This window comes from Argiope bruennichi, chromosome 8 (genome assembly GCF_947563725.1).
Source record: "Argiope bruennichi chromosome 8, qqArgBrue1.1, whole genome shotgun sequence".
NCBI classification, from domain to species: domain Eukaryota; kingdom Metazoa; phylum Arthropoda; class Arachnida; order Araneae; family Araneidae; genus Argiope; species Argiope bruennichi.
This window is the reverse complement of record NC_079158.1, coordinates 124,927,051-125,050,261: the sequence shown is the minus strand read 5'-3', so window position 1 is coordinate 125,050,261 and position 123,211 is coordinate 124,927,051. Positions and strand designations below refer to the sequence as shown.

The following is a 123,211-nucleotide window of genomic DNA, read 5'->3' as shown; positions in this document are numbered from 1 at the left end:
ACAGAATCGTTTGAAATAATCGATCGAAAAATGTTAAGCCTAAGCCTCATTAGCGTGGGAAAAAAACTGAAGCCTTACTCATTTGACGGTGGGGAAAATGAAAAGATTTTTTGGGCGGGTAAGTTAGTTTTTAATTAATAAGTAAAATTCTAATTAAAATTTCAAAAAAGGGACCCCAGGTGCACATTACCGACCTCCAAGGCATACACGTACCAAATTTGGTAGCTGTAGGTCAAATGGTCATTTCTGTAGAGCGCCAACACACACACACACACACACACACACACATTGAGCTTTATATAAGTACTAGCAGCCTTTGGCGACCAACTGGTTCGCCAATCTTAATGTTCGTTAAAATTTTAATAATTAAATATTTTATGCACTTCCTATTTTAATAACTTCTTCATCAAAATATTTTAAAACTTCAATTTTTGATAGTCATATAATTCACTCATAATATTATAAAGGCCTTCAGTCATAACGTAATATGTATCTCTCTAAGTTTCTGTTAGCTCCCGTAGAATTTATGCTTTAAATTAAAGTGGAAAGGATGAATCTGCAATTAATATAATAATATTTTTTACTGAAACACAGCATTTTTTTTAATAATATGATTACTGAAAACAGAGTCACTGAGCATTTAAACCTTATGGGCACTAAAAAATATACATCTTAATTTATGTAATATCTTAAGAATTTGTCAACAAAATTTTCTCAGATTCATCATGAGCAGATCGATTAATTAATAATGTTTAATTTTAAATGCATCAAACACTAAGAAAATAAACATAATAAAAACTGAATCCTTACTCATTTGGCGGTGGAGAAAATTAAAAGATTTTTTTGTTTTAATTTTAATATTATACTTATTTGATGTTTATTATTTCGCTGCAATTTATGGCTATGATAAAACACTTCCATGAGTATATAAGAAATTAACTAAAAATGATGATTAATTTTTCAAGATTTTTTTTTTACTTAAGTTATTATTTTTTTTTATTAAATGAGTATTATATATATATATATATATATATATATATATATATATATATATATATATATATATATATATATATATATATATATATACATATATATATATATATGTGTGTGTGTGTGTGTGTGTGTGTGTGTGTGTGTCTGTGTGTGGAAAAAGGCAACGACCAGCATTAATATGTGAAATATATTTATTAAGATTAAAGGAGAAAAGATAAAACATTACTACATAGAACATAAAAGATACATGAGCGTGAGCTGCACGTCTTGCAGTCTCACTGCCCAACTCCCGTCTGCCAATAATGGCGGGAAAGCATTACGTAATTAATGACGTGACGCAACATGGCTAACATGGCGCCATACAGGATACGAGATCTGTCAGCGCTTCCCACATCGGCCATCATGACAGGATAGGTGACCTCGCCTTATGGTATACAGTACAATGAAGTAAATATATAAAACAAACAGCAAATACAGGATAATAATAATATGTAAAATTGAAATATTCACAAGATAAAACAAATAAAATAGTCATACCATCTGTGACAGCATAAGTATATAGCAATACAATAGCGTGCACTGGAAATATCCAATAACTAACTAAAAATAAAAATAATATTAGTGTTCAGCATATAGAAATACAATAACACAAAATAAATAGAATAAAAATCAAAGTCTATATCGTCCAAATATACACACACAAAAAGAAGGAAAATAGTTCTCTTTCTCTTTAAGTAGTGTTCAGTGTTTTCTTTTGAAACACAATTCAAGTGATATGTTCTATATTGCTGGACCATGGCTTCATATATTCTGCACAAGTTGAAGTTTTTGATGGTCCATCGAAGAAATCACACTTTTCAACATCGTATGTGTCGTTTGCTTTAATTTTGATCACTTTATATGGTCCGAGAAATTTTTGTTTCAATTTCAGACCAGGGTCAAATTGAGTGCGCTTGATTGCGACGAGATCATTCAATTGAAATTTTTGAGCATGTTTCCTACGCAGATTGTAGGTACGGCGATTTTCTTCTTGGATTTTGAGGATTTGTTGTTTTGCATCTTTGCGGAGTTCATTCTATTGGAAAACGGGTTCAGTTTGAAAGCCTGATAGACACCGGATCATCTCACTTTACGGAGTTCATCACGCTGTTGGAGAAATGCAGACTGGATCTCTTCGTTGACAATTTCGAGGATTTTTATACAATGCTCAGATTCAATTTTAGTTCCAAACAAAATTTCGAATTGAGTAGAATTGATACTTCGTTGAAATGTAAAATTAATAATTTGCTGAACGGAAACAACATGGCTATACCATTTCTAAGGGTTTTCTATGGATAGCTTGGAGAGTACAGATGTGATAGTAGAATTAAGTGTTTCTACTTGACCGTTTGATCTAGGAAGTCCAGCTGTAATAGCAATATGGGTGATATGCTGATGTTCACAATATTCTTTGAATGACGTAGATGCGGTACCTCTGTCCGTAATAATCCTTGAAGGATTACCGAAAACTGACCTTTGGCATTCGAGCTTATTGAGAACTTCAGCGGTGTCTGTGGACTTGGTCGGGTAAAGCCACACAAACTTCGTAAAGGAATCGATGATTGCCAGAATATGCTTATATTTCTTAGAAGTGCTGGGGAGATGACCCAAATGGTCAATATGGTATGTATGAAAGGGAGTGTCGTCCTTGTCAAGTGGATGTAAAGTGCCATCTAACTTGCCACGTTTTCTGTTATTTAGAATGCATGTTACACAGTTGCGTATGAATCGTTCAATTTTCGCTTTCAAGTTCGGAATAAAGAATTCTTTGTTTAACATTTCCTGCGTGCGTTTTACTGCAAAATGGCCTCGTTCATGACAGGATTTAATAATGTTGGCCTCATATCATCAGGTACGACAAATAAATCGATTCCGTCTAAGTTCTTATATAAAATGTTGTTCTTGACTATGTAGTTCTCGTAAGGTGCATTTTGAAGTAATGCCTTTATAGCTGTAATATGCCCATCTGTCTGTTGAGCTTTGAAAATTTGAAGATTGACACAGTCTTGAATGATCATGGAGCATGGGCTTCGGCTAAGAGCGTCGACATGAGTCATCTTTGAACCAGTTCGATGCTCTATTTCGTAGTCAAAATCCTGAAGGTATAATGCCCATCGCGAAATGCGGGAATTCATTTCTTTTTTATTTAACGTTTTGACGAATGCATTACAGTCAGTGATAATTTTAAAGTGTGATTCGAGGATGTAAATTCGGAATTTTTTAAGAGTTTCTACAATGGCGAGTACCTCCAGTTCATAGCTGGTGTATTTTCTTTCGCTGTCAGACGTTTTCTTGGACATATAATACACTGGATGGAATTTGTTATCATCTTTGGATTTTTGTTGTAGGACTGCCCCCAAGCCATCAATTGATGCGTCTGTATGAATTTCAATGGGACTGCCTTGATTAAAAATAGTTAAAACGGGTTTATCAGAAAGTAACTGTTTTAAACGTAAAAACGCAGTTTTTTGCTGAGCTTGAAATAGAAAGGGACTGTCCTTACGAAGAAGGTCACTAAGTGGTTTTGCTATAGTAGAGTATGAGGGGACAAATTTTCTAAAGTATCCCGTAAGACCTAGAAAACGTTGTAAGTCTTTTGCATTTTTTAACTCAGGATAATTAAGAACGGCTTTATTTTTTGAGGGTGAAGGGAGTAATTTGCCGTGTTCTACTACGTGACCCAAAAATTCAATCTGACTATACAAAAATTGACATTTTTTAAAGTTTATATCTAGTCCATAATCGCGAGCTACTTTTAGAACAGTGTTAAGGCGTTCGAGAGCCTCAGATTCATTATTTGCGGGAATGACGATGTCATCCATATACGGGAGGACAATGCGTTTTCCAATAAGATCACGAAAAACGGCATTTATGACTTGCATAAAGACAGGAGGACATGAACTTAAACCGAATGGCATATAACGGAATTGAAATTGACCTGTATTTGTGACGAAACTGGTGTAACAACGACTTTTTTTTTTACCGGCATATGAAAAAATCCGTTACGAAAATCGAGAGTACAGAAAATTTTAGCATTTTGAAGATGATCTAAAATGTCATCAATTAATGGTAGTGAATAATGGTCTTTAACTAATTTACGATTTAATTTTCTATAATCTATACAGACTCTATGTTTTCCATCTTTCTTAAGAACTACGACAACTTGACTAGCATAGGGTGAAGAACATGGTTCTATAATTCCATTTTTTAACCACTCGTTTATCTGCGCATTTAATATATCACGTTCGGCAAAGGGTAAACGTCGAGGAGTGTGGAAAATTGGCTCATCGTCAGTAAGCGTTATATCAAGTGCGATGTTCGCAGTTTTAGTTTTGTTAGGTTTATAGGCTAACAAAATCTGTTCAACCTGATTGCGAGTTTGTTTAGAAATATTCGGACCTATATCAAACGTGGGAGTTTCGGCAGAAATAGCCATTATAAAACTGTCAGTTTCAACAAGATCATCAGATTTAGAAATTTTGGAAAATACAACACTGTCAGGTTTAATTGTCAAATTTGCCTGATTTATTACGTCGTAACCTATTATTATATTATAAGTAGTACAATTATTAGGTACCACAGAAATAAAAACAGGAAAACTTTGTTTGTCAATAATAATTTCAGATTCAAAGGAACCTATTATTTTAGTTTGGGAAAAACCGAATCCAGTTAGTGTTATCTTGTTATTCGTCAACGGCGGCGATCCTAGTTTAATCCATGCAGAATGTTTGAGAATTGTTGAAAAACTACCAGTATCGACTAATCCGGAAAGTGTATTATTAAGAATAACAACCTCTTTATGCATATTCGACGGAGAATGCAATAAATGTAAAGTGTTGACATTATCACGTGGGGTAGAACTGCCATTCCGAGTAGTACGGTGACAATCGGAAGATTTATGTCCGAAAAGATTACAAGAAAGTCATTTAGGACCACGATTACGATTAGGGCAAGACTTTTCGATATGTCCAAAATCGTTACAGTTAAAACAACGCGTCTTACTCTTAGTCGGATTACTAAGATTCGATTTTGATTCTCTTTGTTGGACAGGGATTTTATGTATTGTATCACGTCTTTGGCCATCATTAGCATATCTAGAATACGACATCTTTGAATTATTTGCGTTCATTGCACTTACGATAGTTTCTAAAATTCGTAATTTTTCTTTAAATTCAGAATAACATTTTGCACCGTAAAGAATAATTTTATCAGAAGGGGAACCCTGTATCCCATTTATTGTGTATTGAATAACAGAACATTCATCAATAAGGGTTTCAGACTGATTCGCAATTTCACGCATGGCAATAAAATATTGCATAAAAGTTTCATTCGAGCGCATTTTACGTCTTTCTAGTTGTTTATGTATTTCAATAGAAGTTACTTTATCGGAAAATTCATTAATTAATGCACTTTTAAAAGCATGATAGGAATTTAGATTTCTTTGAGAGAATAAAAAAGATTTAGCTGCGCCGGAAACTAACCTCTTTACAAAGATTAATTTTTGTTGTTCGCTTAAAGAAGGAAAAAGCGAAAAATTCTCTTCAACATCGCAAAAAAAAACTTTTAATCGAATAGGAATAATTTCCTGTGAAGTTTCTACAACTACCACAGAGATCGTGTAATAAAAAACAAAACTGAAGGTTTATTTCATTTATCGTTTGGTTATTGGAGGGATCATTTTCGAGTGATTCCCTTTTGGCGCCAGTAATTAATGCCTGACTGTTATTTATTAATGTTTCGTCTGAAGTTACAGGGATGGGGAAGGAAGAATTATTACCCGTATTAGTCATAGAGCTGTTATTACTAGATGAACTTTCCGTTTGAGAAACCTTTTGAGGAGACAAAGGTTTTGTCTTCTGTTTCCGATAAAAAACTAGTATCTAGCGAGTTCTGAAATTCATTTAAATTTGTTAGGGCTTTAAAAATATTTTCACACAAATCATCTTTGTTACTTTCGTTTACTTCTAAATGTAATAAATCAGAAACGGAGATAAAATCAGATAAAGAAAAATTATTCAACAACTCTTGTTTATGTTTTTCTACATCTAAATTTTCAAATCTTTCAAAATTTCTCATTCTTTTTCGAGAAGAATGGTCAAAATTACTGTAACCTAACACAGAGTTAAGCAATTTTACTAAATTAGTTTTTGCATATTTAAGGGAGTTAGCGATTAATTGAATATTGCCTAGTTTTAAAGACATTGTAATGAATTAAAACAGAACTAATGCACATTCACTCGGGATTAAAATTTAAAGGGAGAATGAAATAAAGTAACGTACTATAAATTACAAACTTGGGAAAAAATTGCGCCTACCTGGTTGGAAGCAGTCGAATTATTCACTCTTAAATGTTCCTATTTTTTAAAGCAGCCAGTATATGTCAGCGCAGTTGCACAACAACACGAAGTAATTGAACCTTTAACGTTTTCACTTGAATCATATCCATCAAAAACGTGCACTAACGTCCATTCACCAGTCCATTAAAATATCCACGGCAAAAATCCACTCTTATCAAAATTTTTAGCATCAATTTAGCGTCCTAAATTGTACTAACGTCCACAGCTTTTACAACAATTTGGCGGGATCTGCTAGGGGTATTCACGAGAAAGGCCGAGCCCCCAAAAATGTGGGAAAAGGCAACGACCAGCATTAATATGTGAAATATATTTATTAAGATTAAAGGAGAAAAGATAAAACATTACTACATAGAACATAAAAGATACATGAGCGTGAGCTGCACGTCTTGCAGTCTCACTGCCCAACTCTCGTCTGCCAATAATGGCGGGAAAGCATTACGTGATTAATGACGTGACGCAATATATATATGTATATATATATATATATATATATATATATATATATATATATATATATATATATGTATGTGTGTGTGTGTGTGTGTGTGTGTGTGTGTGTGTGTGTGTGTGTGTGTGTGTGTGTGTGTGTGTGTGTGTGTGTGTGTGTGTAATGATATTTTAATTCTAGTTTCAATTTAATTAATTTCTAAGATTTTATCTTAATTCAACCCATAGTAATTTCATTCTAAAATATTCTCTTATTTCGTGATCCAATTCCACTTTCGGTTTAATTAATCCCTTTGTAAAAATAATGTGCCATCAGTACTACGTATTAAATGAAAGTGATACTTTTACACTTCAAAAGGTGTCAAAAGTCATACGTGTATTGAATTGGTGCCTGGCCAGAAATCCAATGTTATATAAGGCTAGTGATCATCTGTTTAGCCTTTTTTCCCCCCTTTTCTTTCTTCTGTGTGTGCCGCGCTGCGTTTTCTTGTATATAATCATGCCTGCCACTCGGAATACAATAAAACGAAATTAAAAATACCAGGTCTCTTCACTGTTTCGAACCTGCATTCTACTTCTATCAAAATATGTTACATATATATATATATATTCCCTAAGTTACGAAAATAAAAAATGAACTAAAATAAGTCATTGGCATATTGATTAAACTAAGCATTTGCTTAAATGTTATATTAAATTAACTAATTATTAAAAGGATCTAATAATATATACAGTATGGGAGTGAAAAAAGTCGAAATCCATCTCTGCGTTCCTGGAAACTGCTTCTCCGTTTTGTGGCTCGTCAGCTATCCTTGCTTGATTGGTTAACTGCCTGGTTTTTTGGTTAAAATATCTTTATCGGAATATTTAACAAAGAAAGGCCAAAAACCTATGCTCTAAGTGGGGGAAAATAAAAAAAAATAAAAAATGAAATTCAGGGCAGTAGTTTCAATACAACTCATAACTTTATAAAAATTGTTCTTCAACTTTGATCTGAAAATACCGTTTTCACCATAACTAATTTATAATAACTCCCAATTTAGAAATATTTCAGTAACAATAATTCTTACTACTTTCGATAAAACAGCTAATTTTATGTTCTTTCCTATTGGGAAACAGAATTTATTTTAAGTCTAATAAGGAGGGAGGTAGGGTTTGCAAAATTGAGTTCGAAATGAGATTTAGTATAATGGCAGTATGTATTTAGGATGTTTATTCATTAAAATATTTTAGCGCAATAATCAATGAATTTCGAGAAAATGGCTCTCAAACTTTCAGCACAGTTTGTATACTAATAATATAGTGCTGTCACCAAACACCCAAACATTATAGTCGATGAGGCGGTGGCATAACATTTTCTAGACTCGTGTTCGGTCCGTGACAAGCATTTTATTTTTTATTTATTTTCTTTCTGAATTATTTCAAATTAATTTGACAGTTTATAAACAGTTTCAATCAATGCGTTTTCCATTGTTTTATGCAAAAATAAACATTTTTTCTCTTAATTCTTGGACTAAAATTTAATTTTTAGAAGAAAAATTATTAAAATATAAATAGTATTTTAAATATTCAAAATTAATAATTCAAAGATGGCTTCAATTAATATAATACTCCTTTTTATATGGAAAAATGCATTTTCTCTTAATACATGGATTATAATTCAATTCCCAAAGATTTTTATGATTATGTTGCGTTGTATCCCTGTAGTTAAAATGTTTCTATTTCACCCTGAACCACTAGAAAGTTTTGATTAGAAATGCATTGACAGTGTTCGGGCATGCCATGTTGCTTTGAAGAATAGTTCATCGTCAAAAATAATTATTTTACTTTTGTTGTAATTAAGTATTAACGACGATTGTATAAATAAATACGTATAATCCAATGAAAGTGAAAGAAATTTACTGCTCTATACTTATATAAAGCTCAATGTGTGTGTGTGTGTTTGTGTGTGCGTGTTGACGCTCTACAGGCCAGGCCATTTGACCTACAGATACCAAATTTGGTACAAGTATACCTTAGAGGTCAGGAATGTGCCCCTGGGGTCCCTTTTTTGAATTTTTAATTAGAATTTTAATTATTAATTAAAAACTAACTTTCCCGCCAAAAAATCTTCCATTTTCCCCACCGCCAAATGAGTAAGACTTCAGTTTTGTTTGTTTTTTCCCAACAGTAATGAGGTTAAGGTCAACATTTTTCGACCGATTCTTTCAAACGATTCTGTTTATTTTCTTAATGTTTTATGCATTTAAAATTAAACATTGTTAATTAATCGATCTTTCAGATTCATTCTGAAGTACTTTTGAATTATAATAACACAGACTAAAGGAAATTAAAAATGTCTAATCTGCATAGCGTTACCCCAACTAGCGTAGAAAAATTCAATCATTTGCGTTACCGTAATTGGCGAAGAAAATTCGCGCATGCTCATTGTGTTCCGATTGTTGCCATGACAACCATTATCAACGGACGATTTAAATTATTTTTATGTTAGTTGCATGCTTTTGTAAATAAATTGTATTTATGTTAGTTATATATATTTTTTGTATATGCTTATAGTTTTAAGTACATCGTTTTTTAAGTAGTTTTTTAAAACCTGTTTTTGACCGATCATTTTAAACGATTCATTTTATTTTCTTAGTGTTTGATGCATTTAAAATTAAACATTGTTAATTAAAAGATCTGTTCATGATGAATCTGAGAAAATTTTGTTGACAAATTCTTGAGATATTACATAAATTAAGAAAGATATTCTTTAGTGCCCATAAAGTTTGAACGCTCAGTGATTCTGTTATCAATAATCATATTACAAAAAAATGCTTTGTTTCAGTAAAATATATTGTTATATTAATTGCAGATTAATTCTTTCCACTTTAATTTAAAGCATAATTTCTACGGGAGCTAACAGAAAATTAGAGCGATACATATTACGTTATGACTGAAAGCCTTTATAATATTATGAGTGAATTATATGACTATCAAAATTTGAAGTTTTAAAATAGTTGGATGAAGAGTCTATTAAAGTAGGAATTGCGTAAAATATTTAATTATTAAAATTTAAACGAACATTAAGATTGGCGAACCGGTTGGTCGCCAAAGGCGGCTAGTATCCAATAAAGAAGACGGGAAAAAATTGGAGGCGGGGGGATGAAACTTTTTATTTACCTGTTAGCCTCATGAATATTTCGTTTTACGATTAATCGTTTCTATTGTTATCGCTTTTTATGCTTTTATTTACTTTTTGGGTAGAGTTAACCGGAGGACGTATTGGAGGATCAAGCTAGGTTCCAATTAGTGCCTGTAGACGGCGCCAGCTGTCTACAGCCATCTGTAGGCGCTAACAACTATCCCAATTGCAGGATTAGCTATAATAGGGGTTATAAGATTTGGCAAATAAGCACATTTGTGGCGAATTGGACCAATCTTTTTCATTTCCTCATTACGCGATTTTGTTTTTTATTTTATTCCGCCAAAACTTGGAATCGTCAAACTGTTTCGTTTCTTTTACTCTTTCTGAAACTTTACTCGTTTCTTTTACACTCTTTCAGAAATTCATCTGATAATTTTTTTTATTTTAAATTGATTTTGATGTAAATAAATTCTTTATTATTATTAAAATGTATTTATTTATCAAGAATTTTTTTAAGTCATTTGTTAAAAATTATTATTTATTAAATAATTTATTGCAAATATAAATGCTTTTATTTATTATTTTTATTATTTATTATTTATTTTATTATTGTATAATTATTTTTCATTTGAAAGAAAACGTCTCCAACAGTCGAAAATAATAGAAATATTTTCATGCGAAATTTGAATAAATAAATGCTTTTATGTTATTGCGATTCGAAATAACATTTGACTGCAAGGACTCTCTATATAATATATATATAAATTTTTTACTATATGCAAATTTTTTTTCTAATAAAAGAAAACGTGCGCGTGTGTATGAAGAGAAGAATAAATATGTTTTGGAGGGTAGGAAAGTGTAATGTTTGGTAGAGCAATTTTTTTATTTTTTATTATTTAAAAACAGCGAAAAAGTTTGAAGTTTTTCTGCAATAACTTTCGAAAATGTTTCCAAATTAAAAAATGATTTTAATTCATCTTTAAAATAAAAGTATAATTATAAAATCTTATAATATTCTTTATTTTAACAAATTTTTAAATTTTGATTTTCAGCAATATCGTAAATGAAAGACAAATCATTTTCATTTTTCAATCAAATCTGAATGATTTTTCTTTGTTAAAAAATATGAGATAAAATTATTCATACTTTTAATATTACAAAATTTATAGGCTGCATGCTATCAATAAATTGCATCTTTCGAGGCAGGTTGTTGGACTTAGGGCTTCCAAATTTGGCTGGCAATTAGCTATTTCTTAGATAGCAATATTAAGAAATCTTGTTTCAAAAATTAAATTAAAATTTTAATAAAAAAATTAACAAAATTCCAGCATTTTCTTTATAAATTCGAAATATATCGCTGACCAAAAACATTTTAAATTTTAAAAAAATTAGTTTTTCAGTTATCTTTTTTTTTCATCTTCTTTTTTTTTTTTAACTCCATTCAATATTTTTCTTCTTTGATCTTACTTATTCAAATACTTTTATAATACTTAATTATTTTTCAAATACTTTTAAACATATTTTTCAAAAATATTTTTCATTGGTTTAGTAAACTATACTTCTATATGAGCACATTGCAGTGATATTCAATACAATTTTATGCGCATATTATTGTCATTTTAATTTTTTAAAGATAATATAAAACTAAACAATTAAAATCTATAATCTTGGCTTTCTATAATATTTTGGATGAAGATTCAAATCTACTTTATTATTTTCATTTCTATTATTTATTTTTTATTTATTTTATTTCAGGTTAACATAAAATTAAAAATTAGGTATAACTGGAGCATCATCTTTTTTTTTTTTTTTTCCGTAATAAAATACAGTTGATTTTTTTATTTGACCAGCTTTATATGGCTTTTTTCTATCATTTAATAAACGGCAATTTTAAAAATTAACTTTCTATTAGTTTTAATATATTTACTTCTTAGCTCAATCATTAAATAAGTCTTCTATCAACTGCAAGATAATTCTTTTCGAAGGTTATGTTAATTATTTATATATTATAGTTTGCTTAAACAGTTATTGTCATAAAAAACTAAGAATTAAAGAAGAATTAAACTAAAATTAAGTATTAAAAAATAATTCTCAAAAAAATTCTCATAAACAGTATTTTTTATAATAATTTACAACTATATATAACTTGTTATTTTTTTTTGCAATTCATGCATTAATTTAACAAAAATTAAATTTATTGCAAATACTTTAATTGGCATAATTTAAGTAATACTAAATGTATGATGGACAAACCAGCTGGTGCATCCCTAATTATTTCGATTTCGTTTCCAATGTATACGTCTAACAATAATCATCCTTATAATGTAAATGCGTTTTCAATGTGAAACAAAACAGTCTATATCATTGGGGAACGCGGTGTTTATATATTAAATAGTTATCTAACATTAGAGCTCATGTTTCTTCTTCGGCTCTAGCCATGTCATACATGGAATACCTGCTTAGTTATGCACCGACTCCTCTTAAAATACAAAATTAATATTTATTGACTGATTCTCTATTTAGCATTTATGTTCAGCTGCCGGGTATGCGCCTATATTGTTATATTAATGTTGAATGTGTAGCATGGACCTTTAATTGTTCTATAAATTTCTACATGTCTTTTCTAATCAACTACTATTCTTTGAATAATCTACATTTATTCTCTGAAAATGTAATGAATTTGTTTGTAGATTATTTGATGAAAATAAGCTGGAATGTATAAACCCCTTCAAACCCATAATGGGATTTATGATATTGGATTTTATTAAGTAAATTCTTCCAATCAGACTTCAAATCTTAAGAAATAAAAAATTCAATGAAATTTGCATCAAAAACTATTGTTATGACTTTTTCAAACGCTATCAATGGAAGGATATAGGAAAACCTATCAGGAAAAATGATAGAAAAAAAAACCATGAAGGAGCCCGAAGTGGAGCAGTTCTCTTAGTTTACTGAAAGGGGATATCCTACAATGGCAAATTTTCAGGCACTGTGTTTTAATTTTGTTCAATTAAATCCTATTACTTCTTCCAATGATTAATACATTAATCTTATCCGGTATCAATGACATCATGTAATTGATCTTGACCACTTGTTATCTGCTAGGAGAGAACAGATTAAGGAAAAAAATGTCTTTGACGGCAGATCAAAAAGATCCTTATATTTTCTATAGACTCTACTTATATTCTCTTTTCAAATTTATCACAGAAATTATATAAAAAATTAATATTAAGGTGATTCGAACCTTTAATTCGAAATATCGTAGTATAATAATATTTTAGGTTTCATTTTAATCTATCTTTATATTATTCTTTTCCCTTAATTACAACAGCAATAAATAAAAATGGTGTTTAATATCGACAATATCAAACACATTCTTGAATATAAGACCAACAATTAAGCAGGGTCGGTCTTTAGTCGATTGCTTCCAATTGGGCGACGTTCATAAGGTCTCTTTCTTATTTCCTGCATACAGGGTTAATTTTTCTTTCGCCTTGCCATGGACCTTAACAAACATAAAAGAATCCTAGTAGTCTTTTTACAAAGGGTATTGTATGTTCGTAACATAAAATTTACAGCTACTTTGTCTATTTTGTAGGGAAAAAAAGGGGGAGGGGGCACGAGAAGGGCATTTTGACCAGACATTTCCGTACGAGTCAAACGTCCAATAAATCATTCTTAGCTCATTAAAAAAAGGGGCTAGGGAGTGATTAGTCTTTGCTAAAAACACATAAGCCTGCTGACAAGAATGTTTAGTGAGAAAATATATTGGTATTTTAACTAAATTTTGATACTTAAACATAAGGAAAAAGCTTCTGACTGTTTGTACATGTGCTGACTTTACAAACCAGCCTTTTTGACATGTATCAATCAAATTTGGCAAATATTTAGTTTGGTGGGTAAAAATGTGCTTTTCAGAGTGATTAAAAAATTTTTTTAGTTAATTAAAAATTAAGCGAAATATTGGTCTTTATTCGGAATAACTTTTTAAAAGTTTACAGTAGAAAAATAGTTTTTATAGCATTATAAAATTTATATATATATATATATATATATATATATATATATATATATATATATATATATATATATATATATATATATATATATATATATACAGTGCGAGTCAAAAAAAAGTAAACACTAATTTTTCATGTGTGAAACAATATATAGCAAATATATTATTGACTTGTAACATAAATTAATATTGCATAGTTAAATAATTAATATTAAAATATTTAAATCGTTATAAATATTAAACAAATTGTAATTACAAGAAGAAATAAGCCGCTTAATCAAAAAATACACCCATTTTTGAGCGTCAAAAAAAAGTAAACACTGACAAGTCTTTCACTATAACGTTATCAATTTTGTAAGTGCCACCACTTTTTTTTCACAGAATCTTAAACAAAAGTGAATTCTTGATGTACATTTCGCTCTTCTGTTAATTTCTGAAATTTTCTGGAACATTTTTAGAAAACTGGATATGGGGAAACAAACATCACTAGAAACGAGAAAAATAATAATAAATTTGAAGAAAAACGGAAAATCATTACGTGAAATAGGACAAATTGTCCAAAGGAATCATTGCACGGTCAAAAAAATCATTGTCAAATATACGAAGTATAAGCAGATTAAGGATTTTGAAAGAACAGGAAGACCAAGAAGACTTACTGATGCAGAAGTTAGAACTGTAGTACGAGAGATAAAACAAAATCCAGCTGAAAGTGCTGTAAAGATAGCGCAAAATGTATCTCAGACATCAGGAAAATCAGTAAGCGCAAGTACTATAAGAAGAACTCTTAATGATCATGGGTTACATGGTAGGATACCGCGTAAAAAGCCATTCATATCGAAAACAAATCAAAATAAGCGCCTGAATTTTGCTAGGAAGTACGAAAAAAATGATTTAAATTTTTGGAATAATATTTTATTTAGTGATGAAAAAAAATTTGAAATTTTGGCCCCTAAAAAGCAGTCGAAAATATGGCGATCGAAGAACGAAGAATTTGATGATAAATGTACAGTTAAAACAATTAAACATGGGGGTGGCTCTATTATGGTCTGGGGATGTATGGCGGCAGCAGGGGTCGGAAATTTGGTATTTATCGAATCTACGATGGATAAAATAGGCTACTTAAATATTTTAAAAGAAAATGTTGGCCCCAGTGTTGAGAAATTAGGACTGTCACGAACTTGGATCTTCCAGCATGACAACGATCCAAAACACACATCTAAAATTGTAAAAGAATGGTTACTATATCGGACACCCAAGACTTTAGACCATCCTCCGCAGTCTCCAGACCTCAACCACATTGAACATTTATGGGCATATTTAGATAAAAAAGTACGCCAAAGAACGGTTTCAAATAAAGAAGAATTGAAAAAAACTATCTTGGAAGAATGGCAGAAAATCCCGATCGAACTGACGAAAAAATTGGTAGCATCTATGCCTAGAAGGTTAAAAGCTGTAATAAAATCTAAAGGAAAGCAAACAAAGTATTAATTGCTAATTTTTTTCATTCTATTTTGCTATCAGAGTTATCTGTTTACTTTTTTTTGACTCAGAAAGTTGGCTAGACATTTGTTTAAATTGAGCTATTTCTTTTTGTATTTTGTTTTAGCTTAACATTTATAAGCTGTTAAATTCTAATTAAATGAACATTTAATTTTAAGTATTTGTTTTACATTATAAGTCAATAATGCATTTGAAATAAAGCATTTTATACATGAAAAGTTGGTGTTTACTTTCTTTTGACTTTCACTGTATATATCCTTTTAATGATACCAAATTTGTTTATCATACAATTTTTCTTACAATATTTAATAAATTTTTTCAAATATATTTTAAACATATTTTGCAACAATATATATTTCACTGTTGAAAATAAAAGCTCAAAGCCGTTTTCAATGTTACTACTAATTTTGTATCAGCTTTTTTTTTTTTCCTCTCTGTTTCCATCATTGTTACCAGTTTTTTTGTCTATCATTGTTTCTATCTTTTTTTAGAATTTACAATTTAGAAGAATTCGGAAAGTTAAAACTCTTCAGCAACGGAAATTATTAACTTCTTGTCCACTTAACATGCAATTTACTAATGGATCCGTGGCGAAGCTTTTGATGAGCAGAAAATAAAAATTTCAAGGCATTTCTTCTTTAAAAAATAATTAGCATTTTATGCATTGGATTCTGGTTCATTATAAAAGTGTTTTTTTCTATAAAATTTGAATAAAGAATTTTTTAAATAAAAGCTATTTAATTAGGAAATGTGAATTTATGAAATTATTATTCTGCACTGAATGTATTCAAAAACAAGATATTTGTTCTTAATTCGAATTCTCTTGTAATCCTGAAGGGTTATTTTTAAGAATTTTATTTTAACTTTCGCGAGCTCAAATGCTCACAAAAATAAGTATTTTTTTAAAATTTTTAAAACTTTTTTCCATTATGGTAGATATGGATATTCTATCAACATTTTTCTTTATTAATCACCATTTTAACAAGACGCATTTATCCATATGTCATTAATGGGAACATTTGGAATAATATAGTTTTTTTCGTGAAATAATTTGCAGAAGGGGAAAAAAATCCCATTCCGATTTCTTTTTTGAATGAAAATATGATAGTTGAATGCTTTGTGAGGAAATTGAAGAATGTCTTTGGAAATAAAATAAAATTAAAAATAAAAAAAAAACATGAAAATTTTGAATTTCTGGCTTGTGATAACAGATAAGACGCATTTCAAATTTATATATTCATCTACGGATTCTCTTGACAGTTTCAGTTTCTTTAGCATTTGTAGAAAGAAAGTTTTCCAACTTGAAATTAATTACGATCATTAAATCACTAATTATAAAACAAACTTACGATCATTAATTCAGCAAGGACGCTTAAATTGTTGGGCAGTTATATCGATTGGATCTGAAATCAGCTGGATTTCGGATTTATATAAAAAGTTCGCAAAAGGAAATAAAAACAAGAAAAATTGCTCCCTAATAATAAACGACAATAATGATCTATGAATTTTCAATTATTTTTTATGTAAGTCCTAAAAATTATTTATTTCTGACAATGTTCTTGCATTTCAATTTTTTTTTGTACCAAATAAAGAATTTTCATAAATTTTTGTTAAGTCACTGAAATAAATAGTATAGTGACCTATTTACTTATTACAAATAGTATACAGATTTTTGTTTAGCTTAGCATTGTTTAGCATTTGTTGGCTAGCTTATGTGCATTCATAAATTAAAAATTAAAGCATATGTTTTAAAGTATATATAAATTTACGAGTATGTTTGGTTTATTAATCAGTGTGAAAAACACGTTTTAATCTTTTTCTATTTAGCGTTAATTTCTATTTGCGATTTCCATTCTATTGCTGAGTTATATCTATAGCAACATTTTATTTAATACTAGTCACCGACCAACTGGCTAGCCAAAGTTAATGGCCGCTAAAATTTTCAATTAAATACTTTACGTAACTGGGTCTTAATAGCTTCTTAAGCAAATTATTTATAAGCTTCAAATTTTGATAGATAGTCTATAATAAATATAATATTAGAAGACATCTATGATTCTATTCATTTTACTATGCATTTCCCTTATTTTCTGCCAACGCCACTAACCATCGTGGATGCACTTTGATATTTAGTCTTTTAACAATACAGTCTAATTTCTAACCTAGAGCAAAACAAAAATTGGCATTTTTCTTCATATTAAAAATATTTTAAATGCAAATTTTTCAATTTTTTTTTTTTTTTTTTTTTTTTTTTTTTTTGCAGAATTAGATAATTATATTGCTTACTTTCCTGAAATCAGCTTTGCCAGTCATAATTTTTGTAAAGGACAGAATAATAATTCGCACAGTAAAACGAAAACTGAACATTTTTTTGCAAATTTAATAACTTTGGTGTTCATCAAGAATTCTTATGCTTTTGTATAATTAATCATGATACGCTTAATATTTGCTCAGAATTCTTAAGATTTTTGCTGGAAAATGTGCCTAAAATATTTTTAGAAAATTGATTAAATATGAAAAAAATATTTATACAGCAAAAAATTACAATCATTGAAAAAAAAATTTCTGAATATATAAAAATAACATTTATGCTGTAATATTTTAGAAAGTTATCGAGGGAAAAAGAACATCAAGAATTTGCTTAATTTTTAATTAATTAAAATTCTAAAGGAAATTTTTAAAACATTGTTCCGAAGTGCACATTTTATCCGTCCAACATAGTTGCGTACTAAGTTTGGTAGCTATAGATCTTGCGGTTTGTTTAATAGAGCGTCAACACCCAGATATACAGACGCACAAACACATACTCATCTTTATTATTAGTAAATATCGCTCCCGGTGATCAGCTGGTAAGACAAAAATATTGATTATATTTAATTCCAAATAAGTTATTTAGATATAACTATATACCCGTGATACCGCGAAATTTCCAGACATCAAAGATGTGTTACTTTTATTGTCTTACGCAAATACTCACATACGCACGAAGACACATACATTCATCTTTATAATTAGCATAGATAATGCATTTCCTGTTTTTAAAAATGAAGTTTTGTAATGGAATTTTTATTCACTCTCTCAGGAGACAGAGTTTCAAAATTGCACGGCACGTTTGTATTCTCTATGACTATACATAATTTTACTGAAAATTAACTTGTCAATTTACTTAATTTTTAGTAGTGCCATCCGGTACTGAATATGAGTAAAAAACAATTTATTTTTAAATTACATAATGCATATAATCTACACTAATTATAAAGATAAATTTGTGTGTGTTTGTATTGGTACTGTACAGGGCAAATCGTTTGATCTATAACAACCAGATTTTGTACATATATGCAGTGCGGAAATTTGAAATTTCGGTGCGATTTTTTGAATTTTCGGTTAATTAAAGTTTGTAAAATTTTGGCGTTTTTGCAATAATTTCTGAAAATATAGCAGAAAAACAATTTGTACAGCATCTTAAAATTCAAAACATTATCTATTTAATGATGCCAAAATTTTTGCCATATAATTTTTTATTTTTAAAAAGTTTTTAAGTTTATTTTACAACACTGTATTTAATTATTGAAAAGAAACTGAAACCATTTACATTATTGCTCCTAATACCTCATCTTGGCCTTCTCCCACTGATATGACCAATATATGAAGATTCGGTTTATTTTCCCATGTTGAGTTGGCTTAAATATGAAGCATGCCTTTAATAATTTTTCTACATATATTTTGTTGCTTTAAATAAAAAAAAAAAAAGTTCGCCCTTTTGTGACCAAAACTGAGTCAGTTATGAAATTTGAATGTCACTGTTTTATAAAAACGCGGAATTCCATTGACCATCTCGAAGATATTCAATCTTTGCCCTGAGTTTCTCCAAGATTGATCGACCTAAAATAATTACAGTTTTGATTGTCCTAAAATAAGGATATTCAAGGATTTATAATGCAAAAGATTTAAACGTTAGATGATCAAGATTATTTGATTGAATAGGATTCGTAGGCCTGAAGGACAAAATAAAATGTAGACTTCATAATCGTTTACAGAAGTATTTTTTTTATTGAAATAAAATAAAATATTACGACATTTAAATCCTTCAGAAAGCAAAATTGAAAATAAAATTTTATGATGAGGCCAAAGAAAATATTATTGAATAATGTTTTTATATAATTCATAAATTATTAAAATATTCTGTAATACAAATTAGATTTCAATTCTGAACTCATATTTTTTTTAAAGAAACGTTTGGTTTTAAAAAAATGTATTTATTGAAGTTTTATCAATTCCAGCTTAAATTTCAAGCTCACATTTTACGGGAACTGATAGAAAATTAGAGGAAGGCATCGAAGAACGAACAGAATAAGGTAAGGCTTTTATAATAGTATCGGTGATACGTTTATAAAAATTTGAAGCTTAAAAACATTTTGCTTGAGAATCTATTAAGGAGCAAGTTACATAAAAAATTTAATTGAAAAGCAAATGTTTATACTGGCAAACCAGCTAGTTGCCAAAGGGAAATAGGAACAATAATTTAAAAAAAATCAATTAAAATTTTTAAAAATCTACTTTTAATTCCCTAATTAAACTATCTTTTAAAAAGTTTTTTTTTTTTTTTTTTTTTTTTTTTTTTTTTTTTACAAAAGTTATTTTATATTACTAGTAAAAATTGTCTAGAAATAAGTATTATAGAAAATAGTTTCAAATTGGGCCTCGCGTCTTCTAAGACGGCCCCTGTAAAAAAGGCACTAGAAAGTATTATTATAAAATATTCTTTAAAATATTTTTAAATATTTAATTAAAATATGAAAAGAAATTGCACAGAAATAAAATTAATATCACTGAATAATTAATATTTTGAATTTTAAAATGGCGTAAGAATGCCTTCTATGCAACAATACTCTCGGAAGTTATTGAGACAAAGGGTTAAAACATCAATAAATTTTTAAAGAAAAAACTTATTTACAATTTTAAAATCCTTTCTTATTGAACATCTACTATTCAAATCAAGAACTAACTTTCGGTCGAACGGTCTAGCTTTCAGAAATCTCGAATATGTTTTTGCATTATAAATGTTCTTCTAACTTAATTCGAAGACAACATCCATTCCATAAATTTAATCATGTTAAAATTTTTGTAAATAATGTGACATTCTTTTCAGAAAAATGAGACATATCAACCGAATGAAAAATTGAGCCCAATATAAAAAAATATAATAATAAAAAATAAATGAATCAACAACAATCGTTTATTTAAACTTGAATTTATTTTTGCAAACAGCTGCCTTTATTTGAGAAGTTAAGCGATTTCTTTTTTTCATGAATACAATATCAAACAAGAAAGGGGAAAATATAAAACTCATGTTATTAAAATTTTTTGGTTAAAAATCTTCAACACTAAGCAGATGAATAAAAATAATAAAATTTTTGCTATATGCTGCATTCCAAATAGCGAATATCGGTCTTTTTTAAGGAATATTAAATCAAAAGAATAACGTTAGAGTAAAATGCTGAATTTACTCTAACTAAAGTGATTTCAGTCTTACTGAAAAATAATATAATTGTTAATGTGTTTATCTATACGTTAACATGAGTTTCAAGAGAAAGCCCCCAAATTTAGCAAACGTGATTTAGAGGTTAAAAATGTGTACTTTTAGGCAATTTATCAAAATTTACAACTATAATTTTAATTAATCTCTCTCTCTCTCTGTATATATATATACTATATATTAAAATAAAACTCATTCGAAAAGGTTGTATAAAAAATGGTTTTGTCGATTCTTGCTATCAAAACATTAACTATATTAAAATGCAACTCAAAACTGACTAATAATCGATAAAAAAAAGTATTAAATAAGAAATAAACCGTAATAATAATTCCAATATTCTTTTTCAAGTATTTGTAATATTTATATGCTACAAGGGAAAAATAGATTCAGTTTAATCAACTTTACTTAAAAAACATCCGTTCAAAATGGATATTCACAGACCAATGCGAATGTCAAATACTTTTTTATATAATTTGTGTAAACAAATAACTGTCTCTTTAATTTTTCATTAATTTGTCTTTTTTTAAAAATTTTATAGAAAATTATTCATTTGCCTTTATAAAATGAAGGCATTTATTTGAAGGAAATTAGACCATGAGTTTATTGAATTTTCCCATCCCCAGGCATGGGTTAAAGTGTAATTATCAAGTTTCGCATGGGAAAAATGTTGATTATCCCATAAAAAAGAATCATTATCCCTCAATCACTCTCATTACAAGAATGAGAAATATGCATTCCCTACAGCATCTCTAACTGTTTACCAAGTTTTCTCTAAAAGGTAATTAAATTCCATTTATCCTACAACTTTAGCACATATGATACTAGTTAAGAGCGCATCTGCCATACAACCGCCCGCTGGTTTTGTTGCCGTAGGCAAATTGGGGTAGCTTTTCAAAAGCAGCAGATAGTAAGCAGTAAATGGAAGTGGAGGAATCAATTACAGAACTGTCATACGTATCAATTTTTCTTTCTTGATGCTCATAAAAACATCAGTTACTGCCATATCTAAGAAATACTTCTCTCCAAATAAGCTTTCTTTGAGAAACTACATTTAAGCAATTTTATTTTGATGATTAAAATGCTAAAGAAAAAAAATATCAAAATAATGTTTATTAAAATTAATTGATAAAAAAAACCCTTCACTTTTAAATAGAATAGTAGATGAATAAAAATTTTACAAGATCCTGCATTCCGGTGGATATCAAATCAAAGAATAACATTAGGTCAATATTCAGATATGCAATTGTAATTTCAATCTTACTGAAGAAATATATAGTTGTTCATATATTTATCTATACTTTAACATGAGTTATAAGACAGACTGCCGATTCCAGAAACTGAAAATCTATCAAACATGCTTTAAAAGCATGGCTTAGCACATGTTTTCATAAAAAAGCGTGTGCTTTGATGCAATGCATCAAAATTTCCAGTTATAATTTTAACTAAACAAAATGTTGATGTTTTACTCTTATAATTCCCAAATATACTATTGTACAAAAATGATACTAACACCATTTTCCAAACTTAATATTAAAATCCTTTTATTGATATCAATTTCATTATCATACAATTGTCTTTTTAATATAAATAAACTAAAAAAATATTTTAGAATGTATTTCTACAATAATTTTTATTATTGTAATAAAATTCATTTCATTCCCAAGACTATCAAAATTTAACTAATCAATTAAAGATGAATTTATTCTTTTGTCATTAATTTAAACTTGTTTTTTCTGTCTCTCAACATTACATGCTTGTTTGTATGCAATATAGTGATTACAAAAAAAAAGAAGAAAAAAAAAGTATGACAGCAATAATATTATTTGATAACAATAATCTTTGAAAAAAAATGGAATATTATGTTTGCAGTAGTAGCTGAAAAATCTACAAACGAGGAAAACAATTCCTTACGACATCTTGAAACAACACAATTTCTCGTACCCTTCAAGATATTTTATTTGTTCAATAAAAATGCTTAGGTAAATTAACACAGCCATATTCGAAATTTTGTTAAAATACCATTTTATCATTCAGATTTAGTATTTAAAACTTCAAAAAATACATTTGGAAATTATGAAATTTTATTCTGAAGCATTAACCAAGATTTCTTTTATTCGCAAAATAATTATTTTTCTTCAAAAGTAAAATTTTCTTTTAAAAAAATGCTGTAAAGAAATTTAAGTGCGAGTTGATTAGTGATGGCATTCAGGTATCTAATTTTAAGGATAAATATCCACAATGGTTATTTATTTTTCAATTAATTGTATTCATATAAAAAAAACTGTATGATCTTATATGCTAATGTTATAAAGAGGCAGAAAAAGTATAAAGATAAAAGAGAGAAAGGGAGGGAAGCATATAATTTTTTTTATTTCATAAATTTTTTTAAAAAATTAATAAAAAAAACAAAGAATAACACATCATACATTTAACATACTTGATTTAAATACTTTTAAGTACAATGAACAATAATGAGGTAGACGATTTTTTAAAAAGTACATTTTAATCAAATAAAAAAAGAAAGATTTTTTGTTTTCTTTTACTTAAAATGATATTGAAAACAAAAGTGAAAGATACTGTTTACAGTTTTTTTCCTTTCAATTTTCAGACTGTGGTTTAAGCATTAATAAGAATCATGTTTTAGAGGTAGAATTTGAATTTTGAGAGGAGTTGCATAGATTATCAGCTTTGATACATCTTGAGAATATATTATATCATATATTCCACTTGTAAATAATTGTGCTTTCTCTTTGTTCATTAAGTTTATTTTTTTTTCTCTGTCAAGTTCTCTTTATCTCTTTAGAAGTTCCCAATTATATGATACATATCCAAGTTCAACTGCTCTTTCATATGCTAAAAGATTTCTTTTTTCCTCTTTTGTGACTACAATGGCCCAGTAAGTTCTTTCAGTTGCATTTAAAATGTGCAAAACTACTTTGATTTTTAAAATACTGGTTTCATACAAACTCCTTCATCAAAACAATGATCAGAACATATTTTGTGATCCTTCTGATATTATTCATTCTCTGTCCATCCTTTTTTCTGTAATGAATAAAATCTGTCTTCAGTTGATTGCCATCTATTTTCTTTTATTGATCCAATTGATATATGTAAGTTAAACCACTCAGACAGTTTTAACCTACTTGTGTCAGTAGTTTAAAATTTTTACTGAAGGTGAATTGAATCAATATTAAATTATTTTTGGAAATTAGCCTTTCTTCACGTTTTTGTAATGGGGACAATGGAAGTTGATTTAAAGTCTCCAAGTGACTAAAGTCATATTCTCCAAGTTATTAAATTCCTATTGAACAAATGAATTTGCAGATAATTTGATTCAGAGATTATGATTATTTTTATTATTGATTCTAAATTGTAAATAATTTTTTTCAATTTAACATAAACAGTGTTAAAATTCATTATTCCATTGTAATTATCATTACTTTAAAACAATAAAAATTATTTTCCCATTTTATTTTTCTAAAACATTTTTTTTTCTATATCCTCATTGAAATTGTCTTTTTTAATAATTTAGTCAAAACCTTAATTCTAAAAGATAAAGTAGGTATATAAACTATATAAGTTTTATAGGTTTTAAGCATTTTCATCATATTTTATAATTTTTTTACACAATATCTCAGAACTATTCATCACTCGGTATTTATCCACTCATTTGAATCAGTTAAAACAATATCAGTATAGCATTTTTTAAGGTGGAGTAAATGCTTCTTATTTTGTTAATGGTTTGGTTAACTAATATATATTTGTATATTATAATAATGAATGCTTGTGAAGCAAATCATTTTTATTTCATGAATTATTATTGAAAATCAAAATGAGAAGAAATTAAGCTTAAAAAAACTAAGAAAAAGAAAAATTTCTTGAGAAAATGTAAGTGTTGAATAAAATATGACTTAAATATTATGCAAAAATTAACAAATGATATTTTACAATTTAATTGAAAATTCTACTGACTAATTTAGAATATACTAATATTTTAAAATTAAATTAAAAAATAATTTTTATTTTTTGAAATTAAAAATTACATTCCAAATTTTCTTTAAAAGTTTTAACTTCTGTGCATTATTATAAAAGTAGAAAATTCAACATTTAGAACAAATTTATCCAAGATATTAGAATTTTTAATACAATTTTTCTTTTAAAATATTATTACACCAATCGTATAATTAGAAATAATTGATTCTATTACCTTTTCAAATTTAGTTTGGCTACTTTCAGTCAAAATTCTGATTTTTAGCATTAAAAGAAGAATTAAATTGCTGTATGCATAAATAAATGTATTAAGCATTTATGAAAAAAAATTAATAAATTAGAATAAGAAATATATGTATTGAAAAAGTACTTTTTAAAATAATGCAATATTAATCAGCTTATGCATATAATTCAATATAAATCTAATTTTAACAAAACAAAATTTAGTTTTTATTAAATAGAAAATATTGAATATTTTGATGATTCCTTTGAAGATTTTTGGTTATTATACTTTCTTAATAGAGAATAAGCCCTATTTTATCAAAAACTTAGCTAAAATTATATATATTTTTACAAGTATGAATTATTCAATTTGAAAACAAATTTTAAAGAGTTCATCATGCACATTATCAACATTAAAAAAAAAAGAATGGACAAAACTACAAGAAAGAGATTACAGATTTTTATTATTGCAATTTTTAGATAACAAAATATAAATGCTTTATTGCTACTATAAATACTAGCCAATAACAAAATCAAATACATGCCTGCAGTTATAAAAAATGTTTTAAATGTTCTATAACACTAATTTATTACTTAATTAGGTAAAAATATATATATAATTTTTTAAAAGCATCATTTAAAATTTTTTTTAGCTAATTTTAAAAAAAACATTTAGCTTTGTACAACAATTAACAACCAAAATATGAGCATTAAAATTAATAGTATAAAAAAACTAAAATACTTTCCGATGAATACAGCCAAATTGCAAGAAATAAAATTAAAACTACATCGAATTTGTATTCCAAATAAAGCATCATTTTTAGCTTCCATTAAGAATTTAAATGAAACTTGTAAATTCATTCCATCACTTTGTGAAAACTTTAAATTTTCTTTAACAAACCAATAGAAGTTAGAATTTAATTATGAGTTAACATATTAGTTTCTTGCCATTTAATTAATTATAAATAGAAGGCGCCTGTAGAAAATTCAGCTTTCCCACTGTTCTCAGCCACAGTCAACATTAATTTCTAGTCAAAAATTAGATTCATAAAACGTAATTATGAGCAAAAATAAATATATTATAACACGGTATTATTCTTTTATTAAAAAAGATCGTGCATAAATAAGGTCTGCCTTCATCATAGAACCAACCGACATTCGTCCACACTCCACCCTATATATTCAAAAATGCGCTTCATTCTTGGCGTGTAAATAAATTTTCACCTTTTGACGAAAAAAGCTTTTCCGTAAGCAACCATACATCGATTCCCCCATTTCCATCACTACCGGAATGAAATCCGTCCTCCAGTGCTGCTTCCCCCCACTGCTCCCCCCTTTCAACTTCAAATGGGGGGTTCAAGCTTCCTCCGGTTAACGAGTCTCTTACTGGGTCTGTTTATGCTGTTTATGTCATTGACGCTAGTCAATGTCACGAAAACATTTACATCATATTCAACTCGTCCGGATTGCTAGTGTATAGATATACTAATTATGAGTATAATACTGCAACTTTAGGTATCGTGTAATCGAAAGTCTCTTCAAAACTGCTTTCAGCTTTCAAGAATTATAAGCTTACATTATATACATTCTTTTGCCGATTTATCATATCACATTCTTGGTTTTATGCTTGTTTAAGTGCTTAAAATTATACTAATATTAGATTTTTTAACTTTCTCTTTGGCAATATTAAAAAAGATTTAACTTTATTTGTAAGACATTTCATTATTAAAAATTTACTGTGAATATAATAAAATTGAGAAAAACAATAAATTCGTTCATATTTTAGATCTAAATTATGATCAGAAAGTTGGGCTATTTTAAAAAAAAACTAGTTAAATTTCAAATGCAATAAAATTTTGTGGAATTTTTTAAACATATAATGTATATTAATTCAAAATAAATGCTTGTAATTAAGTACAAAAATTACTTATTCATTGATGATAATAACATAATCAATTGAAAGTTGAAGGAAGATTATTCAAAGTTACTCTGCAAAAGAATTTCAACTCGATATACATATTTTTCCCTCTAGTCAGAAATGAAAAGGCTGTTTCATTTATCTTGATATGCAGCGATAGATTTTACTTATGTGTATTTTGCAAATCTTTCTGTGCTCTTTTCTTATACTCCATTTAAGTGAGGTCTCTCCCCCCCCCCCATCTGTCTTTGACCTACTGAATACAATTTCAGAATAGTTATATTTACTTAGTGTGAAATAAAATCTCAAATAAACCTCTTTAGTCAGAATTTTATTTATGTCTAAAAGGAAATATTCAGTGTGACAAAAAGATTAGCAAAATAATTACTTAATTGTTTTATCATAATGTCAATTTATCGTTTCAATTTAAGGAAATAAAAAGAAAAGTATTTATATCTTATCATCAAGTTTTCTACTAAATTTAAAAAATTTAAATTTTTCCTAATTATTTATTGTTTACACCAGGTACCACATTGGAATTGGCTTTTGCCATCAAATTATTTGATTTTTTTTTGTTTCTTTCTGTTTTTATCCAAATTTTATAACAATAAATATTTATATCATAATTTTTAAGACAAAAAATGTGATTCCTCTTGCTATACCTTTCATGAATGCTGAACTCATCTTTCTTAGGAGCACAAGGTATCATTTATAACCTTTGAAAACTATGCCCATGCATTTTTCCATTTAGAATCAAAGAACAATTTTATTTTCAAAAGTATTTAGCTTGAGTAGATTTTCTTATCATAAAAATTGCCATCTTTTATATGATTAAGGGTAGATTAAAACCTTTTTTCTTGTGTGTGTTGTTGTTGTTAGCATTATGGGCGGGAGGGATTACTTTCTCTTGCACATGATTAACTTTTTCCAAAGTTTCTTAATAGTTGTACTCAGGGCATGAGCCTTGTTTGCCCTAAACTAGTTACCTTATTGCTTTCAAACTAAATGCCGTCCTGCTATATTAGTGAAGAAGTTTGTTGATGACTGTCAATTTTTCATTTAGCCATGTCTTAAAATTATGAGGATTTATTACTATTCCTAAATTATTTCCATATAGTTGTAAAGGAGAGCAATATACTTGTTAAAGTACCATATTTTATGGTATAATAGTGTATAAAATATAAAAATTTAGTTGCAGAATATCATATAATACATTTTTGAATTAAAATGTCTCGGTAACTTGGAGAACTAAATTTTACTTTTGTATGTGAGAAAATTCATCCATTTTTTTCTTTTATTATTTATCACTGTTTAACTATATTTTAAAAATAATTTTTATGTTTCATTTTAGATGTAAATAGCAAAACATGTCTAATAAAATACTCAACATTTACGGAAAATCAAAACTTCTAAAAGTTAAAGGTCCATCACGTCCTCCTTATTCGTCTCCAGTGCCTTTCATCTGCCATCAAAAACACAATTTAATATCAGAAACTTATTTATATCATCATCATCTTGCCTGTACAACTTTACCTTTAAACATATATAACTCCTTTTATTTGAAAATAAATATCCGTCATTTTCACTCATCTTATAACAATAAATCTAAAGAACCTTCTAAAGTTGAAGAAACTGTCAAAGTCCTAAAAGAAGAAAAAAAAGTGAAAGAAGGAGTTGAGAGTGAAGGAACTGTGTTCAAATCTGAATCAGCAGCTGCAGTAAGCATACCTGAAAAGCGTTCTCTTGGCAAAAAAATTTGGGATGAGATTTTGCACTACTACCATGGTTTTCGGTTGCTTTTTGTTGGCATAAAAATTTCTACAAGGCTAGTCTTCAAAGTTGCAAGAGGTGAAGAATTAACCAGAAGAGAGCACAGGCAGCTTGTTCGGACAGTGTCTGATCTGTTTCGACTTGTGCCCTTCTCTATATTCATCATTGTCCCTTTTATGGAGTTTTTATTACCAGTATTCGTGAAGTTTTTCCCGGCTATGTTGCCATCTACATTTGCAACAAAATCAGAAAGGGTAAGTTTTTGTATTTATGTGTATTTAGTATATTATTACTAGCAGTAAAGCAGACATTGTGTTGTTCAATAACTTGTGATAACTGTAATTAGGGGCAATTCTAATTGAATGTTCATAGAAGTCAATAAACATTTAGTTATCACTTATGAATGAAATAATCTATATGTCTAAGCAGCTGTTTATTATAGAAAAGGCTGTATGAAATTTAATATATTTTAAATCTAGAACTCCACTACAAGGACTTGATGCTGAAAACTCATTTGTGTTGAAAATATACTTATTATTATTAAATTATTCTTCGGTACAACCGGAGTTTAACCCCCTGCTTGGCACAATTTTCAAAAACCACCACAGTCTTGCTCCGTGTTTTGAGAAATGTTCAAAAGTGAGGGAGCCGATGTCCAATCATAGTGCATAATAAAGGCGAAAGATAATAGGTTTGCCAGTCTGGAGATTGCCAGCTTTGGCGTGTTACCGCAACTTGGCGAAGAAGGGGGTTAAACTCCAGTTCAACCTATTCTTCTTTATGTAATTTTAAAAATTTTCAAAATGGCCTTCTTTTCTCCTTTAATCATGAAATAGTAGGCTAGCATGCAATTCTAAAGGAAGAATAGTGCATGCTATATTTAAAACATTTGAAATGGACCCAATGCACTTTTTTAACTACAAAAAATATTTTCCATTAATCAGAACCTAATATCTTTCTTCGTACATTAGAAGTAAGAAATTTTTGCAGTAGTAGTTGGAAAGAAAAAAGCACCTTGTAATTATGTAAATTATCAAATTCAATGTTTGCATTAATAATACATTCAGGGTTTTTTTTCTTCTTTGTATTACTATATTATTGCAGAATGCATATGTATCTCACAGAAAAATTTCACCTTCAAAATATGTATTAAACTTCATTCCATTCACAATTTTGTAAAGATGTGTCTGTTGTTATTAAATACTTGACTTGAATTGACACCAACTATAATCAAATCTTTACCTAAAATTGAAAATGCATGATAAATCAACAAACTAAAAAGATATTGAATGGAATCTAAATAAAGCTGCTAGCAAAACTTATAGAACTTTTATCTTTTAAAGTTTTATTTAAAAACTTCTATGCTACCTCAATTTCCTAAAAAAAATGCTAGATATTTTGATAGCTTTCTTAAATAATAAAACTTATGTTTCTTAGATTTTCAAAATTTTATTAAAATGAAAAAACATATACAAGGAAAATAGTGCTTAACATTTAACTACACTGCTTAACATAATTACACTGCTTCAAAATCTTTGAAGCAATAATCTTGATTATTGTTATATCGCATAAATATATGTAGATTTTTTTTTTCTGTTTTTGCATTGTTTACATACAAATGTCCACACTAATTTCATGGTGAATAAACTTTAAATCTACTTACTAGCATCCTGCACTATCTGTTTTTGAGATAGTGTACTGAAATTGCATAGAAAAATGTCTATTCATGCTGTAACATTTATTTGAAATGGTTTTATTTTTGGGGTAGGGGTGAATAATTAATATGTCTGAAATGATTTAAAACAAAACTATCGAGCCGACTGTACATGATGTTGCAAATACATTCTAGCATTGGATGTCTGTAGCAAAATTTTAACTTATATGTTTCCACTGTAAAGTATTGAATGTTTGAATTGGAAAATGTTCTGTAGTTGTCAGTCTTTTGCACTCGAGCATCTCAAATATTAATACTGAGCCATTTATTTGTATGGATATATGACTATATAGCACTAGCTAGCCATTGTGCTTCCATAACCAGATAAGTAATCAGTTTTTGCATCTTTTTTTTAGAATTTACAAATTAGAATAAATCAATAGCAATATTCTAGCAGACAGCAACTACATTTTCTTTGCCATTAACCATCCCACTTATACCATTAAACATTCACTATACTGTATAGCAGAAACACTAGTCACATATTGTATAACTTAGTTTTTGCCTTGCTATACAAGTTTAAACATTGCATTGTAATTATTTCTGTAAAACTTTGTTTATCATACATACTCAATAATTCTATTTCAACAAAAACAGTTGTGAATTTTTAACTAGATAATTGACTAGGGCCACTGTGCCGAGATTGGGCCACAAACAAGTTGATTAATAAATTTTATTTTCTAATTAACAACTAAATAATGTAAAAAATTACTTATTCAATGAATGATAAAATGTTAGGATAATATTGGCTATTTTTTTAGATATTGTTACGAATCTGTAATGCTACTTCCCAGCATAGTTGGTTCCACCCTCGGAAAGAATGTTGTAGTCATCTGTACTGGACGGAGTCCGGGGTCGCGTCGGAGGTTCCAGAGCTTGGCGACCATTTGGTGACTTGACAACGAATTTGGCGACTTTGGCGCCAAAATAGATTATACCCGAAACATCGAGAATTTTCCCGAACCGTCCAGTAGGAACCGAGATACGCCTCGAACGTTCCTGATTGGTTGAGACGCTTCTAGCCCCGCCTCCTGGGACCTATAAAAGGAGGCGGCTGCAGCTGCTAGGCAGAGTAGTCGGAACCGACGATAAAGAACTGGCCTTCCAGAGATAAGCGGAGCAGCGACGGAGTGAAGCTAGTGCTGAACTAAGATGTGTGCTACTGTCTGTAGTAGAGTTTTGTATGCTGCTGTGTATGCTGTTGTATGTTGCACGTCTCGGCTGAAGATAATCGTCTTCTGTGCTGTATATAGTTGTCGTCTTTGTGCTGTCCTGACTGTCTTCGTGTAAATAAACGTCATTGTTTTATTTTTCTACTGCCGCCTGGTGATTGAGCGTTCTTCACACCATATAACCCCCACTATCCAAACGAACCCCGGAAATCGCGTAACATTTGGTGTCAGAAGTGGGGTAGTGGTCAACAGTGCATGGTGAAAACGAGATCCCAAGTAAAAATGGCTGATAACGGTAATGGTCAGTTACTGGCTCTTTTGGCTGAGATGAAGAAATCTATGGATGAGATGAAGCAAGGACAAGATGAGATGAAGAAAGAGATGCGTTCCAGTCAAGAAAGAATAGAGGAGATGAAAGCCGGATTAGAGAAAGAGATGCGTTTCGGTCAAGAAAGAATGGAGGAGATGAAAGCCAGATTGGAGAAAGAGATACGTTCCGATCAAGAAAGAATGGAGGAGATGAAAGCCGGATTGGAGAAAGAGATACGTTCCGGTCAAGAAAGAATGAAGGAGATGAAAGCCGGATTAGAGAAAGAGATGCGTTTCGGTCAAGAAAGAATGGAGGAGATGAAAGCCAGATTGGAGAAAGAGATACGTTCCGGTCTAGAAAGAATGGAACAGGAGCTTAAGAAGGACATCGCGTTAAAGAGGAATTCTCCAATATCATTCAAGAGAAGATGAATGCAGTTGAAGATAAGGTGGCTTCATTTGAGAATAAGGTAGTTTCAGTGGAAACTAAAGTTTTGAAGATGGAAGAAAGTATTGACAAGGTTCGAGAAGACATCGGAAAAGAATTTGAACAGAAATTTGGAAAGGAGATTGAAAGCCTGAAGTAGCAGATTTCCCATGAACATGAGGAATCCAAAGTGATATTTACACCTTCCTTAGCGACGATTAAACTCTCGACATTCGATGGAAAAACATCCTGGCAAGTATACAAAACACAGTTTATTATGGTAGCGGAAGCTAATAGATGGAATCCTCAAGCCAAAGCGTTTCACTTAGCAGCTTCGTTAAGAGGAGACGCTGCCGACATCCTTGAGACTTACGGAGGAGCAAAAACATGATTTCCAAGCTCTATCGAGTCCACTTGAGCTGCGGTTTGGAGAGAAGTGCACAAAAGAATACAGCCGATTGCGGTTAAAGTCCCGCTATCAAAAAGCGGGTGAATGTCTGCAGGAATTAGCTGCTGATATTCAGCGACTTTCCCATTTCATTTTCCGATTGCCCAGTTGAGACACGGCAGGATCTGGCTCTCCAGCACTTCATCGATAGTGTGCGGGACCCGGAAACACAGAAGGCTCTTAGACTAGCAGATGTCAAAGATATAGCATTTGCTTTAGTCTTTGCACACAAAATAGAGGCTGCCCAGCAGGCCACACGCAAGGACCGACACCCAATCAGAGCTGTCTCTGCTGCGGATTCGGACTCTGATTTCGTGAAACAGATCGACGATCTGCGAAGAGAAATTCGGAGGTTAAAAGATCGCAAAGTTGGCGGAGGTACGGAAATTCGGTGTTGGGCTTGTGGTACAGCCGGACGCGTCCGTAGGAACTGCCGTGTTTCTAGAAGTGGTGGAAATAATTCTCCACCACATCAGGGAAACTAATATGTGGCCATCTCGCGGGGCGGAGGTGTCCAGATAGTCAACAGCCCCATTTCAAAGTATTTCATATTTCGTCCATAAGTTGCGGTGACAATGGACTTTACGTGATAGGACAAATTGGTGACATCTCATGCAATATGGTTGTCGGCACTGGAGCCAATGTGACCATAATAAGAGAAGATCTGGCACGGAAATTAAAATTTAACATAATCTGGACGTCGCCCTGCATTACTTTACAGACAGTGAAGGGAGATAAGATTTATGTTCATGGGAAAGTCAACCTCGCTATACGCTTTGGAAATATAAACTACCACCATACGGCATTTGTAGCAGAAATTACCGACCCTTGCATTCTCGGACTAGATTTTCTGCGGAAATATAACTTTAAACTGGACTTCGGAAATAGTAGAATGAATTCAAAATTTGAAGACATCACTCTTTTTGGACTACACGCTGAACTGGAATCCAGCCAGAAAATAATAGCTAAAACTGACATCTCCTTATCGCCTAGGACTTAATGTGTAATACCCGGTTTGGTAGCAGATAACCGAAAATTCCGATTTGGTGTAATGGATTATCTTGACACAGACCGTGCCAGAGCAGTAGTGTTGGTAGCTTCGTCGGTAGTGGATCTCTCAAAGTCAGTCATCCCAGTGAGAGTGGCTAACATCAGTGATAAGACAAAGATTATACAGAAGGGAGAGGTGCTAGCAACTTGCACTCCTGTCACTTGTAGAGACCGGAAGTGTAATAGTCAGGACGTTTCTTCAGACGATCTAGTCCAAAATTTGCTGCAGGATACAGATTTAGATGAAAAACAGAGGTGAGCTGCTAGAGAATTGATAAAAGAATTCCAAGACTTATTTTCTCGAACATCTGAGGACTTTGGAAGGACTCAACTAGTAAAACATCGAATTGATACATGAGAGCATCCTCCTATTAGGCAGCACCCCAGACGACTACCATTCGCTAAACAAGAAGTCCAAACACTAATTAAAGAAATGCAAGATAATGACGTAATTGAGCCGTCATCAAGTTCTTGGGCAACCCCCATCGTCTTAGTAAGGAAGAAAGACGGCTCTACTAGATTTTGTGTGGATTATCGCCGTTTGAATGATGTCACCAAGAAGGACAGCTACCCTTTGCCAAGGATAGATGACACGCTTGATACACTTGGCGGCAATACCTGGTTTTCCACCCTGGACCTCAAGAGTGGGTATTGGCAAGTGGAAATCCATCCTGAAGATAAAGAGAAGACGGCTTTCACCACAGGACAGGGGCTATGGCAGTTTAAAATTATGCCTTTCGGCTTGTGTAAAGCGCCAGCAACATTTGAATGCCTTATGGAAACAGTTCTCGGAGGGCTTTCTTATGAAGCCTGTCTGGTTTACCTCGATGACATCATCATCATGGGTCGTTCCTTTGAAGAACATCTTCAAAATGTTAGACGTGTACTGCAAAAGCTGAAGGAAGCTAACCTGAAATTAAACCCGTCCAAGTGCCACCTATTCAGGCGTGAAGTCACCTATCTTGGGCATATCATTTCAGCAGAAGGTGTTCGAACAGACCCGGATAAGATATCGGCTGTAAGACACTGGACCTGCCCGACGGATGTTCACCAGCTCCGGAGTTTCTTAGGCTTATGTACGTATTACCGGAAATTCGTTAAAAACTTCTCAACAATCGCCAGACCACTCCATAAGCTGACCGAAGCGAAACAGAAATTCATCTGGACGGACGAATTTGACAACACCTTCAACAAGCTCAAAGACGCCCTAACATCTGCTCCCGTCCTGGCCTATCCTGAAATTGGAAAGCAATTTATTCTGGATATGGATGCAAGCCATGAATGCATCGGAGCTGTGTTGTCCCAAGAAATAGATGGACAGGAGCGTGTCATCGCCTATTTCAGTAAGTGTCTGTCCAGGAAAGGAATTATTGTGTGACCAGGAAGGAACTTCTGGCTATCGTATAGGCCGTAGAGAACTTCCACCCTTACCTCTACGGTCGAAGGTTTCTGCTTCGTACGGATCATGCTTCATTAACCTGGCTATTGAATTTTAAAAAGCCAGAAGGTCAAATAGCCAGATGGATACAGAGACTACAGGAATATGACATGGAAATTCGCCCCCCCCCCGAAAAGGATCAGCGCATGGAAACGCGGATGCTCTTTCGAGAAGACCATGTTCGGAGAACTGCAATTACTGCTCTAGAGTTGAAAAGAAATTTGGCATGGTAAATCCTGTAGTTCGCCAAGTTACAACACCATCATCATCAGAATCAGATCCATGGAGTGACGAGAGCTTCCGGAAAGACCAACTAGCTGATCCTGAAATAAAACCAATAATTGAACTTAAAGAATCAACAGGTGGAAAGCCCAGCTGCCAGGACATCGCCCCTTTCCATCCTACAACGAAGCGTTACTGGGCTCTTTGGGATTCTCTCCATCTAAGAAATGGTGTGCTGTATCGCAAATGGGAGTCTGACGATGGAAAAGCATTCAGATGGCAATTAATACTCCCAAAGACAAGAGTATCAACAGTCCTTAAGGAACTCCATGGCAGTCCGACTGGAGGTCATTTTGGTTTTACGAAGACTTTACAAAAAGTTCGAGAACGGTTCTACTGGAAAAATTTGCGAGACAACATGGAGAAGTGGTGTCGCACATGTGATCCCTGTGCTGTTGCAGAAATTCTAGTTCAAAACTGGATTTCAAGATACGGAGTTCCTCTACAACTGCACTCTGATCAAGGAAGAAACTTCGATTCGGCTGTTTGCAGGAGACTGTGTGAGATACTCGGCATCGACAAAACTCGAACTACGGCTTTACATCCTCAGTCAGATGGTAGAGAGATTCAATCGGACCATTCTGAACAGTCTCTCTCTCCTGGTGCCAAGCAATCAACAGGACTGGGACAAGAAACTGCCCCTTTTCCTACTTGCCTATAGAAGTTCCGTTCACGAGACTACTGGCTATTCCCCATCCCAAATGCTCTTCGGACGTGACCTTCGTCTGCCTGCAGATCTACTGTTCAGCCGGCCACCAGATGCTCCCTTGGTGCCTGAGGAATATGTCGAGAACCTCCGAACACGGATGGAGGAGGTATATCATCTGGCCAGAGATAGGATCGGCATGGCTTCAGAGAAGATGAAGACCCGATACGGTGCTAGAACAACGGGACACAATTTCCACGAAGGAGACCAAGTGTGGTTATGGAATCCGAAACGTCGCAAAGGACTTTCTCCGAAGTTGCAGACCAACTGGGAGGGTCCTTATACAGTCCTTAAAAGACTGAATGACGTTGTGGTACGGATACAGAAATCACCACACTCAAAACCGAAGGTGATACATTGTAACAGGCTAGCCCCTTACCTTGGCCAAAACGATTAAGATCTTTTCAGTTCAGACCATGGTCGACCATTATATGATAAATAATGTAAATCATTTACTTCTTAATTTTGTTATTTTAGTATTGTAATTTATTTTTGTATTGCTCATGCATTTTGTAAATATTTACGCTGTATGTCATTTTGAGTATTTGTTATTTTATACTTGCTTATTGTGTGAATATGGTAATCCTGTAAGTAGATGCCTCTTACTCAGATATTGTACTGCCCGGGACGTGCAGTCCTTAAGAGAGGGGAATGTACGAATCTGTAATGCTGCTTCCCAGCATAGTTGGCTGGAAAGAATGTTTTACAGTCATCTGTACTGGACGGAGTCCGGGGTCGCGTCGGAGGTTCCAGAGCTTGGCGACCATTTGGTGACTTGAAAACGAATTTGGCAACTTCGGCGCTAAAATAGATTATACCCGAAACATCGAGAATTTTCCCGAACCGTCCAGTAGGAACCGAGATACGCCTCGAACGTTCCTGATTGGTTGAGAGGCTTCTAGCCCCGCCTCCTGGTACCTATAAAAGGAGGCGGCTGTAGCTGCTAGGCAGAGTAGTCGGAACCGACGGTAGAGAACTGGCCTTCCAGAAATAAGCGGAACAGCGACGGAGTGAAGCTAGTGCTGAACTAAGCTGTGTGCTACTGTCTGTAGTAGAATTTTGTATGCCTCTGTGTATGCTGTTGTATGTTGCACGTCTCGGCTGAAGATAATCGTCTTCTGTGCTGTATATAGTTGTCGTCTTTGTGCTGTCCTGACTGTCTTCGTGTAAATAAACGTCATTGTTTTATTTTTCTACTGCCGCCTGGTGATTGAGCGTTCTTCACACCATATAACCCCCACTATCCAAACGAACCCCGGAAATTTCGTAACAATATAATTGGTCAGATTCCTAAATATTTCATTGTGTTCCCTTAATTATTAAAATAATTATTTAAAAAAAACATCTGTTTTAATAATATTGTATACAAACTGAATGTCAGGCAGTCTGGATTCATAATGGATAAATAAAACAAATATCTATTTACAAAATAAAAATTGACCTAAAATAAAACATTAATATGTTAAAAATATGTGAAAATGTTTTTAAAAGAGGGACTTCGTATTTTGCACTGCCTATGATTAAAAAATATCTAATTTTCCACTGATCAAAAAGGCAATAATTTGGGTCTATATTGTATTTAAAGTGTTGAAAATTGAATTGAAACAATCATGGAGTGTTATCATTATGTTTAATTTAAATAGTTTTTCCTTGTGCTTCACTGCCTAAATGGATTAAAAGGTAGAAACTTAAAGGTACAGCTATATTTTAATGTAAAATATTTCATTTTTGTTCATTAAATTCATTTTTATTTTACTTTCTTGTGAGAAAGTCTGATATAAAGTTTGGCATTATTGATTTACGAGATTTAATAATGCAAAAATCCTTATCTATTAATTCTTTATCGGTCGTAATTAATATTTTTATCTTCTATTTTTCTAAAATAATTCATACAAAATTTATATAACATGAATCAATTATTAGATAGAATTGTTAAAACCAAATAAAATTGTTTGGAAAGGATTTTAGAATGAGAACATAAATTTTCTTTATTAAGGTGGTATTGTCAGAATATATTCCACCAATTCTATTACCCAGGAGCTGAAATTTCAGAAAAATTTTCAGCATTTTGGAAAGTTTGTATTAATTATTGTAACTGTCTTCCTATAATTTAAAAACTAAATCTATTAAAATCTGAAATTTATAATCATACTGGAATTTTTTTTTCTACAATCATTTAAAGGGTTATTTATCATTAAAGGGTTATTTGGAGTTACAATCATTTAAAGGGTACCACTCAAGGCTTACTTCATAATAAAAAATAAAATAAAAGTTACAAATTCTGTTATAATTTCACCTGTTAATCTTTTTTTGAATCTTACTATATAATCGTTCACTCCTGAATATTATTTTGTTAAATTTTCTGAGAAATTATTAATTAATCTTTTGTTATTAGGTTGTGTTTTTTAGACATCAGATGTCAAAACTTTAAAATATTTCTAAGTATTTTCACTCAACTTTTGTACCTATTTGCTTGTCTGTATTGATGCTTAAAAAAATTAAAACTCTGTCAATGTTCAGTTATTTGAATTAAACAATTTGCTTCTATCTTATAGCAATTATAAGACTCTCTTGATTTTTCAATAATTAATTAAAAATCATGTTTTGGACTCTTTACATTCAATCGTTTTCTTAATAGAAATTACTATTCTAATGTTATGTTAATTAATAGTATTTACAATGTTGAGCAAAATAATGTTATGAGATATCTTAATAGTTAGTCATGCTTTTATTGCAGGAGCTAAAGTTCCGGAAAGGGTTAAGAATGCAAATTAAAATGGCAAAATTTCTCCAAGATACTCTGAATGAAATGGCAGTTAAGACAAAAGGGGAAACTCATTCTCTTACAGCTAAAGAATTTGCACAGTTTTTTGAAAAAGTGGGTGTTTTCTTGTTTCTTATATTATTGAAATAAATGCTTTAAAATTATATTTTTATTTACTTATAATAAAGTTTATTAACTTCATTTCATTTCTAAAATATTTCCTGAAAGTGTATGTAATTTGTAATCTTTGGTTCTCAAATCTATCAATTGGTTCACTGAGTACTGCAGACTCCTTTAAAATATCCTATTTATACATTTGTATTCCATCAAATGCAGAATCTCCTTTCCTAGTTGATAAGAACTAACTATCAATGTTTTTTTACTTTTGGCATTACTAAATTGTTAATGCATCTGGCATTCCTAGTTCGTAAAATTAGTTATGAAGTAAAAATTGGAACTAATATTTTTATATTGAAATTTTGTTTTTTCAAAATAATTCTTTGTTTGTAAATCTGAAGCGGTATGAGATGCGCGAAGGATAGAACCTGGGACCTTTAGGTTAGCAGTCCAGTAACTAAACCATTTTACCAAAACAGCTGTTCGGGTAGAAGCGCTGTTACTGGCTTATATGCTATTCACTACAAATCCAAGAATGGAACTCTACATAACATTGTCTACTTTCTGAAAAAGAAATTATATTGATTATTTCGTGATCCAATTCCACTTTCGGTTTAATTAATTCCTCTGTAAAAATAATGCGTCATCAGTACTGTGTATCAAATGAAAGTGATACTTTTGCCCTTAAAAAGGTGTCAAAGGTCACCACGTGTATTGGCGCGTGGCTAAAAATCCTATCTTATATAAGATGAGTGATCATTTGTTTGGCCCTTTTTGCTTCTTTCTTACTTCTGCTTTTTGTGCCGCACTGCGACTTCTTGTTAAAATCATGTTTTCCTCTCGAAAGAGAATAAAACGAAGTTGAAAATACCAAGTCTCTTCACTGCTTCGAACCTGCTTTCTAATTAAACCAATAATATGTTACATATATACATTATCTGGCATTTTATTATATACTTCTCTACTGATTGTTCTCTTTTAACTGAAATAAAATGTATTACGTGAAAGTAAATAGGTACTTTTGTATTAACCAGAGGTGGCGGTAGCAGGGGGGCAATTGGCCCCCTGTTGGCAGGCTCCCCCCCCCCATCGGCGAGTTTTGTCGGGAAAAGTCTTCACCACTTCAGGATGATTGTAGAGTTGCGCATCATCGAACATGATTATTTAAAAACCACCTTAAAGTTAATATATTGTAAACTTTCCAAATATCCAAGTAATGGTTAAAGCGATTTGATTATATTTGGCAAAATAATCGATAGGGTGCCAGGTCAATAAAAGGACGTATTTTGCAAACAATTTTTGATAAACCGACTAAGAACTGCATGCAATTGAGACCTCAAGTTCGCAGATTTTCTGGCATCTGATTCAAATATCGTTCATTCAGCTTATAATTTGCACTACTTTTGGAAATACAACAAGGCAGCAAGTGAATAGCGCATTTTGCGGACAATTTTTGGTCGGTCGACTATGAACTCAATGCGGTGATTGTTGATGTAAGTCTGCAGACTATCGAATATTTGATTAAAATGTCTTTCAACGAGCTTATAATTTGTCCGACAAAGTAAAAAAGATATTTGCATTCCGTTGACAATTTTCGGGCGACCGACTATGAATGGAATGCAATGAATGTTGAGCATTATATCCACAGATTTTCAAACACCTGATTCAAATGTGGTTCATCAAACTTTTAATTTTCACTACTTTAGGCAATATAACCGACAAGGCGACATGTGAACACTATATAACATTTTACAAAACATTTTTAATGGGTCGACTAAGAATTCCAGGGGAGGGATGTCGACGTTGTTAAGTTCTTAAATTTTCAGTCAACTGATTTAAATGTCGTTCATTCAATTTATAATTTATATTATATTTAGTAGAATAATCAATGAACTGGTAAGTGAATAAGTTATCGCATTTTTTTCTTCTAATTTTTATCTTTCGGCTAAGATGTTATCATAGGTTATGGTGAAAAAAATTGTGTTCATCGAGTAGTCCGATTTCCTGCCAGTAGAATTATAAGGGAAATTGAAGCTTTTATATTACACATGAATACGGCGATAGAGTTGGTTTTCCTGACTCATCATTCTTCTGAAATAAATCGTCATCTTTTTCATCTAATTGTTACTTCCTCGGTAACGGACTAGTGATTTTTTATAATCTATTTAACTATGAGATTTGTCTGATAAAAATCTAGTTAATGGTTAAATTAAATTTCATAAAGTACTCTTTTCTTTCGACACTCTTGTGCATATGCATGTTAAGAAAAGTTACTTGAACTGTAGCCAAATTATGTGAATTCAATATAAATTCATGGAATAAGTAAATAGCTTAGGTGTAAATTAAGTTAATTTAACAGTAAAATATCTGTTTAATGCAATCTAATTTATCAGGCTGCAATTATTACACTGAAGAAATAAAACCGACTGCAATTGACGGCAAAAATAAATATATGTGGTATGATAGCTTTTTAGCTACACTGAAAAAAAATTATTCAATTGTACATTAAATTTGTTAAATAAATTACTACCTAAATTCTTCAGATTTTGCATTCAGTATTATAACTACGTATGTAATTGGGGAGCATATCGTAATTTTTTCCCCAATTTTTTGTCTTCGTGGCAAAGACTATATAATTACAGGTTCTTCTAAATTTGTAATAGACTTTGGATAAGGATGCCTTGATAAAATGATGGTTAAAATAGTCGTTCATGGAATATTTATATTTAACATATTAACCCTTTGATATACGAATTTACTTAACTTCTTAATTAAATGGCACGCCGTTTTTGGGACAATTATTATTATTTTAATCCCTAGAATAATATAAAGGTATTTGAGGTAATGTTGGATTTTCAAGTGATTTGTGTATTTTAAATTACTTAATACTTTCATTTAATTGCTGATTTAAAATTAAAAATTTAGCAATTCTATGCGCGAGTCAGACTTGTCATTGTATATGAAGGGATTAAGAAAAATCAACACAAGTAACTGAGGGGATAAAACTAACTTTTTGAGAGGCTTATGGGCACACTTGCAAAACTTCGCGGGAAAAAAGTACTTAACCATAACAACGCATGACTAAAAATGAAGATAGGGGAGTTCTATTCAAGATATAATTGTTTCCTAACAAAATGCATTGGTTTGTTAAGCCTAAATATACACTGAAAAATAAATAGTTGAAGAATCTAATGTTTAAGCAATCAATTTTTCACAAGAACCTTTTTCATTTCTTATATCAAATATTTCGTTCATATATTTGCAAAACATTTTTTCCAACCTTCATAAGAAACAACATGATTGTATCTTTTCCGCATTCCAAATTGTTCATGTCCGAATTAAAGTAAATTTTTGTTGAGCCTATGCACTAATTCGAAATGTATCTGAATTCCTTGTCGTTGTTCCATTCCTTATTTAAAAATTATTTTAGGTAGAGAACTACGTTAATTTTTTTTTTTTTTTTTTTTTTTTTGCGAAAACATCGAATATATATTTTTTTAATTATTATTCTGGATTTCTAAAAAAGTTTCTTTTATAATACTTTTTGAATTTATTTTCAATAATCATTTCATATTGCTTCTGATATAAAATGATAAAAGCATGCATTTGTTCATTAATCGTGACATGTCATTCTGGCACAATTTGTATTTCTATCTATATACAAAATCTAGAATGAAATAAATTAAATCTTAAGAGTCTCATAAAAAAATAGACTCAAATATTGACAATTTTTTGACTTTTGATGGTCAGGGGAAAAAAATTGAGAATATATTTTTTGCAAATATCTTTATAAATTTTTAGAGTGAAAGCAAGGATCAGCCTCTGAATAAAAAAAATATAATAATTAAATTAAAATAATAATATTTAATAAATAATACTTAATTTTTGTTAATTAAATGTAAAATTAATAAAATCAATGTAATTAATGTAAAATTAATTATTATATGTTATTTTGAAGCCAAATAAGAGAAATTACGCCCCCCTCCCGTTGGAGTTGCCTTGCCTCCTCATTGGCAAATCTCTGCCGCCGCCTCTGGTATTAACCACTTGCCAGCAATTAATCCCTAATAGCGTATGGTTAATACTCTAGTACCAGTAAATATTCTGTAGCTCGGTAATGTATTACTGTAATATAGTATTATTGTAAAATTCTGCAACTTTCTTTGAGAAACTATTTATCTTTAATTTAGAATTTTATTTATTTTTTAAATTTAATTTATGTAAAATTTTGTTTAAAGATTCTTTATTTTCTGTAATTTAAAGTGCTGTTGTTTTTGTAAAGTTTTATAATTAGAATACAATTAAAAATTGTTAATTAAATTTATGAAATTCATGATGTTTGGTAGACAACTCAATCTGTAACTATAATTGAATATGTATGTCAGTGATTACAATTTGATATGAATATGATAAAAATTTTGTTTACAGTATTTATAATTTTTATCTAGAGGTAATTCAAATTTCTTCACTGCAATTATTTTTATATCTCTATTTGTGTTAAATTAACATTGTTATTATTTATATTTTTTATATATTTTGTTTAGATCCGAATGACTGGAGAGGAAGCTAGTAATGAGGCTATACTGAAATTTTCAAAGCTTTTTGAAGATGAAATTACTCTTGACAGTTTAGCCAGGGCTCAACTCATAGCACTATGCAGGCTATTGGAATTGCAGCCCATTGGAACAAACAATTTCCTAAGATTTCAATTACGTAACAGAATAAGAAATTTAAGAGCAGATGATCGGGTAACTTGCATCTCTTATTAATCTCTTTATATTTAGCATTCTCTTTTTGAGTGTTTTTATAATGTATTGCATTACCGCTCTAAACATCCACATTACCTTTTTTTTTCATGTTCATCTTTGACATTACTTCATGTTCATTAAAATCCGGTGGAAGAAATATCAAATTTTTGTAATCTTAAGAATTTATGTCAGAATGTAATGATTTATTCACATTTAAATCTTGTTTATCAAGGCTGAAAATCATTTGATCAATTACTTGAACTCAAATACACATGTATTAAGGAAGGAAATGCTTATTGTTCAGCTGAATTTTCTATGGGCAAGTCATTTGAATTAAATCAAAAGAAATGAATATCCTTTTTAGCTGTAACTTTCAAAATAGATTTTTCCATTAAGGATTAGAGTGTCTAGCATCTGTGTTGGAATAACCAATATAATATAATGTTGATATTAGTTTAATATTGTGGGAACTGTTAACAGATCTCATCTCCTGTATGGTGCCATGTTGGCCATCTTGCGTCATTAATCACATGATGCTTTCCCGCCATTATTGGCAGACGAGAGTTGGGTAGTGAGACTGCAAGACGCGCAGCTCACGCTCATGTATCTTTATGTGTTCTATGTTAGTAATCTTTTGTTCTTTGTCCATTAATCTTCATAAATATATTTCACATATTAATGCTGGTCGTTTCCTTTCCCCGCATTTTTGGAGGCTCGGACTTTCTCGTGAATACCCCTAGCAAATCTCGCCAAATTGTTGAAAAAGCTGTGGACGTTAGTACAATTTAAGACGCTAAATTGATGCTAAAAATTTTGATAAGAGTGGAGTTTTGCTGTGGATGATTCACTGAACTGGTGAATGGACGTTAGTGCATGTTTTTCATGGATATGATTCAAGTGAAAAAGTGAAAACTTTCAAGATTCGTTATTGTGCAATAATGATTGTTATTGTGCAGTTATTATTGTGCAACTGTGCTGACATATACTAGCCACTTTAAAAAAGGAACATCATCCTGTTCGACACTTCTAAATTACAGAAGAAATTGAATTATTTCGAAATGTGTGAATCATTTAGGAGTGAATAGTTCGACTGCTCCCAACCAGGTAAGCGCAATTTTTCCCCCACGTTTTTCCTCTCTAAATAAATGCGATTCTTGATAAGTTTGTAATTTATAGTGCATTACTTTATTTCATTCTCCCTTTAAATTTTAATCCCGATTGAATGTGCATTAGTTCTGTTTTAATTAATTAAAATGTCTAAAACTAGGCGATATTCAATTAATCGCTAACTCCCTTAAATATGCTAAAAGTAATTCAATCAAATTGCTTAACTCTGCGTTAGGTTACAGTAATTTTGATCATACTTCCCAAAAAAGAATGAGAAATTTTGAAAGATTTGAAAATTTAGATGTAGAAACAAGAATTGGTGAAGAATTTTTCTTTATCGGATTTTATCTCCGTTTCCAATTTATTTCACTTAGAAGTAACTGAGACCGACAAAGATGCTTTGTGTGAAAATATTTTTAAAGCTATAACAAATTTAAATGCATTTCAGAACTCGCTAGATACTAGTTTTTTTATCGGAAACAGAAGAAAAACCTTTATCTCCTCACCAGATTTCTCAAACCGAAAGTTCATCTAGTAATGCCGGTAATAATTCTTCCTTCTCCATCCCCGTAACTTCAGACGAAACATACATAAATAACAGTGAGACATTTACTGGCGCCATTTTCATTCTGTCCTCAGCCATGGAAGAGGACAGAAGCAGCGAGAGTGGACGCTCAAGTAGAAACCCACCAGTTTCCCAAGTATACATTAAAAACCCAGAGCATAAACGAATCCTTAACTCAGTTTTTCCCCGCATTTCATCAGATTGGCACCTAAGATCAGTAGAAAGAATGCTAGATGTTAAAAGAAATGATTAACAGCCCGAAAAGATGATAATTCCAACTAACCCTGAAAACCATGATGAGATGGATACGGAACAGCCCTTTCAGCCAGCAGATAAGAAGCACACAGCAAAAAGAAGAAGCTCAATAGAAAACACAACAATAGATACAGCCAACAAATTCCAAATTCTTGAAGACGAGGCCCAACAACCAAGGAAAGAATCTCCCCCTATACACTTAAAATTAACGGAAGACAACCTAATCCTACAAGAAATATGCAGGAAATTTCCAGACGCAGACAATAAGCTCTCCAATGGATTCATCAAAATAATAACAGCCTCTGAGTCGGACAGAATAGGTATAATAGAAATTCTAAATAAAAAGAATACATTATTTCATTAGATCCCACCGAGAGACCCATTAAAGTAATTATCAAAGGATTGCCAGGAAGTCACGACAAAGATGAACTCAAAAGAGAAATAGAAGAGCTAAATATCACTACAGGACGTATCTTGTAATTAAAGAATTTCAGAACCCAGACCTTTCACCCCATTTTCCTGATTGAAATCAAGAAAGCAGGAAACTACAATAACATCTATAACATTAACCACCTGTCCTACACGAGAGTTAGGATCGAAACGTACCGGAAACCAGCTAAAGGCACGATGTGTTTTAGGTGTTCAAGCTTCCATCACATCGCGCGGAATTGCAGGTGCAATCCGAGCTGCATCAAATGTAATGGAAAACACATGACGTCGGACTGCAACATCAAGGAGAAAATCCCAGAGCCGGTCTGCATAAACTGCAAAGGGCTAGGACATTTGGCTTCGTGGAAGGGGTGTCCTGCTTATCCATCTACAACACCAGCTACAGGACCCAGAAGATCATATGCTGAGACCCTCAGAAAAAGAATAGAAGAAAATAATTCCACCTTAACTCAAATCCCACCTACATCACAACAGAGGCCTCGAAACCAACCGAGTAAAACCCACCTACAGCAGCCCATACCTCTATCCCCGACATCTCATAAATCCATGAAATCATTGAAGCTTTTAAAGAAATCAAGAAACTAATAATAGAATTTCCAGGACTCCTGACAATAGCAACCAAATTAAAAGAATCCAAGTCAAAAGAAGAACGGAAACTTATCCTCCTTAATGCTCTACTCGAATAGGTAACAGCTCTCCCGCCCACCTGCACTAAGCAAGCTTCTGATTCGCCGCACTCGAACAATAGTTAAACCACCGCCAGACCCCTGGAATCCAGAAAATCCAGATAACCTCACCCTCTCCTACTCCATAGACAGTCAGCCTCCGCATTGGTCAAGAGAACTCTCCCCTTCTCCCACTCCCAGTCTCTGCATCCCGATTACTGATGAAGTTTCATTTCGCCTCCATGTAGTCAATAGTCAAAGGCATACTCAGACACCAGGTCAAATCTTTTGTAAGGAAGGAGATAGCCTCGCTAAGCGAGGCAGGTGCTCCATAACTACCAAATCTCGTAACTACTGGCGCCAAAAGGGAATCACTCGAAAATGATCCCTCCAATAACCAAATGATGAATGAAATAAACCTTCAGTTTTGTTTTTTATTACGCGATCTCTGTGGTAGTTGTAGAAACTTCACAGGCAATGATTCCTATTCTATTAAAAAAAATTGTGATGTTGAAGAGAATTTTTCGCTTTTTCTTTCTTTAAGCGAACAAAAAAATTAATCTTTGCAAAGAGGTTAGTTTCCGGTGCAGCTAAATCTTTTTTATATTCTCAAAGAAATCTAAATTCCTATCATGCTTTTAAAACTGCATTAATTAATAAATTTTCCTATAAAGTAACTTTTATTGAAATACATAAACAACTAGAAAGACGTAAAATGCGCTCGAATGAAACTTTTATGCAATATTTTATTGCCATGCGTGAAATTGCGAATCAATCTGAAACCCTTATTGATGAATGTTCTGTTATTCAATTCCCAATAAATGGGATACAGGGTTCCCCTTCTGATAAAATTATTCTTTACGGTGCTAAATGTTATTCTGAGTTTAAAGAAAAATTAGGAACTTTCGAAACTATCGTAAGTGCAATGAACGCAAATAATACAAAGATGTATTCTAGTTATGGTAATGACGGCCAAAGACGTGGTACAACACATACAATTTTTATGCAACAAAAAGCATCAAAATCGAATCTTAGTAATAAAACTAACAGTAAGAGGCGTTGTTTTAACTGTAACGATTTTGGACATATCTCAAAGTCTTGCCCTAATCATTCTCGTAGTCCTAAATGTCTTTTTTGTAATCTTTTCGGACATAAATCTTCCGATTGTCACCGTACTACTCGGAATGACAGTTCTACCCCACATGATAATGTCAACAGTGTACATTTATTGCATTATCCGTCGAATATGCATAAAGAGGTTGTTATTTTTAATAGTACACTTTCCGGATTAGTTGATACTGGTAGTTTTTCGACACTTCTCAAACATTCTGCATGGATTAAACTAGGATCGCTCTCGTTGACGAATTACAAGACAATACTAACCGGATTCGGTTTTTCCCGAACTAAAATAATAGGTTCATTTGAAACTGAAATTATTATTGATAAACAAAGTTTTCCTGTTTTTATTTCTGTGGTACCTAATAATTGTACTACTTATGATCTAATAATAGGTTGCGACGTAATAAATTCGGCAAATTTGACAATTAAACATGACGGTGTTGTATTTTCCAAAATTTCTAAATCTGATGATCCTGTTGAAACTGACAGTTTTATAATGGCTGTTTCTGCCGATACTCCCACGTTTGATATAAGTCCTAATATTTCTAAACAAACTCGCAGTGACGTTGAGCAGCTTATATTAGCCTATAAACCTAGCAAAACTAAAACCGCGAACATCGAACTTGATATTACGCTTACTGACGATGAGCCAGTTTTCCACACTCCTCGACGTTTACCCTTTGCCGAACGTGATATAGTAAATGAGCAGATAGACGAATGGTTAAAAAATGGAATTTTAGAACCATGTTCTTCACTTTATGCTAGTCAAGTTGTCGTAGTTCGTATGAAAGATGGAAAACATAGAGTCTGTATAGATTATAGAAAATTAAATCGTAAATTAGTTAAAGATCATTATCCACTACCAGTAATTGATGACATTTTAGATAGTCTTCAAAATAAAAAAAATTTCAGTACTCTCGATTTGCGTAGCGAATTTTTTCATCTGCCGGTAACAGAAAAAAGTCGTTGTTACACCAGTTTCTTCACAAATACAGGTCAATTTCAATTCCGTTATATCCCATTCAGTTTAAGTTCATGTCCTCCTGCCTTTATGCGATACATAAATGCCCTTTTGTTGTGATCTTATTGCAAAAGGCATTGTCCTCCCGTATATGGGAGGACAATGTCTTTCGTCATTCCCGGAAATAGTGAATCTGAGGCTCTCGAACACTGTTCTAAAAGTAGCTCGCGATTATAGACTAGATATAAACTTTAAAAAATGTCAATTTTTGTATAGTGAGATTGAATTTTTGGGTCACGTAGTAGAACACGGCAAATTGCTCCCTTCACCCTCCAAAACTAAAGCCGTTCTTAATTATCCTGAGTTAAAAAATGCAAAAGACGTACAACGTTTTCTAGGTCTTACGGGATACTTTAGAAAATTTGTTCCCTCATACTCTACTATAGCAAAACCACTTAGTGATCTTCTTCGTAAGGACAGTCCCTTTCTATTTCAAGCTCAGGAAAAAACTGCGTTTTTACGTTTAAAACAGTTACTTTCTGATAAACCCGTTTTAACTATTTTTAATCAAGGCAGTCCCATTGAAATTCATACAGACGCGTCAATTGATGGCTTGGGGGCAGTCCTACTACAAAAATCCAAAGATGATAACAAATTCCATTAAGTGTATTATATGTCCAAGAAAACGTCTGACAGCGAAAGAAAATACACTAGCTATGAACTGGAAGTACTCGCCATTGTAGAAGCTCTTAAAAAATTCCGAATTTACATCCTCGGATCACATTTTAAAATTATCACTGACTCTAATGCATTCGTCAAAACGTTAAACAAAAAAGAAATGAATTCCCGCATTTCGCGATGGGCATTATACCTTCAGGATTTTGACTACGAAATAGAGCATCGAACCGGTTCAAAGATGACTCATGTCGACGCTCTTAGCCGAAGCCCATGCTCCATGATCATTCAAGACTGTGTCAATCTTCAAATTTTCAAAGCTCAACAGACAGATGGGCATATTACAGCTATAAAGGCATTACTTCAAAATGCACCTTACGAGAACTACATAGTCAAGAACAACATTTTATATAAGAACTTAGACGGAATCGATTTATTTGTCGTACCTGATGATATGCAGGCCAACATTATTAAATCGTGTCATGAACGAGGCCATTTTGCAGTAAAACGCACGCAGGAAATGTTAAACAAAGAATTCTTTATTCCGAACTTGAAAGAGAAAATTGAACGATTCATACGCAACTGTGTAACATGCATTCTAAATAACAGAAAACGTGGCAAGTTAGATGGCACTTTGCATCCACTTGACAAGGACGACACTCCCTTTGATACATACCATATTGACCATTTGGGTCATCTCCCCAGCACTTCTAAGAAATATAAGCATATTCTGGCAATCATCGATTCCTTTACGAAGTTTGTGTGGCTTTACCCGACCAAGTCCACCGACACCGCTGAAGTTCTCAATAAGCTCGAATGCCAAAGATCAGTTTTCTGTAATCCTTCAAGGATTATTACGGACAGAGGTACCGCTTTCACATCTACGTCATTCAAAGAATATTGTGAACATCAACATATCACCTATATTGCTATTACAGCTGGACTTCCTAGATCAAACGGTCAGGTAGAAAGACTTAATTCTACTATCATATCTGTACTCTCCAAGCTATCCATAGAAAACCCTGAGAAATGGTATAGCCATGTTGCTTCCGTTCAGCAAATTATTAATTTTACATTTCAACGAAGTATCAATTCTACTCCATTCGAAATTTTGTTTGGAACTAAAATGAAATCTGAGCATGATATAAAAATCCTCGAAATTGTCTGCATTTCTCCAACAGCGTGATGAACTCCGTAAAGTGAGATGGTCTCACTTTACGGAGAGGCTTTCAAACTGAACCGGTCTATCAGGCTTTCAAACTGAACCCGTTTTCCAATAGAACGAACTCCGTAAAGATGCAAAACAACAAATCCTCAAAATCCAAGAAGAAAATCGCCGTACCTACAATCTGCGTAGGAAACATGCTCAAAAATTTCAATTGAATGATCTCGTCGCAATCAAGCGCACTCAATTTGGCCCTGGTCTGAAATTGAAACAAAAATTTCTCGGACCATATAAAGTGATCAAAATTAAAGCAAACGACACATACGATGTTGAAAAGTGTGATTTCTTCGATGGACCATCAAAAACTTCAACTTGTGCAGAATATATGAAACCATGGTCCAGCAATATAGAACATATCACTTGAATTGTGTTTCAAAAGAAAACACTGAACACTACTTAAAGAGAAAGAGAACTATTTTCCTTCTTTGTGTATGTGTGTGTGTGTGTGTGTGTGTGTGTGTGTGTGTATTTGGACGATAGAAGACTGATTTTTATTCTACTTATTTTGTGTTATTATATTTTTATATGTTTAACACTAATATTATTTTTATTTTTAGTTAATTATTCGATATTTCCAGTGCATGCTATTGTATTGCTATATATTTATGCTGTCACGGATGGTATGACTGTTTTTTTTTTTATCTTGTAAATATTTCAATTTGCATCTTATTATTACTTTTTGTTTTGTATTTACTGTTGTTTTATAATATGTTTACATCAATATACTGTATACCATAAGGCGAGGTTGCCTATCCTGTCATGATGGCCGATGTGGGAACTGTTAACAGATCTCATCTCATGTATGGTGCCACGTTGGCCATCTTGCGTCATTAATCACATGATGCTTTCCCGCCATTATTGGCAGTCGAGAGTAGAAGCGGATAGCGAAAGAACGATCATATAATGTTAACAGATTTATAAATTTTCTGAACAGGAATGAGTGTCTCTGCGCATGCTCAGATTTTACTGGAGAAAATAAGTAATATTCACTATGGTTCATGATCGTTCTCTCGCTATCCGCTTACGTCAGGAGCATCATCAGGATGAAGAATTTTTTCGTGTTTAGAAAATCAAAAATGTTAACAATATTTTATCATTTACAACTATTAAAGAAATGGGAACGTTTTTTTTTTTTCAAAGTATTTTGAAAGTTAATTAAAAATGTATTTTATAAATAAAAATGTTTTATAATTCAAACTTTAAAAATAGTGTTGATTTTTCGTTTCTTAAATATTTAATGAAACTTCTTGAAAAATGACAGTAAAATTAATGTGTCTTCAGTTCTATATTGAGGATGTAAGTTAGAAAAGTATGGTTATGTTTTTTTTTTTCCTTATTATATTTAAAGTGAAATAAAGGTTAACCTTATTTTTTTTCAAATTTTAAATGCTTTATTTAAAAATGTTAGTAATCAAATACCCATATCTATGAATTTAATATAATAATTTACAAAAATTAAAGAAATTTATCTTCATTTGAGGAATTTCTGAGAATAACGTTTGAAATCATTTTAAAAAGGGCTTTTGAGCAACAAGGAAGTATCAACCAACATATTAATTGAAGGCTGCTGTTTTTCTTCATATCTTCTTTTGTTAAATATTGTAGTTTAAAAAAATTTCTTCTTCTTTTTTTTTTTAATTGAAAGCTGATAAAAAATTGCAAATTCTAGATCTTATTTTTGTAATAATTTGAAGTGAGAATAAAAAATACAATAATTATATATAATAGTAAAGATTGCAGCTATCATCGTAATCCTAGTTCGTAAAAAACAGGACATGAAACATCATTTACATCATGTTTCCTAATTTTTAAAAGAATTGAATAAATATTCCACTTAAAGATTCCATGTAATCAATCCAAATTTCCTTTAATCAATGTATTTTTTAATGAAATAATCACTTTAACTATTTTTGCAATAAAAGTACTTTGTGTACATAATAATTTTAAATATAATAAGTATCTACATCCTATCAATGGAATGGCACAGTATGGCCAAATTTGGCTTTTGCGCCAAAAAAACCTCAACTACCTACCTATCAATGGAACAAAAATTTGATCTAAAACCTTTTTTTGAGCAAAGAATTTAAGGGGATATACTTCTACTGATTTCAATCATTTCTTAAATTTTATTTCAGTCTAATAAATAATTGAAAAAAATAATAATAATGAATTATAGTTTCGAAATTCAGTTCTGGCAAAGAAAAAAATGCCATTTGTCAAATTAACTGTGATAAATGTAAACTATTCTGCAGCTGCATTTTTTTTTTTTTTTTCCCTTCAGTGGCAAGGACTTTCTTTTAAAACATATACACTTTTTGTTACTGAATATACTTTAAGTTTGATGAATACTTAAGTTTTTATTATGGTAGTATCAGAGAAAATAACTGGAAAAAAATCATCAGTTTAAATTAATAATAAAATGTTTATCAAAAGAGACAAAAATAAAACTTAATAAGATCCCCTCCCCAAATTCTTTGGATTCTTAAAAATAAACAATATTTAGATAAAATTTAACATGACTATATATTTAAAAGGGAGTGAATCATGGAATAACTATCTTAGTCATGTCTTGCTGAAATAGTTTTCTGTAGTTAGGCAAGTAAGATAAAATAGAAAATCTACATGTCTTCACCACCGTGATTGAAATTCAGAGAATTTAATTTACTATATCATTCTTTCAGATATATTTAAATAATACAAATATGTTTTTAAAAATTTGATTTCTGAACATTTTAATTTAAATAAAAGTTTAAATTTTTGTTGGAAATTATAAATTATAAATATTAATAATTTTATATTTTTATAAACATCTGATAAGATATATTATGTTGCCATACCAAAATGTTAGTGTTTTTATAGAAAAATTATAAGAGATTTCTTATATTATCATATTAATTTTATTTATTTTAAGCAATAAATAAATGGATATTTTTACTTGACATTTTTCTAAGCTAAATGAAAGAAAAAGTGTACTGAAATGTAAAACTGAATGAGAATAATAAATTAGAAGAATTATAAACAATTTTGAAATTTTTACTACAGACATCAGAACTACAAAATGCATGTGATTACTCTTTACAAAATATAAGATGAATACTGCACTAAGTAATAAATATAAACATTTTTCAAATATCAAAATCACAACACAAATTTTGAAATTATAAAGTAAATTTTTATGAGTATAATTTAATGTAGAATTTACAAAAGTTTTACAATGTATAGGTAGAAAAGATAAAACTCAAGATAAGAAAAAAAGAAAAAAAAAAAGATTAATTATCTAAAATAGCTGAAAATCAGACAACATAAATATAATTGCCATTGTATACAAATTAAAAAGCAAAACAAATTCTGAATCTTCTGGATAAATTAATAATACAAAAACTCCAACAATATAATTGAAGAGATTTTGAGGAAAAAAATTGCAGAATAGTAATAGAACTCTAGATTGACAAGATAGAAAGTTCAAAATAAAGTTTACAACCAAATATACATAAAATATAACATACATTGAACCATTATTGAAAATCAATACTATTTTTCATGAAGTAATCAGTAATACAAAAATTCAAACAATATGAAAATTTAAAATTATATACGTTTAAAAAAATTGCAAAATATAGAGGGTTAAAGCAATACATGAGTGACTTGACAGAGAATCTAAAATAATGTAGAATTTATAAATGAATTTAAAATCAGATATGTAAGATTATTATATTCCTTATGAAACCTTATCAGCATATTCCTTGTGTTATAATTGAAAAAAAAAAAATATTGTTTTTGGATATGCACTAATCAGAAATATACAAAAATTAAATAACAATGAAAGTGATATATGTAATTGTGAAAGTATATGATTAATAAAGCATATACTGAAAAATAGTATAGAACCATAAAGAATTTTATATGGCTGAAGCAACATAAACAGTTTTAATATAAAGCTTTATATATATATATACACACACACACACACATAAACCCACATACATATATAAATATATAGTAAGATAATAAATATGATTAAATAGGAGAAAATGATAATAAAACGAAACAATTCTTTACAAAGCTGATATTTATAACAGTGTACATTTTTATTTTTAATAATTGCAGTTTCAAAAATTTGATAAAATTAATCACTCAAATGATTAAAATTCTAATTTAAATCATTGCATAGAATAATTCAATTAAAACTATTTATATGCCTATCTATACATATATATACAAAAATCTAAATCAAAGCAAAATAATTACGGAATAAATAAAACAAATATTCTAAAAGTATTTGCATACAATAATAAACTTAAAATAATATTATATCTGATCCAGGGTGCGTAGTGTGAAATGGATGCAAAAATTAAGCACCTTAGCGAAATGTTATCGATTAGAACTGCCTGGTGGATATTTCTACCGAAAAATTTTTCTAAGTGCATTAACATTACATGATCATTCTCTCGCTATCCGCTTCTGTCGAGAGTTGGGCAGTGAGACTGGAAGACGCACAACTCACGCTCGTGTATCTTTTTATGTTCTATGTTAGTAATGTTTTGTTCTTTGTCCATTAATCTTAATAAATATATTTTGCATATTAATGCTCGTCGTTGGCTTTCCCCACAATATTTTTAATTCATGATCACTGTAATTGTTTTTTTAATTCAGAGTAATAAAATATGAAAGGAAATTAATTTAATCAGGAAATTATTTTTCAGTTATATCAATGTGTGATTAGCCATAACTTTTGTAATTCAAAAAAGAAAATACAAACTACATCTATTAATGCAATTTTTTCTATAATTATTCTTCTAGTTTACTTTTATTTTTAATTTGTTTAAAATAAGCTATTCCTTTAAAATAAGTGTGCCCTATTTGAAAGAAATTTTAATGCTTGATCATTTTTAAAACCCTTGCATAAGTTGTTAAAAAAATGCAAACCATTATCAACTTGACATTGTTATTTTAGAGTAATCAGGAAGTCGCCAAAACCCATTATCTTATCATATTCTGGAAATCCTCAAGTATATGCATGGATCATAAAAAATAAACAAATAAGGAATTATCTTTCATTTAAGAGTCCTTTTAGGTACATATGCAAATCATTTATTCTATCTTCCATCTTTTACTATCTCATCATAAATATAAAGAAGCAAAGCTATTTGTTGAGTAATTAAAGCTTCCAAAATGTTTATTTCATATTTATTTATTCAAGTTAAATTTTAATGCTTTTGATATGTAAGCAAAAAAAGGGGGGCTGATGTTTAAGAAACATTATATGTAATTAAAAACTTAAAATGTCAGTAAATATAAAAGAAACTTTTTACTGTTTATTTAAAAAGAAGAATTAAATATTAATTTCTTTCGGTTTCCTTGCTTCAGATCATTATGAAGGAAGGGATTGACTCCATGAACATCCAAGAGCTTCAAGCTGCTTGCAGAGCCAGAGGAATGCGTGCCCTTGGTGTCACCGAAGAGCGACTGAAATCACAGCTCAAAAAGTGGTTGGAGCTAAGCTTACTGGAGAACATTCCATCTTCTCTTCTCTTGTTATCCAGAGCCCTCTGTCTTCCTGAAAATTTACCAGTTGCAGATCTACTGAAAATTACTCTTTCTTCTTTGTCAGAAACAGCTGTAAGTTTTATTTTTGTTGCATAGTAATAGATGTAGATTTACAAGCAAGCATAAATTCCTCTGATTTTAGTGTTTTATATTACTTGAGAGATGTGGTCTTAGATGTTAAAAAGTGGATAATTTTTTCATCTCATTAATCACATTAAAAATTATAAAATAAATAACTTCAAAGTATCTTATATAGAAAAGTTTAAATTCTGAACCAACTTTATTTTACAGCTGCAAAAAATTCTATCCATAAGTCCAAAAAGTCCATAATACTTAGAATGTATTAGATTATATCTTGTTCTTTTAATAAAGTAATGAACTGTGAAACTTCTAATAGTGATTTAATCTTTATTACCAAACAGTATGGTTTACTTCTAACTCTTAACAATTAACAACTTATTAACAATTTAAAAAATTGAAATAACTTAATATTTTTATTAATTAGTATGCATTTTTCAAAAAAAATTCTCTTTTGAACTGAAAGAATTAAAATATATAACTTTTTCTTGATTTAGATATTAGATAATTTAGTTATACATTTCATTCTCGGCAAATAATGACTAAATGCAGATTTTATTGTCTGTGATAATATTTTTCAGTTAAATTGATAGCTGTAGTATTGTAGGTGGAGTTTTATATCATCAATGCTGATATAAAACTCCACCTTTCTTTTGTATGCTATAAATGCAAATATAAAAAAATGTAGGTGTTCAGTTAGTACAAAATTACATTTTTCATATCATACTTTTACTATCCTTATCACATTTGGCATGACTTTTACTGTTGTTGATGGAAATGCTTTTTCAAGTTATTAATTTTATTATTTGAACTTTAGAGCAATTATTTATTCTCCATTATGTCTTTTAATTATAATAATTTCCTTGACTGAACCCCATGTATATTTTTTTTATATCATGGTTTTTAAATATTTAATGTCTATTTTTTATTTATTTTTATTTTAAGGCTACTGAAACTAAACTGAAGATTGGTGAAATGGAAGGCAAAGTTGACAATAAAACTAAACTGGAACTCCTTAAGAAACAGGAAGAGGAAATTAAGAAAGAAGCTGAGGAGTTGAAGCAGTTGAAACTGGAAGTAAGCTGAATTTTATGATGAGGAAATTTAGAATATTTATCAACTGAAATTCTCTTCTAGTGCATTTCACTTAAAACATGAAGTTTTAATGACCTAAACATCTGAATTCATTATAATTAAAAACTTTCTAGGATAGATCATTTTACCTTTCCGTACTTTTTTAAAAAATCAGATTCTTGAAATGTTATATTTGTCTTAAGATTTCTTTTCTATTTCAATGATGAAAATTATTTGATTATTAACTCAGCTGACTTTAAACTATAGATATTTTCTTGCATAATAAATTTTTAATATCATTATATTTTTATAATTATTTTATGCAATGTCTTTTTTCTTTTTTTTACAGTACTGTTCATTTTCATTTGTGAGATAGTGCAAAAGGGAAACATTTACATAATTTGTCTGAATCAAGGGAATATAATGCACATTTTTGTCTATATGCATGTGTGTTTTATTTAATTTATATGCTGATATTTTATTTTAATAGGCACTTGTTCTTCTAAATACTGTAATATTTAAGGGGTATAATAAGATAGATAGTAGTGTGAATTATATTTGAAAGAGTATTTTCATTCTAATATCTTGACAAAGTGCTCATTTTATCCTATATATATATATATATATATATATATATATATATATCCGTCTCAGTTCAGTAGCACTAGATAGTTGCCCAGTTAGAAATTCACCAATTGATGCCTTTAAAGTGATCTGCCAAAGTATTTGTTTCAAGATTTGAATGGAAAATGAAAAAGTCTTATATTAGCCCCTAAATGAGGTTCCAGGTTTCCAAAGAAATTTTCAAAATTAATTAAAGGTATAATTTGCTTAGAGTGCAAAAGTTAAAAGTTGCTAGTGATTCATGAAAAATTAAAAAAATATTGGAAATATTTGTAATCATAAAACTTAGTTATTTGGAATCAAATAGGTATTTTTTATTGTGTAGGATTAAATAATTTCTGTCCTTTTTCTAAATTTGTTTGTTGGAGAAAATCAGAACATTCATTGTGACATCATAAATTAACTCTACACATGTCATTACTTGCATAAATTTTAGAATTAATATCCCCTATTTTCTTTTCATACTTTTTAGAATACAAAATCAATGTTATTTGCCAATATTAAATTTCAATTTGTTTGGGTGCGTGCACGCTAATAATTTTGTTTTAATCAAGTTCCTTTATTCAAATTTGAACTTTATATGATTGGAACATTAAATCCACTGTTGGTTTAAAAATTATTACTATTTCAAAGATATTTCATTTTAATATAGTTATTGCAGGAATACTGTATTATTGCATCTTACATTGGATATCTTAATAGTTTTGTTGTACTTTTGCTACATTTTTTATATGATATTTTTGGTATTTTTATCCTATTTTCTTTTATTTACAGACCGAGCAAAAGAAAGAAGAATTGAGTAAGAAAGAAAAGGCAGCAGAATTGGATGAATGTGACAAGGAATTTCTTTTGGATAAAGCTAAAATTATTGAAGATTGTGCTGAGTTATGTAAATATAATCTCTATACATTACTCTCCCCCTCCCTTTATTCGAACTCTAAATAGTGAGCTGCAAAAAATGAATCAGCATTATTTTTAACTAAGCAAAGCTTTTGTTCAATGGATAATTAGTCTCTTAGCAGTTTTGTGAAAGATTTATGTATTTTAGACAAAGATAAGAAAAATGGTTTTACATGTGAAATTTGGAGTTCTGCATTATGTTATCACCTGTTATTGTTATCATAAAAGTGATAAATATGGTATATCAAAAATCTGCCAAAATCAGCAGTGAATGTGAAAAATAAATAAAAATTGCAATAAAACCCAATATGGGAAGCTCGATGTTTTATATGGCTACAAATGACAATTACAATTTTTAATGCCATTTTTTTTCACGTATTTGTTTCCTGAATTTTAGTAATTTCTGTGTTTTTCTGAGAATTTATTCAAATTCAATGCTAACAGTGTTATGAAAACTAAGATGGTTGAGATGTTTATAATTTGCTCACCATAGAAACTTGGCTTGAAATATATTTTATTGTTACTACATGTGCGTAAACATATTTATATATACATTTGATTTATACATTCCAGAGATTATACATACAAACGAATATGAGGTACTTGTTTGTGTAAGGAAAATATTTTTTTTTAAATCTCTTTTGCCTAAAGGATTAAACATTTCATTGGGATGACAGCCTTTGTAGCTAAAAATCCCTAAATCCCCCTCATTCAAACATTTCATTTGTAGATAAATTTATGTGTATTTCTGAACATTCTATTGAACTTATTTTAAACCTTTTATTATTATTGTACTTGTGTATTTATCACATACTAGTGACTTATCACCAAAATGGCATGTAGCTAATACTCAGATTTAAGTTGATAGAGTTTAACTGTTCATTATATTAAATAACTGTAAAGATGTTGTCATCTCTTATAAAAATTTCATTTCAGAGGTACAAAAATATGTATAAAATTAAAACAAAAACATGGTTTCATGTCTAATAATAAAAAAAATTAAGTATGCATTACATATTATTTCAATATCTTTCAAAAACTTTTTATGTGTGTATTTAAATTGTTATATGAATAGTTATTGTAATTATTTTCTATAAATATAATTTTTTTTATTGTGTGAATTATGAAAAAGTTTCAAATTTTTCAGAGTTATAGTTAGTTTAAAGCTTTCATATCAGATATTTATATATTTAAAATATTTCTAATAATCATAATATTTTCTGTTAAGTGATAAAGTCGTAAGAAATATTTATATAAATTGCTTTTTAAAAATTGATCAGTTTAAACAAACATCATTTTTTATTATCTGATACTGATAGTGCTCAATGAAATTAATTTCTTTCAATATTTATTGTTTCAAAAATATTATTTTTATTTGCATACTGAATTTGTAATAAAACATCACTATTATTTAATCTATTTGATTCTGAATTTCAAATAGTTAGGAATAATTAGATAATTCTTTATAATATAGTGGAAAAATCTCCATCTGAAGCCAAGGAAAATGAATTCTCCCAAGAAGACTTCAAGGAAATTGAAAGTGCTCTAGAAAACATTGCTGCTGAAAAGAATAAATTGATCATTGAAAAGGAAGAAATTGAAGATTTGAAAGAAGAAATGGCTGAGTACAAACAAGTTAGTTTAATTTGAATCTCTTCAATTTTTAGTACTTCATTAATGCAAAATATTATTTTAAATTATTTATATAAAAAAAGCAGATTTTTCAGGTTTCTAATTAAAAATTTGATAACCCTTCAATTTTAAATTTAAATTTCCAAGTTTAAACCTTTAAATAATATTCAAAAATAGAAAAAAAAAAAGTTGAAACTTATTGCAATTTTGTAGCAATTGAAATCTTTAAGTATTAATGCATTAGTGATATATGTATGTCCATATTCAATTTTTTTTCTTCAGTTCACTGCCATTCAAGACTGTTTCTGTTTAAGCATAAATTAAATTTCCTAAAAATTAAATAGTTATTTTTATGACTTTTTTTATTATATCCAGCATTTTCATAGGAATTGATGCTTTCTCCGTTTACCATTGTCATTAGCCCTTTCATTCCTGATATTTTTTCAGATACCTCAAAATGCTGGAATACCTGAGTTTCTCTGTCAAAGAAAAAATATGCCCCACCCCCCTTCCCTTAAGAATATAAGTTGCCATTGCATCTCAAAAAACTGTAATAACAACCCGTATTCTTAAGGGGTCAGTGCATTGTGTGTGTCCAAAGTGTATTGTGGCATTTCCAAATTTATAAAAATATAATTACTCTTTTGCCTCAGTTTTTAATTCTACTTCCATTATGTTTGTTACATCTAATCTTACTAAATGGAATTAATATCAATCTTCCAGGATCAGTTTTAGCTCCTATTCGACAACCACAACTTATAAACTTCAGCATCAACATGGTTTATTTATTTCTTCAAAACTTTCTCAAAAGACAAATTCCTAAGTCGGTAGTTTATCAAGAATTATTATGATCAATTTTTCTCTTGTCCATAGGATATTAAAGAGCTTCAAGATGTAGTCCTTGAAACAGGACATAAAGAAATACATGAGTCAAAAGCAGCCTTAAGGTTATCCAAAAGAGTGGATAAAATGATATCCGCTATGGACCATCTTCTTGATGGTCTCAACAGAGAGACACTTTGCAACAACAGATTCATAGCAAAGTGAAAGAAGGTGTCAGCATCGGGAAAGAGAGGTAAATACAAAGAATGTGGCATTCTATTTTTTACTTTCTCTTCTACATAGTATAAAGAAAGTATAGTAATCATGAAAAAATTCAAACTTGAGATTTTGACAAATTTCCATGTTTTAGACCTTCCTGAGTTTGAAAAACATATTTTTGGAAAATGTTCACCCATCTGTCTGTGACAAAAATAACTCAAAAATACTTTGAGCTAGATTATTGAAATTTGGTATATAATCTTTGCATTAAATTTGTAGATTTCTATCAAATTTTAAGCAAAATCTGTTCAGAGGAAGTCTGGTTGTTTGATTCTAAGTTAACACAATAATTACAGAATGAAGAGAACTAGATAGATGATGTTCAGTAAACAGATTTAAAATCTATAGTGTAAATACCTATAAAAATGTTGAGCTAAATCTAACTCTGAGTTGACTTCGTATCAATCTGTATTCTCAAAAATATGTAAGCATGATAATTCAAAAACTGAATATATCAAATTTGGTATGGATTTTTTTTTTTTTTTGACTACAAGTTTTGACTTTTTTTGACTGCAGTTTTGTGCTTCATTCCGTTGGGAAAAATGTGTCTAAAACACAAATTCAATTCAACAAAAAATAAGTCATCACAATACTGTGGTGCTGTTCAAAAGTTTCAGTCTGTAAAATTTTTAAAAGCTATCAAAGTTTTCTGGTCAAGACCATGCAATAAATTGATGTTTCAATGAGAACGAATGTATTGAAAAAAAAAAATTCCCTCCAACAAATGTTAAGTTGAATTAATTATCAGGTTAATTTGAAACCTGGCATGCAACATCATTCAACAGATTTTACAATACATAAGTAGACTATTAAGGAACTATTCTCAATTAGTAAAAACTAATAAATTTTTAAAATTTTTATTTTTGAAACAGATTATGAATAACCCTGAGATAAATGGGTTTTTTTTCTCTTGATGTTATTAAAATATAATTAATTTTATCCAATTTGGTTATTTTTATCAATCAATTAACGTTATCAAAAAAATTTTAAACTCCAAAATGATTACATTAAGAGTTATCATAGAATGAAACAATCTCCACTTTTTAGCTTAGATATACAAAATTCTTATTTTTTAATTATTGAAATATTAGGTTGATTATTGATTTGGCCCACACACCAAAATTAAATTTCTTGTATGAAATCAAATCTTTGATTTTCTTTTAGAGAATCCTTGCAAAATTTCTTTGTTCTTCCATTATGACATTATCTTCAAATTTTTTAAATATTTGTCGAAATCTGTACTGAAAAAATTTCAATTTCCATTATCTCTTGAGTCGAAATTTATCAGTAACATCCAAATGGTAACATTTTGGGTCATACAAATATGCAATTGTCTTACCCGATATGGATATACCAATGACAAATCTTGACCCTGCATGCAGAACACTATATTTTTTCCTCCATTGACATTATACTCAATTCTTAACTTATCCTCAAAAGTTGACCTCAGAATCACTTCCATCATCAGCTGATGAAAATCATTGAGGGTGCTAAAGCTGTCTGAACTAATTTAATTGTATTAATGTATATAGACAAAAATAGACTTATTTTGCATTTACTTTACTGCATTTAACTTACAGACTTTAACTGCATTTTATTGAGAATCTTTCATGGATATTAATTATTGTTTTATATAATTTTGTAATGTAAGGATGTAATTAAATTTAAGTCGGTTCATTAAAACTGATTTTTATAATTCTTTCTTACTCCTCCTCTCTTCAATTATGAAGTAAAAGTTCAATAATGTTACTTGCTTGTGAATTCTATCTTTTGGATTTCCCATCTTAAAGAATTAAAATTTATGATGTATCAGTTAATTTTTTTAATAAAATTAATGTATTTTTTGTTTATATTTTGTATCATTAGTCATAAATGGTCTTCATTTTCATGTTTTTATAACATGCATTACTTTATTTATTTAAAAAATAAAATGATACTTTACAGAACTTGTTGAAGAATTATTGCAAAGTTTATTGAAGAATTTTAGACATTTGAATCTGGATGTATTTTAAGTGCATATTTTATTTTCTTATATGGAACTGCAATTAGTATTGTTAATTTAAAAGATCTTGCATGAGATTCTTGATTTTCATTTTTTTTAAGTTTATTTTTTGAAATTATTATTTAGTCATTAACATGTTTGTAGCTTTAATTATTATCGTATAGTTTTGAAGAAAGAGTATTTTAGTAATTGTTCCGAGCATTTAAAAAATGATAGAAATTTAAGCTATTTACAAAAGTTTTTTTTTCCCATACTACTAATTAATATCCTGTAATACTTCAGCTAGTATTCTGCATATAAAATCACTCTGAAAAATATGGTGCTCAAGACAGATGAATCAGTGAAGTTAACTTTATGCAGCTATATTGTGATAGTGTAAATATCTAGTAATAATATTCTGTTACACATTTGTAAACTGATTATTATTATCATCTGCAGTCTTTTTGTATTTGAACTAGACTGACTTATATTTGTAAAATATTCCTTTGTTTTTAATGAAAAAATTTTTTTAAATGGATATAATTAAGTTATTTTGCTGAATTCAGTATAAAGTTTGATTCAAGAGTTTTTTTGCAAATCCAAGATTTTGTTAAAATAGCAAAATCTTTGCTTTTAAAAATGTTTATTTTGAATTAAAGCTACATTTAATGTAAATTGTAGCTGACAGATTACCTCTGTGTGCTTATTGTATGTCTCAAATGTTTTTTAACTGCTATAGATCTTTAGCTGAGATGACTGATTTGGATCACAGTGGTAGAAGTTTTAATAAAGACAGGAGATTAATAAGTTGTGAAAGGGAAGAAAAAAAAAATGAAAATTGATAGTGAATACTAACAGCTATTTTTCAACTAATATAAAAGAACTGCTATTTTTTGTGAGTAACTATTCGTTTTAGCACCCTTCTGCATGCTTTGAAGTAGCTAATTTTTTTGTAAAATAATATTTTGTTGTTATTTTGAAGTTTCATTTATATTTGCCAAATCTACAGCTGTAGAAATTTTACCTCTTAGTAAGATTCCTTCAAAATATAAGTTACTTTTGACTTGAGCTTTGCTTTAAGCTGAAAGTAAAATTTATTCTTCCGAATAGTTTGAAATCATTGATATATGTATACTTTGGTGCTCAAAGAATTGATTCTTCCACTTTTATTTAATGAGACTCCTATTTAGAATGTTGACAGTCGGTGAGTTAAATGTAATTAATCCTACCGTTTTGTTTCACCTTGCCTCTTTCAATTTAACATCTGGGGTTAATTGCACAATTTGTAATTATTGAAACTGGATTTTTTTTTTTTTTTTTTTTTTAATGTGCTCGAAAAATTTACTTGGTTGGTCAATGCAAATAATGTTATTAAGTTTACTTGAATTGCAATTAATTATGATTATGAGATTTAACTGTTAGACTGCTGGCTAAAGGAAAAACTAAACACTGTTACTAAGGGCATTTGACAAACAAAAAAAGGGGAAAGTTTTGTGTTTTTAGATAATAAGGTCTTTTGTTTTTCGTTATTGCCAATGGTGATCTTAATTTCCCTCATTAGCAATCTGTCTTCTTACTGGTGCATTGCCATATTTTGGAAAGCAGGTGCTATCTAAGATATTATTATTGTCATATGATCGAAGTTTGAAATTGCAAGATTCCAAATTGTTCCAAAATAATCCAATATAATAATAAAACAATATTGATTACAAGTTGCTATTTTGATGCAGTGTAAATGCTTTGTAATATTACTGGACCTTTAGTTTGTAAACATTTATATTAGTTACAACAGTTTAATGATCAGTTGTATATTTTCATTCATGATAATATTGGTGTTTGTTGACATCCATTGATATGGCAGTTTCTCTACTTCTCTGATTTCATGCAATTTTTAGCAAAATGCATTTTAATCAATCCACTGACAGTACTCTTAAAAGCTTACATAATGCATCTTTAAAAAAAAAAAAAAACAGATCAGCAGACATAAGATAATTTTTCAATCTGACACAATCCTATATATATATATATATATAGTATCACAATAAAGATTATAACATTTTATTGATTTGTTTTTTATGGACAGAAGGGCCAGTACTGGCCAAGCTGTACCAAACTCATGCATGTTATAAATTACAAATATTAAAACTATATTGATATAAAAGAACAGTATAGAAAATCCAAAGGTTAAAAAGAAAAAAGATAATGAGGAATTAAATACTGTGCATGAAACCAATGTCACGAAAAAATGAGAAAATGTTGGTATGGTAAAGAGTGCCTAGCCTCTCTCCCAGATTAGGATAATTCTTAACAATTGATATTTTATATATTCAAATAAATTGTATGGAACAAAAAGGATTATATTGCATCTTGATCATGCTAGAATTGAATCCGAATGAATTAGATGCTCGTGGGTGAAATAAAAGTGACCAAGGTGAAATCTTCTTAGCGTGACTTTCAGTCAACGGTTTAGACAGTCAGCTTTAAATCCAGTAACAGATGGTTGATTGAGATGTTTTATTATTTAATTGTGAATCCAATGAGCATTTCCATGTAAAAATGTAAATTTAAAATAATGTCTATATCTTGAAAAGGAACAATTTTTTCATTGTTTTGCTGCAGCATCGGATTGGTCATTTCTGGAATACCAGTGTGCCCTGGTAAACAACAGAATAAAATGTCGAAATTATGATTTAGTAGGTTAAAATACATGTATAGGAATAATATTTATTATTTAATTATTTTAACAGTTATTATTTAATAACATTTTTTAGAAAGATTCTTTTAGCACTAATGTATATATAAAACAAATTAAAATTTAAACTTCTCTTCATTCTTCCTTTCTTTCAAAAATTTAAATATATGAAAACAAAGAAAATTGCATGCAAATAATATTTTTCTGTTTTCTTGTATCAGAGATGACATCATAGGTATCAATGAGTTGGTTCTTGCCATCAAACGGATTCAGAAGGTGTCGGATGACACCAGGCTCCAGAGGATAGCCGATGTTCTGGAGAAAATGGATGTAGACCATGATGGAGCTGTAGAGATTGATCATGTGTTGAAGGTAAATTATATGCTTTCAGAATATGCTTGAAATTTGCATGTTTGGAAATGCTTGAGTTTTGCTAAGAATTTAATTTTGACATTTTCAACCTTACAAATGCATTATTTTGCCAAATAGCAATAATTTTTTATTATTATTCTTTTGTCAACCAACTGGTTTACCAGAGATATTGGTTATATGTAATTTCAGTTTAATCATTTAGATATAATTTCAAATTCATCAAATTGTTAAACATTAAAGTTTTATAATTTTAACCCTCTTACCTATGTTCTGTTTATTATGTTCGCTTCTAATGTAGACTAGTCCTATGATATCATAGCACTGTTAAAAATGTAGAACTCTGGTTCATCTAACTTTTAAATTTCACAGTATTGTAACTCCACATTTTTTATTCCTCTCCTAAATTACTCAAATATTTAACAGGATCTTTCTTCCCTAGTAATAGTGATTTTCTTCTAACAATAGAAGAAAATCATGTGATTAAATATTTGGTGGAACATCTTAAACAATTTGAATTTCAGTTCAACAATGTAATCTGATATTGGAAGTGGCGAAAAAAAAATGAGAAAAAATTTGTGTGATTTTTTAATTAGTTTTGATAAAAAGATAATTTTTTTAAATTTTGGAATGATTTAAAAAATTTTTACAATTATATTTTTGGACATTATTTTTTTAAAATTCTAAAATTCAACTCATTAATTGATTAAAATTTCAAAAAACTCTTTATGGTGCACATCAGTTTCATTTAGAAATTTTGATTGACTCTCTAATATTGATGCAATAATATTATATATATATATATTTGCTGTTGCTTTTACAATGACTTCTAAAAAGTACTGTCTTTGCAAATGATTGAATGGAATGAAATCTACAGAATGCTTTTTGTTGTAGAAATAAAATAATTTATGCAAAAAATATGTAAAGTGACTGATGTAAACTTTTCCAATATAATATGCCCCAGCAAGTATATGATTTGAGGGAATATACTTAGATTTTGAGCATTTATATTATACAGTATGCATTCAAAAATGGCAATAAAATGAATGTTCCAACACTCTTAGTTATTGTTATAGTGGCAACAGTAACTTTACTTCACAGAAATGTGAAGTCTTAAAACGAAGTTTGATATTTTTAATGTAAAAAATGGAAATATAGATATAGAAAAAGACAAAAACAAATATAATTTTTTTATTTGTCTAGCCTTATACATAGTGAAACTTCGCATACAGCAGATTGTCCAATGTACTGCAGTACATGCCAAGTGATGATGAATCTGTTAAATCTCACAGTGGATGAGATCTTTCAAATTAGCACACTATTTAGAGATTTTAGGCATACACTTTGGATTTCAGATGTTTGCACTGCCAAGAATCTATTGGTATGAGAACGGATAGACTTGGCAACTACAGGAAGACGAGACAAATAGTTAAAAATAATTCTGTCATCAAAGTTGTCTTAAACATCTGGCAGAAGGCTCTACATGTGTCTTTCATCTATGAAGTTTCTGCCATCTTGCATCAACATTATGTCAAAATGACTATATCATTGTTTCAAATGATGTTGCTGATCCACAAAAAATAAGCACATATGATTATCATCCTTAACAATGGCATAGAATTTTGCAAACTGTAAAATACTAACAGATGTAAAATTAAAGACTAATGAAATTTTGTAAGATAAAGGTATGCATTTTCAAAAAATTTAATCTATGGTGAGATCAAACGCATGTGCAATCAATTTTTTCCAATTTGCACATCAAATTCCATATAGTTTGCATCGAGCATAGGTGTTGTCATAGTCAATAGTTTCTATGATAGACACACAATGCTTTTGTGGCATTTTGTCTGTTCAAATAAATAGGCTTTACCAGTTTTCAATAGGCTTTTTACTGTAAAAATAATGCTATTCATATTGAAGGGCAAGATGCAGCACTGAAATTAAGTGGCTTTTTCTTTGAATTGATGTCAACCTTGACAATATACCAATCAGAGCTGTGAATCTGCTAACTTTTTTTTTTTTTTTATCTATTTATAGTTTCAACAGATATTCAGTTGATTATATTCTAATCAGAAGGCATATTATGGATTCTGATTCTGATGGAAAATAAATTCATATTTTGGTAAATGCCATTGTTGTAAAACGTCATTGATTATAATAAATTTTTATGCCTTTTTTAAAAAATAATTTTACAAAAAATTAAGTTAAAAGTCATACTTGATTTAAGGTTTTGAATATTAAGTAGAAAATTCTAAATTAAATATTTCAAATATTGGCGTAACTATATATGTATTCTGAATATTATTCAGCTCTAATAATTGGTAAATATTCTATTTAACAGTGATTCTATGGTAATCAACCAATTATACCTTTTTAATAATATTAGATAAAAAATAGTGAGGGATTTTAATATTAAGTGAAAATTATATTGAACAGTTGAATCTCTCTTAACCAACTGCACAATAAAACTTCAATAATGTCAGAAAAACATTTTTTCAGATAATTGAATAGATATTTCTATGTATAATTTATTTATTCATATTTTATGATTCCATATATGAAACTGCTGTAGGTGAAACCTGTTGCTCATGCTTTTCAATTTGTCAAAAATTTCAAACATTGTTTTAAATTATTGTATTTATCTTTTCGTGAAAACTTTTCTTTTCTCAGTAAGACGTCATATATCTTCAATAGTCTGTTGGCTTCCAGACTATTGCATCACATCAAACTATATGTTATCTCTAGAATTTTAAAAATTCAATCTGTACACCATAAAGCCTCTTTATATCACATGCTAGGCTAAATTACTGCTTCAAAAAATTGTATATAAACGTTTGCAATTCATGTAATTTTCTTGATTGCTTGGCATCTTCATCCTATACCTTCTCATCATCATCTTTCTCTTTTACTAAAGCGTGTTTAATTTTCTTTGTCTTTTACACCCTTCAGGAAAAGTGAATATATTTTAATAACACAGGATTGCACTGAAATTATTTTTTAATACATCTATTTATTTATTGCCAACAACATGATTTACAACCACATTTATTGTCAACCATTTATTGACAACACTGAATTGCTTTGAATGTTTACCTTGATATTTATAACATTACTATACCATTTCTATTTTCTGTGACTTTTCTTAAACAATTTTTTGGGCTCAATATCTTTTACCCTCTGTATCCTCATTCTATCATCTATTAAATTCAGTGGCTTTCCAGTTGATTATACATGGCATATAATATCATAAAAAAATAGAAACTTTTTTTCCTTAAAATTGGATTGTTTATTATATTCATGTTTTACTTCATACCTTTGTTGACAATGAAGTTTTTACTTTTGATACTTAAAACTTCCCTTTCTGTTCATATAGTTGATCGAGATTCTCAGAGAGGACAATGTGAAGGTCACACCAGAGCAAATGAAGGGCATCATTGACCTCCTGGTGAAAGAGAAAGCCCTTGAACTGGAGGAGAAACTCATGAAGGAGAATGTTGCTGATGGGAAGAAGATGGAAGAACAGTCAAATAAATAATGCTGTGATATCCAGTGATTTTATTATTTATTAGAGATTGCACAGTGGCCATTTGCTGTATCATTCAAAACATTTTATATTAGAGCTCAATGTGTAATAATCTATAACGTCATGTGAGTGGTGGCTCCTAGTTCTTTTAACCAAATAATTGATTTTTTTTTTAATTGTGTAAAATCTTTTTTGTACATTGTCTGTAAAGTATAACAAATCTCAGGTTTGAACTTGTACCCATCATTTAAAAGCTATGAAATCAGTGTAAACCACTTGATAGAATTGGGTTACATTCACTAGTTTGTTAAACACACAATGAATCTTGCGGGGGTACTTACGAAGATCTGGATGGTCGCCAAAGGTTATCGCCAAGTAGTAAAGAAAGTGAGGGATAGCTCACCGACGTCGGTTACCCATTCGTTTCTCCCTGCGAATGATATGAACCACCGATCGTTTAGGTGTGAAGCAGTTCTTGTGCATCCGCTTTAGCAAATAGTTCTTAATCTTTTTTTTGGCCTTCTCTGTAATGCGGTTATTCGTTCTTGTACATCCGTTCTTGTTTATTTTTATTTTTTTGCCCTCGCTGTCGCATAAAGTTCCATTGAATAATGATATTATTAAGGAAAATGAATAATTAAAGTTCCGTTATATGCTAATTAGTAAATTAATTACTTATATAATTAAACTGCTTTTTTTTAAAAAAATAAATTACTCCCTATATCAATAATAATAATTTATTATTTTTTTGGCTGTATTTTAAATATTTAGTATCGCTTGTTTAGTTGCTTTCTATTCTTGAAGTTGTATTGAATAATTATTTCCTGCATTATTTTCAAACTTATATTTTATAACAATTTATATTTTCTCTTCCTTTTCAATTCAAGTTTCGGTTTGTGCTTACATTATCCCTGTTCCAGTTACATCTATGTAATCTTTAAGCTTCTTTTGTTCATTATAATGATATTTTTGTGTGTTTCTTTTTAGAAATTAGGCTGAAAAACTCAGATACATAGGGGAAAAGTGCCTAAAATTTTCATAGAATCGGCGAAAACAAATTGCATTTTTTTAATTTTTTGATTATGTATTTTTATGATAATAAAAAAAAACAATCAGTATCATTAACATTTTTTTTGCATATTGCTAAAGTTGTTATACCAATAAAAAGTACTAAATATAGCCTTTTTACAGGATTGTCTACAAATAATAGTTTGATTAAACTTGTTGATATAATTTTTTGGATCAGAAATTGGTGCCAAGAGTATTTACATACACACACACACACATATATACTTAAAATATAAAAAGATTTTCATCTTTTTTTAAAAATTAATAATTAGATATTATATTATATCATTTAATGGGGTCAATTCATGTGAGGTAAAAGTCCCATGTCATGTACTTCGTGCGCATGGCATTTAAGTTTCACCGCTTTCGTTCTCCGCCAAGTATGAAGCGGATTTTTTGTTTACATTTGAAGTTATAATTTTTGAGTCATTTTCTTTCCTCTTATTATGTGTTAACAGAGGAAGTACTGGTGTGCTGATGGATGCATGCTTTAATGCGAAACACAAGAGTGACTGTCATGATAAAATGTTTTCTTATTTTAATTTTAACAATCCTGACTTGGGTTGATAGCTTTGGTATAGATTTTTTCAAGCCTTCAAAGTCGGTGATATGCTCCGATCATTTTGAAGAATTTATTCAGTGTGTGTCCATTTATTAAATGTAGCTGTTCCAGTAATTTGTTAGAAAAACTCTTCGAAGAAAAAGAAATCGGTAAAGGATTTGCCTTTAAAAACCATCAACAAAATCGTGAGTGCATTTCTAATTTACTTTATTCATATTTGATGAAATTTCTGATAATTTTGAATATGCTTACATGAATATTACATTGCATTTTTTTACAAAATCTTATCTAAATTTAATTAATGTAAGTAAACAAACTCCTGTTGCAAAAACCTATAATGTTAAACTTAGGTGGAAGTGAATATTACTAGTTTTCTAATTACATTTGCAGATTTGTGATGGATTCAAAGTGAATTTATATCAAACAACTTTTCTATTGTTAAAAACGAAATGTGAATAGTTTATTGTATTTAAACTGAAATTGACTGTTATCATAATATCATGTTATGCCATTGTGCACCTCGGTGAATTCTGTTTTAATAAATACAGGTCTTTTCATTGAAAATCAATTTCCATATCAGCATTTATTATATAATATTTATTCCCAACTTCATGCATGTTTCACTTTTTTTTTCTTCTATTTCTCTGACATATCAATTTTGAATTATAAAATTCTGTGAAAGCATAAGTGTTTCTTTCAACTCCTCTTTATATCCTATTTAACTTCTCTCTCTTTCTCTCTGTATATATATATATATATATATATATATATATATATATATATCATGACCTTCTTCTTTATTAAATTTACTGTATTGTATGTTTTTGTTTTATTTTATGATATTCATTCAATGTAATTTTTATCAATGTAACTTTAGCAGGTAAAAAAATTTCATAAATGTTCTGCTTTAAAAGTATATTGTTCAACATTATGTTTTTATTAGCGATGAAAAAAACTTTTCTCTAGTATCTAGGATGTTTCTGTTGAATAAAATTGATTTCATCATTTGCATTGACATTCTTGTTGTACTGTGTTTATATTATTTCTAAGTGTCTAGAAAAAGAAATGTTGATAAATAGAAAATAGTTTGTTTGTTTTTTGAATTAGTGAGTACTTTGAAACATACATTTGATCATATTTTATTTCTCTCTCTCTTTCTATATATATACATGTAATGTGTAAATAAAAATTATGAAAGCGTGATTTTGTTTGTTTTCCTTTAATGATTTCTACAAATTAAAATAAACTTTTTATTCATAAGTTGCATAGATTTAAAAAAAGGTACCCATACCTTTTATATTTCATGATGGGGTCAATTCACGGTCACGTGTCATTTACCAAACAAACGGTTTCTGTTCAATTTTCAACCGTTCTGCGCATTTCGGGATGTCTGCCGATAACGTTGATGAAACCATTGTTTAGTAAATGTTACGCTAACTGATCAATTATTAAAAACTTCTGATTTTTTTTAAAGATATTATTTTGAATTATTTTCTCCAAATTTTTGTAGTTATATAATTTTATTTCTTATATTAAAATTTTAATTAGTATTTTCAATGGAATTATTGTTTTTGCATAATTAATTAACGTCACTTTTTAATTCGTTTGGTGCTGCTTTATTCTTTCCTTTCCCAAATCCTTTTTTATTTAAAGGATACATTTTGACAAATGACTATGGCAGTATTTTTGAAAAATTACACATGTTCTTTTTTTTACATATTATTGAATGTTGACTCTTATAAATATAGTTCTTTTTAAAAATAAATTATTACTCTTAGATAAATTAATATTTTAAAGCTTACTAATAAAATCATTACATTTTTTTTTTCTTCTGTAATGATTTTTATTAATATTGAGACTTTGATGTTTTCAGTTTGCTCAGAGGAAAGAACATGAAATTCAAATTAGTACATATTGAATAAATTATGTTTACAATTTCAAATTATGAAATATAAAAGGTATAGATACATTTTTGTTAAAATGTATGCAACTATGAATCAGTTATTTCATTTTAATTTGTAGAGATCATTAAAAGAAAACAAACAAAATTACACTTTCATATTTTTTATTTACACATTACAAATATATATATATATATAGATGAAATATATATGATAATTATTTGAAAAAATATGATCAAATGGATGTTACAATGTACTCACTAATTCAAAAAACTAAAAAACTATTTATCAACATTTATTTTTCTAGACACTTAGAAAAAATATAAACACAGTATGACAAGAATGTCAATGTAAATGTTGAAATCAATTTTATTCAACAGAAACATTCCAAATACTAAACAACATTTTTTTTTTTAGCACGAATAAATACATTATGTTGAACAATATACTTTTAAAGCAGAACATTTATGAAATTCTTTTTAAATGTTAAAGTTACATTGATAAAAATCATATTGAATGAATATCATAAAATAAAACATACAATACAGTAAATTTAATAAACAAGAATAAGGTCATGATATATATATATAGAGAGAGAGAAAGTTAAATAGGATATAAAGATGAGTTGGAAGAAACATTTTTATACTTTTACAGAATTTTATAATTCAAAATTGATAGGTTAAAAAAATAGGGAAAAAAAAAAGAGTGAAACATGCATGTACCAATGAAGTTGGGAATAAATATTATATAATAAATGCTGATATGGAAATTGATTTTCAATGAAAAGACCTGTATTTATTAAAACAGAAATCACCGAGGTGCACAATGGCATAACATGATATTATGATAACAGTCAATTTCAGTTTAAATACAATAAACTATTGACATTTCATTTTTAACAATAGAAAAGTTGTTTGATATAAATTCACTTTGAATCCATCACAAATCTGCAAATGTAATTAGAAAACTAGTAATAATGCTTTCTGGAGCCATCCATTTTGCTCTTATGTTATTAGACAAGATTACCCAGCAATAACTGAATAACACTAATTACTAAAAGATAAAGAAAACTTTAAGGTTCATAATAAAAAATTAAAACCTCATAATGTATTTTATTACAATGCCAAAAACTAAAAATCAAATGCAAAAATTATTTGATGTTAATTAATGGTTTTTATACATAACTAATTTATATACTTAGTTAAATGACATGTATTTTCAAAACTTAAATATATATACATATTTCTTATATATAGCATTCAATTTATCAATTTAAGAGCACTTTTAATAAAATACACCAATTATATATGTATTATAACAGTCAATAAGAAAATTCAATTTTCAGTGGTTAGTAAAGATTTCACTTATTAAATAAATCTTGAAGAAATTTATTCATTTCCACCTAAGTTTAGCATTACAGCAATTGTTATTTTTGCAGCAGGAGTTTGTTTACTTACATTAATTAAATTTAGATAAGATTTTTTAGAAAATGCAATGTAATATTCATGTAAACATTTTAAAACCTTCTAAGCATATTCAAAATTTTCAGAAATTTCATCAAATGAGAATAAAGTAAATTAGAAATGCTCTCACGATTTTGTTTGATTGTTTTTGTTGACAAATCGCTTACCAAATTCTTTTTTTCGAAGAATTTTTCTCAAAATTTACTGGAACATTTTCGATTACTGGAATTCCATTTACGATTTCATAAATGGACACACACTGAATGAATTCTTCAAAATGATCGGAGCATATCACCGACTTCGAAGGCTTGAAAAAATCTATACCAAAGGTACCAACCCTAGTCAGAATTATTGAAAGGAAAATAAGAAAACATTTTATCATGACAGTCACTATTGTGTTTCGCATTGAAGCATCCATCAGCACACCAGTATTTCCTTTTTTAGCACATAATAAGAATTAAAAAAATGACTCAGAAATTATATCTTCAAATGTAAACAAAAAAAGTCCGCTTCATACTTGGCGGAGAACGTTAATGGCAGACTAATCGACGAAAGCGGTGCGAATGAAACTTAAATCCCATGCGCGGATAGCTAATGACATGTGACTTTTACGACACATGAATTGACCCCATTCGATATTGTAAACATAATTTATTCAATACTAGCCGCCTTTGGCGACCAGCCGGTTCGCCAATCTTAATGTTCGTTAAAATTTTAATAATTAAATATTTTATACAATTTCCACTTTAATAGCTTCTTCATCAAAATATTTTAAAACTTCAAATTTTGATTGTCATATAATTCATTCATAATATTATAAAGGCCTTCAGTCATACCGTAATATGTATCTCTCATTTTCTGTTAGCACCCGTAGAATTTATGCTTTAAATTAAAGTCGAAAGAATTAATCTTCAATTAATATAATAATATTTTTTACTGAAACAAAGCATTTTTTTTTTAATAATATGATTACTGATAATAGAGTCACTCAGCGTTCAAACTTTATGGGGACTAAAGAATATCTTTTTTAGTTTATGTAATATCTCAAGAATTTGTCAGCAAAATTTTCTTAGATTCATCATGAACAGATCGATTAATTAACAATGTTTAATTTTAAATGCATCAAACACTAAGAAAATAAAACGAATCGTTTAAAATAAACGGTTGAAAACAGGTTTTAAAAAAACTACTTAAAAAACGATGTACTTAAAACTATAAGCATATATAAAAAATATATAACTAACATAAATACACTTTACTTACAAAAGCATGCGACTAACTGAAAAATAATTTAAATCATCCATTGATAACGGTTGTCATGGCAACAATCAGAACAGAATGCGCATGCGTGAATTTTCTTCCCCAGTTACGTAACGCAAATACGTGATTTTTTCTACGCCAGTTGGGGTAACGCTATGCGGATTAGAAATTTTTAATTTCCTTTATTCTGTTTTATTTTAATTCAAAAGTACTTCAGAATGAATCTGAAAGATCGATTAATTAACAATGTTTAATTTTAAATGCATCAAATATTAAGAAAATAAACAGAATCGATTGAAATAATCCGCCGAAAAATTTTAACCCTAGCCTCATTACTTTTGGGAGAAAAAAAAATTAAAGCTTTTCTCATTTGGCGGTGGGGAAAATGGAAGATTTTTTTGGCGGAAAAGTCAGTTTTTAATTAATAATTGTTATTAAAAATTCGAAAAAAGGAACCCCAGGTGCACATTCCCAACCTCCAAGGTATACATGTACCAAATTTGGTAGCTGTAGGTCAAACGGTCTGGCCTGTAGAGCGCCAACACACACACACACACATTGAGCTTTATTATAAGTATAGATATAGACATACTAATTTGAGTTTCATGTTCTCACCTCTAAGCAAACTGAAAACATCAAAGTCTCAATATTTATAAAAGTAATTACATAAGAAAAAAAATTGTAATTTTATTAGTAAGCTTTAAAATATTAACTTATCTTAAAATAATAATTATTTTTAAAAAGAACTAAATGGGGGAACTATATTCATAAGATTCAACATTCAATACTATTTAAATAATATGTAAAAAAGAACATATGTAATTTTTCAAAAATACTGCTATATCATTTGTCAAAATGTATCCTTCGGATAAAAAGGGGGGGGGGGTGAGGATATGGGAAAAGAAAGATTAAAGCGGCACCAAACGAATTAAAAAGCGATGTTAAGTAATTATGCAAAAACAATAATTCCATTGAAAATACTAATTAAAATTTTAATATAAGAAATAAAATTATATAACTAAGAAAATTTGGAGAAAATAATTCAAAAATATATCTTTAAAAAAAAATCAGAAGTTTTTAATAATTGATCGGTTAGCGTAATATTTACTAAAGATCGGCAGACATCACGACATGCGCAGAACGGTTGAAAATTGAACAGAAGCGGTTTGTTTGGTACTTGACACGTGACCGTGAATTGACCCCATATTTAACGATATTAGACACTATTGCGAACATTGTTTAATATCATACAATGTTGTAAAATATATGTGTGCTATTAGGGACAATATAGATATTAAATATATGTACCTAATTTTATCCACCTACTTCTCTTCGGTTTGGTGTTATCATATTAACTTAGATTCAAACAGCTGGACAGAGAGACCTCCTCTGAATAGATTTTGCTCAAGATTTGATAGAAATCTAATATTTTTGTGTAGAGGTTATATAATAAATTTCATTCGTCTTGCTCAAAGCATTTCTGAGTTATCTTTGTCACAGACACAGAGTAGGACAAACATTATCCAAAAATGGGGAAAACGTGAACTCAGGGAGGTCAAAAGTGGAGATTCGTCAAAATCTCGAGTTCGAGTTTGCAACATTCTCTCTATATTTGGTATATAAGAAAGTAAAAATTGTCGAAATTCTGTGAAAGAAAATATCTATGCAGCTTTGAAATTGATATTATTAAAAAAATGCATTTGTTAAAATTTTGAAATGGTGTGAAATTTACTTTTATGCAATAATATTTTCGGAAGTCATCAGGAAAATTTCAGCTCATTTTTAATGAAATAAAATTTTTAAAAAATCGCTCTGGGGTGCACATTCTTACCCTCTTTAGCATATATGTATATTTGTATCTGTAAGTCAAATTGTCTGTCCTGTGAAGCACCAGCTACATAGCATTCAACTTTAGAGATGTTACTAGATAGGGAATGAGATATAGAAAAGTATGATTTAACCCTTTCTAGGGCTGTGGGAAGTATGCTTCCCATCAAATTTATCAATCTTTGTATGAAATTATGTAGGTTGGCATACGTACTGACAAACTGTTTTAGAAAGACAGAAACTTAGATGCTTCAGTTCTTTATCTCAAACAAAATGATGTATCTTGATTTGTTACTTAATTATTAATTAACCAAATTAATTAATTAATCAAATTAAATTTATCTAATAAGATAAATGAATCCCTTTTCTTATTCTAATTCCAAGTCTAAAAATATTTTAATATAATATGACTAGAAAAAATAGCCCTTTAAAGGATTAACACACTTTATTTGATTTCTTAAGATATACAATTTATGAAAGCAAGATTACATTTACTGAATGTTTTTATTCTAAATATTTTGGACTAACAATCTTTCTCCGAAGGCGGTTCGTTTTATAATAAAGCTATGGATAAAATTTAGACCACATAAATAAAATTATTTTGATTACTTGAATAAAATGTCAATATTAAGACACTTTTTTGAAGATACTTTTTTGTGGAATAGAATTAGGTACTTCTTAAGAAATTTTAAGACACTTTTTTTTAGGAATTCAACTATGACCGCATGTTCTATTTTAAATATCTATCTTCTTAAGGCCTTATCACACGGGCAAATACCGTCTACACTTTCGTGGGCAATTTTCCGTTTTTACCCGCAGGCAACCGGTCAAGCAAGTTTTCCGTCATCGTGAGCTTTTTCAAACCTGCTTGAAAATGTAGACGATAGCGACGGAAAGATTGTTTGCAAACGAAATTCAATCAATCGTGCATGGCTTTGGTACTGACGTAGTTGCCAAGAATGGCGCGATTGGCGCCAATATGAAACTAATTTGTAAACACATTTCCAAAATGTTCTATGGTCGTGTGATAAAAAATGGGTTTTGATCGACTTTATTCATCAAAAACCGGCTATTTGGAATTCACTGAATATTCATTATTAAAGACAAATGCTACACGAAGAAATTCGTACAATAATTATCAGAAGACGAAGAGATATTGACACCCGTAGATAGTCATTGAAACTAAGAAAATTTATTTTCAGAAATAAAAAAATTATTAATGTTTATGTGAACTGTCTTCTTTTTGTGAACTGTATTTGATCAGATTAAATCTTTAATTTTTTTTTAAATAATGGTATAATTTTTGAATTTCTAAAATATGTAATTAACATCTTCCATACAGTTGAAAAATTATTTAATTCTTTGCTGTTGTGAAAGCTAATAAGGATCAATTAATTTTCTTACCTCTGAAATATTGTTCAGCACATTATATAGTACATTTAAGGGAACTGAAGAATATGAATAATTCTGTTATTGTTTAATGCTTTGATTAATAAATAATAGTGAAGTTTTTATTTTTAAAATTAATTGCACATCCAACTCACAAAATCGCTTTTTTAGCATATTTCTGTGTTCAATTTGATTTTCACAATTTAATCTATGAAATACCAATACAGATACATTATGCAATTATTAGATTTTTTTTGTACGTAAACCTGTCATTATTACTGAAAAATTAACAAAATTGATGAAACAGCAATATATCCCAGGATATAATGTATGGAATGTATGAACAGGAATCCAACTAACGAAATGTGTAAACTACAGATATTCACCAAACAGAAAAAGCGAATAAAGAGCGATAAATTAGCCATAAACTACACCTGTGTTTTAGGTTTACCATACAGCAAATCCCCACATGACGTCACTACACACATTTTTCCGTGCGCGTTTGCCCACGAAAGTGCAGACGGTATTTGGCCGTGTGATAAGGCCTTTATATAGCAAGTATATAAAGAGGAAGTCCTGCAAATAGCAAAATATTCAATTCTGGTATTCCAATTTCAACATTTTTGGCGTCTGCGAATCTGAAAGAAAAAAAAAAAAGGTTTTAGAGTAGTATATATATATATCTGTTAACAGTTAATAAAAGATACGAGATAGATAAATGAAATTCGGTGTATGGGTTTCGCACTCAAATAACATCTTTACAACAAATTTGTAGACTTATCTTAAATTTTGAATAAATCCATTAACAGAAAGTTTTCCATTCCGTAAACAAGTGAGCGCCATAACTGTAAAATGGACAAAATGGATAAAATTAGGTCTTGTTTAAGCATGTAAACTGCAGATTCATGTCAAATTTTGAAGCAGATCCTTGAATTGATTGATCGCCTATCTATCTGTATATTCATATGTATTTAAATCTGATTATTTAAAACCTAACGATTTAAATAAATGAGGTTTGACGTGCTCTTTGACGACTAGCTAGTTTGCCGGGATTAATATCCATTAAAATTTTTAAATAATATTTTATGTAACCTTTTCTCTTAATAGCTTCTCCAGCAAAATATTTTTAAGCTTCAAATTTTGATTGTCATATGAATCATACTATTACAAAAGCCTTAAACCATTTCGTTCCTTTTCCGATGAATCTGTAAAATTTCCTGTCAGTTCTCGTAAATTTTGAGCTTTAAATTAAATACAAAATCATTTTTTTGATGAAGCTAGTCATGTTTCTTTTAAATATAAATTCATAAAATAGAATCGTTCGGCACTGAAATCTTATGCGCTCTACAGAATAATCTTCATAATTTATTCAACATCTCAAAGAATAATTAAATATAAATTTATCTGATTTATTATAACGTTCAATTTTTGGTTTCATTTTTGAAAGAATTTCAATGATATAAAAAGTAATATTCATTATTTATTTTGTTTCGGTCAAATAATATTTATTTTGTTTATTTATTTTTATTTATTTTGTTTCGGTGTATAAATAATCTTCAAAAAATGATGAAGTATAAATTTTTAAATCTATTTTTAAATTAACATTTCCTAAGGACTGTAAAATAAGGAGAAAAGGAGTCCTTCCGCAATCATATTCTGTGAAATATGATTGCGGAGCGTGTAAGATTCTAACTTTTAAATACAAAAAAACAAAAACAAAAAAAACAACTTTAAATCTGACTGGATTTTGAAGTTTCGAATATTATAACTTTAAAGCAATCAACCTTGTGGAAACTGGATTGGTGTATCTTCTTTGAGACGTCCGATAAAGCGGTCTGAAATCGCGAGTTTTTATATGATAGTAATGTGTAAATTTTCACAACTCATTCAGTTTTAGTTGCAATAGAGTGGAAGTTTCTTTTTATTTAAAAATACTCGCCTTGGAGATCAGCTGGCTCATTTGGAATATTATACATTATATTTAATTTTCCTCAAATCGTGTGTATATAACTTCATGTCCATGATTCTGCAAAATGTTAGACATTAAAAAAGTGTTAATTCAATTTTCTCTTACATATACACATTCTGTTTATTATGTACATGCAACTTTCAATTCCATGACATAATGGCGCCATTAAAAATGTAACTGACCAGTTCTCCTGTCTTCTAAATTTCACGATATAGTTCCTTCTCTTTTAAATCCTTTCATAAACTATACAGATATTAAGCAGAAATCTGGCTTTTAGCTTTCAACTATGGAAACAAAGTCACGCTATTACATAGTTGATGAAGCAATGAAAAAAGTTCGAACTTTAAGTCAACATTGTAATTAATCTATTATTGGAAATCAGGCGTTAAAAAAAGACAAAAAAAACTAAAATTTGGCAAAAATTTGCTCAGTTATTAAGTTACTATAAAGAAAGACAATTTTTTTATATTTTAAAATGATGTTAAATTTATTTTTGTGTAATAATATTTTTGGAAGTTATTACGGAAAAACGTCAAAATGCAGTTTAATTTTTAATTAATTAAATTCTCATTATAATTTAAATAATAATAACTCCGGAGTGCACATTCTTATCCTCCAAGTTATACATGTGCCGAATTCGGCAACTGTTTCCCTGTACAGCGCCAACGTACACACGCACGTTCATCTCCATCATTCTTTAACATGAAGGAGGAGATCTATTGCAAGAACAAGGTATTGGTTGCATGAAGCTAGCTGGGTGTTATGCATTAATTTTAAATATTAATTATGTAATATTTATGAGTCGTGAACGCTTAAGATATTGAATGTAATCATTTGAAACTTTGCGATAAAAATACCTTTTAAAGTTTTTTTTTTCCCTTGAAATTTTTTGTTATAAGACATTTTAGATTATCTAATATTTTTTATGGAAGCTAAAAGGATATTAATAATATTTTAGAGTAATTAAGTTTAAATACAATGCCAATGTATATCATCTCAAAGATATCCATTCAATTCTAATTTTTAAAATTTCGAAACATTTTTTTATCGTCTGTATGACTAATTTAAAATATATTACCATTTTTTGAATTTGTTATTAAATGCATTTTACAGGGAATTTCTTGCTTGTGTAACTTTATAAAATCTACTAAATCTGAATACAAAATATTGAAATTTCATATAATTTTTATTAGCATTCTTGTGTTTAACTTAAAATTATATAAAATAAAAAGGAATCATTACGCCTCGGTTCTTCTTAAGTGATTTTCTCAATAAAATGTCCGATTAGCTCGATCAGCCAGCCAGTCGGATATTTCCTTAATGTTTTTAAAATCATCATTCGGCCTGATCAAAATGATGATCAATATATAGGGTCAGCAAGAAATAAGTTACCGACTTCAGAGGGCTCTAATATACGTTCTATTGGTCCAAATAAGATAAAATTTGAACTGTAGTTTATTCAGATGATGTCCTTTACATTTATTAATTAAAAAAATAGTACAAAAATTCACCAATAGATGGCATTGTAACTCAAATGGCATTTATTTGTATATACTGAAAATGTGGAACATAATTTGCGTTACAGCGCATGTCTATTACCAGTTTTCTTTGGATAAAAAGAAGACGGATTCTGCACGAACATTAGTTGCTTGTCTGTTCGTCATGCCCAGGTTGCAAGAAAAAGCACTACTGGTGAAATTGCACTACCAGAACCAACAAAACTCCGTTGCAGCTCTAAAGGAATTTCATCGTATGAAGTAAATACGAAGAGGTTGAATGTCTCCACGAGCCCTATGCAAGATGATGCAGAAATTTGAAAAAAGTGGGCAACTTGCATTCGTCCAGGTAGAGGACGGTAAAAAAAAAAAAAAAAAAAAAAAAACATTCTCGTCTTCCAGCATTGAAAATGTTGCGCCTGTGCTCTCTGAACCAGCAGTCAGTCGCCGTATAATAGTGTGAGTTTTCCAGTTGTTTTCCGTGTTCTGGATATGCCGTATTCAACTGCACGAAAAATCGTACGGCAGATTTTGCATTTTTATCCATACAAAATCAAGTTTGTGCACCTGTTGCAGGACGGGGACTTAGAGATCCATAAAACTTGTGCACTTCAGTTCCTTGCTTGAATGGTAGTTGACACAACTTGGTCATGGAACATTCTGTGGAGTGATGAGGCCCACTTTTGCTACAATGGGCAAGTTAACACTCGCAACTGTCGAATTTGGAACAACCCTTGCATCCTGAAAAAGTTACAGTATGATGGGGTTTTACAGCTATCTTTTATCATTGGACCGTATTTCTTTGAAGAGAACTTCAAATGGAATCCAAACCTGTTCCGTCACAGGACAACGGTACCATGATATGCTGAGGGATTTTGTAATCCCAAATCTTCTATAGCGTGGATGCCTTCAAGACATCATTGTCATGCAGGATGGTGCACCGCATCATACTGATCATCGTGTAAAGCGAGTGTTAAAACAGCATTTCACAGAAGCACGAGTTATCAGCCGTCATTTCCCTATAGCATGGCCTCCTCCCTCGCCGGACATCACCCCTTGCGTCTTTTGGTTGTGGGGTGATTTGAAGGACAATATCTACTGTCAAAGGCCATCATCTCTACCAGATCTGAAGGGCAACATTCGGCGCCGTATTCTTAATATCCTGGTAAACGCACTCCAGTCATCTATAGAAAATATGGTTCTTCGATAAGAGCATATTGTTGAAAATGAAGGAGGACATATTGACTGCACTTTTAATTTCCCTTTATTTAACAATTATAAACCATATTAAATGGTTTTATGTGTATTACAAAACCACCTAACGGTAAAGTTTCGTACTATTTTTTTTATTTATTTAATAAATGCAAAGCGCATCATCTCAATAATCTGTAGATCAAATTTTATCCCATTTAGATCATTAGAACGCATTTTAGAGCCCTCTGAAGTGCGTAACTTATTTCTTGCTAACCCTGTACTTAGAAAATAAATAAATAATTAAAAAAACGTGATGTGTCACAGAATTGACACTAATAAATATTAAAATGTTTATGAATAGCTTTCGGTGAATAAAGTATTGTTACAATTCTAGAAAAGACTTTGAACGCGAAGAATAGCATTGGTGCAGACGAGTATTACTTAAACAATGTGTTCCGTCTTAGAGACGCCTTTCCCCTATTCCAGTTGTAGTGATCAGGAAAGCGGCGCATGCGCAGTTTCTGTTGAACTTGGATACGCTTCTTTTTTATTACTTTGTGATTCAGAATTTGTAATGCCTTATTAGAGATGTAACGTGAAACGATGTTGCTTTGTGTTCGTGTTCGTCAATAAATGTTATTCTGTGTTTTATGATATCTTCGATTCATTGAAAGCTAGAAATAGATTTTAGATGTAGATTATTAAATAACTGAACCACATAATAGAGTTAGAATGGCGCGATTACATTTAGATTTATTTGATGGAAGTTCTGGCGCCATATACATCAGTCATTTTTTTTGGTGCATCGGCCGGGAAACAGGAAGTCGGATGTGATAGTATCATGATTTAGAATATCGCTTTCGCTTTCGGATACTGGCTGCGTTGAAAGAGAAAGAAAGGTAAGAAATACCTTTTATATAGAATTTCGATAGAAATAATTAGAACTCATCTGAAAATATTATTTTGATTTTTAGATATAGATATAGAAATTGATATTATTGATGTGATAAAACCTTTGATATTGATTGAATTGATTTGATTATAGAATTTCTAGAGAATTTTGATTACTATTTTTTGATGAATATTTCTTTGATTTGAAATACTGCTTTTGTTTTTGAAATTACTTTTGATATTGTACTGTTATATTTAGTTACTTATATATTATAAGAATGGATGAAAAAAAGAAATTGAAAAAGTCTAGAGCTGTCATTCGTACAGCAGTAACTAAACTTATAAATAAATTAGAAAGCGAATTTGATGAGCAATCTGTTGATAGCTTAAGAGGGCATTTAGAATATTTGAATGAGATGTTAAAACAATTAAGAGAATTAGATAGTAAGATTCAAGAAATTATTTCAGAAGAAAACGAATTTGATACGGAAATAGAAGCTGCTTTTCAATACAATGAAAAGATTACTTTATTATGTTCTAGAATTTCAATACAAATTAATAAACTCTCTAAAGTTGATTCTAGTATTTCATCACAGTTTAACCCAAATTTGGCATTGAGTACACAGAATGGTTCGTTAAATAATTCGGTTATTGAATCTGCTGTTAATTCTAATAGAACTGTCAATTCTGTTCGTCTACCTAAATTAAGTATCGATAAATATTTTGGGGACCCATGTTTATGGTTAGAATTTTGGAATAAATTCTAAAACTCCATTGATCAAAACGAAAGCTTAACAAAAATAGATAAATTTACGTATCTAAAATCCTTACTAGGAGGATCTGCCGGTAATGTGGTGAATGGCTTCGCATTATCCGACGAAAATTATGATAAAGCTTTAATGTTATTAAAAGAAAGATTTGGAAGAGATGAGCTCGTTGTTAATGCTCATATGTCAAAACTGTTGAATCTTTATCCTGTAAAGGATTCAAGTAATATAGTTGGACTGAGAAAATTATATGACATTTGTAAAATACAGATCAGAAGCTTAGAGTCACTTAACGTTACATCTGGAATGTATGGTCATTTACTTCAGCCAATTCTCCTTAAATTAATACCCGAGGATCTAGTTTTAGATTTTAATAGAAAACACTTAGCAAAAACGGAAGAAAATAAATTCAATGTTATGGAATTGTTACAATTTTTGAAAATTGAAATAGAATGTCGAGAATCATCTATTTTGCTAAGTGGCTGGAAACAAGGCCGTGCGCGAAAAAGACAAGAGCGCTACCTAGAGGAGGCCATTAACATGAGAAATTTAGCTGCTGTGACGTCACAGCGTAAAGCCTTCGTTTGAGTGCTTGCGATTGGAATGCGCGCGTGATTTAAAGAAATACATATCAAAATTCCGGTGTATTCTTGGATTAACTCATTCTAAAGTAAGTTTTTTAAATTTATGTTAGTTCCATACAAAAATAGGCCTAAGTGAAGATTAGTGTGCACCAGCCGATTATCGCCAATATTGCAACCCATCGGATCCCTCTTATAGCAACCGTACTGCTGTTTTGTTTACTATTTTTTGCAATGGTTGAGTTGTACTTAAACAACAATTAAATTATGAAAATTGTTAAATTAAAAATATTAAAAAAAATATCGATTAAAGATTTTACTTTTGTTCTTTATTATAAAGAAATTTAAGCTTATAATTAAAAGTTATTTTCTTCTTTCTTTTTTTAATGTGAATACGAACAGAAAATATTTATTCTTTTGCAATTTTTAATTGTCAGTATTTGCTTTGAAAAAATCGTCTGCATTCTCACTTTCAAAGACAGCTACAAATGGAATTCTTCGCAGTTCTCATAATTCTTTTGGTGTTATAACGGTTGGTTCCCTTCATAATTTGTTATGTCGGGATTATATCGAACATGTAGAATGGATGAAGAGAGAGTTAAATATGCATACATATATATTTTACGAGTTAATGAAATTAGGAATAGATGCTTGTTTGAAATTTTGTATTGAGAATGGTTTGATATCGAACCGGCAGAATGGATGGAAGGTGAGTGGAATATATTCTTTTACAAGTTGATGAAGGTGGGGAAAGTATGTTTGTTTCAAATTTTGTATGGAGAATGTTCCGATTGCTTATTTCTCCGTTTTTTCTTTTCTCTTGGTTATGTACTGTTTCTGTTTTCCACACAGTCTTTATGTTCAATGTGCTAGCGAAGCTACTAGGTTCCCGCTCCAGCTGCTAGCGAAGCCGTAGGATGTTTTTTTAAGTTAAAATATCCTGCCCGGTGCCTTCTACAGATGCCGAAGGCATCTGTAGAAGGCACCGGGCAGTATGAAAAAAAAAAAAAAATACTTATCAGTAAAAAGTTCTAATTAGATGGCGGGAAATAGTAACCGTAACTGTTCGGCGGAAGTATTTGTTTATTTTGTCCGCCATCTTTATTGGCGACTTGGCATTGTTGGCGCAGCTGGGTGCACACTAAAATTCACTTTTACCCAAAAATATAATCTAGTTATATTTTAGAGTTAACTTTGATTGCAATATTTTTAGATATAAAGTTGTTCTTGTATTTACTCACGTGGTAACAAGTCTAATTTGATGCTTTAATTGTTGATTATATTACGTCTACATTATCATTTATTTAATTACGTAATTTAAGGTTCTCCTCTAGGTTAATTCTTAGGTTCTTCTAAAGCTTAGAAATTTCAATAGCTTCTTTTAAATGTAAGTATTTCATAATGGTTAGAAATTAATGTTACTCTTCGAGATCGGCTAAGCCTAAAGTACGGAAAAAATCAACTCGCTTGTGCGGGCCGAGCAAAACGAAATTGTTCGGCTGAAAATTAACGGACTTTTTCTCTTTATGTAAAGCATACATAATTTTTTAAATTCAATTGTGGACAAAAGAAAATAATAGGTTTTTGGAGGAAATCGCTAGAAAATTATTCAGAAACGCAGTTATTTTTTAAACATACAGAATGACGAATTTTAATTTGAAATAGTTTAATTAAATATTTCCTATATTATTTTTATTAAAGGTAATAATTTAAATTTGTCGAGATCCTTGAACTTAATGCTAATTTAGCTTTTTTAATTTTAGTTAGCTTTAATCTTACATTTTTTGTAGAACCTGTGCCCCATTATTAAGAATGACCAGCTTAGAGCTAAAAATTTGAAAAGAAAACTGTCAACTTTTTCTTAGTAGGATAAACTTTAGGATATTAATCTTTTAGCAAACGAAGGAAATAGACCTACTGGGAAACCCACCTTCGCTTAATATTTCTGAAAAGGGGTAGTGCATCTAGAAACAGTACCCCCAGGGTGATGTGGAAAGCTGTTTCTAACAATTTAATTAGAAATTTATGTAAATAAAATTAAATAATTTATCGTTTTTGTATATTTTTTCTCAAAACACTGGATTATCCAACATCAGAATTTCCTGCTTTGAATTAATCTTTTTAAAATTGATTTTTTAATGAAATATCAGTTTTTTGCATATGCTATTTTATGAATATGAAAAAAAAAATGTTTTTTGGTTTCTGGTACTTTTTCTCTAAACAATGGGTGATCTTCTATCAAAATTCATTTCTTGCAATTGAAATTTGTGTCAAAGCCTCTTTAAAAGTTTTTTATTTTACTTGTACTATTTTTTTTTCAAATATTTTAATTAATCGTCGATGTTAAAAATTCATTCAGTAATAAGTAAATGCTAAAAACTTTGTACTTCTGTTGTGTTTCTGTAAATGCGATTTGATTTGAAAGGAAACTTATGGATTTAAAGATACAAATCTCCTATTTATTTCAAAGGTCTTCTTAATCCGCAAGAAAATAAATGTTTAATTAAAGAGGTTTTATGAATTCTTAGTTTTTATTGGCTATTCATTCCGAGGTTAGTTTGAATCCGTAAAAAAAGATAAAAAAATTTCTATCGAAAGACGAAATAGTTAGTTTCTGCATAGGAATAGCGTTTCCTACATCACCAACAAAGCTAAGCAGAGGCTTTCGACTGTGACGTCACGAATTCAACCTTTCGGCCTCCTGCATAGCTACTTCTGTTTATCTTTTTCGCGCACGGCCTCGCTGGAAAGGTGAAAGAAAAAAACCCGTCACTCATAACGTAGATTTTAAAAATCCTAAATGCAATCAAAATAATTCATGCGATAGAAAAAACTTTACAAATGACAGGCAATATAATAGAAGTTGCATTCCGTGGAATAATAATTCGCCAAAAACTCATGAATATTTAGCACCAGTTGTTGAGAAAAAATGTGTATATTGCAATGATAAACATATTTCAGAACTTTGTGAGGGTTTAACAGTTGATGAAAAAAAGGATATTTTAAGAAAACAAGGTCGTTGTTTCTTATGTCTAGAACAAAATCATCGAATTAAAAGGGATATGTGCGAAAATTGTAACAAGAAACATAACCGATCGCTCTGTTATCAACTGGAAAACAAAACTATTAATGCAGAGAATAAAATTGTATCCGCAGTTTCCCATTGCAATTATAATATAAAAAATAAAGAACCGGAAGTTCGAGTAAACACTCAGTGTTCCGTATTATTGCAAACATGTACTGCCTGTATTCGCTCTCCATTTGATGATGATAGACTTGAAACAGTTCGCATTTTGCTAGACAATGGTAGCATGAGAAGTTTCGTTTCACGAGAAATTTCTCAACAACTTAAACTTCCTGTTATTAGAAAGGAAACTCTATCGGTATATGGTTTCGGTGCTAAAGAAACAACTGAACGAACATATAATGTTGTTAAAATTAAATTAGTGAATCGCGACGAACCGACTTTAAATATTGAAATTGAAGCATTAGAAACTGAACAAATAACTGCAACTAATTTACCTGCTCCTAATGAAAATATTCCGAACTTAAATAAACAATTAAAAGGATTACAGCTTGCTGATTGCTATGAATTTAGAAATAACAAAATTGTGCTTTTAGTGGGTGCTGATTACTATTATGATATAGTTACTAGTAGAATAAAAAGGTTAAATGATAAGCTTGTAGCCACTGAAACTTTATTTGGTTGGTGCCTCCAAGGAAAAATCGATATGACAAATCAAATATTGGAAATGAAAATTATAGTAGAAGAAAAAACGATATCGGATGAATTAAAAAAATTTTGGGAATTAGAAAACTTAGGCGTTGAGGTTGATACCGATGAAAACATTTTTGACGATAGGATTATGAAGGAATTTGAATCGGGAATTACTTTCTCTAATAACAGATACAACGTAAAGCTCCCGTGGAAACCTGGTATGAAGGAACAGTTGCACGATAATCGTGAAGTTGCTCAAAAACGTTTTTTAGGTTTAAAAACAAAATTCCTTAATGACCCCTTGCTTTTCACTGAATACAAAACTATTCTGGATGAGTATCTAAAGGAGAACATTATTGAACAAGTTACGTGTGGGTTGAATAAAAAGACGAACGAACCAACATTTTATTTGCCTCATAGAGCAGTGATCCGTAAGGATAAGACGACAAGTAGATTACGCATTGTTTTTGATGCGTCTTCCCATAGTAAAGGAGAACTATCCTTGAACGATTGTTTACATATTGGATTAAATTTAAACCCTGATATTTTTCTTCTTCTGATTAGATTTAGAGAAAATCCTATAGCATTTACAGCTGACATAAAGCAGGCATTCCTCCAGATAGAAATTAATGAAGAGGATCGGGATGCGACCAGATTTTTTTGGCAGCAGGAACCAGATAGCTCTAAAGGAGACAATTTGATGATATATAGAATGACCCGTGTTTTATTCGGGGTAAGTTCAAGTCCATTCCTTCTCGCTGCAACAATCAAGCATCACTTGAAAAGGTATGTTGATAATTTTCCTGATACTTGTGCAATTTTAAATAATTCTTTATATGTCGATGATTTAATTAGTGGTCAACAAAATGTAGAGGATGCTTTAAAAACGTGCTTAGAAAGTTTTAAGATTTTTAAGGATGCAAGTATGATTTTAAGAAAGTGGCAGACTAATTCATTCGAGTTGCGTGATCGATGGAAAGATATTGGAATGGACATTGGTCCATCCATTGAGCCTAAAAACGAAACTTTCATGCCTTCTAAGGTACTAGGAGTTGTATGGAACCCCGACCGTGATTTATTTCATTTCGATGCTAAAAGTTTAATACAATTTCTCTCGAAACGAATGAACACTAAAAGATTTCTCTTGCAAGCTGCAGGTCGTATTTTTGACCCTGTAGGGTTTCTTGGACCATTTATAATTAGATTAAAGATTTTAATACAAGAACTGTGGTGTTTGGGTTTGGACTGGGACGAGCGTTTCCCAATGAAATTAGACACTGATTGGAATGAATGGTGTGAGGAAGTTCTAGAACTGAATACTTTCAATATACCCCGTTATTATTTTGGAGATGCTCATTCCACTGAAATAGATAACATTCAAATGCACTGTTTTTCAGATGCCTCTAAGAAAGCTTATGGAGCGGTTGTGTATTTTCGAGTAGCATTAAAGGACGGAAAGAGTTTTACTAGTTTTGTAGTATCAAAGTGCAGAGTGGCTCCATTAAAAACAATTTCAATACCTAGACTTGAGTTAATGAGTGCTCTCTTGGCAGCTAGATTGAGTAATAAAATCTCCAAAGCTATAAAGTATCCATTAACTCATTACTTCTGGACCGATTCATCTATCACTTATTTTTGGATTAAAGGCGCTCCTAGTAGATTTAAACCATTTGTGAAAAATAGAATTCAAGAGATCCAAAGATTTACTGATCCAAAAGATTGGCGTCATTGTCCTGGAAAGGATAATCCTGCCGATTTAATATCAAGAGGTGTGTCGGCAGCCGAACTTCGTGATAGTGATTTTTGGTGGCATGGTCCTGATTGGTTAGCACAGAATGAACACTCTTGGCCTAAATCTTTGGAACTGTCAAAACAGTTAAATATTGAAAACATAGAAAATTACGAGCTTTGCAAAGGAGCTATTTTAACTTCAACAGTTGTAGAGTGACCTTCAGAGAACGATTTAATTATAAAATATTCTTCATTTGACAAATTAGTTAGAATCACTGCATGGTGTTTAAGATTTATTAATAATTGTAAAATTAATATTTCTAATAGAAAGGAAGATTATTTAAGTGCTATCGAAATACAAAATGCTACAAAGATGTTAGTAAAGTATGTACAACGATCTGAATTTAAGTCTGAAATAAAGTGTTTACAATTAAAGCATCCAATTCCGAAGAATAGTAAAATTTTATCTCTAAATCCATTTCTTGACAAAGATGAGCTGCTTCGAGTTGGGGGAAGATTAAAATTTTCAAATCTGTCAGATAACCAGAAGCATCAATTGCTTTTACCCAAATTGCACCATTTCACAGATTTGATTATAGAACATTTTCACAAAATATCTCTACATTCAGGCACGCAGACGACACTTTTTCTTATTCGCCAATCATACTGGATACCTTCGGGACAAGATCGAGTCAGACGTGTGATAAATAGATGCTTGACTTGTTTTAAAGCTAGAAGTCAAACTATTAACCAAATGATGGGCGACCTGCCCAGGGATCGAGTTATCCCATCTCGACCATTTGAAAAGGTGGGACTCGATTTTGCTGGTCCCATAATTACTAAACCTAATCTTAAAAGATCTAGAGTGACTTTAAAATCATACATTGCTATTTTCATATGTTTCAGTACCAGAGCAACCCATTTTGAAGTAGTGTCTGATTTGACTATTGAGAGTTTTTTAGCTTGTCTTAGGAGATTCATTGCTAGACGGTCAAAACCCTCAATCATATGGAGTGATAATGCCACTAATTTTAAGGGCGCATAAAATATTTTGGATTCCCTGCTAAAAGCATGCAAATCGGATGCCGTGAAAAGATTTTGTGCCAAGGAAGGTATAGTGTGGAACTTCATACCTCCAGCATCTCCTCACTTCGGTGGATTATGGGAGGCCAATATTGGAGCTATGAAACGGATCTTGTTGAAGGTGACTAAATCAACAGTGTTGACTTTTGAAGAGCTTACTACGCTGGTGACACAGATTGAAGCAGTTTTGAATTCAAGACCACTGTGTCCTCTTTCTGCCGATCCAGCTGATCTTCAACCTTTGACACCTGGCCATTTTTTGGTGGGAGCACCACTGTTGTCAATACCAGAACCCAGTGATTCCTTGACTAACATTTCTTTATCTTCTAGATGGTCTCTCATCCAGTCTCTTAGATCCAAATTTTGGAAAAGATGGAGCCAAGAATATCTCAACTCCTTGAGGTCTCGAGCTAAATGGAAACTACCTCAACTGAACATCAAACTCGGACAGCTGGTACTCCTGAAGGATAATAGCAAGAGCCCCATGGAATGGAACTTGGCCCGAATTGAAAAGACATATCCTGGAACAGATGGACTAGTCCGTGTCGCAGACATCAGAACTCCTAAAGGAATTTTTCGGCGAAGTATCAATAGACTCTGTCCACTCCCTTTCGAAGAAGGTTTTGGACAACTGTCCAACGGGGGCCGGGATGTTCCGTCTTAGAGACGCCTTTCCCCTATTCCAGTTGTAGTGATCAGGAAACCGGCGCATGCGCAGTTTCTGTTGAACTTTGATACGCTTCTTTTTTATTACTTTGTGATTCAGAATTTGTAATGCCTTATTAGAGATGTAACGTGAAACGATGTTGCTTTGTGTTCGTGTTCGTCAATAAATGTTATTCTGTGTTTTATGATATCTTCGATTCATTGAAAGCTAGAAATAGATTTTAGATGTAGATTATTAAATAACTGAACCACATAATAGAGTTAGAATGGCGCGATTACATTTAGATTTATTTGATGGAAGTTCTGGCGCCACAATGTTTGGCCTAAAGCTACCAAACATGGAAGATATATACTTTGGAAAGATAGAATGAGTACCTCTGAAATATTTCTTTTAAAATTTAGATAGAACTTTAATTAATTAAAACTTTAGAGAAATTCTGGCGTTCCTGTGCGATAACTTCCCAAATTGTTATTGCACAAAAATAAATTTATCTTATCTCAAAGTTCGTTAAAAAATTCTTTTTAATTTTACCAATTTAATAGACTTGCGCATTTCCGTGAATTCGGACAATTTTTCTAAATATATTTTCCCCTTGATTTCCAACAATGGAATTCATTGTTACCGTGAAATTCAAGCTGTTTTCATTGTTTCATAAAACATTTCATCGCGTGATTTCCTTTTATTGCTGAAAAGTAAGGAAGAAGCATTTTGTTTAAAATTTGCGCAATTTACAAAATGAATTTTTAAAAAAAGTAAGTTACAATATTGCAAAATTTATAAGATAGATAAACCCGATATTTACGTTTTTAGTATCTCTATGATGTTATGGGACAGTCTGCATTAAAAATGTTCAGGTGCACAGTAAAAAACCTACATAACACCATTAAAAGAGCATGGCGTTAAAATCAGATAATTTGGGGGGGGGGGGGGGTCATGAAAAGAAGTTACATGTAATGAAACAAATAAAATAATAAAAGGACAGCCCTCTAGCGGCGATAAAGAGAAACAGGTAATCAACCTCTAGCTGTCGGAAATGTAGCGTCGTTAGGATTTGTCTAAATTGCTTTATGTGTTAATTGTGTTGTATCTAATTGTTTGTGACCATAACTCATTAGATCTTAAATATAATTTTATGTGAGCTAAAAAGACGCGCAAAAATTTGTGTCTGTGTGATTTAAGAATGAGAGACGCCAGCTAGTTCACGCAGTGACATTAGCCATGTTCAGAAGTTATGATTAATTAGTCACTCAAGTAGTGTTAATTGTAGTAAAATATCTTTTAATATAATTAATGCTAATTTTATGAATACTGAGCTCACTTTATTTTCATTTCTTATTGTTTCAGCAAATCTCTTAAACAAAGCACATTTTTTTTAAATAATGAGTATCTCTTTTGTTTCAAAAACTATGTTATTTAACTCCTTATCCAGTATTGTTAATAATTTGCCCCTATTTTCAAAGACTGTTTTCTAGCATAGTTAAATACCAGAATGAAAGTAGCAATAAAAGATAAACCAAACAAATGGATGTAACTTCTTGCACAGAAAAATGTAGTTTTTACAATCGACTCACAGAAAGACAATTTCAGGCCAGCTTTCAAAAATTGCAGTTTTTAAAGGGTAAGTTATAAATTTATTATCTTTTTGAAAGAGAAAACTTATGGTGATTTTTGATATACTTTTTTAAGTCAACAAGAAAGACAAATTAAAAAGAAATACAAAATATTGTTATTGGCAAAGTTCGTTTAAATTGACATTTACTATGCACCTACCCAGATAACTCATTCTACAGAGTCTGCCTTTGCATGGAATTTCTTTTTTTGAAGCTCATATAAAATGTAGCCAAAAATTTAACTTTTACCAATCGAATTGATATCAAAATAAGATTTTCTCAGTAACACTTGTACTCGAAATACTGCGTTATACTTTTCAATAAACTTTATGGTTTGGTGGTCTAGAAAAAGTCAATGATCCCTGGTGCTGGTTTTTTTTTCCGTATCTAATCATCGTATTTTATTTTAAAAATTAAAATGAATGCCCAAATGCTTTTCTATCTTGGAGTCACCTCAGAGCAGTTTAGAACATCTGTACCTGATTTATTCCACTATTGCTACACAACTGTGACAGCTACATAATATATTGTTACAGTTATATTAAAATGTCGTAAATCAAATTTACCAAACATATTAGTTACATTTTACTGATTCAGAACACATATTAGTTACATCAAAAAACTTTCACAGGTTGATTACATTTATTCTTAAATCGTTGTTTGTGACATTTGATTGTTGTGATAACATGTCATATGTCACTAGTGTTGCTGTTACATCAAACTCTTATAATTTTACAGTATATGGTTTTCGACATGTGACATTTTGATTAGTAGATTTGACTAAATATAATTACTAACGGTGATGTGACAAGTTGATAGCCTTCTGTCTATCTATTCATATATAAAATGATGTAGAACGCAGAATTAATAAATCTGCATGTAAATAAATAGAATAAGAAATTAAATTTATAAACCCATGCTAAGATTATAAATAAAATGTATGTGCTCATGCAAAAAGTAAGTTTACAAAAAAACAAACTTATAAAAAAAATTATATATACTATCTACAAAATAAAAATTATCATAATTATTTCTGTTATTTACAAAACGAAATTTGCGAGACAATTAAGAGAAAGAAAAATAAATGCCTGTAACACAATTTAGGAGAGAAATAAAAAGTTTTTATATAAACAGAATTCAGAAAAAGGAAAAAGATAAGGAGGAAAGCTGTGTATTTCCAATGAAAGTTAGGTGCGTAGATCGTTAAGATAGTTTGTAGTAATTGGAATCACTGACTTTGAACATTACTACATTTCAAATAGCAAATTTTATTAAAAACTAAATTTTTTGTATCACTCTCTCTTAAAATTATCTGAAGGTTTATTATTAGATGGAATTTTTTTCGATTGGAATATAATTATCTATATCTCTTATTTTCTGCTCATGCGTCAGTGTGAATCAATGATTTTAAAACTTTTTAGATAATATGGGAGAGCACCATTTCTAGTTAAGAAGTATATTACAAATTTATTCTGAAATTTTACATTCAAATGCTCATTGAATCTTTTACTCCACTTACACTATTTTGATTCGTCATTTAATCAAAAATTTTCCAAGTCTTCTATGATATTCCTTTGAATTTACCTCCATTTTTTCATTCGTAACCATCGCTGTTTTGGCACAATGATCGTCGAATTGATATTATTCACCTGTTCCTTCACCAATGTAATTTCAACCAGTCGCTGTCAAATTTCATTTTAAATCTTATTTATAAACGGACCTTGGTTTAGCATACCTCAGATTTTAAATAGATAATTGACCGTCAATAAAAATATTAATTTTAGAATGAGGCTTTGAGAGCCAGCTTGCCGCAAAGTTAATTGCTGCAAACTCAGCTTGTAAAACTGAATTGAAATTATTTAACTGTAAAAATTAATTTTTAAAAGGGACAAAACTTTTAAAAATGCACATTGTGAACCATATACTGTTATCTATACTGGTTCCGTCTACGTATGCATAATAAAAGCGACTCAATTATTTAAATGTTAAAATACTAGACTCTGTTAATCAAATGAAAATACAAGAATAAAATATCGAGGCTTTCTAAAGTTGTGTCACTTCTAGGTAGCTATAAACTTTTGCCCATATTATTATCTGGCCCCGCATAGAAGATCTCTATCTTTTCTTCTATTCATGTCCTTTTCTTCCTTTCTTCTTCTTCTGCTTTTTTTTTTTTTTTTAAAGCAATTTTGAGTTCGAATTTGAGAAATAGAGAGAAGCAGTTCGTAGTTTCTTTAGATTTGAGATATTACAAAATAAAAGTTTTCATATCTATAGTGGAATTATAGGAGCATAGTTGCAAGATGCAGCCTTATCATCTAATTTACTCACAAGGGTTCCCGTCAACTTGAACCTAAGGCTGGTCACGTAAGAGTTATTGATACGGTATTTGTTTATTTCTACTTTTTCTTTAAAAATATAATGAATAAGTCACTTGTTTTTACTATTTTCAATTTCAGCTCGCCATCCATGCCAAATCCTTTGCTTCTATTTTTTTATTCGAGAAAAACTGCATTCATTGGAATTTTAATGATCATTATGAAACAGTGTGTAAATACAGAGAACTCTTTAAATAATGATTTCGATTATAAATCTTCATCTATAACTAATGAAGGATCCTCGAATAATTATCCAATTGAATTTCTTTCGAGTGAGGAAAACAAAAATCCGGGGAATCGCGATGAGTATTATTCGATTACAAATCCTGAAATTTCTGAATCAAACAGCTATTCAACTTTTAAAAGCGAATTTTCAGAAGATGAATCTTCGTCTCAAAAAATACGAAAACGTGACGATGATGAAGCCTCCGCAGATAACGAAGAAGAATCCGATCTTGAATCAGATGAAAATGGAGAAGAACTTATGCCAGAATCAGATGGAAATGATGAACTCAAGACTGAATCAAGTAAAAATGATGAACTCAAGACTGAATCAAGTAAAAATGTTGAACTCAAGCCTGAATTAGGTGAAAATCGAAAATTTAATCCTAAATCAAGCGAAAACGAAGAAGCACTTAACCCTGAATCAAGCGAAAACGAAGAAGCACTTGCACCTGAATCAAGCGATAACGAAGAAGCATTAAAGTCAGAATCAGACGAAAATGAAAAAGAATCAAAACCAGAGCCAAGCAAAGGCGGTACATTTTTAGGATTCGGAAAACCTCCTATTTCTTCCCCAAATGACAATGAAGAAGTTTTACCGCCTCCACTAAGCCAAAACTCTTCATTTCCTGAATCTGATGAAGAAAAGAATGGGAAAGCAGAAGAATCTGTATCTATATCAACAAGTAATCTGGAAGAATCCCTCATACTTCCAACCATTGGTGAAGGAGGTATAGATTATTCAGATGAGACATATGCATTCCACAGTAAACCAGTACCATCTGATTTTTCATGGCAAACAGGAAAATCTAGAACCAGCGGCAAGCGAAGAGGAAAGGGCCCAGCTGCTGCTGCTGCAAGAGCTAAAGAGTTTCGGCCGGAAGACAACTGGGATGAAGATTCATTCTACCCACGTTCTTTCCCAAGAGCCTGGAAACTTCAAAAAGCTAAAACAGTCAAACCTCCCCAACCAATGGTATCTTGGAACGAGTTTTTAGTTATGCAGGACAAATTTCAAAAAAACAAGCTAAATCCAAAATTAGCACCGAATAATCAATTAAGTTTGTTTCACAAATCTAAAGATAATCTGTATAATTTTGTAAAAGATGCAATCAAGCGAAACAAACAAATTGAAAAAGAATTAATGAAATTAAAGAAGATGCTGGAGAAGTAAGTACATAATATATATATATATAATATGTATGTATGTATAATTCATAAGTGAGAAAGTATAAATTTATAAATGAGTGAGCGTATAATTTTTTTAAATAATGAATACTATTTCCAAAACTCAAATACAGTACATTTCTGAGTATCCGGCCTAATGTGGCGAAAGGACGGATCCATAACAAAAAAGCCGAATAGGCCGGAGTTCTATGAATTCATTTCTTCGCACACCAGTCCAAAAGACAAAGTTTTTATCCAAAACTCACTGTTATAATACTTATTTTCTTACTTCTTATTGAGTACTCTCTCCATTTATCTCATTGTGAATGTAGCCACGCTCGGTGAATCATAGAAGCAGTCGTGTCGAGGATTAATAGGATTCTGTACTGGTAGTTTATATATATTTATATACTGTACGGCACGATTCAATGATTTATTACAGAAAAAGTAAGTTAAAGGATATAAACTGTTCACATTTTAACATTCTCTAAACAATCTTAAATACAGGAAACATAAACAAAGCATTAATTTAAGTCGTAGGCCTAGTTCTTAAGAAAACAGGCTCAAACTGATTTTATTTTTCTCTGATAAATGATTGCACACATATGAAAAGGTAACCCTAAGATAAGAGTCAAAACTTACAGTTTTTAGGTTTTGAAAAAGTCTAATAGATGATTCAATGGACGCCTTGAATTCTTCATTTAATTACAATGAAAGAAAACTCGGCCGGATAGTCGCGAATCGGATACTCGGGAGTATATTGTAATTTGTCATAGTTAGCTTCCTAAATTAAAAATATGAAACTAATTAAAATTTAGAAATATTTTCAATGGTGCACATTTCCACCTTTTAAAGTATATCTGTGCTAAATTCGTAATTCTAGATCTAATGTTCTGTCCTGTAGAGCGCCAATACAAATACACACTTTTAGCTTTATTATTAGTAGACACTAGTCACTTTGGCGACATCTTATTTCGCCGACATTAATGGTTGTTAAAAATTTCAATTATAGATTTTGCGTAAATATGTCTTAATGGCTTCCTAAGACATATTTACATCTAAAGCAAAATACATATAAAAACTTCAAATGTTGATAGACATTTCACTTATACAAATTTAGTTGGTTACGTCGTTCGATTCAATGTTTCATGCACTTTTTGAACTCTACATGGTATATGAGATCTATGCACTGAGATACTATATAGAGTGGAATTTATAAAGGGGTGTACTTTAAAAAAGTTTGCACCATTGCTTGATTTTGAAATCAAAGCTTAATTTATGAAAAGCAAAATTTTAAAAATTGCAGTAAATGCTCACCTTATACTGAAACTTATTCAATACTAGCCGCCTTTGGCGACCAGTCGGTTCGCCAATCTTAATGTTCGTTTCAATTTTAATAATTAAATATTTGACGCAATTCCTACTTTAATAGATTCTTCATCAAAATATTTTAAAACTTCAAATTTTGATAATCATATAATTTACTCATAATATTATAAAGGTCATAACGTAAGTCAGTCAAAACGTCATATGTATTTCTATAATTTTCTGTTAGCTCTCGTAGAATTTATGCTTTAAATTAAAGTGGAAAGAATTAATCTGCAATTAATAAAATATTTTTTATTGAAACAAAGCATTTTTTTTATAATATGATTACTGATAACAGAGTCACTGAGCGTTTAAACTTTATGGGCACTAAAGAATATCTTTCTTTCTCAAGAATTTGTCAACAAAATTTTCTCAGATTCATCATGAACAGATCGATTAAATCGATCTGTTCATGATGAATCTGAGAAAATTAATGAATTATTATTAATTGTTATTAATTAATCGATTAATTAACAATGTTATGTTTAAATGCATCAAACACTAAGAAAATAAAACGAATCGTTTAAAATAATCGGTCGAAAACAGGTTTTAAAAAACTACTTAAAAAATGATGCACCTAAAACTATAAGCATATACAAAAAATATATAAGTAACATAAATTCAATTTAATTACAAAAGTATGCAACTAACCTAAAAATAATTTAAATCAAGAACCATCCGTTGATAATACTGTCAACAATCAGAACACAATGCGCATGCATGAATTTTCAACGCCAGTTACGGTAACGCAAATGCGTGAATTTTTCTACGCCAGTTGGGGTAACGCTATGTAGATTAGAAATTTTTAATTTCCTTTATTCGGTGTTATTTTAATTCAAAAGTACTTCAGAATGAATCTGAAAGATCGATTTATTAACAATGTTTAATTTTAAATGCATAAAACATTAAAAAAAATAAACAGAATCGTTTGAAATAATCTGCCGAAAAATGTTAACCCTAGCCTCATTACTGTTGGGAAAAAAAACTGAAGCCTTACTCATTTGGCGTTGGGGAAAAATGAAAAGACTTTTTGGCGGGAAAGTTAGTTTTTAATTAATAATTAAAATTCTAATTAAAAATTCAAAAAAAGGGACCCCAGATTCACATTCCCGACCTCTAAGGTATACATGTACCAAATTTGGTAGCTGTAGGTCAAATGCTCTTTTCTGTTGAGCGTCAACACACACACACACACACACACGCACGCACACACATTGAGCTTTATATATAAGTATAGATGGAAAAAATATGCAGAATCTTCATATTTTGATCATCAACAATGGAAAAAAGCCGGTATGAAATAATAGTAGTAAGATAGATTTGAAAATGATTTGAGTTTCATTTCAACAATGAAATATAGTGTTATAAATATGCTAATATAATTTTAAAAGTTGATAAATATAGAAAAAAAATATAAGTCAAAAATGAATTAATTTAAATGATAATAGCTTTTTTGCATTTTAAGATGACATAAAAATTATTATCGTTCTATTATATTTTCTAAAATTATGGAAAAACACTAAAAATTTGCTAAATTTTTCATTAATTCAAAGTTTAAGAAAAATCCCTCCGAGGTGCATATTTCGACCTCCTGAAATACATGTCTACGAAATTTAGTAGTTCTAAGTCAAATTGTATAGCACACACACAATTGTACCAACACACACACATTCGCCTTTATTATTAGTAGAGATAAATGGTTGTTTTTGTTTCTCGGAATTCCAATCAGTCTATAACGATGGTCATTATTAAAGATCGTTCTCTTATTTACACTTATGTCACTTAAAAACAATTAAACGATCAATCACAAAGTGACAAAATTTAATTTAAAATTCACCATTACATAAATACGCAGATTTATCAGAGATCGAAAATTCATCTCATTTCTTAATTATTCTTGTCTCAGTGTCTCATAATAATTCAACATCCGGTGAATTAAAGTCTTTTTTTTAATAATTCCAATCACATTCATATAAGAAATATTTAAAATATATCATTCGAGGTAGAAAAGCTGAGAAAAAAAATTTCTATAAAAACAAACAAAAACATTAAACAGAACGAAATACGGGGCACTTTTTATTTACATTGTTTGTCTAACACCAATGAACACGATTTTATATTACAATCGTTGCGCTGCCATTCCATTCCTTAAAGCTGTTTCTTTTTAATTTTGAAATAATTTTAAAATGTTACTTCATAATAAAATGTTTATATAAATTTTTTAAAGTCCAATTCAACTAGGTTCTTGTTTATTTACACTGCACTTTTTTCGCTGAATGTTTGCTAAAAAAATATTCAAAATAATTATGTAAGTATTATTATGATTTTAGGGCTTATGAGAAATTTAGAAGTCAATTAAAAGCAACGGTCTCTTAAGTTCACACCTATTATAATTAATCAATTAATTATTTCACTCATTCCTTCTTTAGAAATACAGCAGAACCGAAAAAATCATCCCAATTCGACAGCTCACCCCGAATAATTAACAACACCCTGCAGTTGAGCATCCCACTTCAACAGAAAGGAAGACTATTTCCACAAGAATTTAAAATAAAAATTGAAGCAGAAGCGCCGCTAAAAATCAAAACTCAGGTTGGTGACAGAAAAGATGATGAAAGCCGAGTCAATAACAAACCAATTCGTTTGGAAGAGAGGTAAATTTTTATACTAAACAATTTTAAGCAAGGTAATTCCTTTATAATGGTTATCGGATTTCTGAAATACGAGACGTTATATGAAACAAAGGATACTATAAAGGAAAAAAAGCATTATGGGGTTCCTAAAATTGAAAAAAAATAAGTACAATATATCATATAAATGCACTTTTACTTTCTAAAAAATACAATGGAAAAATATTATAATAGTTAAAATATTTAACTACGGTGTTTCGATGAAGCACCATGCTTTAAGCCCCGTTCCGATGGTCCGTGCGCATCTTGAGACAGGCACATTTTCTCTTCTCTTGTGGTTTACCGAGGTTCTTTGAAGTCTGTTCATTTAACAGACAGTTTGCGGGAAGCTTCCGATCGCCGTCCACAAGCCGGAGTGCTCCTACAATCGGCCAGATAGCAAATTTGCGATCATATCCGTAAAGACAAGAGGCCGTCGGAACGGGGCTTTAGATAATCCAAGCCCGAAGAAACCATTTTTAGAATTATGTCAATCTGTCACTTAAAAAAGAATTATATAAATGAAATTTTACATTGTAATAACTAGAAACTCGGATAAATAATAAATATATGCAGTGAAACCTAGCTTAAAGAGGATCATTCATTCCTGATTCTTACCTATAAAGCGAAATATTCGTTAAACGAAATATTTTTTTCCCATAAGAATCCATGTAAAATACAACAATACATTCCAGTTCAAAAGGAAAAAAAAAAGTACTGGGACAAATTTGTAATAATGAAATTAATTATTTATAATGCATGCTTATTATTTACAAAAAAATTGTCTAAACACATTTGTATTTCACTAATTTGGCGAAATTCAAATTTCAAAATTTGGCAAAAACGAGACACAGCATTATCGTTGAAGGAATTTGTAACGCGCATAGGTACAGTATTATCAGGGTGATACTTTTCAATGCACGATGCAAAAATTTCAATTGCTTTCAACATCTCCCTCATTTCTTGATGGTTGTCATTCTCCAGAGTTCTGATCAAATCTCCTCTGCAGCCTTTTGCAGTGGCATAGATTGCAATTCCATAAGCTCTTTGGTAGTTCTGGCTATTTTTTTAAAACTAGATCATCTACGTCACTGATACCCATCCAAATCTAGCCGCAAAATTTTGGCCATGAACCGTTAAAGCTACACAAATATTTGCTTAAATGGTTCGAAGTTGCGTTCGACAACGCTATCTTGTCAAAACTTCTTCCATGTAAATAGATATAAAGCACACGCTTCAAACAAGCACTTAGCACAAACTGATGTAGGTTTGAATGTGACGTCACGATGTCTTTTCGACACTCGTTCTGCAAAGCATCGCTCGTTAAGCAAGGCACTTTTTTATATTTTGTTTTGCTTGTTTTATGAATCATTCATTATTATCAGAGGTGTTCATTACGCAAGGGTTGACTGTATATCCGATTCTCTTTTTCATACTTTGAATAAAAAACGCGCCATGTTGTATAAGCATGCTACCAAGCTGAGGCAAAAACATGCCAGGAAGCTGAAATTAAAAAGGACATTTTTTACTAAAACAACCTTCACTTTGTAAAGATAGTTATTAATATTTGTTAATAGTTTCTTGGCCGCCCCTACAAAGCCCCATTATCAAGGCTTTTTTTTTTTGACATCTTCTACTAAACTTTTTGCAGCATTATCCCAGCTTCTGTTCTATACTTTCTATGCCCACATACAAAATGCTATTTCAGATAAGAGATTTTTATAAATAACTTTACATCGAAAATTCTGGAGCTATATTTCACATTTCTTTCAGTGGCGAGATATTCATTTTTCCGACTGTATTTAGACTTTTCCTTCATCTTTTAACCTCAATTTTCACCAGTTATTCCAAGAATTAGATTTTTTGGCATAAATGTTCACTTTTTGTAATTTCCAGATGTTTTCAAATATCTATTTTCGAATAAACCTTTTCACATTTACAGACAGCATATTCAACTATTTGATAAAATGTTGCCCGGTATTTTAGAATATCATGTCATTCGAAGTTTTCTTCAATTCTCGTCCCTAGTTATAAAACTTTACCTATAGTAAATGAATTTTAAAAAATTTTTCATGCAATGAAAGTTCAAAATTCCTAAAGATTTTCTTCCACCCTATATTTAGGTAAAAAAAGATAAGAATTTACAATCCTCATGGCTATGTATTATCACAAAAATGTTAAATTTAAAGTTCAAATTAATATTGAAATTTGTACCAAAGAATTTATAAAAAATTGAGTGCTTAAATTTTTTAAATCTTTAATCATTCATCAAGTTTTAAGGCACTATGGGAGATGGAAAGGAGGTATGTTAAGCCAATAAAATGATTTTGAAACTAATTTCAGATATTTTAAACCATTAGAAAGTTAAGTTTATCAATAAATATGAAATTATTACCAGATATTATGCAAATGAGATTTAATTCCATTCAGTCTGAAATAGCTTTAAAAAATGAATACGATCACATTTTGCAAATATTTGCTAAATAAATTTACAAAATTTTACACTAGTGAAAGGAAACATTTTTGATCGATCCATAATTATTAATGTTTGTCTTTGCTAAAATTTTGAAATGAAAAAGCTAATTGGCATATAAAATTCCAGGGGGGGGGTAGCCCTAGGATCTAAGACAAGGATTCTTATTTCCTAAGGTAAATGTTAAGTATGTAGGAAGAGAGGTGGGAGTTTCTTCTCGTTGGCTCTACGAAGAAGATACACCTTTTGAAATATTAAAAATAAAATTTTAGAAGGCACTACAAATACTGGGGAAATAACTGTCACTTCTTTCCAACATCTGCATTTTTTTCAACCCACCTACATGCTATACGAGATGAAATTGATGTTTTGATTAAAAGTGAATCTAATTTTAATTTGTTTATGAACCTTTCATTTGAACCATGCTCTTAGAGTTTCATGTGTAAACTGACGAGTCAATTAACACTGCAACGTTTTAATTTAAATCGACCCATTTCGATATTTTTTAACTTTCAGATAATACTCACTACATTGTTACTTTTTACATCGGAATTTTACACGGAAGTAAAAAAAATCTTTCAACTTTTTCTTTAAGTAATGTGAAAATAATGTTTGCAATCTTCTACAATTGTCTATTCAGCCTCTGTTCTTTTCCCTCATTGGCAAGTAATTTAAATATCACACATGGTACGACTGAAGAGGACAAATAGATGATACGAAAAGAGATTAATTAATTCCGTAAGTGTAGTGAAATCTTACTGGTAACAATTACTGGTTCAGCAGTTACTATTTCACTTCAACAAAGATAAAAATTCTGCCAGTACAACTTCTTTTCTGCCCATTAGGAAAAGTTTAACAAGTCATTTGAGTATACTCATTTCTTTATATTTATTTATTATACCTTATATATACTCATTATATATATATATATACTCATTATATATATATATATATATATATATATATATATATATATACACACAGTGGTGGCCAAAATTGTGGACACTTCTGAAAATTTTTATATTTTCTAACTATGTATACTTATAGAAAATAATGTAACGTTTTACAAAATGCAAACTTTTATATGTCGTTTTCAAGAGAATTTAATGCCGATTTAAATACAAAAAGCAAATTTCAAATATTTACAATACAAAAAAAGTTGAAAGGCAATAATTATCGAGATACATTAGATGCTGATGACTACAGTGAGTTATCAGTACTTAGTAGAGTAGCACTTATTTTTTTACTACAGCTTCACATTGATGTTTCATTGTGCTGACGAGATTTTTAAGCTCTTCCTTCATTACTGCATGATGCCCAGAAACCGTTATAGCCTCAATTAATCCTCTTTTATTTGATGAACGCTTCATATGTACAAGAGTTTTGAAACAGTGCCATAAGTTCTCAATAATTTTGTGGTTGTGTTTCCTGGCCATGGTAACAGTTCAATGGTCTTTGTACTAAACCACACTTTCGATATTTTTGCTGTGTGGCAAGGAGCTGAATCCTGCTGAAAAATAAATATGTTGTAGGGAAAAAGATCACTGATGGATGGTACAAGTTTTTGCTCAAGAATAGTATCAATGTATTTTCTTGTATTTAATGTCCTATCGATAACACGAAGGAGACCAATACCATCTGCCAAGATGCATGAACAAATCATAACACTAACTGAATTCTTCATAGTTGCCTGAATGCAGTCAGGATGTAGTTCTTCGCCTATTCTATGTCTTATATATTTTCGCCATCACTACCGAATAATATCTCTCCCGCCATATAACTAAATTTCATCACTCCATATAACTTGTGACCACTGATCATCTGTCCAATCATTGTGTTCCTTTGAAAACTGTAGTCTTTATATACGCTGTTGTAAATTGAAGTAAGGATTTTTTTCGTTGAATTCTACTTCTTAGTCCAACATCTAATAATCTTCTCTCGATTGTTCTTGGAAATGACAGAAACTCCAACATCTTTTCATTGACCTCTGATGGTCGCTGATGGCATTCTTCTATCTTGGAGACATAGTCTTTATTCTTCTGTCATCAACAGGTATGTGCACTTTTTTCAGCCATTTCCTGCTTTGTTTTTTATTGAATTTGCCTCCTGATATTGTAAACAAACCTTTCGGACTCCAAATGTAGTCATTGAACAATTGAGCAAAAGAAAGATCATACTCATGTAACACAATAATCTTAATTCTCTTTCTAGGTGTTCAATCTATTCTTTTATTTGATGCCACTGCTTCTTGACTAAATATTAGAAATATTTACAAAATTACAGATGAAGGGAAAGAGAAATTGCTTTTACTCTGCAATATAGCTGTTTTTCTCTCCCTTTACAAAAAATAATAAAACCCTTTTTTACAGATCTTCTGAAGATTCAAATACAACCTCAATCATTAAGATTCAAGTACGTGAAATCTCAATCAGTACAAAACTGCCAGACATGTTAATAATTTCAAGTATACCTGTTTCTTCCTCAACATTTATGACTACAACCACAAGAAGTACAGAAACTGAAGACTATGATCCTCTAAAAGCAGAAAGAATAGCTTTCATTAGAAAAGGTGCAGAATTTCTTCGTCGTGCTTGGTATAAATACAAACAAAAAAGACATCCATTTCTTCAATAACAAATAAAATATATTTTAATTTCTAGTTAAATGAATATTGACAAAAATAAATGTTAAATAGTACACCTGCCTGAAGTGAAATCGAAAATGAAACAATATCTTATTCACCAAAGAAACTGCTGGAATGATGTTTCATGTTTATCTATTAAATGTTTACTCGCATGCTTATGTTTGTACTTTCCAGAGTCAAATGTCAGTTTTCAATGCCCATTAAAAATAATTCTCACCAAAGAAAAGAATCTGCAATACTAATGAAAAATAAATGAAAATAGATAAATCATACTGATTATTTTAATACCACAATTATCTCAATGAGAAATAAAAAGATGGATCAAAAAGGTATGCATAAATTAATGCAATTCATAGTCAGAAAACAATACAATAATAAAAATTTAGAGATAGAAACAATGGTGGTTTTTGAAAATGTAATTTAACATATGATTCATTTGTTTCAAAGCATTACTACAGCCTTTATTTCATTAAGAAATTACAAATTCACAAACCCTTTAAAATAGTAGTTATAACTACAATCCCCTCCATCTTTTTCTTTTTACACAGACAATGAGCTTGTTGGCATCTTGAAATTTTTTTCATGCAGATAAATTCTTAGTCGATCAAAAAGATCAAAGTCAAATTAACAAGGTGTCGAATTAAATGGAACATAGAATAAAACTAGTGGCATCAATGTCCATCCTAATTGGCCAATGCTCTCAACTGCCATGGACAACTTGATGTCAATTACCTGTAAATCTGTCTTCTTTACAATATATTTGGCAACTAATTCTAAAACTGATAACATTGTTTACACTTTCTCATATAAAGAAAGTATTGTAATAGCTAAAAAATTAGAAATCGTGATTTCTATTAGATTTTGAGCAAAATCTACTCGGAGGAAGTCTGTCTGTCCAGCTATTCAAATACAAGTTAACATGATAACAACAAAATATAGAGAGCTGGATGGATAAAATTCGGTACACAAATTTAACATTTATAGTGTATCAGCTATCAGATTTTGAGCAAAGTCCAACAAGCAGTAGAAAGTCTTTGTTCGTGTGTACTTTCAGAAGTATGTAAATGTGATACTCAAAAATGCAATAACTTAAATGCATCAAATTTGATATGTAATTTTGTGATAGTAACTGTAGTTTTGTGTCAAATTTCGATTTTAAGTTGGGGAAAAAAATCTAAAAAACAAAATTTACCTTTATTAAGAAACAAGAAAGTTTAGAGAAGATCGCTCACATTGGTTTGATCATGATTATTCTATGTTTAAGAAAGTTATTTTAGTTCTCTTACTGCTATGATCTAAAAAAAGGCGCCATCAGTTACTGCACAATTCACAAGTTGATGACGAAGATTCTAAATATATCCATCTAGTTCTCCTAAAAGAATTTCTAAGACGGACTATACTTATTTTTGCATTTTTAATTTCTTGTCTATATCTTTTTAGTTACGAATTTTTTTAAAAAAATATTTCCATGTTTTAATTTTTTTTAATCAAAAGGAATTTTTATCTGTTACAAAACTGTATGAAAATATGTCTAATATTTCAAATTTCCAAATCAGAATTTTAGTTTTAAAAAAACTTTCATTTGTTGCAAGTTTCTCTGAAAATGTAAAGAATTCAGAAATAATTTATGCCAAATATAGAACCTTAGAAAATGTTTATATTTAAAATAAAGCAGATTCCTGATGGAATCTATATGATGTTTCTGTATATCAAATAAAACTACTAATCTTAAGTTTTTATTTTCAAAATTTGTAATAAAGGATAGAACATCAACCTAGCATACTTTTCTCAGCAGATGGGTGATCTAAGTGTATGTAGAGGGAATTGAAAATTAAGAAATATTCATCACTTAAAAAAAAATTATTGTGCAATTATTATAATTAATCAAGAAAATTATTGTAGTGAAAAAAATGGTATGAAAAAATCCTACATTACAAATTAAGGAATGTGAAAAAGATTTCAACCAAAACTGAAAACTGATTACTTTAAATTTGTGATAAGCTAATGCAAATTACAAACTGAATATTTTGAAAAGTAGAAAATATTTTAAGCTGAACTGTAATATTATTTATAATTTGCTAAATAGATAAAAGAATACCAGATAAAAATTTGCAATTTGATTTTTATTCAAAGAAATAAAGAACAGTTTCTTTGAAAACAGAGAAAAATGAGATTTCACATTCATATTATAACTATTATTAGAGATTAAAATTCACAGAAGGAGAAAAAAAAATGAACAGATAAAAATAACTAACTTCTATTAAATAGATATTACAATACAATAAACTTAATAATGAGTGAGAAACATTCATGTTTCTAAAGTATACATACAGATCTACCAAATATAGCTCATATAGTGAAGTATATTAAAAATGCATTGGTATATTTTAAAAGCATATGATATGCATACATTAATTGAAAATACTGAAATAAACTTAAAAAAAACAAATAACTACTATTGTATACAGCTGTAAGTTGTGTACATAATCAACATAAATGCAAAAAAGTTGCATGCAAATTGTAAACACTCTATCAAAAGCTAATACTTAAAAAGAGTTTGGCATAAAATATGAGCAAAACATAAAAGTATAAGTAGATAAATGGCAAGGAGTAACAGAGATTAGAAGATTTTTAGAGCTCAGTTTTCTTTCCCTGAAGTTGCTGGTCAAACAAGTATTCGCCCATTGGGGTATCCATGCCTTTCAAGATGGACATGAATCTTGTAAGCTGGTCAATTGATTTTACTTGCTCATCAAAGAATTCATTCTCAATGAAATCCATGAGCTATATAAATAAAAAGAATGAAAATAAGTGAACATATATAATAACATGTTAAAACAAAAATGTATTTATAAATTGGCACATGGGATCAAAATATAACTTTTTCAGTAGAATTTCAATTCAATGTAACATATAAGTAAATAAAAATATACAATGATTGCATGCATATATGCATGCCATGACTTGTATCTTGTTCCAAATCAATCATATTACATGCATTTAAATTATGAAGTATAATTGCTTCTTTTCCATTAGCACAAAGATCTCCCACCTTGAAAGCAAAATTATTATTTTTGCTTTCAAGGTGGGAGATAACATAAGGTAAGATTTAAAACATAAGGAATTAAAATGAAAAATAATTGTAGAATTTTGTTCTCTTATGTTCATATGAAGTAAACAATTAAACAAAATCAAAAGCCTACTGGGTAATTATGAAAGGAGAGTACAAAAAATTCAGAGTCAAAGCAGTAAAATATTTAATACTAGCCCCCTTTGGCAACCAGCCAATTCACCAACATTAATGCTCACTAAAATTTTCAATTAAATATTTTATGTAACTTGCATCGTAATAATTAGTTTCTCTAGCAAAATCTTTTTAACCAAATTTTGATGGTCATATAATTCACTTATACTATTATTTAAATCTTAATGTAGTTTTATTCAATTTATTATGTATTTTTCTAATTTGTGGTCAGCTCTCGTAAAATGTCAACTTTAAATTAAAGTGGAAATGTTGAAATTGCAATTAATATAAAGCCAGTTTTTATTGAAACCAAGCATTTTATTTTATTTATCATCATCATTATTTATTTATTTGAATACGAGTATTGAAAACAGAGTCATTCGGTATTTAAGTCTTACGCATATTGCAGAATATTTTTCATAATTTAAGTAATAACTCAAAGTAAACTATTAATTCAACAAAAATTTCTCAGATTTAACATAAAATTCAGTTTTTAGTTTCACTTTCAAAAGGATTCAAATGATGTCAATAATATTTCCTTTTTTTCACGATCTATTTTTTACAGTCTTTGGTCCTAAGGAATCATATTCTACAAAATAATCTAGACACTCCAACTTTTAAATAAGTAAATGAAAGTTTCTATTTTCTGCGATCAGCTCAGACTGATTTATGAAATTTTGAATATTAAAGTTTTAGAACAATCAGCATTTTCATAATCTTAGGCCAATTAGTCTTGAGTAACTTGGGTGCCGATTGGTGTATTTTCTTTGAGATGATCAATGGAGAATTCTAAAACTACCCATTCGTAATTCATTGGAGTATTTATTGAATCAAGTTGCATAAAATATAAACATTCACTTCATTTGGACCATTTTAGCAGATGTGTGTCTATTACTAAAGGTTTACGAATTAGCTGTTAAGCCTTGATTTGAATGGATATTCTCTTTGTATTAAATAATGTTTGGCTTAAAACCAAATTAATTTATTGAATTAGTAATACAGATATTGTAATAGATCACAGAATAATTTTTTTGAGTTTATTTTTTAGAAAATATCATATTTCATATTTATTTCATTTTCTACAGACACATGCTGAAAATTAAGCTTTTGAAAATTTAATTTCCAGTAACAGTTATATTATTTTAAATTTGAGCTTTTATTAATGTAATGGCAATGTTCTGATAAAAGCTAATTTCTTCCCATGAACGTGAATCATGCTTGTGAAAGTTCAATTTTATCTTCATTTTGGCTGAAATAAATTGTTGAAAAATATAATCAAATATTTTTTTTAAAAATCGAAACTTAATTTATAAGTAAAAACAATAGTATCATTGAAAAGATTTTTTTAAACACCAATACATGTAAAAATCAATTTTGTGCTGTAATATTTTCAGAAGTTATAGAGGAAAAACGCCAACATTTTGCTTAACTTTTAATTAATTAAAATTCTAATTAAAAATTTGAAAAAAAATCGCTCTGAGAAGTACATTCCCGACCTTCAAGATAAGCACATGCCAAATTTGGTAACTGCAGGTCAAATGGTCGGGCCTATAGAGTGCCAACACACATGCACATATTGAGCTTTATTATAAGTATAGATTTCTCAAACATAAAAATTATGTAAACAATACTGATAAGAAATATTGCATGTACATCTGTTTCCATTCATAACTAATATTATTCAACGTAATCAGCTCCTTGAAGAAGCTCAAGCATCATCAAAACTACTTACCATTTGAATGGTAAATTGTCATTAAGCAATTATTAGTTTTAAATACAAATTATTACAGAATTATTCCAATGTTTTGGCTTAAAAATAATACTGTAATACTGCAATCAAATGTAAAATTTAAAAAGGTAGTCCATAAATTATATTATATAATCTAAATCATTTGAATGTTAAGCTAACTTAGATCTTCATACAAAATCATTTTAACATGAGATAACATTGAAGATTTATTCAACTAACCAAGAAAAGAAGAGAACATTTAATCTTTTTAAAAAATAAATTATTCTTCAAGTTAGAAAAGTTTTTTTAAAATATAATTAAATGCTAGCAATAAATATTAATTCAATGTTCAGTTGTACACTGAAATGTATGTTTCATAAAGTAACTGCATTATGATAATTTAAATAAATATAAAAATCTTACATGGTTATCTAGACATGTCAAGGCAGCAATGTCATGCAAATGGTGCAATTTATTATTAACATGTTTCTCCAGATTCAATGCATCACCAAAAGCATCTAAAGCTTTATTCCAACTTGATTTACCAGGCATCTGGAAAAAAGAATCATAAAATAATTCTTAAAAAAAAATCAGAAACCTGCTATAAATAAATTTAATAATCGTATCATCAACACTACAATACTAGACAACCAATAACATTTAAATTAAGGTAATAACAGAATATAGGGATAATTCAATATAAATAAAATTTTGAATTTGTATTCAAGTATTTAAAAATAATGCCATCAATATGATTTATAATAGAATAATTTTAATTTAAAGTGATTTTATTGAAATGAAGTTTTATAATACAATTCAAAATTATTTTAAATTTATATATGATTATAAATTACTTTTAAACTTTAACAGATTTCAAAAAATAAAAATACAAAATTACATATTTCTGAAGCAAAATATAAGAATACAACCCCTGACTAATTTAATAATTATTTCAAACCAAAATTCAAAATATTAATTAATGGTAAAGGATTAGTAATTCATTGACAAAAACAAACAAATATGATTTGCTTCCTGTAAACTAAACATTGTAAAAAGGTGCTTGTTTTCTTCTCGTAAGTGAGAGGCACATTCATATAGTTGAAATGCCAGTTTCGATCCTACGTTTGCAACTTTTGGCTCTTTTTTAATTAATATCAAAAATAATATATTCCATGGTCAAACAATTATATCTGAGAAGTCAAAAACCATAATTATGTGGGAAAAATAATACCAGTTGGAAATAGGTCATCTTACACTTCTTATTAGAGAATCTTGTAATATCTCTAATAATATTGAACAATATCAATTTACTTATTTTATATTTATTAACAATTAGACAAATTAATTGCAGTGAAAACCGAAATTCATTTTCCCTTGTATATAATCTATTCCTTATATATTTATAATTACAATATATGATTTTAATTAATGTGATCTTTGTATTATATAAATGGTAAAATGATATACGATTGCATTTCATTTTATATAAAACTCCAAATTTCTATAATATATTCTATATATGACATCTCATATAAATGATTTATTAGTATCTTTTTTCTGCAAATATCCACAGTTAAACATATTTTGTGATGCATCTATGTATAACAAAGAAAAACATTTTTAAATTATCTGCAAAATTGTATTAAATAGAGGTTTATCCTTCACACAATGATCAAATACTTCAAACAAAGTGAAATACCCCTGCAACCAAAAAAAAAAAAAAAAAAAAGACAAAGTAATGAATTTATCTCTCCAGAGTATTTATTCGATGATAATAAGAAGAAATAAGATCTACAATGGAAAACAATTTTTTCTTTAATTTACAACTTCTATTATTCTTAATAACAATGAGAGAATTCTTTTAAATCTTCAAAAGGTATTTTAAGTTCATACAAATCATGGTCATTGTTATAATATTATATGCAAAGCATCATAGATTATATAGAAGCATCAAAAAGCATAAACAGCAAATTTTTTTTAATGGAAATTTTCCTCATTCATGATAATTTATTGGGGTCCAAGAAAAGTAAATATTCAATGGCTCATTAAGCTAAAGTAGAAATACATTATCTTGAAAATAAAATGGCACTAAAGTTATGAATAAATTACGTTTATGAGATTTTTAAGACAAAAGCAAATAGTACACTGAAGATTTATTTAAGTATTATGAAGTATTTTATACACTTAAAAAAATTTCAGCTTTAATATTTATTTACCTTCAAATCAAATCCTGCAAATCTGGCACCACGGCTATTTAAGTAGTCAATAAACTTCTGTGCGTGTTCTCGTTCTTCCATAGAATTATCTGAGAAGAACTTGGCAATACCTTTCCTGGCAACTGTGTTATGATCAAAATGAGCAGCCTAAATGGTAGAGAAAAAAGTGTTGAATCTGTAAAAGTTTGTCAATGAGAGAAAGACAATTTTTCCTTTAAGAATTTAAATAGGCATTGGCTGTTAGTAAATTAAGTAAATTTCAGTTTAAAAAAAAATGAAAGTATTTTTGTAATACAACAATTAACATTCAAAAGAATTTAATCTATTTCCTAATAGGACATATATTCTCATATGTGAATGTTATACATTAAACAGAAAAATATATTTAAATATATATGCATGTAAAATATATATATATATATTTGCTTAAAATAATTTAGTAATTAAGTTAACTTACTAATCTAATATACATAAAATTCTACAGATTGCATAATCAGATGACAGCACTTTTAAATATTCTTTTGAATTTTGATTTCTTTAAATGAAATTACCAACCGAGTAAAGAATAATGATTGCTCAAAATGAAGATATTTTAAATATTAAACAAATAACTGGAATGTCTAATAATTAATTTCGACCTAAAAATTTAAAATTTATTAAAAAATCTTTATTACAACAATAATGATAAAGATTGGAGTAATACAAAGTTTTATATATAATTTATATTAACACATATGATATACATTAAGATCTAGACTCCTAAAAAAAAACTTCAATATTAATAATAAAGAAGAAGAATCATTTAATTACATGGATGATTCACTTCGCATATAAGTAAAAACTAAGTAAATGTATAAAATAATTACACAATCAACAGTAAAAATGATTACCATAGTAGCATAAACTAAACTGGCATGCATTTCTTCATCAATCTGTTTGTGAATAGCAGCTTCACAGTTCTTATGAAGCACATATCGATCTTTATGAGGCTTGTTCAAGTCATTGTCTAAAATTAAAAAAAAAATTAAATGGAAATGCATCTACACTAAATATAATAAAGATATACATTTCACATAACACACGAAATATTGCTATAGTCATGAAATTTTTTGTCTCCAGAAATAAAATTCCAGTTTATTCTACAAAATCTGGCAGAAAGTACAACATTAAAACCTGATTAATACTTAAAATTTGTTACAAATAAGTAAATATTTGAATTTCTACATATCTAACATCTCAAGGCATTCTATATTATAAAATTCATAGATGTAAAAGTATAAAAGCATTCAATAAATTTTAAAGATTAAAATCAAATATGGGTAAGCAGGAAAACATGTATGAGGAAGCATCTTAAATAGAATCATTAACAGGAAAATGGCCGACAAGGTCACTTTAATTATTATATAATTAGATGCACCACAAAGTGTTAAGTGCATATAACTCTTAAAATATGGTGTTAAAAACGAATAAAATATGTAAAAATGAAAAATATTTACATGATTTATTGTAAAATACATTTACATTTTCAAAATAATAAAATAATGCATCTTATAAAAGAAAAGTAATGTATCAGTAAGAGGAAGTTTTAAGATAAAATTCCTTTTCAAAATAATTAAGAAATACGCCAGAGAAATCTGGTTAACAATAGAAATATTTCTATAAAATTTTTTGAAACAAAAGAGTTTGCTGACCCATAAGACAATAAACAACTTGCAGAGTAAGTAGCAGAGCAAAGGATTCCAAAATAAGAGACTTCATTTTTCTTGGTTGTAGGGTCAATGAAATATTTTCCAAAAAGGAATTGAAGCAGAAAAATTCTAATAATATTGCAATTCTTAATCAGATAAAAGAGCCTTTGCACGCACTGGTACAGAAGGCTAGGAGCAAAGTTCAACACCGAACTTTCACGTTCGAGATACCAACTATCAACTGCGCATTTTATCAGATTTGTTATTGTTATTGTTGTCAAGCAGCCGAAATGATGCCAGATTTAAAATCCGTAATTTTAAGACTACTATTATAATGGCATAGTGGCTAAAATACTTAAAAGCACAACAAAAATTTCCTGGACAAAGGAGTCATACCCATGGTATTTTATGCTGACTCGAGTGAATATTGTACAGCTTTCAATTAAAAAAAAACAGCTTTCAATTTTTCTTTGAGAATAAAAGAAATTTAATATTTATGGATAACTACTAATTATTAATTGTAGAAATTTGGTACAAAAGACAGTAAAAATCGGATGAAACACATACATACACATATCCACATAAAACTATTCAAATGTTATTTAAAACGCTATTTAGCCGTTCATTATTCCCGAGTTCTAGGCGTAAGTTAAATTATAATAGGAAGTACACTAAGGTAAATATAAAAGAGATGCAACACTAACTTATTTTGAAATATCTTTTATCAAAAAAAGGGAGTCAAATGCACTTTGGAGAGTCCCACCTACTCACCCTTGGTACTTTGGTAAGAGTCCTGGTTGATGTCACCGTCTGGATATCTTTAGAAAACTGCAAACGGCTCTCTCTCGTTTTTTGAGTGGACACGCCAAATCCCTCAGATTCCAACACGGCCGGATAATCTTTGCTGAATGTCCTTGGTGAAGGCAGATCAAACCTCCCCCAATCATATTCTTAAATGTTTAAATTTTATTATTTTTGTGATTTTAAGGAATTCACTATTGTTTTTGGACTTTTTAGAGACCTTTGGTTTTATGGAGGTGGTATAATGCAGCTATACCACCTGGGATCAGAAACAACAACAACAACAAATATATGGAAACAATAAGGTAAAAGTATTAATCTGTTTAAAAGATGTTAGCAAAAGTTAAAAAAGAAAGAAAAAGAAATAATTTTTAATAAGTAGTTAGATTAATTTTATAATATTGCGAAAATGCGTTTATAACTACACTTTATATTACCCACAAACTACGTTGTAGAATATTAGGAACTCCCTGTGCTTTAATAATGCTTTTGCAAATATTGCGGCAGTAACAGAATCGACATTGAATTGTCCTTGACTTGATGAATGTAATCGAAATCAAAACCACGGCAAAATATAATTAAATTGTGAAAACTAAGTAAAAAATAATACTAATTTTGCAGAAACGGCTAGAAACAACGTGTGCCAACTCAAATTAGATTTTAGGTTACTATTAATAGATGCCGGGGATTAATAGCCAAAAAATTCGCCAAGGATCACATGATGGATTCAGGAAAAATGCTAAATTCGTGCCAAAGGTTCAATTTTTCTTCAATGTATGCCAATGCTATACGAGGCTTTCTCTGCCTTAACCAACGTCCGGAAGTTTTTGTAAGGACAAGGGAATAAAATATTTATTAGATTATGCGAGAAAATTTTGGGGGAAACCTCTTCTCGTTGGATTTTCTTCATATGAACTACATAGGAAAGAAATAATAACAAATAAACGGAAATGGAGACATGCTGAATAGGGAGATATATAGAACGAAATTATAAAGTTTATTCCAATCGATGCTACGAGAATTTAAATCATATTAACATAATTTTCGTGATTCTTGATTTCCTAATTTGGCTACTTGCCATCTCAGTGAAAAGTAAAGCTTCTTTAAGCATATCCACGTTTCCTGTCGTGGATCATCGAAGAAAATCTTCGAAATCATCAGGAAAGCAATTAAATGGAAAACAACGAAAAAACACATTTTGATCACTTTTATCTTAAGGAGAAATGTTCGAATAATGAGCTCAAAAAGTTGGGAAAAGATAACGAAATTAGCCTGCAGGGTGCGGAAATTTTAGTTTTAATTCTTAAAATTTTTCTGACGATATGGTTAGTTTTTCAAAATTTATCAATATTCAAGATATTATGCCGGATATTCAAAATAAATTTCTTTAGATAAAGATAAATAAATTCTTTAAAAAGATAATAATTCTTTAGATAAATAAATTTCTTTAGATCGTTCTCTTTCATAGTTCACCGGTGTTTTTTTCTAACATAATTAGAAACAGTATTATGAGTAAATGAAAAAAATTCCCCAAAAGACACTATTCAAATAAATATTTTTGTTTTATACATACTGTTTTCTACATCAAATTTGGGCTTTGAGTTACATTGTGTCACCATTAAGAATAGCATCGTGCAAAATTTCAAGATTTTAGGTACGATAAATTTTTTTGGACAATGCAAACAGGTACTTGAATGCTTATAATAAAGCTCAATATGTTTATGTGTTTTTGTGTGTGTGTGTGTTGGCGCTCTACAGGCCAGACCGTTTGGCCTACAGCTACCAAATTTGGTACGTATATACTTTGGATGTCAGGAATGTGCACCTTGGAGCGATTTTATTGAATTTTTAATTAGAACATTTATTAATTAAAAATTAAGCGAAATATCAGCGTTTTTTCGCTATAACTTCCGAAAGTATTATCGCACAAATATGATTTTTACATCAAATTGAAGTTTTAAAAAATTTTATTTTTAATGATACTTATTTTTTAACTTTTAAATTACATTTCTATTTTTAATGAATTTTTAAAAATATATTTTAACCATATTTTTCAACAATTTAACAACACAAAATGAAAATAAAATTTAATATGTATGAGCATGGCAAAAAATTAGCTTTTATTAACGCATTGCCATCATATTTACAAAAGCTCTAATTAAAAAATAAGTTAACTACTACTGCAAATTAAATCTTTAAAAAAATGTAATTTTCAGTAGGTGACTGTATGAAATGAAATAAATAGGAAGTGTATGTGATATTTTCTAAAAAAATAAAGGTATGACAAAGTTTTCTATGATCGTTTGCAATATTTATATTATCTATATCTCTACTTATAATAAATATCAACGTATATGTGTGTGCGTTGGCGGTCAGTGTGTGTACAGGCCAGACCATTTGATCTACAGCTACCAAATTTGGTACGCATATACTTTGGATGCCGGGAATATGCACCTCGGAGTGAGTTTTTTAAATTTTTAATTAATTTTAATTAATTAAAAATTAAGCGAAATTTCGGCGTTTTTTCAACTTCCGAAAAAATTATCATTCAAAAATAATTTTTACATCAAATTGAAGTCCATAAAATTAATGATATATAATGATATTTATTTTTTAACTTACAAATTAAATTCTATTTGTAATTTATTTTTGAATAAATATTTTAACGATATTTTTCAACCTTTTATTTCCTATAACATAAAAATGAAATGTACACACATGAAATCTGCACAAGCACGTTTCGTGTGCATGGGATAAAATTAACTTTCATCAACGTGTTGCCATCACATTGATAAAGGCTCAAATTTAAATATAAGTTACCTATTACTCAAAATTAAATCTTGGAAAGTGTAATTTTCAGCACGTGAGTGTATGAAATGAAATAAATATGAATCATGAAAAGTTTCCAAAATGCAAGGAAACGTTTTTTTCTTTTCTTTTAATCTTTTCCAACACCAATATTACGAATTCAATGAAACAGTTTTATTTAAAACAAATATGGTTTAATATCTCCAAGATATCTATTCAAATCGGAGCCCAACAGCTAATTTGTAAACCTTTAGTAATAGACACACATCTGCTAATAAATGGTCTAAGTGAAATAAATATTATATTCTACGTAAATTGAGTCAATAAATGCTGATGAATTACGAATTTCAAATTTTTACATATAACATCTGTCCTGTGAATCATATTTAACAAAATATTCTTGACATACTAATATCTTAAATAAAAAAGTTGCATTCCAATCAACTAAATCAATCATTAAAGTTGACCGATTTATGAAAATTTCAATATCGCTATTCTATAAAAACTTGCGATTTTCGATCACATCATCTACAGTCTCAAAGAAGCCAATCATCTCCCAGGGATTTTCAAGAATAATTAACCTAGATTATGAAATGTTGATTGTTCTAATATTGTAGTATTCAAAACTTCATAAATCGATTAGATTTGATCGCAAAAAACAGAAGCGCTTTTTTTATTTTGAAGTTGGAGCATCAAGAATATTATGCAGAATATGAATCTATAAGATGAAAGGACTGTCTAAAATTTAAACTTCATAATTTTTGAAGTATTTTTATAAACCGTAAAAAATGAAATATTATTATTGACAGCATTTATATACTTTTAAAAATAATGATAAAAAACGAATTTTACGAAGAATCCATGAAAATTTTGATGTATAATTCTTTGAGATATTATAAATTATGAAAATTATTCTGCAGTGCACATAAGACTTCAATGCCGAACGACTCTGCTTTCAGTTCACACATTTTTTTAAAGACTTGCTTGGATTCAGTAAAAAATTCTTTATATTAATTGCAGTTTCATCATCTCCACTTTAATTTAAAATTCAATTTTGAGGGCGCTAATAGAAAATTAGAGAGAAAGACGAAGTACAATGATGAGAATGGCTTAAGGCCTACATAATAGTATAAGGGAATTATATGACTATCAAAATTTGAACCTTAAAAATATTTTGCAGAAAAGCCTAATATGAGAGCAAGTTATATAAAATATTAATTGAACCTTTTAGCCGGCATTTATTCTTGCGAATGGCTGGTCGCCAAAGGCGGCTAGTCTTTTTATAAGTTATACAATCTAGTATAGTGTGATAATTCAATTTTGTGCATTTCTTAATATTTTAAATTTTAAGTTGATTAGTAAAGATAAAAATAAAAAAAAAAAGTTTTCAAAAGCTTTCTCAAAATTGAAGTTAAAATTCATATCAGGTATAAATACTCATATATTACTGTGTCCCAAATAACTGCATTTCTTGCTTTCACATAAACAAGAAATTTTCACTTTTTACTTGTACTTCTCATTCGGGGGTGGGGGGGGGGTGGCATTTTCAATTATGAATCTAATTTATGATATCAGCACATAAATGCTGGGACGAGTCGAATCTAAGTGAGTTATTTTTCTAATATTTTGGTCATTAATCATATATTTTTAAAATGATTTAAATTTTATTAGTGATTTATACATTAATACAGTCATCTTATTTCTCTTCAAAGATGTACACTATATTCCGAAAAACAATTCAGTAGTGAAAGAATTAATGAGTTTGTATTAAGTGTGGATATACTGATTCCTTTGTTTCATGTAGAATAAACAGAGTTCAATTTCACAATATAAGATTGAATTTCGAAGCTCAGTCTATATATTTATTCATTTTTTTCGATTTACATCCAATTAAGGCGATAATGGCAAAGCTTAAAGCAAATGTAAACAGCACATAGAATGATAATATGGCGAGGAACATTCTATTATTATCTTTCTAGTCTCTTTTCA

General features: G+C 29.8%; 4 protein-coding genes across 4 annotated transcripts; 3 read left to right on the top strand and 1 right to left on the bottom strand.

Moving 5' to 3' along the window:
* The first annotated feature begins 26,615 nt into the window (after positions 1 to 26,615).
* Positions 26,616 to 71,756, top strand: LOC129980805 (mitochondrial proton/calcium exchanger protein-like). Its single transcript, XM_056091190.1, is given in 12 exon segments — positions 26,616 to 26,747; positions 28,502 to 29,174; positions 39,204 to 39,344; positions 43,892 to 44,095; positions 56,485 to 56,736; positions 57,688 to 57,819; positions 59,215 to 59,329; positions 60,815 to 60,975; positions 61,846 to 61,984; positions 61,987 to 62,047; positions 66,968 to 67,118; positions 70,489 to 71,756. Coding segments are annotated over 11 exon segments (2,175 nt in total). The 5' UTR covers positions 26,616 to 26,747; positions 28,502 to 28,517; the 3' UTR covers positions 70,651 to 71,756.
* An 18,561-nt stretch (positions 71,757 to 90,317) lies between these two features.
* Positions 90,318 to 92,672, top strand: LOC129980755 (uncharacterized). The gene has a single exon (XM_056091138.1). The coding sequence runs from the start codon at positions 90,318 to 90,320 to the stop codon at positions 92,670 to 92,672; it is 2,355 nt and encodes a 784-aa protein (XP_055947113.1).
* Positions 92,673 to 98,353: 5,681 nt separating this feature from the next.
* On the top strand, positions 98,354 to 99,589 carry LOC129980754 (bromodomain-containing protein bet-1-like). Its single transcript, XM_056091137.1, has one exon. It carries the CDS (start codon positions 98,354 to 98,356, stop codon positions 99,587 to 99,589), a length of 1,236 nt encoding a protein of 411 aa, XP_055947112.1.
* An 11,249-nt stretch (positions 99,590 to 110,838) lies between these two features.
* Positions 110,839 to 117,864, bottom strand: LOC129980834 (ferritin heavy chain A-like). The gene is made up of 5 exons (XM_056091249.1): positions 117,617 to 117,864; positions 116,816 to 116,931; positions 115,926 to 116,072; positions 114,133 to 114,261; positions 110,839 to 111,520 (listed from the first exon to the last, which is right to left on the bottom strand). Exons 1-5 carry the CDS (start codon positions 117,681 to 117,683, stop codon positions 111,368 to 111,370), a joined length of 612 nt encoding a protein of 203 aa, XP_055947224.1. The 5' UTR covers positions 117,684 to 117,864; the 3' UTR covers positions 110,839 to 111,367.
* Between the last annotated feature and the right edge of the window lie 5,347 nt (positions 117,865 to 123,211).

Excerpts from the sequence above, each read along its gene's own strand:
- LOC129980755 (XM_056091138.1), top strand. The coding sequence starts at position 90,318 with ATGAGAAGTTTCGTTTCACGAGAAATTTCTCAACAACTTAAACTTCCT.
- LOC129980754 (XM_056091137.1), top strand. The coding sequence starts at position 98,354 with ATGAAACAGTGTGTAAATACAGAGAACTCTTTAAATAATGATTTCGAT.
- LOC129980834 (XM_056091249.1), bottom strand. The coding sequence starts at position 117,683 with ATGAAGTCTCTTATTTTGGAATCCTTTGCTCTGCTACTTACTCTGCAA. Across the intron at positions 116,073-116,815 it reads GTTTAGTTTATGCTACTATG|GCTGCTCATTTTGATCATAA; the intron begins GTAATCATTTTT and ends TCTACCATTTAG. Across the intron at positions 114,262-115,925 it reads TTGCAGGATTTGATTTGAAG|ATGCCTGGTAAATCAAGTTG; the intron begins GTAAATAAATAT and ends TCTTTTTTCCAG.